The sequence below is a fragment of the Cynocephalus volans genome, chromosome 2, assembly GCF_027409185.1.
Source record: "Cynocephalus volans isolate mCynVol1 chromosome 2, mCynVol1.pri, whole genome shotgun sequence".
NCBI classification, from domain to species: Eukaryota; Metazoa; Chordata; class Mammalia; order Dermoptera; family Cynocephalidae; genus Cynocephalus; species Cynocephalus volans.
In genome coordinates, this window is record NC_084461.1 from 213,635,939 (window position 1) to 213,748,022 (window position 112,084).

The following is a 112,084-nucleotide window of genomic DNA, read 5'->3' on the forward strand; positions in this document are numbered from 1 at the left end:
AGTAAGCAGTAGAAATGCACAGTAATTGAGTATGAAGTTATTTTTAATTTTAGTGTATTAGGAAGTAATTAGGAAAGGCCAATACATTTTCCCTCTAGGATTCAAAACTACTACTGTATTTTAAAAAGGTATTCCACCTTTAGGTGACTAAAACAGAGGAGTTAGTTACAAAAGTTACACTGCTCCTTCTAGATTTAGAGATGTTTTAGCTACTAGTTTCTTTTCTGTTCTGGATACCACAGTTGCCCTTCCTCCGTGATACCACAGTTGCAGTTCCTCCGTGTGCTCCGTAAAAAGGGTTGAGCCACTGCTCATTTCAGTGCATGTTAGAGACGGTGGTCTAGAGTTGCTGTAGAATGAATCAGCTGGTCTGTCTTACAGTCCAGCTGGTCTGTAGAGTAATAGTATCCATGTTTTGAGAAAAAGTCTTATTTTTTTATTCAGATAAGAATTAATACTTTACTAAACACATTTTTTAAAAGCCAGTATATTGGGGTATTTCATTGCTGGGTCTTCTCCCCATCAGTCCTAAGAGTGTGTTTTTAGAATACATGCCCCAGATATGCCTACGATGTCATTTCTCTAGTTCGTAAAAGGTGCATTAGGGATTATCTGAGTATTTTCTTTGCACTTCCTCATGCATGTGAAGAGAAAGGGCAGAGCATGAGGATTTTGTATTTGTTGCCAAACTGCCTCATGGAAAAGTTGTACTGATTTACCTCCCCACCAGCAATACACAAGTGTGCACAACTGGGGAAATATAACTTAAAATCTCCACTTTAAAGAATAACTTTCGGGTGAAAGAGCTCACTATATGCCCTGACGTGACTATAGCACCACACTTTGGGGTTTTTATCTATTTGTTTTTATATCTTGGGAAGAGTTTTAGGTTTGTCAAACAAATACTGACATGTAATCACTTTGGAATCAAAATTAGAATTGTTTGCCTTTTTAGATGCTTAAGAGGATTATATATTAGCTGTCTCTATTTTCCATTAGGGACTGGAATAAAGTTCAGGAAAAAAAGAGGTGCTGTGTATGAGTAAATAACCTTAATTAAACAAGAAATCCAAGAAATTAAATTTGGAATTCAACAACTAAAAGATAATGCTTCAGTAGGGAGAAACTGAAATCCCAGGTGAGAATGTGTTCATAAGAATTGATTTCAGGTACCAGGTTGGATTTTTAGGAGCAGCATCTTGCCCTTGACTCATAGTGAGGTTGTGATCAATTAAAGGACCCCTATGTTTTACACATAGAGTTCAGCCCAGTTAAGATAGTTTTCACCATATTTTAATGTAACTATCACTTTTAATTCATCATTTTACTATTATTTCTTTTAGGTTTCATTTCAGTCTCCAAAATGTCAAGGTCAGTTTAAATCTGTCATTCTGTCATTCACACAAACTGTCTCATTGCTTACTGCCACTGGCAAATTTCCTTTTTTTTATTTTTGGCAGCTGGCTGGTAAGGGGTTCTGAACCTTTGACCTCAGTGTTACAACACCATGCTCTAACCACCTGTCATCTGCAGATTTGATCTGCATGTCTTTTCTCCAAGATATAAATCTTGAGTAGACCTTTTGCTGCATTGTATTTTTCTCATCAGAGTGCCGTAGAACTATCCATCAAAACTTTGGGTACAATTGTTCAACTTGGTAAATTGTTCTAACCTACCTTTACCCAGTCCACATTGTGATATCCATTTGTTCCATAGTAGCATGAGAAGGTCTCCAAATTCCTTCGTGAAATCAAGATACTTTTGTCAAAGAACTTTCTTCAACTTATTTTATAATCATCCTCCGTGAAAAGGAAAAAAGGATATGTTAAGATTGCCAATTGTTCCTTGTATAATTCTGTTGGATCCTAGTGATCATCATATCCTATTTTTCATTAAATATTCTTTCCCATAGATAATTCATCTCTTCTAGTTTCAATTATTGCCTTATATTTGATAGTATAAGATAGAGGAAAATGTATACAGACTAATTGTTTCTTATTTAATCTATTAAAATTGTTCTGCCTCACTATTGCTTAATTCATAGCACATCCCTGTAGGTTTGAACTACCTGATCAGTTTATTTGATTATTATTATTCCTACTACTATTATTTTTTTTTTTTTTTGTCAGCTGGGCTGTACAGGGATTGAACCCTGGACCTTGGTGTTATTAGCACCACACTCTAACCAACTGAGCTAACCAGCCAGCCCCATGTTTTATTATTATTTTTAATTGACACATAATAATTGTACATATTATGGGGTACACTGTGATACTTCAGTATTGTAATGATCAAATCAGGGTAATTAGCATATCCATCACCTCAAATATTTAACATTTCTTTCTGTTGGGAAAATTCAAAATCCTCTCTCTGGCAGGTAGCAATGGAGCCAGGCTGACACTTGCCCAAGGGTCCTGAGAGTCGTGGACCACGTGCCTCAGCCTCGCCTGCACCACAGCACATCCAGGCCAGTAACGGAGTCAGTGCAGCACCTGGGGGTCTTGAGACTGGTGCCTGGGCCTTAGCCCCACCCCCACCACACATTTAGGCTAGCAATGGAATCAGCCAATGCCTGAGATCCTGAGATAGGGGCCAGGCCAGCCCCATCCTTACTGGAAACCAGATCCTAGAATGTACTTATTAACCACTTGTGTTTCTTTGGGGTGTATGACTTACTTGCTCATATCCCTCACCAAATTTCTGCTTAGATTTTTCTAATGCATTTTTAGGAGTTCTTTTTACAATAAAGATGTTAATTTTTGTGTGTGTGTGTGTGTTTTTTTTTTTTTTAAGTAGAGAGTGAAATAATGGTTACAAGAGGCTGGGAGGGTGGGGATGAGGGGAAAATTAGGAGTGAACTAATGGAGATAATACTATGCTATCTACCCTAAGTGAATCATTGTGCAGGGTATGCATGTGTTGAAACAACATACTGTACCCCTCAAAAATAAATATAAATAAAATTGAACTGGAAAAAAGAAACAAAATCCTCTCTTCTAGCTATTTGAAAATAACTTTGTGTATTTTCAATATACAATTTTATTTATTTCAATAAATATACCCTACTGTGTTATAGGACACTAGATCTTATTCCTCCCATCTAGCTGTAGTTTTGTATCTGTTAACCAATCTTTCCATATCCCACCTCCCCACCCCCTGCCCCTTTCCAGTCTCTGATAACCACTATTCTACTCTCTACTTCTATGTGATCAACTCTCATAGCTTCCAAATGGAGTGAGAACAGGTGGTATTTCTTTCTGTTCCTGGCTTATTTCGCTTAACATAATGACCTCTAGGCTCATTCACGTTGGCACAAATGACAGGATTTCATTCTTATGGCTGAATAGTATTCTGTTGTGTAAATATACCACGTTTTTTTTATCCATGAGTACACTGATCGACACTTGGGTTGATTCCATATATTGGCTGTTGTAAATAGTGCTTCAATAAACATGAGAGTGCAGATATCTCTTCACTATACTGATTCCTTTCCTTTAGATATATACCCAGTAGTGGGATTGCTGGATCATATGGTAGTTGTATTTTTAGTTTTTCCCATACTGTTTTCCATAACGGTTGTACTAATTTACATTCCCGGCAGCAGCATGTAAGAGTTTCCCTTTCTCTTCATCCTTACCAGCATGTTATTTTTTGTCTTTTTAGTGATAGCCACTCTAACTGGGGTGAGATGTTATCTTACTATGGTTTTGATTTGCAGTTTCCTGATGCTTGTTGATGCTGAGCATTTTTTCATATACCTGTTGGTCATTTTTGTCTTCTTTTGAGAAATGTCTATTCAGATCATTTTCCCATTTTTAATTTTTAGTTATTTGTGTTTTGTTTTTGCTGTTGAGTTGTTTGAGTTCCTTATATAGCCTCAGTATTAATCTCTGGTCAGATTCATAGTTTGCAAATATTTTTTCCCTTTCTACAGTTTGTCTCTTCACTCTGTTGATTGTTTTCTTTGCTGTGCAGATATAATGCCACTTGTCTATTTTTGCTTTTGTTGCCTGTGCTTTTGAGGACTTGTTCATAAAATCTTTGCCCAGACCAATGTCCTGAAGTTTTCCCCTATGTTTTTTTCTAGTAGTTGCATGGTTTCAGGTCTTGCATTTAAGTCTTTAATCCATTTTGAGTTGTTTTTTGTATATGGTGTGAGGTAGGGGTCTAGCTTCTTTCTTCTGCATATGGATATCTGGTATTCCCAGCACAGTTTATTGAAGAAACTATTCTTGCCCTGATGTATGTTCTTTTTTTTTTTTTTTTTTTTTTGTCTTTTTCATGACCGGCACTCAGCCAGTGAGTGCACCGGCCATTCCTATATAGGATCCGAACCTGCGGTGGGAGCGTCGCTGCGCTCCCAGCGCCGCACTCTCCCGAGTGCGCCACAGGCTCGGCCCCTGATGTATGTTCTTGATGCCTTTGTTGAAAATCAGTTGGCTATAAATACATGGATTTATTTCCAGATTATCTATTGTGTTCCATTGGTCTCTGTATTATCAGGGTTCTCCAGAGAGACAGAATCAATAGGGTATGTTATAAATATATGAGAGGGATTTATTAGGGGAATTAGCTCACATGATTATGAAGAAAAGTCCCACGATAAGCCATCTGTAAACTGGATGCTGGTAGCATGGCTCAGTCCCACTCCAAAGACGTCAAAACCAGGGAAGCTGATGGTGTCCTTGGTGTAAGTCCTGGAACCCAAAAGCTAACGAGTCTTGAACTCTGATGTCCACAGATAGGAGAGAAGAGTGTATCCCAGCTCCAGTGGACAGAGAGATTCACCTTTTTTTCCTAAATTCTTTAAAATTTTTCTTTTAACAAAACACCCTCTGAAAGAGACCCTGAAAGGAGACCTTGTCCCCCCACAGCACTGGCTATGCCAGAATGATCCAGAAGGAATGAGATCTGTGCATCAACTCTCCTTTCTCCATAGAGTTGAGAGGACTTTTCCTATTAAGCAAGCTTCGGTGTGCATGTGTGTGGGTGTACATATGTGTACATGTATGTGCATATGTATGCACAGGTGTGCACATGTGCATGTAGGTACAGGACACACCACTGAGGCACAGTCTGAACCTCTGCACAGACTCTGAACACAGCCTTCCTCTGCCCTAACCCTCTGTGTCCTCATCTGGCATTTGGGTATTATGAGAGCTGGGACAGGGTTAGGCAGGCTCATTCATGGAAATTCCAAGTGAGGTGCCCAATATTTGCTTGATAAATGTTAGTTATTATTAAAAGCTCACATCTGCAGAGTAGAACCTACTACATGAAAATTTGCCAAAAATCTCTGTCCTTCATATATTTGGTAAGTAAAAAATATCTATTGATTGCCCTTCAGCTAACCCCCCTTCTCCCCAACATCTTGCTTGCCCCAGAGGGGACTCCTGCCCTGAATTTTGGGTTTCTCAATCTCCAGTGGGGTTTTCCCACCAGTTTTACCACACAAGGCATGTATTTCTAAACAAAAAATTCTTTTGTTTTGCCTGTTTTCAAACTTTATAAATGGAATCATGATATATGTACTATTCTACAATTTGCTTTTTTTGCTTAAAATGGTATCTGTGAGGTCTTTCTGCACTGAGCTGTTTGCTTTCGTTTTCATCGTATTGTATCATGAGTTTGCCGAACTCAAATGGAATGCACCTGTTCAGTGGCACATGGATATTTGGGGGCTCCAGCTTTCCCATGGAGGACATTGCTACTATAAACATTCTTGTCCACATCTCCTGGGCCACATGAGGCTCTCCAGCAGGCCTAGGAGCAGGAGTGGAATTACCGGATCATAGGTGATGTACTCCTAGCTTTAAAACATGGGTCGTTGTAGGATTAGTGATAAAGGTCTGGGAGACTTGTATTTAATCGTCTAAAATATTTCATTGTCCCTATTGTTGTTTATAAAAACAAACCATCATTCTCTTTGTTTCTGGTCAGGGTGGCATTATGATCATTGTCATCGGTGTAATGAGGCTGAACTGGAGGGAGGGGCTGTGGGCCACACAACACCTCCACATCACACATCACAGCATGGCTGTGTAAGTGAACGCCAACGGGTCACATGGTGAACTCATGATAACTCACTAGTGACGTCCCTATTTCTCAATGTACAAAGTGCTTGACCATTATTAAAGTTTGGCTTTTACATGAGCAGAAGCCATCCGGAGCACATCATTTCAGGATTTACACTAGAAGAAAACATGGAGTGAAATCGGTTTTTGAAATCTGGGGTGATTAGTTCCATCAGAACAAACCCAACTGTTTCTAATTCTCACGTACCAAAAGCACTGAAAGCAAACCGTGTTGGTGTCATTTTACTCAGGCTCAGAGGAGTCACTGCTTTCGGCACTGAGAACAGAGGAAGGGGTCAGAGCCCAGGTTTCGGGGAGAGCACAAGGGACCAGGCTAATGACTGGCACAGCAGACAGGCCCATGCAGGGTGAGGGAAGGACCAAGTTTTTGGTAGTGTCAAGGAATTCAGGTAACACGTTTGAGAATATTTACAATGTCAGCTCCAGAGATATCTCAGTAACCAAACTAAACCTACAAGTTCAGTTCTCACTGAAATACAGTGACTGTATTTATCCAATCAGAACAAGATAATGTTGCTCAACCCCCATTTCAGGCACTGAGATGTGTGGGGTGACTTGCCCTACCTCACAGGGCCAGCAGAGGGCAGAGCACTGCCACCTGGGGCAGCTGGGAGCTTGGCCAACATCAGCTTGGACTGTGGGGAAGAATCTCATTAAGTAATTTTACCTTCAGCCTCACCCCAAGGAGGGTACCCAGTCAACAGGTTTGTGATCTGTCCCCTAGCAGACTTCCAGGCCAACAGAGACAAACTAGCCCTCTTGCTATTAACGGCCTCCTCTTTAGCCTTAAATCCTGTTGTTAACATGCTGATTGTTTCTGCATTTTTTTTTCTCTGCTTTAACAAGGATGTTTTCCCAGGAAGTCGTGGGGACCCCCAGGTTGAAGTGTGAAAAGGACTGTGGGCTGGGGTGATGGCCCCCCACCTGCACCCTCAGCACAGTGCAGAGCCCGGCTAGTCAAACATGCAAAAGCAGAAGCAGCTGTTGCAGGCACGCTGGCCTCCCGCCCGGGACATGGGGCTGCACGGCCACCCCCGCAGGCCCTGGCAGGCCATCTCAGTGTGGTCCAAGGCCTTGGGGGAACCTGACCCATGCCAGGCATTAGCTGATTGTCTGACCAGCAGACATCCACCCAAAGGGGCATGGCACCATCCAGGTTAAGTCTGAGACAGACGGCAGCACGCGACAGCAGCCTGGGGACAGGAGCACGAGTCCAGCTCCTGCAGCTTGTACTAGGTTGAGGCCCAGGAGTGCTGGCCCTCAGCATACTGCCTGGGCACATGGACAAACGGACAGCCTCAAGTAAGAGGCGCTGGGGGAGAAACATGGGGCAATTCACTCTCCACCCTGAGCAGGCCCACATTACAGCCCCTAGAGCACAAGGGACAGGGGGATTCTCTGACTGGGGTGGAGGTCTCTCTTGCTTTTAGCCCCTAGAAGAGTGCATGGGCTCAGCATCTGCTAATGACCCTCAATCTGGGGTGACTCACAGAAGCACAGAGAAGGGGCTTCTTGAAGAGTGTGCAAACCACACACAGACACACACACGACTATGCTGAGGTTCCCATGCACCTCCACACCTCTCAAAGTCACACAGCAAACTGCCAGGTAGAGCCGCTGGGCGTGGGAGTGTGCCTTAGCGTCCACCAGGAAACAAACCCATCTCCAGTGCAGGGAGTAGGATCTGGCACCAGATCCGTGCCACACTGATGTGGAAGAACTCCAAGTCCACCCAGCACACAGAAGCCGGTGATGCCCCAGCCCCCACTGCCCCTGGCTGACTTCTTGTCCAGTGACAGGAAATCTGACCACCATGAGAATTCTAGAGTCCGAATATCTTCCCTAGAAATAGTTCCAGTTCAGTAGAATGTTCTGAAAGAAACCCCAAATCAGGCTAATGTCCTTGAAAATGCTCTAATGAAGCTTAAAAAAAGAACATCTCCTGTGTGGCTAATCCTGGATTCCTTGACTCTGAAATGCAACCCAATTCCCCGGATTCTTGGTAAAGTGCACTCCAAATCACACAAAAGGGGATTCTGGACAATGGTTTTTTATTGGCAAGTGATGATAGCCACTTGTCTCTGTAGGCTCAGAACGGGAACCTCAGGCCTTCCCCAGGCTCTTCTTGATGAAGTAACCTACCAGCCGCTGTGGCCTCTTCTGGTACTCGGTGAGCACCTCATGAGGGCTGAGGATCTGGTCCCCATCCAGACGGTTCAGGAGGGTGACACACACCACAGCAGCTGCAAAGAGCAAAGGCCACACATCAAGACAAAGTGTCAGATCTCCAGTTCATTCACCAAGATGCAATGAAAGACCAGGGGTTCCAGGAGCAGCCTCTGGCCCCTTTCAGGAAATGGGCGACAGCGGAGTGTAGGAGGTGGAGGACGGAGAGAGAAAGGCACTGGGTCCCGGCGCTCAGAAGGTCCTTTCCTCTCTGCCACCACCCCGTCCTGTCTCTCCTTCTTGCCTTTGCTTCCCAAAGGAATTCCCAGGCCAATCTCAGGACCAGCTCAGGGCTGCCCTATACCACCTTGAAAGGCACATTTTGGCCCAGGTGATAGGATGCAGGGATTTCTGGAATGCAGTGTAGGGCCTGAAGGGTGGCAAGGAAATTGGGGGGACTGGGGGTAGTGGATTAGCCACAATTCAGAAAGCCAAAAAGCTTTGAAAGCTGAGCTCTTTGTAGGGTTGGTGGCAATCTCACTGGGCAGCCACACAAGATCTGAGCTGGGGAGAGTCTTTTCGTCACCTTTCTTACCCCACACAGTAGCATGGGGTCACTGCAGGGACACAGAGAATTCTGCATTTTGTCGTGTGACAATCAAAGGACGTTGAGCACACAGGTGCAGGGATGCCACCTTCATTCAGAAACTGACTTGGGGACAGGGTGGGCAGAAGTCAGAAACTGGTATTGGAGTGCCCTGGGAGGAGGGGCCCTGGTGTGGGGCTCTGGGCTGAGCCAGCAGAGCAGAGAGGAAGGGATGAGGGGTGCTGAGGCCAACCAAGTGGCTCCTACCTCTGAGGCCACACTCGCTGCACATGGCAGCAAACACTGACGATTCCATCTCAATGTTCCGGATGCCGGCCGCGTAGGCTGCCCGCAGATACGCCTGCTTGTCCTGCTCCGTGTAGGAGCAGAGAGCGCCGTCCAGACGGCCTTGTCCTGAAACATATGTGCAGATGTGAGAACCACATGCATGCAGTAAGCTCCTCCCGGGTCACAGCACGCTGGCACCTGCTACGACCCGGACACACCCGGCCCGCCCTCCAGGTGCAGGCCTCCACACAAACAGATCGTTACAACCACCGTGGAAATGCTCCCTCCGAGACAGCAGCCCCGTGTGTGCAAACCGCTGAGGCTCAGGGGAGGGACTGGGGCTCCCTGGCCGTCGCCTCACCTTCGTAGAAGTCCAAGGTGCACATGGTGTTCCCCACGACCGTGGTGAATTCGCTCAGGTCTGCGGAACACTGCAGCAGCTTCTGTACCAGCTGCTCATCCAGGTCCGTGCTCCGAACGACCCGCTTCCCCAGCACGATCTGCTCGAACTCCGGCTTGAAGCAGGCATCCACGGCCTGCCGGGTTATGACCACCGAGCCGGGCTCCAGACCTGGAGAAAGAAGCAGACGTGGAGACTGGGCAGGGTGGCCAGGGAGTGCCCAGCAAAGCCTGTGGAGAAAAGAAAGTGATCTGTTGTCACGTCTACAAACTGGAGCATCCAGCGTTGCCCTAAGAAACACACGATGGCCCCTTAAAAGGTTTTTCTGACTAAAAGCAAGTAACATGTAATAATTGTAGAAAATGTAAAAGAGAAAACCACAAAGAATCACCAGGAATCTCCCTGTGCTCTGTTCAACATTCTTGTGTCTTCCAGCCATGGCTAATTTTCACTACTGTCTGGAACTCCACCATACAGCTTTAACAGGATGTAACTGATCCCTGTTTCATACCTTTTTATTATTTAGATTTAAAGCAAATACTTGAAAAGAAAATAAGCAAAAACTAGGCTAGAATAGTTATAACGAACCCTCATTCACCCCAAACCAGCTTCGACGAGGACCAAATCCTGACCAACCTGGTTTTCCTCTATGATGTATGAATTACTAGGTTCCATTTTGTATCTGTCTTCTGGGCACACCCTCTTGAACTATTTTCATGTTTGTGGGGACATTATTCTGCTCCTTATTTTTTCATCCTATAACTGAACATTGTTAGGGATTGAATGTTCATTTAACCCCAAAATTCATGTGTTGAAGCCTGACCCCCAAGATGATGATTTTGGAAATGGGACCTTTGAGAAGTGATCAGGACATGAGGGTGGAGTCCTCGTGAATGGGATAAGTGCCCTTATAAAAGAGGCCCCAGAGAGCTGCCTTGTCCCTCCACTATGTGAGGACACAGTGAGAAGGCACCCACTATGAAACAGGAAGTGGATCCTCACCATACACCAAACCTACAGGTGCTCTATCTTGGACTTGCAGCCTCTGGAATTGTGAGAAATAAATGTCTGTTGTTTAAGCATTCAGTCTACGGTATTTTTGTTATTGCAGCCTGAATGGACTAAGATAACCATAACCCTGTCCTCATATTTATTTTAATGCAAAATTAGTTTTCCTAAACTTACAGGAAGGAATAAGAAATCAGGAGAACTTTCTAGAGCTCCCACATCAGTTGTTTTCATGAAGCATTGGAAAATATGGCAATCGCTATGACCCTCTGGCTGCTTGCTTCCTCACCCTTGTTTATCTGAACCTCCTCGTTCCCTGGCACTTCCTGTCACTGCTTGGGTCAATTCAGAGTTTCCTCTCAGCAGTTTCCCCCGGCACTGAGGCTGGAGCAGGGAGAGCTCAGCTGATGCCTTTTGTGAACTCACAGGGCCTGGGATGTTCAAGCCCCTTCAGATTTCCTCGTCCCCCTCACACTGGGAGATGCAAACTCCTCCAGGGTCAGCACTTTCCTAGCAGTACCTGTTGGCTCCCCTGAGGTGCTTTTGTTTCCAGGTCTGTGGATGCCTCGCAGCCCTCCTGAGCTTCCTCCCAAGGATGTGCTGACTCTGCCCAGAATTTGTGGCTATTGTCCCACAGCTCATATTTTGGGATTTCTGGGGACACCATGTCAAAAAGGTTTGGGTTTTGCTCTCCAGTTTCTCTGTCCTTTTTTTTTTTGGTGCCTCGCCTGTACGGGGATTTGAACCCTTGACCTTGGTGTTAAATTGAGCTAACCGGCCAGCCCAGCTCTGTCCATTTTAATGGGGCAATTTAGGGAGACTCAAAATCTACACTGCTCAAGCCAGAATTCTCTCTCATCATTGATTTTTAAAAATCCCTCCAAAGCAAAAACTCAAGAACCACTTGCTAGAGTTCTTGGCAGATGCTAGCATGACATGCACGGCCAGGAGTATCTGGTTGGTGTTATCAGAGATTAAATCTGCAGAACTGGAATGGCTCATGGCCAGTGGTGTGTTTTCCTGGGAACAACTTCTTTAAACTTTAAATTACAATCATGCAAACACAGATTTCACACATTGATCCCTCTATATGATGAAAAAAAAAAACAAGATGTGGGGTCTAAAGACTTGGGGGTCTAAAGCAAGTCCTCTTTTATAGTCAGAAAATCTAAATTCTAGAGCTACCATAAATCCAAGAGAGGCCAGGCCTAGATAGTCAGAAAACAAATGCACACAGGCGCAGCTGGTAGCACCAAGGCTAACCTTGATGTGGAGCAAATGCAGGCTCTGTCCACTAGCTCTGAGCTCCTCCGTGGGAGCAAGAACTGCTGGAGCCCAGTTCTTAGCAGAAAGACTGGTACAGAGTCATGACCTCAGAGAGCAAACTTATGTAAAATAAACTTGCCTAATAGGCTTTTGCTTACAATTCAACAGTATTTTAGAATTTTGCTTTCTCATTAAATCCTATTTTTCTTTGTCATCTTTGTTTTTTACAAAACACGCTGGGGACTGGGAAGTTTTGAGCTAATTAAAGGACACTTATCTTAGTTTTGTATTCCACCTCTCTCTTCCCTACCCCTCAGATTTTCCTGTAGGTTTTCTCATAATGTGCTTCAAAGCCTCACAGGAAAAGGGTGGAGAAGTGAGCAAAACAGAGGCAGAGAGGAAGCGGGGATTAGAAAGGATAAACGAGGAGGCGCAAAGTGCCTGCTGCCTTTCTGCTACCTGTCTCTAGGGTACAGGCTGGGAGAACTGGTTAGACAAAAAAGTAAAACAAGTTTCTTTTCACACCTCCTGTTGAGAAGCTTTCCTTGTACAAAGCCAAGGGCCCATCCCATGCCACGGTGGAGCCGTGGCAAGGGCTCCAGTCCTCTGTCTCCTCACAGGGCAAGTGGCTTGTCTGCAGACTCACCTATCCCGCCTGAAGTGCCAATGCGGATGATGGTGATGTTGGAGCACCTGGCATGGTACAGCAGCTTGATGAGCTCGTGCAGCATGATAGCGATGGAGGGAATGCCCATCCCGTGCTGGAACCAGAGAGAAATGCCAATGAAAGCTCCAGGATGTGCGTTCATCAATACCCTAGTTGACATTTTATGTGGTGCACTTCAATCCACCACGCTCATCACAGTGGTAACGGAAGATGCACTTCAAAATATAAACTTAAAAACTATGAACACTTTGGGGAACGTAAAAGTGTGCAAAGAGCTGTCATTACAAGGTCCCATTTGATCCACACAACTTGTCAGACAGGTGGCAGCTGAGGAGCCAGGCGCTCAGCAGAGAAGCAACAGCCTGCCACTGCTGTGCAACACACAGCTCCTTGCGGCATTTGAAGCCCTGCACAAATGCCCACCCCACACACCCATCAGAGGTTTCTCTTTCCACTTTTCTTCCTATGGTCTCTGCTTCAGCCAAACTGAGTACTTGGCTGGTCTGTCATCCACCAGACACAGGATGCCCTGCTGACTTTGTACTTTAGCCTGTGCTCTTTCCTCCCAGCCTCCTTCAAAGACCATCTGGTGTCACATCTTCCACAACGCCCTCCCTGAGATACCCTCAGCACGTCAGGTGCTGTCCCTGTGGTAGAGCCCTAGCGGAGAGGTATTCCTGTTAGTACATCATGGTGTCTTCCACACAGGAAGTGCTTCCATAAATTATCTGTCACTGATAATGTCTTGCTCCCTGATATTGGTATTGCTAGAGGTCTCAGGTGACCAGGGAAGGTGGGACATGCATCTCAACAGGAGGAATATCCTCCCCTAACTGAGTTGCTCTTTGTTTACATTGCTGCTGACAAAGGAAATCAAAATTGGAAAACATGAAGACTTCTTTGATGGAATACTGGAGATTTCTGGGATCACCCCATTGCTAAATCAAATGTGTTATGAAGTAATCACGCACCGTGAGGTGGCAGAGGAGATGGGAGGCCTGGGACGTGGCTGTGGCTCTCCTCATGGCCCTGGTCCAGGCAGGGCACCCCCTCCTGTCTGTGTCTCTGGTTCACCCCGGGCACACTCTCCCCCTGCACTGCCACCTGCGCACTGTGGAGAAAGCTGTGTGTTTGCACTTGCATGTGCATGTGTGTACTTGCTCTCTCCTGGAGACTGAGCCTCCAGGCAGAAGCCTGGGTCCCATTCATCTCTGCATCACAGCCATTTACCGTAAACAGGTGTTAGAGGGCCAGCTGCCTGCTGTGCAGAGGGGCGGGGCACAGGGGCATGCAGAACCTGGACACTGAGCCCAGGTAAGGGGCAGGTACTTACACTGACAGACAGCACTGGTCCTACTTTGTACATGGCATAGCGGTCGGTCCCCGCACAGATGTTGGGATAGTCGACGCCCGGGTGGTCAAAGCCCAGCTCTTCAGCCACATACTTGATGAAAGCCTTCATCCGGGAGGGGCTTCCACCCACACACACAAACTGCAGCCAGAAAGCAGAGACCCTATCAATGCACTGCCTATAGTAGACCAACATCAGCTTCACCTAGAAACTTGCCAGAAATGCAAGTTCCCTCACCACACCCAGACCTACTGTATCCAGGGGTCCAGTAATCTGCATTAACAAGCCCCTCTGGTAAGTCTGAGAGGCATTCATCACAGAATCACTGCTCAGTATAGGTGACCCCACAGTGAACAGAGCCAGCTCCACAAACACAGGTCCAGAACCTTGCTCTCTGAGAAAGTACTTCCAGGTCTCATGTGTGCTTGGCCTCCCCCATGTGCATGTGGAGGGCAGCCCGACCTACTGGAGAGAGCCTGGGTCAGAATGAGACGATGTCCCTCACCTCCTCACTGTGCACCAGGGCCCCCACCCCATCTGCAGAGCAGGCTGCTAAGCATTACCTCTCACCCGGCCATCCCCAGTGCCAAATGGGCAGAGCATGGAAGAGCCAGGGACGGAGGGGCTGGAAGGTTGTAGCTACTGTGGGTGGGTCTCTCTCAGAGAAGTAAAAACTTAAACTTGCAAAGAGTCATGTAAGAAAAAATAAAAATAAAAAAAGCAAATAAGCCAGTTTTAAGGAGTTTGAAGATAAAGGAAATGAATTATTATTCTCTAAACATAAAAAAAGACATTCCCATAGCCTGGAATAAAAATCACTACAGATTAACCTAATGGGATGAATGGAAATTTAATGAACTTAAGAGCCAAGGAAAGTTACCCCAGAGTTTGAAACCAATACTGCCAGAGAACAGTACCACCAATGGCAGATGAGACACAACTACCATTAAATACCAAATTATGATCCCACATAGCAGCACTGGATTCCAGGGTCCTGGTTCATTTTTACTTTTAATTCTATATGTTAGTTCATCTTTACCCATAGGGATTAGACATTTAAAAACCGAGGGATTCAAGACTCTGTAGGGAAAATGGACTGGAAGCTACATTCTGCAAAAAAAGCCATTAAAGACAATTAGCTGAACAGAACATCAATATGTACCTGAAGTTACAAACAACAGATGTGATACAATGACCATTATTCACTATCCCTTGATCCCCTAGAAAATGTTTTATCCCTCCCTCTTCTCTCAGTTAAGCATTAGGAAGTTTACTTTATATACTGTTTTAATTTTATGCTGTACTAAATTTGCTTTGTAAGAAATGAGTTAGGGACGAATATGGCATTACTTAGAATAGTTTTCTTTCACTGGCTAGTTCACGTACTTGAAAAGCTAACAATCTGCAAAAATCTGATGAACACATAACTTCGTGAGCCTGTCACCAGAGTATCTCTCAACCATCTGTGAGGAATCTACCCGTGTCACAGAGGAGGAGGTTGATCTGAGGACAAATTCTGAGAATTAAAAGGCTGGCTTTTTACCTTCACATCTCCAAACATAGCTGGGAAGTCGTGTGTGCTAGTGCTGAGACTGAAATGGTACAGAACATCTTCTTTCATTGTTGCTACGTTTGGATTTGAAAGTCGGACGAGGCAGTCACTGTTAGAAAATGAGAAAGTGGAAGTTTTGTAGAACAACAGTGTCCAGTGGCAGCCATCATCACAGGAGTGACCTATGTCAGCGAGATGTGTGCAGCACATGGCGGGGGAGGGACACTGCCAGGCCCTGGGGATAAGATGCCCCAACACCATCAAGGGCCCCAGTTCATTCCCAGCACCCCTTTTTGGAGGGCAATCAGGAAGAATTTGGAAAAGAACACAAAAAAGCGCAAAGATCAAAATGTTAAATTGCCCCAGTTGCTACCCAAATCAAATTCATTCATTCCATAAACTTGACTTTACTTTAAAACTAATATGTTCACCATGGGAAATGTGGACAAAAGTAGAAAAAAAATCACCTCTAATCCTATCACCCAGAGATAACCTTTCCAATCTGCATGTTTTTAATTTCTTTCTCTTATCCTGTTGCACTAGCTACCACTTCTCCAGTCCGAAGTCCAATAGGAGTGGTGACATACATCTTTCCATCTTGCTTTTTTTTTTTTCCCCAATGTGGATACTAGAAAATTTATGGGTGGCTCATTACATTTCAATTGGACAGCATGCTGCTGGTCTAGAATAGGCGTTGGCAAGCTTTTTTCTTAAAAGGCCAGATAGTAGGGCCGAGCCCGTGGCGCACTTGGTAGAGTGCGGCGCTGGGAGCGCTGCGACGCTCCCGCCGCGGGTTCGGATCCTATATAGAACTGGCCGGTGCACTCACTGGCTGAGTGCCGGTCATGAAAAGGACAAAAAAAAAAAAAAAAAAAAAAAAAAAAAAAAAGGCCAGATAGTAAATATGTTTGCCTTTGCAGGCCATATGGTTTCTGCTACTTAAGTCTGCTGTTGTTGCAAGAAAGCAACACAGACAATATGCAAATGAAATTGGTTGTGTCCTAATAAAACTTTATTCACAAAAGCGGAGGCCCCAGGTCTAGAGGATTCCATCTGCAGCCTCCCCAAGTCCCTTAGAGCCAACCTCAAACACAGCTCCTTCAACAACGTTGAAGGAATCTCTTTCTCTGGGAATCTCCTTTCTCTTCTGATTCCCAGAGAAAGGCATGCTCCCTGCAGGAAACTGAGGCAGATGGGCACTCAGAGCAATCAGGGCCTTCTTTTTCTTTCTTCTGAGTCTGACTTTCTGCCCAGAATCAACTGACCATGTTTCCTCTTCAATCTAACTCCCTAAGAAAAGGAGAAAAAAAGATGCAAAAGAGCCAAAGACTTGCTGCCTGTGAGCTGGAAATGCCCTTATATGTAAACGGATGCTCTCTCATCAGATATCGTCATTCTCCATCTCTCTCCAGCAACAAAAACTCCTGCAGGCCACAGCCATCTCTTATTTATCTCTCAGTCCCCCACAACACACAGCAGACATGCAAAACAAGGTTGAACTGGCCATCCTCTGCCTAACCTACATTATCTACTCCCTGTTTCTATCTGGCATGTAGCATGAACAACAGACACTCAGGCTCCAGACACTGAGGGTTCCCACTTCTCCCTCTGCCTACATTCGACAGCTTCCTCCTTTCATGTTTCTCAAATGTCCCTTCCTGTCCAGTCCCTTAGAGTGGTATCCAGATTAACTCATAACAGACAGAAAAGTACAAAAGATTAAAGATAAGGAGGGAGGGGGCTGCTTGACTATTTCAAGGGCAAGTGTTAGGACATTTCAGAAATCTCTGGGCCGATAATCAGCTGTCAACAGTGATCACTCATGACGTGCCAGGTGCACGCAGGGGCCGTGAGACTGCACCCTGGGCAAAGATGCTGTGAATCCTGCTCAGGAAGGGCAAGCCACCTGCCTGAGGTACAGAAGCCACATCTGTCTGCCCCGAAACACCACATCCTCCTGACCAGGCTGTGTGGTTCTTCAGATTTAGGGGGGTGCAGCATTCTTTGAAGGACCAAATCCAGAAGTATGTGTGGTTTAGGACCATCCCTAGACTTTCCCAGAAAGCCTTTTTGATCTCTAGGCCAATCTGAAATTCTGACAATCCTCACACAGGCACAGTATCTCAAGTTCCTTTAATGACAATTACTTTTAATGTTATCATGGTTCCTGAGCTCCTTCAGGATGTTATGAATACACAGAGTACAAAATAGAATGGCTACCAGGCATGCTTCAAAATGACAAAACAGGATGTGATTAAGACGACTTTGTCACGTATTTCAAAATAGAAAACCTCTTTTTCATAGCAATTCCAGGAAGAGGAGGAGAAGGAAATAAGGTGTAACCATAAAGATCAGCAACGATTTTATTATTTCATTTATTTATTTATTTTTAAAAAGATGACTAGTCAGGGGATCTGAACTTGTGGCCTTGGTGTTATCAGCACCACGCTCTCCCAAGTGAGCCACGGGCAGGTCCCAGCAATGATTTTAAAACATATAAATTTGACACATACCATAATGAACCGAAATATGCTCCAACTTATTTTGTAAAGGATTTATAAATAACAAGTCAAAGGCATATTATTTGGAGAAATATTTTCTGGCCTACAAACAAGTGACAACAGAGTGACAACACTCTATCTTGCTTTATTCTGCCACTTTATTCATTTTACAAAATTCACTGAGCACCTGCTATGAAAGAGAAATGTGAGATGAAAATGAATGAAAACTAGCTACTGATCCCAGGAGTTTATCAGTAGGGAAGAGAGAACACTAGCAACCATTATAGAAACTGGCCCAAATGTCTTAGGACAGGTACTCATGGGGACAGGAAGAGAATAGGGGGAGGGGCACCAGGGCAGGGGGTACTAGGGAAGGAGGAGAAGGAGAGCCCCAGGAAACATCCACTAAATCTAATACCAGACGAACACCATGCTGGGCATACAGAACACAAAGATTAGTAAGACACAGCCCCACTCACGGAAGGTTTTCAACTTTGGGGTAAAAATTATATTATTAATACCTAGCACATATTAATTCATTTGATACTTACAACTCCGGTATAAACTAGGTACTGTCATTAACCAGTTCAAGGTCACATCCTTAATAAGAGGCCACACCCAGAGCTCTTAATGCCACACCTAACTGCCTCTGTAGCTGGAACAAAAGTAAATAGTTGACAATAAAACCAGGGAGAATAAAGTAACTACTGAGCAAAGGGAAGGAGTAGGTCCTCACTGAGCCACGTGGCCCTTGATGGCCCAGCCCTGCCTTCTCCAGTCTTCACTTCTACCCCCCTCCCCTGCCTCCCACTGGTCCTCCATCTCCACCCTGGAGGGGTGGGGGGTGCTTCCGAAACTGTGGTTAGGGCACTTTGCCTGTCAGTGACTGAAGCATCAGGCATACTATTAGAAAAAAGTAATCTCTGCAGGTAATGTCCACAGGCATCCAGAGACGTTAAGATAGACATCAGGACCTAAGAGGTAGAAAGGAGGCAGGTGAGCTGTCCATTTGGAATTATGACTTGGATATTTGACTGTTATGTGAGAGACAGAGAGGTCTCAGGGCCCTGGGTAACCATAGCAGAGGTGGTGGACAAATGAGTGGTGAAGAAATTAGAAAAATCAGTGGATTTAAAGTACACGTAGGAATGAGAATGAAGTCAAGAAATTCTTGCTTTTCTTATTTTTATTTTTTTTTGGCCGCTGGCCAGTACAGGAATCAGAACCCTTGACCTGGTGTTATAACAACACTCTCTAACTGAGCTAACTGGCCTGCCAGAAACCCTTGCTTTTCTAGCAATGCCCAAACATAAAAAAGGAGTCATGAGAAACACTCACTAGAAATATGACAAACTGCAAAGAAACAAGGAGAACATTTAAGATTCAGAAGCAAGACAGAGCTGGGAGACAGCAGCCATATATAAAAGAAAACCTCCTAGAAACAGATTTGAACTTTGAACTAACTGCCTGGTCTTCAGAGACATGTCCCAAGGGTTAAGAGCCGGTAACCAAGGCCCCATACCCCAAAAGGGGTCTTTGATCATCTGACTCATGAGCCTCCCAATCCATTAATCCCTCCAGGCCTCAGTCTGTCATAAGAATCAAATGCATTAATATGTGTTACATTTTTAGAAAAATTCATGGCACAAAGTATGCAGAATAAACCCACCCCACATGGGTGGGAGACTTACTTGTGATTTTCAAGTTCCTCTGCGTCAGCTCCTGCGAATGCCATTCTTTCAATTGAGGCAGGACCCTAAGGAAAAAACATCACACAGAATAGAGTGAATCCACCCAACAGGAACCAAGGTCGTGCGTAGCCCTACTAAGGCAGGAAGTCAGCGCAATGAAGTGGAATTCTCTACACACTTACATCAAATATATTACCTAAGTGTGTAAAGTGTGTGTGTGTTTAGAGGGCTGCTAATTTCAGAGAGGAGGTAGCAAAAATGTGCCAAAAGCCCCTATGGGCAGCACTCCACACTGTAGAGAACCTGTCCCTGTGTCCCTCTTTCCCAGCCCAGCAATGGTCAGGACCTCATTCACCCCATCAACCACACCTCTCTGCCTCACCCTTCTAGATCTTAAGAATCCTCTTCCAGATTTCAAGAACAGCTGAGGGAGCAGGAGGGACCAGGGCAAAGGCATCAGCTTGGGGACAGGAATCAGCCTGCTGCCCCGCCTGCACTGCAAAACCCAGTGGGAAAAAAGTTGCATGTACATAACCAGTCATTTTATTGGGTCTCAATAGTCAGAAAACCCCCAAGACTACTTCTGTATGTGGACAAGGGCAGAGTTCTGCCAGAGCACTTTGGAGGAGACAGTGGCTCCCACTCGGAACTCGGCTAATGAAGCTACATGTCCCTGCACCCCTGCACCGGCCAGGCCCCCAACTCCCCGGACAGGCTCGCGGGATGGCAAGGTCCACCTAGATGAGGAAAGTGAAGCACAGGATTCACAGCATGATCCAAGGGTCACAATGACATCAACAGAGCCTGCGAAGTGGGGCCACTTTCCTGAGTCCAGGCCCGTTGCCCCAGGAGCGGCTTTTCCCTACGTCTCATCAGTCACTGACCACCAGGCCAAGGCCCCAAAGCTCCCATTTTGGAGAACAGATTTATAACTATTATTACCATAATATGCTGATCATTTCAGTAAATCCTGAAGGCCAGAGAAAACTACAGTATTGGGTCTGCAGCCAAAATTTTCCTGCAGCTGCTGGCTTGTCTCCTGTCGCCGGCTTCTGCTGTCCCTCAGCATTTACAAGACGCTTCTTTGGCAACACCAGCCTGTTGTGGTCCAGCTAAGCGAAGCTAAGGAAGGGACAAGTTCTAGGAGGTGCCACCCTCCTCCTCTATCCCCACGGGTCACATCAAGCACAGCACAGGGAAGGATCACTTAGGAGCTGAGCGGGCAGAGGCGCCAGGAGCAGGCTCCCTGGTCTGCATCGAGGGTGGAGCTGGCAGGCAGCTGACGCTGTGTTCCTGTTACGCCCCATGAAGGATCCGGGGCCACAGACGGCTACAGTCACTTCTCCACTGACAGCAGCAGGGTCTGGGGTTAAGCAGACTCCCGGTCATCAGGGTCAGTTTCTGTCGGTAGGCGTGTTCCCCTGTAAGAGCCGTATCCGCTTACAGCAACCTCCCTAACCTCTTCACCCTCCTCCAGGCATGCTGTGTTTTGGGGTTTTTTTGGGGGTGGGGTGGGAGCTGGTGGGAGGAAGCAGCAGCCCGGGGGATGGGCAGGGGAAGTCAGAAGCAACCTCCTTCCCTTGGAGCAGCCTCTGAATCAGAGAAGGTGGAGAGTTGTCTAGGAGACTCCCCAGGCAAAATCTGACCCTTATTTTACAGAAAAGGAAACCAAGTCAGGCAGAGCTTCCTGCCTGGCCCTGCAGAGTGAGGGTGTTTTTCTCTAGGCTTGGCTGCTATTCTTTCCTCCGAACCAGAGAAATTTCAGCCAGATGAGCAGAGAAGCTGGCTCCTTTACCAGTCCTTGCCCTCAGCTGCCTCACACCCTGCTTCCCCATGTGGATCTGACTACTGGTAGGCTGTGACCTTCCAGAGACTAACTTCTCTCTACCCACCCAGCCCAGCACTCAGCAAGGGTCTACTGAACCAACTTCATTTGCAGAGAGTTGCAGACTTCTGCAGAGCTCCAATCAGAAAGTTCCCTGCTAAATCACTTGGGTGATGACCACGCAGGCCAAGTTTGCCTGGAGAGTTCTGGCACAATTATCAGAGGCGCTTTTCACTATCCAAAGGATCTGGACCTGGAGGATAAATTATATGGTCACCCCACTCACCAACTGAGAGATCAAAGGTAAAAAGGAGACCCTTGTGCTGATTACCAATGAGGCAATTACAATTTAGGGACATAGTGCTATGTTTCAAATTCAAAAGAAACATGCAGTTTGAGTACTGTGTTTTGTGTTGTTCAAGAAGACTAAAATCCTATAGCAGAATAATGTGTTTTTCTTTTGCAGTCTTGTGAATGTATTAAATGTACAGCTCTTATAAAAATAAATAAAATTCAAAAGCTTTCAGGTTAAAAAAAAAAAAGGTGAATGAAGTCGCATGCTGTTTTCCAGCCTTCAAAGGCTGGTCACACCGTGTAGCCCCTGGAGATTAGTTTAGACAAGGGGGAGACAGAAGGGGACCGGGACCCAGTGTCAATTGCACACCCTCCATTCCAGGCCACAACTTAAGCATCAGACAAAAGGCCTTCTAGTTACCCTTTTTTAGCTGCAGGAGGAAACACCTCCAGGAGCACACCGGAACACCCCCACCCGGCCCCTGGCTCCTGCAAACCGAGGACAAACGGATGGGATTTTCAAGCACTGCCTTTTGTTCAGCTTAACTCTGCATCTTGTTTTAATGTACAAGTTATTCATAGAATTTTAGGCAATAAAATTTCTGATGATTGCTTTTTAAATTGTTTTACTGAATTACAATTATGTGCATCCTGGACATTTTCCCTCCAACAGATAATATGTATAGTTTATTTCCCAATGACATACATCTGATTTTGCAAAATGGACAGCCAGCCTCTTTATCTCAGATGCAACACCAGTGCAGCCTTCCACTCCCTGTTCACTGCTCGGCTGAGAAAGGCTGACTTGCCAAACCCAGTCCCACTGCAGCCACTGTCTACCCCAGGACAGGCGCAATTGGTTCTGCCTTTCCCTCTCACACTGCCAAAAGCTACAGCTATTCCTTCAATAACAGGGAGAATTGTGGTGCTTGCCTGGGTGCTTTTAGTATCATAATCAGAAAGGGCATAAGTGTCTATAAGATACCAGAAAGTGCTAAGCATTACCTATATTAGTCATTTAAGAAATCTGAAATCTCCTGTGAAATAAATGAGACAAGGAGGTGTTCCCTGGAGCCTCACTGAGTGTCTATAAAGTTTAGATTCCACCTGGTGTAAGAGCATCTCCTATGACATGTGTGATCTGGAAGAACCGGGAGGCTGAGAAGCTGGAGTTCAGTGTGTGTAACAAACCCAGGAAGTCAGGAGTCAACCAACAAAGGGCACCTGTGGAGAGGTGTCAACATGCCACAGGAGGTCTACTTACTTCACTGATGGAGGGGGAGCAGAAAAGAAGACTGCTAACCCAGCCCGCACCTAGAAACCAGCGATGGGTTCTTAGTGGTTCCTGACTAGGAGCCAGCCTGGAAAATATGTGGTGGGAAGAGGACCCTCTAGACAGGAACAACACCACCAACAAGGCCAAGGAGACACAAAACCCGTGAGCCCTAGTAGGAAAGAAGCGCTCAAATACAGAGAGACTAACAGGTCAGCGTCAAAATAGAAACTGCACTTGGCCCCAACTGACCAGACTAAAAATCAAAATGGAAAAAGGCTCAAAATCACTACTCATCAGGGAAATGCAAATTAAAACCACAATGAGATATCATCTCACTCCAGTTAGAATATCTATTACCCACAAGACAGAAAATAACAAATGCTGGTGAGGATGCAGAGAAAAGGGAACCTTCCTATGTTGGAGATGGGAGTGTAAATTGGTACAATCACTGTGGAAACAGTACTGGGGGGGGTTCTTCATACTGTTTTCTCTGTTTTTAGTAGAACTAAAAACAGATCTACCTTATGACCCGGCTATCCCACCACTGGGTATATACCCAAAGGAAATGAAATCAGTAGAGCAAAAAGATACATGCACTCCCATGTTCATCATAGCACTATTCACAATAGCCAAGAGATGGAATCAACCTAAACCCATCAGCCCATCATTGGATGAGTGGATAAAAAACTATGGTATCTATACACAATGCAATACTATTCAGCCATAAAAAGAAGTGATATCCTATCATTTGCAGCAACATGGATGGAACTGGAAACCATCATGTTAAAGTGAAGTATGTCAGGCACAGAAAGACAAATACTGCATGATTTCACTCATGGGGAATCTTTTTAAAAAAGTGATGTCATAGAATTAGTAGAATAATGGTTATCAGAGGCTGAGAGGAGAGGGGAGTGGGAGAAGGGGTAGACTAATTGATAGATTTTGGACGTGGCCAGCACCATTGTGCACAAAATAAGCACCGGCATGAAATAGCTGCCAGCCTCGTCTTCTACTCCAGCACCAAGCCCGTCCCCCCTTCCCTTTACGAGAAGCCTCCTGACTTAGAAACAACCTCCCGACTTAGAAACAACTTTCTGGCTTCTGCATCGGCGCAGTTCTCCACCCAGTTACATCAACCTAATGGTCCCTCCCCCCATACATTTCGTGCCCAAAAGCTAATATAAACTCTCGCAAACCCATTGTTGTGGCTGTCCCCCATTTTTAGGGCAGCCCCGGGCTGTCCTCCATTTTGAGTACAGCCCACCAGATTTTCTTCCTTTAATAAAGCTTGAACAGTACCCGGCGTCTCGGCTCACTTTCTTTCACTAATAGCTACAAAACTATGTTAGCTACCCTAGGTGAATCATTGTGCAGTATACGTGTGTATTGAAACAACACACTGTACTCCAGAAAAATGAGTACCAATAAAATTGAATAAATAAATAAAAATAAATAAAAATCAAAATGGAGCCACTCACCCTGAAGTTCCATGTTACCAAACTAAAACTAAGTTGTTGTCTGACCTTCTGAGAAATCAGGAGAGATAACAGCCAATTTCCCCAACAGGCCAGTCTCAATCCTTCAATCATCGTAGAGATCAAGTTCCTCCAGTTTTAATCCTTAACCTGAAGTAACCTAGGCCAGACAAAATGGAGTCACCCCTGCTAAGTTCCATGTCACTCAGGTTGTGGTCTGACCTTCCAGAAGTCAGGAGAGCCATTTACATCAGGCCTGTTTAAATCAATAGGTATGATAATGAAGTTCCCTCTGTGTTAACACTTACACAAAGGAGACAGCCAGAAGTAACCTGCTGCTGACTAATGAGTTATTTTTCTATTGTTCTGTCTCCCTTCCCCCACATTACAAGGAAAGTAACTTTGAAATGTTTTTTGTTTCTCCTTTCTTCAGGCGTTCTCTGTTAGCCTTTGTTATTTGTAACGAACTTCAGAACACTTCTGACTGTCGAGTGGTGTTTCCCAGGTCAATCCTTACATTTGGCTTCCAATAAACTTTACAAAATTATTTCTGTCTCAACAGCCTTAATTTCGGTCAACAAGATGTCCCAATAAAAATCTTTAGCATCATCCTAGAAGTGACTGGGGCACCTTAAAGGTTTTAAACAGAAAAGGACAGTCAAGAGACTGCATGTTGCATATATGTGAAGGGGTCCAGAATAAGCTGCTGTGGCATAAAAATTATTTTGAGCTAAAGGTGCCTGAGGGAAGATGTCAGACTGAAGCTGATTTTAGAAAACATTCCTTCTAACATTGTACCATGATACTCTCCTACCACACAGTGAGAGAAGAAAACTTCCCGTTTCCTGAAGACAAGTTTTCTCTCACCTCTCTGGGACCCCATGCTCCTGCCTACACAACAGGAGTTTGCTAGTTTTCACTGGGCCTGCAAGTTCTGCCCCTCCCCCAGAGGTCTCCCAAACCTGCCTCAGGCTCTACAGGGAGAGAAGTCTTTGCTGTAGGCACCTGGGCTCCCTTTCCTGTTGCCAGATCCAACCTACTATTCTAATTCTGAGGTTTTATATTGTTTGTTTTAACACATTAAACTAAAATCAGATAGGTAGGTTACTTGTGTAAATAGTTTAGTGTGTAAACGTAATACTTTTTTGAATAAATGTATTTTAAAAGCAAATAGTATGAGAATAAATGTTCAGTGCTTACAGAGAAGGAAAACCTGAAAGTTTCACTTTGTTACATATTTGTTTTTCATATTTCGTATTTTTTAAACAATGTTTGCATCAATTTTATGATCAGTAAAGACAACCAAATCCATTTTGACAAAAAGCCAATGTAAAGAAAAACTACTTTATCCTTTTTAACTAAAACAATACCCACCAGGGCTGAAGGTATTGTAACCAAGAGCATAATTTGTGCCCAACAAACCTGTGCAGAATCGAAGAGGTCTGCAGTAATGAGGCTTATGTGGAGGACCAGAAGGTCCATTTGGCCTCTGAAGAAGGGAAAGAAGTAATGGAAGACTGGCTAAGTGGGGGAGGTGTGGGCCAAAATGCAGATGGCAGGACAAAGTGAAGGGAGAACAGACAATGGCATGCCCTAGGAATGGCTCAGCAGGACTTATAACTACCCAGATTAAGACATTCTTTGTATTCAAGGAAGTGACACAGTTTTCTAAAAGCCAAGGTTGCAGCAAATAAATGGAACCGTGGTCTTTAAAACCCAGAAGGCACCAGGAGGGAGGAAACGAGCCAAAGAGAGACCAGGCAGGGGACGAGGGAAGAAAGCAAAAAAAGGACAGAGAGGTCACTGGGGCGCCTGCCCCACAGGAAACGGCCTTTTCTACTCCGGATCTCAGTGTTTCTCTGTAACTCGCCCTCAGAGGGGAGCAGCTTGACGAGGACAGACCTCTGCAATGGGAGGCCGGAGACACACGTTCCAGGTCGGGACAGTAAGGCTGCCGGCGAGTCATCGCGACCTCGATCCACCTCGCCAAGCCTTGAATTTGGAAAGAAAAACGAGACTTGCTGCCAGCCGGGGGGGCTGCAGAAGACCCTCGCAGGTCTAAGAACAGGGTGCTATGTAAAAAAAAAAAAAAATCATAGGGGCCCACTCCCCATGCAAATTATATTCGTGTCACATAACAATGATGAAGTGTCTCTGTTGAGCTGCCAGACAACTCCACGCCAATCATTCATGCGGTAACATTTTCTTAAATGTTGAGTCGATGGATACTTGAATCCACTTTGACTCTGAACAATCCCTCGAAATGAAACTTCACTCCTCCCCCATGAAAAGGCAGGTGGGGACAAAACGTCACTTCGTAACTGAGGTCACAAACTCTTTTCTTCTGGGGGGCCCAGCTCAGTTCTAGCGGCTCTCGCACTCTCTTCCCTCCCGGATTGGAGCTTCGAGAAGCGCCGGTCCACGCTCTGCTCTCCACGCTCGCAGCGCCTCCGCCAGGTGGCATCGCGGCCCGGGGCCTTCTCCCTCGGCCGCGCGCGGCAGGTCGCAGAGACTTCGGTGGACCCGAGGCGGCGCATCCTCTCCGCCCGACTTCTCCACACACCCTCCTCCTTGCACCCCCTCGCTCCGCACACCCTACGCGATCACCCTCCTGCCGGGATACCGCCCCGCGCCCTCCCCCGCGCACACCTGCACGCGCACCCTCCTCCCCGCGCACCCTCCCTCGGCCTGCTCCGGTTCTCCTCGCCTGCCCCGCGTACACCCTGCACGCACACCCTCCCCCGGCCCGCGTCGGTTCTCCTCGCCTGCCCCGCGCACATCCTGCACGCGCACCCTCCCCCGGCCCGCGCCGGTTCTCCTCGCCTGCCCCGCGCACATCCGCGCGGCGCACCCTCCCACCGGCGCGCCTCCCCGTGCTCCTCCCGCGCCTCCGCGCGCCCTTCCCGGCCGCGCTCCCGACACGTCCTTCGCAGCTGACCGCCCGGGTCCACGCGCGCCTCAGTCACCTCACCTACAGGGATCATTACCCAGGAAGCGGAGGAGCGAACATCGTGCGAGGTGAGAACCGAAAGTAGAACCCGCGCGGCGGACGACTCACCGCTCAGGACTCGCTACACCCGCTGCGCCATCCGTGCGCAGCGACGCGGGCGACAGAGACCTCGCCCAGGGGGCCGAGGAAGGCGCAGCTGGCGGGAGGTTCGCGGAGGGCAGGGCCAGGGGCTGCGCGCGGGACCACTTACACGACGGAACGACGAGCAAGCTGGGATCCAAGTCTGCGCGTCCTGCCCGCCGCGGCCACCCGCTGAGCCGCGCCCGGGGGTCACTGCCCCGCCCCGACCCCGCCTGCCCTCTGACTCCGCGGACCGCGCCCCGGGCTGTTCCGGCGGGACACGCCCCTCCCCTCCCCCCACCCCGAGGCTGGGACTGCTGTCCCCGCACCTCCGCCCGCTGTCGTTTCCCTCGGCTTTGGGGCACTCGGGCGCTTGTAAGTAGCTAGAAGCCGTCCCTGTTGCTCTTTAAGCCACTCGTACTCCAGTTGCAGTCGTCTCACCAACTGTTGTTGTCTTACCCGTTTTGCAGCGGAGGAAACTTGGCCGTATGACAAGCCCAAGGTCGCATCGCTAGTGCAGGAGCTCAGGTGTCTGTCTGGAGGTGGCCCCCAACGGCCGAGACTAGCTGAGAGAAAGTGCTGGAGAGAAATAGTAAGTGTGGAGCCAGCCCCGGGCCGGTGGTCAGGAGTGTGGGCTGGGCCATCGTCCGCTGTGTCCCTTGATCTCTCTGGGATAAGTTTCTCCTTGGGGGCGTTTTTCTGGGACCTTCCTGACCCTGGGAGTTCTCCGGTAGTTCGGGGGAAGACCGGAAGCCCGAGAGCTTGTCCGGGAAGGAAGTGACTTATTTAGTGGCAGCGAAGCCAGCAGAGGTGTGCCTCCAACCCGGCGCTGCGTTCTCACCACCGCCCCGCCTCCGCTTCCCGCAGGATTGCCTCAGTCAACCCAGGTCAAAGATCCTGGGGAAGAAGATCGCCTGGTCGGCCCTGGGAGCAGCCCAGCACCTCAAGAGAGCTTGGGCTCCTGAGAATCTTGTGGAAGGGGACAGCAGTGGCCTGTGATCGCCCCACCCCCGTTCCCCTGGAGATTAAGGGCTCTTCCTTTCGTTTCCAACGGCTGCACAGGAAGCGGGAAATCAAACAAATACCAAAGACTTACTTGTGTCAAAAGACAAAATAGCAAAAGATTTAGTTTAAAGATCTTAACTGGATTTATTTGCAATTCTAAAATCAGGCAGCACTTCGTTTTCATAAAAAAGAGTAAGTGTTCCAATGAGCTGAGCAGAGGGGGTTGGCTTTATAGACAGAAAAGGCTGAGGAAAGCAGAGACAAAGAACAAGGAGCCGATTGGTCATTTCAAAATGACTTACCTTGTAAGGCAGGGACGGGGACACAGAACAGTAGGAAAAAACAGTGATTAGTTAACATCACATTACTCCAAGCTACCTTTTTTTGGGAAGAATTAAAGCAGAGGGAACTTCATCATCATGGATATAGGATTGAAATTGGCCTGTTTGGGAAATTGGCTGTTATCTCCCCTGATTTCTTGGAAAGTTAAACCACAACCTTTTAGAATGGTGGCGTGGAACTTTAGCATGGGTGACTCCATTTTGATTTTTAGTAACACCAGGCTAAAACCTTGTGAATGCGACAGACTGGAAACAAAAGTGTGTCAGGCCATTTCTAAACCACACCTGAAATTTGTGTGTCATCAGTAATTTGCCATCAAAAAGCAAATCCAGCCCATCAGCCACTAGAGGCAGAAAAGCCTGGAAGGGACCAAGGGCATACAGACTCTGGCTAGACTACTCCCTACTCCCACACCCCTGGGGCCTTTGGACTCCTTCAGAGAAGTGCAGTGGGCTCTGAGAGGTGGAGAGGGCTTTGGGGGAGGGGGGACCTCTGAGAGGCCTTGCAGAATTGCCACACCAGGTAATGACACCCACTGCCATCAGGTTCACCAGAACCTGAGAGTAATTGCAACTATTTGAAATTCTCCCAAAGATGATACTATTTTAGAGCTACTAACTGAGGCTTCTTCCCTGCTTTGGCCTCACTCCCCAGTTTCCTCATCCCAGTCATGTTTCCCTTTCCATCCCTGCCGCTATGCAGCTTTCTAGAACTCCCCTCAGAGAGGGCAGAAATGGAACTGTTTTTCAATAAGCTGGTCATGAAACCAATGACATGGGTCGCAGCCAGCATTTTTATTGTCAATGAGATAGAATGGAGTGGAAAAGCCTCCGGCTGCTTCCACACAGGAGGACATGTACCTTTGTATCACACACAGTGTTACACTCCACACAGTGGGCCCTGGGCCCCAGCTCAGAGAGGCTCACAGTGACAGGCTTACTCCTCTGGGATCTGTGGCCCATCAGACAGGCATCACTTCTCTTGGTGCCTTTCCCAGCCAATGGCCAGCCCCTGCCATGGAATCCGAGAAGCAGAGGATTCGGGCTGCCCATCTGAACTTGAAGGGAAAGGTGCCGAGACAAAAGACACAGGCAATGGAACATTCACAAAAAACATTGCCGAGGCACACCCGGGAACCGGTTCTTGCCCTCTCAGTCTCTCCCCTTTAGAATAGGTGGTGCTGGCAGGATTCCTCACATGGGGCCTTGGGAACTGTCCAGTCTAGGAAGCCACATGCCCAAGGACAAATGAGGGCCAGCGCCCCCTTCCACCCCAGCTGCACAGGCTCTGTCTGCACTCCAGTTTTCCACAAGCCTTGCTACCGGACTGGTTTTGTTCCAAACCACTATTTCAGACTGAAGTTGTCCAGGAATAAGGAGAGTTCGTTTCTGAACTGGGACTCAGTGCACCATCCAATCCACAGAGACTTCCCCCCATGTGAGATGACAGTGGTGTCGTTGCCATATTCTGTCCTAGCTGTTGACTCGGCAAGTTACTGAAGCCCATCTGAGCTCGGCCTTCTGGTCTACCTTATCACCTTGCTCTTCTGCAGGATGGTCCCAAGTCAGAGGAGATACAAAAATGTGTTATAATCGGTAGATTCTTGTCAAAGTACAACTTCCTCATCATATAAAACCATTCAGTACCCTGAGATACCTTCTTTATTGCTGCTGTTTTTGTTTGTTTGTTTGTTTAATTTCAGGCTAATTAAATGTTACAGCTATATTCTCATAGGTAACCCTGAAAGGTATGTTGGTATAAACTAAGGGATTTACTAATGACTCTCTGGAAGTGCTGGAAACCAGCTTAAGAAATGGAAAAGTGTTTGGTAGGAGATGGCCAGGCGGCCCGTGAGAGATTAGGTCACACACAGACCTCTCAGGCACCTCCAGCCCCATATCCTCCCCACTTGTTCTGAGTTTCAGGACATACCAAGCTCCTGCCTTGGGCCTCCCCACTTGATGCCCGCTTACTCTGCTTTCTGCATTATCTGCCTTCCTCATTTAGGACTCACCGTAGAAGTCATCTTTGAGAGAGTCTTCCTGGGCCCCCAGTACCTTCTGGTGCCCCACCCCTGACATTCTAGCCAGTTGCCTAATGGCGATTTTAGTAATTGAATTTTGATTGAGATAATTGTAGATTGTGAAGTTGAAAAGAATGTAGCCTTTATTTGATTTCCCCCAGTGGTGACATCTTGCAAAAACTATAGGAAGGTATCACACCCAGGATAGGACATTAAAACAGTACACCAATCTTCTTCAGATTTCCTCAGTTTTTCTTGTACTTATTTTTGTATTGAGTTTAGTTTACACAATTTTATCACGTGTGCAATATCACCAAGTCAAGATATTGGCCATTTCCATCACCAGAAGGATCATTCATGTTGCCCTTTGATATCACACCCATCTTCCTCCAAACTCTCCTTCACCGCCCCCCAAACCTAAGCCCTGGCATTCACTAATCTGTCCTTCATTTCTAAAATTTTGTCATTTCTGAAATGTTGTATACATGGAAACATACGGTGTCTAACCTTTCAGAATTGGCTTTTTTCATGCAGCATAATTCCCTGGAGATTTGTCCATATTGTTGTGAATATCAATAGTTTATTCCATTTTACTGCTGAGCAATATTTCACTGTGTGATTTGCCACAGTTCGTTTAACGATTCACCTGCTAAAACATATCTAGGCTGTTTTCAGTTTTAGGCTATTAAGAACAAAGCTGGCGTTTCACATGTTTCTGTGTGAATATAACTTCATTTCTCTTGGATAATTGCCCAGAGTGCAATTGCTGGCTTGTATGGTAATTTCATGTGTAGTCTCACAAGAAGCTGCCAAATTGTTTTCCAGAGTGGCTATAATATTTTACATTCTCACAAGCAATGTATGAGAGATCCAGTTTCTCCACGTCTTCACCAGTATTTAATGTTGTCATTATTTTTTATTTTAGCCACTCCAGTAGGGGTGCAGTGATGTTTCATTGTGGGTTTTTTTTTTTTTGTCTTTTTTTTTTTTTTTTTGTGACCGGCACTCAGCCAGTGAGTGCACCGGTCAGTCCTATATAGGATCCGAACCCGCGGCGGGAGCGTCGCCACGCTCCCAGCGCAGCACTCTACCAAGTGCGCCACGGGCTCGGCCCCCATTGTGGTTTTAATTTACAATTCCCTGATGGCTAATGGTGTTGAACATCTTTTGATGTGCTTATTGACATCCGTGTATCCTCTTTGGTGAAATATTTTTTTCCCTATTTTCTAATTGGATTGTTAGGCTTTTTGTTATTCTTGTTGAGATTTCAGAGTTCTTTGTACATTCTAGATACGAGTTCTTTGTTGGGTATATCATTTGTAAATGTTGTTTCCCAGTCTGTAGTTTGTCTTTTTATCCTCTTCACATGAGCTTTCACAGAGCAAATTTTTAAAAAATTTTAACAAGGTCAGGAGCTGGGGACTAGACACCCCCCACCCCTGCACAACCCAGCACACCGCCAGTGCCAAGGAGCATGCCAAAAACATCACCTCCATGTAGGTGGTCCACCACAGCCAGCACAGTAACCACAGCCACCGTGAAACTGGCTAGACACCACAACCACCACACACCACCAGCCACTGGAGTGCATTGATACAAGGAGAGTCACCAGCAGAGACCAAAGAAAAGGAGAGGATGTTTTTCTCCACATAGCTCATTTCAGAGTGTAAGAAGAAGCATCTGCTGTATGATAACATTGGGGGACCTGAACACACCTCTTTCATTATTGGACAGATCATCCAGGCAACAAATCAACAGAGTAACCATTACTCTTTCAGAAGGAGAGAAGAAATCTAGGGTTATCATTGGTTGGAGGAGGGAGGGAGTGGGGGATAGAGAGAGATTGGACAAGGGACATAAAGAATAAGTACAATTTGTAACAATATATATGCCTAGTAATATTGATTTGCTCAACATATGTCAACATTGAATCCCCAAAATATGTATAATCAATTATGATTCAATAAAAAAAAATTTTAATGCGGTCAGCTTATCTATTTTCCATTGTACGGATAATGCTTCTGTTGTTAATTCTAAAACTCACCCTAGTTCCTTCCTGAGAATTTTGTCCTGTATTTTTTTTTTAATTTTTATTTTTTAGAAAGTTTAATAGTTTTATGTTTTACATTTAAATTCATGGTCCATTTTCAAGTGTGACAGTTGGGTGAAAATTCCTTTTTTTTTGCCTGTGGATATCCACTTTGAATTGCTTTGCACTTTTGTCAGAAGTTTGTTGAGCACATTTGTGTGGGTCCATTTCTGGGTTTTCTTTTCTGTTCCAGCCATTTATGTGTCTGTCCCTCCTCTCTATATATTGCTTTCTTTTCGTGACTGTAACTATAGAGTAGACTTCAATATTGACTAAAGTGACTTTTCTATTTGATTCTTTTGTTAAGATTGTTTTGGCTGTTCTAAGGCTTGTGTCTTTCCACATGAATTTTAGAATAAACTTTTCTATGTCTGCAAAAAATCATATGAGGATTTTGGCAGGTACTGCATTAAACCTATAGATCAATTTGTTTAGTGACCAAGGCTCTCTCCTTTGACTAAACTTGAGTCAGGCTCCTTGGAGTCCTCTTTCTAAGTCAACACCTGTCCTTAGTCCACAATCTATACCGACTTAGCCCAGTTTTAGCAAGAATGCTGCTAAGTTAGTTTAGAGAAAATCCCTTACCCTTGATATCTGATAAAATCCCTCTTCCCCCACCCTTCTTACTGTACCACCTTGGCCTACCTTCTGCAAGAATCTTGTTGACTCAGTGTAGCCAGAATCCCCTAAGACTGATGTTTCCTCTTAGTAATTTTCCATCCACTAACCTCCACTATAAATTTCCACTTGTCCTTATATTAGGAGTTGAGCCCGATCTCTCTCCCCACTGCAAAACCCCATTGCACTGGTTCCTATACCTATTGCAATAGTCCTGAATAGGGTCTCCCGACTGTCATTAAAAAGGTCATGAATAATTTTTTTCTTCAACAGTAGAAATCACATCTTTACGATGTGGAGTCTTCCAATCCACAAACATGCTATATATCTCCATTTAGGTAGATTTCTTTTTATTTCTTTCATGAGTATTTTCTAATTTTCAGCATGTAGATCCTGTACACATCGTTAAGTGTATGCCTAATAGTCCATTATCTTTGGAATGATTGTAAGTGGCATTGTGTTTTAAATTTCAGTGTTTACATGGTCATTGTTTCCTAGAGAAAAGTGATTTATTTCTATGTATGGGTCTTTTATTCTGCAACCTTCCCCACTTGTTAGTTTTAGGAGAGTTTTTTATGGATTCTTTGAGATTTCCTAAATAGACAATGATATCATTTGCAAATAGAGACAATTTTATTTCTTCCTTTCCCATCTGAATGCCTTTTATTTTGTTTTCTTGCCTTGTTGCAATCGCTAGGCCTTCCAGTACTAAATTGAGTAAGAGTGGTGAGAGCGGATATTCTTGCCTTGTTCCTGATCATAGGAGGAAAGAAGTGTTCAGTCTTTCACCATTAAGTATGATGTTAACTGCAGGGATTTTTGTAGATGTTCTTTATCAAATTAAGGTAGTCCCCCTATTCCAAATTTGTTAAGAGTTTTTATCATAAACAAGTGCTGAATTTTGTGAAGTGCTCGGTATCAATTCACAGAATCATGTTTTTTCTTCTTTAGAATATTTATATGGAAAATTTTGTATATATGTTTCTATTATAATTCAGATTCTTTATTTCTTTAAATTGGATTTGCTGTTCTTTGTTGATGTTATATGGTGAATTATATTGATTTTCTGACGTTCAGCCAGCCTTGCATACCCATGATAAATTCCACTTGGTATTAGTATATACTTCTTTTTATACATTGTTGAATTCTGTTGCTAATATTTTGTTGAATACTTTTGTTTCTAAATTCATGAGAGATATTGGTCATCAGTTTTCTTTTTCTGTAGTGTCTTTGTCTCATTTTGGTATCAAGGTAATACTTGCCTCATAAAATGAATTGGGGAGTGTTCTCTCCTCTTTTTATTTCCGAAAAAGATTGTTTAAAATTAGTATTAATTCTTTAAACATTTGGTAGAATTCTCTATTGAAATCATCTGGCCTGGAGATTTTTGCTTATGAATTCAATTTGTTTAATGGACATAGAAGTATTCAAATTATTTCATCTTGGTTGAATTTTGATAATTTGTGATTTTTGAAGAATCAGCCAAAAAACACAAACTGCTTTTTCTCTGCTGTCACTCTGCAATCAACACAGAAGACTTCTGTGATCAAATGTGTGGAGGTTTCTCCCTACACACCGAGCAAGCAGGACACATCAGCTGGGTGCCCTCCAATTCACCTCTGACACCATCTACCTGGAGACAGCATCAGATCCCACAGGTTGAGGGCCCAGTCCCACAAGACTGCTTCTGCTTCAGACACCAGTCGCAAGTTTGGGCCTCCAGACTCTCTGTTGACCGGTTTCAAGAAGCAGTTCCTGTGACTTCTTCCTTGGGTTTGATTAATTTGCTAGAGCTGCTCACAGATCGCAGAGAAACACTTACATTCACCCATTTATTATAAAGCATATAACAAAGGATACAGATGAAGGGATACATAGGGCGAGGTATGGGGGAGGCAGCGCGGAGCTTCCCTTCCCTCCCCAGGCACACCAGCTGCCAGGAACCTTCATGTGTTCAACTACCCAGAAACTCTCCAAACTCTGTCCTTTTGGGTTTTTATGGAGGCTTCATTATATAGGCATGATTGATTAAATCATTGGCCACTGGTGATCAATTTAACCTTCAGCCCCTCTCCCTTCCCCAGAGTTTGGAGTGTGAGGCTAAAAGTCCCAACTCTCTAATCCTGTCTTGGTCTTTCTGGTGACCAACTCCCATCCTGAAGCTACTTAGGGGCTGCCAGCCAGCAGTCAACTGAATAGCATACAAAAAGATACTCTTATCACTTTGGTTATTCCAAGGATTTTAGGAGTTTTGTGCCAGGAGAAGGGGATGAAGACTAAATATATGTTTCAAAATATCATAGGGTCTACTTTTTATAAATTATTAAATTTATGAAGGTAAAGTTGTTCCTAGTATTTTCTTATCATCTTTTTAAATGCTGCAGTTCTGTTGTGATATCCCCTATTTCATTCCTGATATTGGTGACATATATTTTCTTTCTCTTCATTCTTATTAGTTTTGCTAGAGGTTTGCTGATTTTATTGATTGTTTTTAAGAACAAGCTTTCTGTCTCGTTGATTTTCTCTTGTTTTCTTGTTTTCACTTTTATTGATTTTTATTCTGATCTTTGTTTCCTTTCTTCTGCTCACTCTGGGATTATTTTGCTTTTCTTGTGTAGTTTCTTGAGATGGCAACTTGGATTATTGATTTGAGACCATTCCTTGTTTCAAATCAGCACAGGTTTAGCTGTGTCCCACTAATTTTGATATATTATATGTGCTGAATCTGAAATGAGTTTCTTATAAACAGCATATAATTGAGTTGTAGCTGTTTTGTGTGTTGTTTTTTTGGTTTTTTATCTAGTCTCGCAATCTCTGGTTTTTGATCTGTATATATAGGCCATTTATGTTTAATAAAATTATCCATATGTTAGTGATAATTCTGCCATTTTATTGTTTGTGTTCTGCTTGCTTCATCTATTTCTTGTTACTCTGTTTCTCTTTTCCTGTGTGTTACTCATTGTCTTGCCAGTGCTATCTGGCTACCTGTTTATCTCTCCATGGGGGAGGGGAGTCTCAGGTCTGGTAGGAAAGGAGACTGTGCCTTCTGGCTGTGCACTTGGTGGGGCTCCCCACCAGCCCTCTTGCCCAGCTCACCTGATGTTTTCTGTGGGGCTTCCCTTTAGCCTAGGGGTGGAATGAGCTTACCTGGGCTCCCTTTAGTTGCTGGTTTGGGGATAAGAAACCTCAGGGTCTGGTTTTCCTTGTTCTGTTGGATGGAGGGAACTGAGGTGTCCCACCATCACATTGTTCCTCCAGTCTTGGGGTCTCACACCAGCTCACCACCTTCTTACTGCCTTTCAGAGAGTCTGTTTGGCTGTTTCTTGAGTTATTTCCAGGGTTTATAGTCGTACTTAGCAGGGAGAAACGATAAAAACAAATCTATGCCACCTTGTCTGAAAGAAAATCTCCCATTTTGGTATTGACCAAGAATTAATCTCAAAGGAATTTATATTATTGTCATTATTTACGTGTGTGTCTCTTTCTTAGCCTAGAATACAAACTCCACTAAGGCAGACTTTTTGTTTGAATTGCTGCATACTTCTAATGCTTCAAATAATAACTGTTAAATAAATGTGTGAATATATGTTGAGAGAGATTGAATGTACATTGAATATACCAAATATCCATGATGAGTGTGTGCTTAAGACTTGTGCCTATTTTTTCTATTTGATTGCCTTTTTTTTTATGTAGGAGTTTTTTATACTTTGGGGATGAGAGTTTGGCAAAAATTAAAAGGTGTGACACCTTGCAAATATGTATAATCAATTATGTTTCAATAAAAAATTTTAAAAGGTGTGACAAAACTGAGCTTTGGTCAGGATGAGGAACAAATCTCTTGTGTTCTTGTGGGGAAAACATAATAATTTAGTCAGGCTCCCTCCACGTTTCTTGTAAACAAGTTGTGTGGGTGGAGTTAGTGGGCATGTGCACCAGTGTATCTTTTTAGTTTTGTAGCTATTGTGGGTCCTGCAGTTTGTGAAGCAGGCTGGTGGCAGAGAGCTTGAGTCTAACAATAGAGCATGTTTACTCGGCTGGCAGCTGCTCAGTTTCAGTTTTCCTTTGGACTTTGCCAATAGCAGCTGAGTTTCTGAGTTTCTCCTTTGTACTGCGTAGGTATTAGATGTGTGTGGACTGCTTGGCTCATAGTGTTGTGTGTGCTGAATAAAGACTATTCCTACTTCAACCAAGGCTCCAAGGACGTTTTTCCTGGTTACCTAGCTCATAGATCTGCGTGTGAAGGGTTTGCGAACGGGCTTGAGGGGTCTGTGAGCTCCAGACCCTAGCCCTAGCTCTACAATTGGAGTCATAGGCAGGATTATGCTACAGTTCTTAATAGAGGTATAAAGTGATTGGACCGCTTTGGAAAATATATATTATCTTATAAAATTGACAGTGTTCATATCTCATGATCCAGCCATTCCAATTTTAGGATTTCAAAGTTTTTTCAAAAAAATTTAAAATATTTCAAAAGCTTTATTGACCATGGCTGATAGCAGAAAATAACAATAAAATGAATAAAGAAATAATATATTTATGTAATGAAATAATGTACATCATATAAATAACAGAAATGAAATGTATAACCTATCAAATATGTCCACTAACATACATAATGTTGGGTGAAAGAGGATAGACACGAACTTATACTATATGATTCAATTTTCTTAAAGTGCAAAACAAAGCAAAACTAAAGCATATTTTCAAGGATTCATGCCAAAGAGGTAACTATAAAGAAAAGCAAGAGGTGAGTTTCACAAAGCCAGGAGTGTGATTGTCTGGGGGGTGGAGGTCAGGAAGGACTGTGCAGGGGCTTTTGGGGACTGCACTGTTCTATTTTGGGACCTTGGTTATTATTATGAGAAGGTTTATTTTACAGTTTTTTAGGTTACACCTTTATGGTTCAGGTTCTATTCTATGTGAGTTGGAAAAGCAAAAAAATGGAAAACAAACCTATCAAACATTTATTTAATAAACACATATTTTTGTGATGGTCAGTTTATATGTCATCTTGGCCAGGCCAGTTATTCTAGTCCAAGGTTATTCAATCAAACACTAATCTAGGTGTTTCTGCGAGGGTATTTTGGAGATGTCCATAATCAGTTGATTTTTAGTAAAGGAAATTATTCTAGATAATCTTGATGGGTCTTATTCTATCAATTGAAAGAGCTTAACTGAGGTTCCTCTGAAGAAGAAATTCCTCTGGATGGCAGCTTAACTTGTGAGAGTTCCAGTTTACCTTTCCTGATCACCTGCCCTGTGAATGAATTCGGACTTGCCCAGCCAGTCCCACAATTGTAACAGCTAATTCCTTAGTGTATGTGCATGTGTACATATATATATACACATGCACACACATATATATATATACAAAGACACAGATTAATATACATGTATATATGTGCGTATACACACACACATAAACACACATTGATACACTATGTGCTGTCAAAAGCTCTAGGTATACAAAGAAAAATAATACAAGGAAATAAATGTAGGGGTGTAGAGGTTCTTGTTATTAGGGTCAGATATGGCAAGCTAACCATGCTAATTTCTCTCTGTCACACGCACACGAGTGCGCACAAACACAAACACGGCCCCACCTTCCACCTTATCAGCAGTTTCCAGCCATCCCTGAGTACTGTGCCAGTGCAGGAAGGGCACCCAGCTGATAGGCACATATTGTTTTGTTTGTGCAACCTGCTGGTGCACAAATACACTTGGCTTTTTTGAGCTTTGAATGTTGTGTGATTTGGAGGGAACAAAATAAAATAGAAGTGGAAGTGGTGAATACATTAAAGGATATGTTGGTAAATACAATGATAAAAATGTAATTCCTGGTTTTTACATTTATGAGTGCCTAATTTTCTGTGGTACATTGCACATGTATGCATATGTATAGGCATGTAATATACATTACACATTACCGGATGCTTTAGACATTTATTTTCTTCTACTTATTTCTCCTCTGTCATCTTCTGTTTCCCATCCCCATGGCCACCTGGTGGCCGATAGCTGTCCAAGCAGGTTTATCTCAAAAGAAATGATTGTGTTAGCTGTCCTCTGCTTAACCTTGAGGTATCAGACAGCCTCTCTAGGTAAGACTCTAATTGTAGAGCTTGCTGTTCTGTCATGTTAACTACTTCAGCCCCGGATTTTGTGTGAATGAAGAGAATAAGTGTTTTACATTCCACTGGTGAAGCACAAATACCATGCCAAATTAAAGTTTGATAAGTAAGGATTTTTAACAGGTGGCATCCAATTTGCATGTATCATGTGGAGTAAATCAAAGTTGTAAGCACACTAAAGCAACAGGAGAGAGCACAGAATCTGGAGGCAGACAGACATCTGTCTAAGACATGCTGTGTAACAGCAGGAAAGTCATTTAACCTCTCTGAGTTCCTGTAACTCAGCAGATTCAAATATTTTGATCTCAGAAACCCTTTATGTTCTTAAAATTACTGGATACTATGAAGAAATATGTTTGTGGGTTCTTAGCTATTAATATTGATCATATGAGAAATTTAATAAATGTTTAGCATATTTACTTTTTAATTTATTTTGATGTAACAATAACAAACCCATTACGTTAGTATAAATAACATGTAGAGTTAGAGCTAGGGTCTGGAGCTCACAGACCCCTCGAGCCTGTTCACAAACCCTTCACATGCAGGTCTATGATCTAGGTAACCGGCAAAAAAGTCCTTGGAGTCTTGGTTGAAGAAAGAGTAGTCTTTATTCAGCACACACACGTTTGAGAGCTAAGCAGTCCACACAGAGAAACTCAGAAACTCAACTGCTACTGGCAAAGTCCAAAGGAAAACTGAAACTGAGCAGCTGCCAGCAGAGTAAACATGCTCTATCCTTAGACATAAGCTCTCTGCCACCAGCCTGCTTCACAAACTGCAGAACACACAATAACTATTAACTAAAAAAGATACATGGGTGCACATGCCCACTAACTCCACGCACACACAACTTGTTTACAGGAAATGTGCTGCTTGATCCCCCAGGCAGACCTGAGCCAAGGGAGCCTGACTAAATTATTCCATTTTCCCCACCTAACATTTTTAGGAAACAACTATATTTTTACAAAAAATAAAACAAGGAGAGGAGTGGCATTATTCCACATTTTTGCAAATTCCTTTAATATCTGGCTTAATAGAGACAATTGGATTTTCACATCTGCTTCTGCATTTAATCCATTGTGGTATCACATGTTATATAGAGTGGAAAATGCCACTGAACATACTGAGAGAATGAGAGAAAAAAGCAAATAAAGGCTTAAAATTATTATTATTATTTGGTGGCTGGCTGGTATGGGGTTCTGAACCCTTGACCTTGGTGTTACAACACTACACCCTAACCAACTGAGCTAACTGGCCAGCCCCTATTATACAAATAGTTTGACCTAGCGGACCCTTGCCCAGGTCTGAGGTATCTGCAAGGGTTCTGGAAACATGCTCTGAGAACTGCTGCTCTATGAAACTGAGCTAAATCATGTCTTCCCTAATGGCTTACATAGAGCCCTGGTGTCCTGCTCCTCGTCACCATTGCCGGCAGGTTTGATCCATACCAAGGTGTTGGCAACTGGGATGGCAGAGACCCAAGTTTCAGGCTTGATGGATTGTTGACTCCCTTTTCCCAGAGCCAGAAGATCTAAAACGCCATTGCCGGCCCCGCCTGACTGACAGAGGAGCTTGAGACTGTGAGCCAAGCACCACGTACCTGATGATGGTGCAACTCCTGGAGGTCCATTTGGAGAATTGCTTTACAGTGAGGAGGCGGAATAAGGTCACTGTGAGATACCTTCCAGCTCTGAATAAATGAATGGCTGGAGAGAGCTTCTGCCAGTGCGAGTCACGCATTTATGAACAGGGAACTATGTAAAGTCTTGTCTGTGCCAGCAGCCGTCCTGGCTGGGTGTCCTGCTGGCCACCCTCCTTCCTCCCTTGGCCTGGGCCAGTTTGTCTCCCCGAGGGAGGCTAACCGAGGGAATACCCTCCCCTGGCCTCTCCCGCCCTTTTTAAAACTAATTTCTGAATCTTCCTGGGATAGAAAGTGGGACCCCAAGCAGGCCCTGTGCCTCCTCTTCTTTTGTGCGTGAAGGTCTATTCCTGTCCTCTCTCACCTCCCTCCTTAGCTCCCAGAGCCGCGTGGTGGATTGGGAGAGACCAAGATGAGTGTAGACCACAAAGCCCCCACTCCTCTCACCTGAAGAGCAGAGCTTCCTGCTGGACCCTCAGACACAGGGGCCTGTGAGACCCTGCTCCAGACAGCGCCAGATGCTGGGGAGGAGGGGGTCTAGCCCACCAGCCCCGGGACTCCAGCGACCCAGAGAATGAATGAGATGGTCAGTGTGAGGCCAAGGCTGACTCGACAGGATGAAGGGCAGAATGTGCACCCAAGACCCAGAGTGACCACTGGGGTGATAATAGGAGATGCAGAGATTACAGATAATCTACTATGTACTAACACAGAGGACAGAACACAAGACAGAACAAGACGATCATCTACTGTAGGTTTTGTAGACTGTGCTCATTTGTTTCATTTGGGGATGGGCAGAAATGGTGCAAATCTTTTTTTCCTAATGAACTCCCTGCTTTCCCCTCACATAGTAAAAGTCCAGACAAATTAAAAATTATTTCATATTTAATTTTGAGTTTAACAATTATTATTGTACCCTGTTAGAAAAAAAGTGTATCCCTTCTGAAACTTTCCTCTGACATTGCATTGCCCTGAACTGTACCACATTCCAAAATGCAAACCAATCACAGGCAGAGGACATTGGGTCACCAAGACTGATGGTTCAATCAGGACTCTCCTCCTGGATGAATCAGCTTCCTCTCATGGAGGAGAGAAAATAACTGAACAACGTGGGCGCTCTGGTTAGACAGAAGGTAGGATGTGTGGTGAAGAGGTAACCAACTCTGGTACAAGATGGTTAGTTAATTTATTGTAGCTCATTGAAGGATAAAGAACAGAAAGAAGAGATACATCTCAAGACAGTCAATTTCACTTTTATGTTTTTGTTGGCGGCTGGCGGATAATAGGATCAAACCTTGTACCTTGGATTTTACTTTTTATTTAAAGTTGTGGTCAGAGGAGAGTAAAAAGAAAGGGCTGAATGGAATTCAGGGACTGTATGAAGATCAGGCATCACAAAACCAATCTTTTCCCTGTTGTTCCCATTGTCTTATGCTGTGGTGTCTTTCTTTCTTTCTTTCTTTTTTTTTTTCTTGCCGCTGGCTGGCACGGGGATCCAAACCTGTGACCTTGGTGTTGGAAGGCTGTACTCTAACTGTGGTGTCTCATTGTCAGTTGTCTTTTAACTTTACTTAATCATTTTTTTCTATGTTTTTTTAAATATAGTTCATTTTATCAATCTTTTCCTTTATTGTTTCTAAATTTTGAGTCATAGTTAAAAAGTCTTTCCTTAAACACAGTTTATAGATGCATTTGCCCATCCTTTTTTTTACTGCTTATGTGGAGGTACTTCAAAAAGTTCATGGGAAAATGGAATTAAAAGATAATACAGAGCCGACCCCGTGGCTCACTCAGGAGAGTGTGGCGCTGGGACGCTGAGGCTGCGGGTTTGGATCCTATATAGGGATGGCCGGTGCACTCATTGGCTGAGCGCCGTGCGGGCGACCCCAAGCCAAGGGTTACGATCCCCTTACCGGTCACAAAAAAACAAAACAAAAACAAACAAACAAAACCCCCCCCAAAAGGTAATACAAATCTTTCCATGAACTTTTTGAAGATCCCCTCGTATAGTTTTACCTTTTTAAAATATGCTAGATCTCCAAACCATTTGGAGGTAATTCTTGTGAATGGTGTGAAATAGGGAAATTTATCATTTTCCAAATGGCTGTCCAGTTGTTCCGTGTATTAAAAAGTCCATTTTCCCCCATCGATTTGCAATGCCATCTTTACTACATATGTATTTACCTATGTCCATGGGTTTATTATTTTCTCATCTGTTCCACCGGTCTGTTTGTCACTCAAGCACCAATACTACACAGTTGTAACCATAGAGGGTTTTTAGTATGTTAATTTTTAGTAGGCCTAGTCTCCCTTATGGATTTTTAAAACTGTTTTCATTGCTATTCTCACATATTTTCTTTTCCATAGGAATTTTAGTATTGACTTCTCTAACTTCATAAGAAGGATTGTTGGTATTTTTATTGGGATTGTGTTAAATTTGTACATTAACTTGCATTGCTATGAAGTTGTCATCCTGTCTAAACAAGGGATGACTTTCCATTTGCTTAAGATGACTTTTTCACTGTTTTGGATCCCCATACCAGCCAGCTGCCAAAACAAACAAAAATACTACTTTTGTGTCTTTAGGAGTGCTTTAGAATTTTTTCTTATATAGATTTTTCTTGTTGATAAATTTATTCTCAAGTATTTAATCTTTTTTTATTATCATAAATGGAGTATTCTCTACTATCTTATTCTTTAGATGACTTCTGTGTGTATGAAAGTTGCATCATGTTGTACACTATGAATGTATAAAATTTATACTTATCGATTTAAAATAATTAAATAAAATTTGCAGATTTCTGCATATTAATGATATTTGCTAATAGCTTGTTGATTTCTTTTATGGTCTGAGTTGGTTTTGTCATTCATTTTCTAGGGTTTTCCAGATATGCTATCTGTGTCGTAAAATAAAAGACATTTGATCTTTGGTTCCTGGCAATCAGCTCCTAAAGCCTTTGGAATTTCTGAGTGATGGCTTTTTTATGATATGTTGGCTGGGGGGCCCTTAGGTTAGCTTCAGGATCTGGAAAGACCAAGGCAAGATTAGAGGGTTGGAACTCTGAGACTATTCTTTTGCCATCAATGGTCTTGACACTCTTGTTGAAAATCAGCTGACCATAGGTGCATTGGTTTATTTCTGGACTCTCAATTCTATGCCACTGGCCTATATGTCTATCTTTATGCCACAGCCACACTGTTTTGATTAGTATAGCTTTGTAGTATGTTGTGTAATCAGGAAATGTGAGTCCTCCAAGTTTGTTTTTCTTTTTTCAACATTGTTTGATTATTCGAGGTCCCTTGCAATTCCATATGAATTTTAGGATTGGCTTTTCCCATCTGCAAAAAAGGCCATTGATATCAATTGTGTTGAATGTGTAGACCATTTGAGGGAATGTTGCTGTTATAACAAAATTAATTCTTCTAACCCATGACAATGGATGTCTCTTAATTTACTTAGATCTTTAATTTCTTTCAGCAATGTTTTGAAGTTTTCAATGTGTGAGTGTTCTCCCTGGTTAAATTTATTCTTAAGTATTTTATTCTTTTTGATACTATTATAAATGGAATTGTTTTTTTAATTTCATTTTCAGATTGTTCATTGTTAGTATATAGAAATATAACTAATTTTTGTGGGTTGATTTTGTATCCTGCCACTTTGCTGAATTCATTTATTAGCTATAATAGGGTTACATGTGTGTGTATTTTTTTTTTGTGTGTGTGTGTGTGTCGTTTTTCGTGACCGGCACTCAGCCAGTGAGTGCACCGGTCATTCCTATATAGGATCCGAACCCGCGGCGGGAGTGTCACCGCGCTCCCAGCTCCGCATGCTACTGAGTGCGCCACGGGCTCGGCCCCATGTGTGTGTATTTTTAAGGATTTTTTATATATAAGATCATGCCGTCTGTCTCAGTCTGTTCCTGTTGCTATAACAAAATATCTTAGACTTAGCAATTTATAAACAAAAAAATTTATTGCTCACCACCATTCTAAAGGCTGGGAAGTCAAAGAGTCCAAGATCAAGGGGCCAGCAGATTTGCTGTTTGTAGCGGGCTTCTCTCTGCTTCAAAAATGGTGCCTTCTTGCTGCATCCTCACATAGCAGAAGGGCCAAACAGGGTCCCTCAATCCTCTTTTATAAGGGCACTAATTTGGTTTATAAGGGCTCTGCCTTCATGACCTAATCACCTTCTAAAGGCCCCATCTCTTAACATGATCACATTGGGGATTAAGTTCCAACATATGAATTTTGGAGGGACACCAACTGTATTAGTCAGTTTCTGTTGCTTATAACAGAAATACCTGAAATGGTGTAATTTATAAAGAAACAGTATTTATTGCTTACAGTTTCAGAGGCTGGGAAGTCCAAAATCCAGGGAATACATCTGGTGAGGGCTTGGTTGTTGGTGATAGTGATGCAGGAGTCTCACATGGCAGAACAGTGGAGCCGAGAGAGAGACTTTCATATGCTCTTCTTTTAAAGCCCTCATAACCACTCCCATGACCACCATTAAATTATCAAATGGACTAATCCATTCACTATGGCATGGTCCTCACAATCTAATGACCTTTTCAAGGTCCCCACCTTTCCATTATCATAATAGGATTTCCCACTCTCAACTGTTACAGTGGGAATTAAACTTCAGTGAGTATGGGGGGATACTCAACCCACTACACCAACATTCAGACCACAGCACCATCTGTGAATAAAGATAGTTTTACTTCTTTTCTAATTTATTTGCCTATTATTATTTTTTCTTCTCTCATTGCTTTGGCTAGAACTTCCAGTACAATGTTAAATAGAAGCGACAAAAGCAAGCATTATTATCTTATTCTTGATCTTAAGGGGAAAGCTTTCAGTCTTTCATCATTGATTGTGATATTAGCTGTGGGTTTTTCATAAATTCCTTTATCAGGTTGAGGTAGTTCCCTCAAATTACTAGTTTGTTGAATATTTTTATTATGAAAGCATATTGAATTTTTTCAAATGCTTTTTCTGGATGAATTGAGATAATCAGGTGTTTTTTTTCCCTTTGTTACATTAATGTGGCACATTACATTGATTGATTGATTTAACTAACCTTGCATTCTTGGGATAAATTCCACTTGGTCAAGGTATATAATTATTTAATATGCTGGTGGATACAGTATGATAGTAATTTGTTAAGGACTTTTGCATCTATATTTGTAAGAGATATTTGTCAGCAGTTTTCTTTTTTTGTAGTGTTTTTGTCTGATTTGGGGAGCCAAGTAATGCTGGCTTCATCAAATAAGTTAGGAGAAATTCCTTCCTCTTCTATTTTTAGAAAAGCTTAAGAAAAATTGATATTAATAACTGGCAGAATTAATTGGTGAAAACATCTGGTTCTGAGCTTTCCATTATTGGGAGGTTTTTGATTACTGATTCAGTTTCTGCTATGTTTATAGGTCTGTTCAGATTTTTTTTACTTCTTATTGGTTCAGTTTTTGTAACATGAGTTTTCTAAGAATTTGTTCATTTATCTTGGTTATCTAATTCTGTTGGAGTATAATTATTCATAGTATTCTCTTATAATCCTTTTTATTTCTATAATATTGGCAGTTATGTCCTTACTTTTATTTCTTATTTTAGCAATTTGAGTCTTCTTTTTTCTTTCTTTCTTATTTGGGGGGGGGGTCATTCTAGCTGAATGTTTATCCATTATGTTGATCTTTGTCGATCTTTCAAAAGAACCAACTTTGGTTTCACTAAGTATATTGTTTGTCCTACTCTCTATTTTGTTTATTTCTCTTCTAATCTTTATTATTTCCTTCCTCCTGCAAGCTTTGGGTTCAGTTTCTTCTTCTTAAAGTTCCTCAAAGGGTAAAGTTAGTACTGATTAAAGATCTTTATTCTTTTTTAATGCATATGTTTACAGCAATAAATTTCGGAGCATTGCTTTTAGTGCATCCTGTAAGTTTTTGTATGTTATGCTTTTGTTTCATTCATTTCAAAGTATTTTCTAATTTCTTTGTGATGTAACCTTTGGCCAATTGGTCATTTAGGTATGTGTCATTTAATTTCCACATATTTGTGAAATTTCCAGTTTTTCTTTTCCTACCCCTGTCCCCAGCATCAAAAAGTGAGTGTATTTAACTATATATAGCTCATAATAGAGCAAAGGGGTAAACAGAATAATTCATGCTATAGCATGTTTAATGAACTGGCAAGAGAGAACGTTGGTTAGAGGAAGGCAGAGGAAGTTTATCTTGTAAGAATTAGAACGGAGGGGCTCCATAATCCTCTGGCATCTGCTCGATGTTGTACCTATGGTTAGTAATGAACATGATAGGGGCTCCATGGATCTTTTGGATTCTTCATTTAAGGTCCTGGTCAACTGTGGCCACAATGTAACACTTGTGCTGAGTTACTCTCTGTATTAAGCAGTCATCTACATAGGTTCCTTTGTGTGTGCCATGGTAATGTTCAGATCTTGGATTCTTGGCAATCCTGAGAGCTGTTCAGTGTTTCTGCCCCAATTTCTCAATTTCAGCCATTACACAGTCAGTTATACTAGGGATACGCTTGGCATACAGACAGCCCATCATTGACTGCACTAAGTCCAGTTTGGCTTTAATGGAAAAGTTGAAGAAGTTGGTATCAACCAGGATGTGGTAAGGTGGGCCCAGATGTGTCTTATGTTGGAAGAATAAGCAGGAAGGGTGTTGGGGGACTTCTTTCCTTCAGCGAACTGGGATCTTTCTTTTCTTTTTAGGTTTGAGTCCTTTTTTTTAAGCCTCTGATCTCTGAGACTCAGCATTTGCTTCATGGTCGCATACTTCCTTGTTTTCTTTTTCTTCCTCTCCTCTCTCACCATGCTCACGCCACCCAAGTTTTTCTGCTATTGATTTCTAGTTTCATTCCATTGTGGTTAGAAAAGATACTTTTAAAATTTATTGAGACTTGTTTTGTGGCCTAATATATGATCTGTCCTGGAGAATGTCCATGTGCACTTGAGAAGATGTGGAATCCCAGCCAGTGTTGTTGGGCGGAGTGCTCCGTACATGTCTCTTAAGTCTACTTCCCATAGGTCCTTACTTTTATTATATATATATTAATAGTACTTTAATTTAGGTTAGTAGTTTCTCTTCCACCTAAGTATTTTCATCTCTTTTATCAAGTTGTATAGTTTTTAAAAAATTGACGGGAAAGTTTTTTTCAAGTTTATTGATTTTGTGATTAATTTCCAGATTTATTGCACTGTGATTGGAATGCTGTTTTTAACATTTCTACTTTATTATGCTCTAATATAACATCTATTTCTGTGAATATTCTGTGTGTGCTTTTAAAGGTATATTTCCTATTATCGAGTTTTAACTTTTGATATACACCCTGAAGATCTACCATATTGATTATATTGTTTAGGTCTTCTATATAATCTTTATTTTTTTCTATTTGATCTGATTTACAATGAGAGTGGTGCTTTAAATTCTTCTATTAATAGTTTATTTGTAAGACTCCTTAGATCTCCTGAAGTTCCTGCTTCACAAAGTTAGTCTTTGTGTCTAATACTTAGATGCTCATACCTGTCCCATCTTTGCTGTGATTTTTGGCTTTTAGCATTATAAAGTATCCTAGTCACATTTAATGCTTATTGGCTTAAATTATACTGTGTATGATATGAACATTGCTATCCCTGTTTTCTTATTTCTGCTTTCCTGGTGTGCCTTTGACCAACATTTCATTTTTAGCCTTTTGGAATCATGTTGCAGATGCATCTCACATCTTTAGCATATGCCATTCATGTCTTGCTTGTAAACCAAACTGAAAATCTTTTTTTTTTTTTTTTTTTAACAGATGGTGAGGGCCGTGCCTGTGTGGGGACAGGGGTCATACATGAACTTTCTGTATTTTCTGTTCAATTTTGCTGTGAACTTAAAATGGCTCTAGAAAATCTATTCAAAAATGAAAAAAAAAATCAATATAATGTCCTATCTGTCATAAAAATGAGAAATAAAATTTACAGTTGAAAAAAAAAACAGGCAGAAAGGGTTAATTAAGTATGCTGCCTGAAATGCTAACTGATGGGTGACTATCACATTCCTTAGAGTAAAAGGTAAAAATAAAAACACAGATCAAAGTGAGTCTAAAAGACAAATAAGCATCAGTAACATGACAGGATGAAAATGAGGTAAGAAACATTTTCAACTCTTTTTACTCTGAGAGCAAAGCTCAGCTGCTTTTCAATGTACAATTTGGACAGTTTTTGAAGGTGTCTCGAGGAACCCTGTTGCACACATGCACACATATGTGTGAAAGTCCTATTTAATTAAAAAAATGTTTTGCTGGTTTTAACTGACAATTTATCTTTAGTATGATCTTGCAATATTTTTATCTGTTGGAAATATGTCATTTACTTCAGAACAACTGGATGAAACTGCAAGTCTTCTGTTTTCATAATGTTTGTTTGTTGCATTTACCAATCAGAAAGTTAGCTATAGGACTGGCTTTTCAGTAACAGGCCTTGGCGACTTTAGGTGAAGCCAGTATTGGATCACTAGTCTTTACTCTAAATTCTGTCCTTTCTTTCCCTATACCACAGGTTTCCAGTACTATAATAACCTAAGACAAGAATTAAAGAGTTCTGTGCTACTGATATCTGTTCCTGATGATTTTTTCATTAAGGTGGGGGTGTTTGGGAATGAAGTAGGAAATGAGGTAAAGGAAGGAAGAGGAGGAAAAAGAATAAAAGAGGGAAAAAAATAAACTTTTTACTATAATGGCATATTCTTTTTATTCAGTACATACAGCCATTAACATTTTTCACACAGTGTATACATTCTCCCATGGAAGTATCAGTTTGATCAAGCAATACAGATATATACGCTCAATTAAGTATCTAATTTAAAGAACTAATTTGAACCTTAAATTTTAGGTGAGCAAGTGCATGATGTTTGTTCTGGGAAAGAAGCTAAAATATCTGTGACCTTATCTGGCTTTCCAAAACTTTCCTGCAGAAAATTATTTTACTAATGAATTAAAGGTACAAAATATATAACTACATTTCATGCTAGTTATAAACAATAACAAAATTTATAAAACAAGAGAATTCAGTCTTATTATTAGATTTTGTTAAGCCTACTAAATTAAATGTTAAAATTTAACATATTTTTACTTAAAGATACAAAATAGTAAATGTTAAATATTCTGGACTTCAGTTTATGCAAAAAGTATTAGCAAAAATTGAAAGGTAGCAAATGTTACAATGGTTTATATTTAATGTTTAAAACTTCAAGGCATAATAAATTAAAATCTCTTTCTTAACATAAACTATATCACCATATTCTGGAATTAAGTTTTTTTTGTAACAGGGAAATTATTTCTATAAGGATTACAGGACCAAATAGAGGAAAAGGCTTAAAGCTTGTTCTGTGAGTTTTTTCCAGTTAAGGGTCTAATAGAAATGCCACCCAGCAGTGCTTCACACAGGAGGTGATGTTAGCTGATGACAGGGAGGAAGTGTTTGGTCCTGAGACACTGGGACATCAGCAGGCCAGCAAGGCCAAGGGTGCGAGAGGCCTTAGCTGTGTTTAGTGACCACCGGTTTAACATCCCAGAGAAATGCAAGAGACAAAACCTAACACTTGCACCATCTATGCTGCAAAGATATAAAATCTGCTGCAAGATAAATTATCCCATAAGAATCTATGTTAATAATATATAACAGGAGCCTTATAAATATAGCTGTAACATAGTCATATCATAGTTAGCCATTTAAGTTATCCTAAATACATATTTAATCAGGGTTTATTTTAGCTCTGCCGGTGTTGATGCAGATGGAGGTGCTTCCTGGCCTGCAAGACAAAGTGAAGAAATGATTAGACAGATAAAGATAATATTTTTTTAGGGCCGAGCCCGTGGCTCACTCGGGAGAGTGCGGCGCTGGGAGCGAGGCGACGCTCCCGCCACGGGTTCGGATCCTATCTAGGACTGGCCAGTGCACTCACTGGCTGAGTGCTGGTCACGAAAAAGACAAAAAAAAAAAAAAAAAAAAGATAACATTTTTTATAAATTAAAAAATTTAATTTATTAATTTTAAACAAAACCAATATTTCTGTACCTATTTATAAGGATTGTCCCTAAAGTCTACATAAAAATGGAGTGTATCATCCTACCTCCCAACACAAATCATACATGGAAAACAAGGGATTCCAACTTTTGTTTGGGTGGACAAGAAAGGTGCCCCACTGGAGTCGTGCCTTGTGCATTTGAGAAAGTTCTGCTGACATAAATGTGCTAAATAGTGTGAGCATAGCTTTGGCAAGGTGAGTAGGCAGGGGGGAGGCCACTCAGGCTGTCAGTCTGTGGCCGCCCCAGCTCCTGAGAGTGGACTCTGCCTGGCATTTGTCCCTGTACCCCCAGTCTTATGCACCTTCATTAATGGTGGCCCCTTTCAGAGTAAAATACTGTACCAGTTACCCAAAGGCCAGCTTTCTGCCATGCTGAAACATCTAGGATAGCTGCAAAATATTGCAATAAAAAAAAAAATAATCCTGTGTCTTGTGGAGGGAAAGAAACATTAGTAAGAAGCCTTGACTAGATTAGTTTCCAGAAAGTTTCAGCAACAGGCTCTAAGTAGAGGGTTTTCTAGTTGGAAGGAAAAAGGCACTATCTGGATTGGCTACTGTTGTTTATAAAGTTAAAACCACAATGAACATCAGGAGAAATAGAAACAGCAGAGAAAAAGAAATACAGAAAAGAAAAAGGCAATCAGAGTGAGAGGGGAGAGTGTGGCTGTCATCAGCACCAGACTTGGGATCAGAGATGCTGTCATCAGCACCAGACTCGGGATCAGAGATGCTGAGGGGGGGAGGAGGGAATGTTCAGTGCGACACCGTCCTCAGCTACCAGGAAACAAGCCAAGCAGATGCTCATCCTCACAATGATATTGAGGCTTTTATTAATTTGAATGGTTAAATGTTTCTCTGAAATTAAGTAGGTTTTGCTGCCAATGGAAACATGTAGATTATATAAAACCTGCAGCAATCTTTATTTCCTAATGGAAAGTTTATAAACTCATATTAATGCCAGATGACAGTCCCTTGATTAGATCAGTGGTAAAGTAAGACCATGGAGAAAATAATACCAAAACCCCTAACATAGCCTATGTAGATGAGCCTCTGTACCACCGCATTTGTATTTTTAAATTGGGATCCTAAAGAAAAACAATCTGAGCCCAAAAGTTAGTAGAAGGAAGGAAATAACAAAAAGAAATAAATGAAATAGACTTAAAAAAAATTTAAAAGATCAACAAAACTAAGAGTTGGTTTTTTGGAAAGATAATTATGATTAGCAAATTTTGAGCTAGACTAAGTTGATAGGGTGGGGGTGGGGGTGGGGTGGTGGTTGGCAGAGAAAAGGGAAATGTTGGTCAAAGCGAGCTTCAGTTAGACGAGAGGAGCAAGTTTTAGCGATCTATTGCACAGCAGGGTGCCTATAGTTAATAATAATACATTTTATATTTCAAAATTGCTAACAGTAGATTTTAAATATTCTCACCACAAAAAAGAATAAATACGTGAGGTGATGGATATTTTACTTAGCTTGATATAATCATTCCAGAATGAGTACATACATCGAAACATCATATTGTACCTCATAAATATTTACTTATTATTTGTCAATTAAAACAAAATAAAATAATAAATTGGAGTGTTCCCACGCCTTTTACTTCTCTTTTCCATTATTTAAATCCACGTTTCTCACATGGTGAGCAATAAAATGTTTGTCTATGAAGTAAAATACACTATATTTTTTCCTTGTGTAACATTCATAAAGAATAAAATAATCTGGCTGTCCTAAATTATGTTTCTAGAGCTCTGATTTTTTAAAAAGCATGTATGTCACAGGTTTTTGTAGTCAGAATACATGCAGTTTGGAGAAGGACATCACAGGCTGCCAAGAAGTCGCAATCTCAGATTTAAGGCCTACGTCCATCGATTTTTTTGTGTGTGAGACACTTTTTGTATTCTGATGCAGGTCAGCGTCTCTGCAGATACTCACTTGGTGAAGACTCTGTAACAAAAAAGGATATCCGTTGTTCAATAGAATGTGACAGAGCACAGGTATTAAAAGAAGTCATAACTACTCAAAGAATTAGCAAAAAGTCTGTATTATTTAAAACAACAACCAGTCAGAAAACACTGTTGACACTGCAAAGTTCAAAAGCTGCACTCCCATGTGAGGGAGGCTGGTGGGGCCGCCGCGAGTGGGGCTGAGTATTAAAGAGAGAAAGCAGCCTTCATGGGAAAAAAAAAAAAAGGGCACTTTTTAAGAACATAAAGTCTGAACTTGTCACCCATCTCATCCATCAAGATAGAGGAGAGGGTTGGCCTGTAATGGATAGGTCTCGCCTGAAATCCACAGATCTCACTCAGCAAATACAGCAAGGAGCTGGATGTGGAGAGGCAAGCAGGGATCTCACTCACAGAAAAAACCCAGCAAACACTTCAAATGCCAAAAGAGACATGACATGCCTTCTTGCCCCTTAACCAAAGAGATGAAGCCTCAAGAGTAAAAATGAGTTGCCCAGAGGCAAACAGTCATAGAGCAGTGGGAACAAAACATCATACTCAATAGGCTTTAGGATGGACATGTCCAAAAAATAATACTAATGATCTCTGTGACTGTTAAAAATAAAAACTAATAAAATATTTTGAACATCTGATTACAAAGTTCTAGATGATTCAAAGTTTAAAAAAATTAAAACGAATTTTTAAAATTTTATTGGTTTTGAATATTCATGAGATACAAAGCTGATTGTCACCACTCGTGCCCAAGATGTGAAGGCCAGATTCATGCTGGCAGCATGCCCATTACCACAAATTGTATTTGTACCCCGTGTCCCCCACCCAATTATCCCCATCCTCCCTCCTCCTCCCGCTTCCCCCCCACCCCACTCTGTAGCCCAAGGAATATTCTCTCCCTCTGCAAAAAATATGGAATGCTTTAATTTGCGTGTCATCCTTGTGCAGGGGCCGTGCTAATCTCTGTATCGTTCCAATTTTAGTATATGTGCTGCCGAAGTGAGCACGAAGTTTAAAAAAAATTTTTGATAATGGAGTAATTTCAAGTTTGAATTTTGAGTTATTTTCAAAGAATGGAGAGCTTTCTATGAAGGGATTTCTTTCTTTTTTTTTTTAATAAAGATGACCAGTAAGGGGATCTCAACCCTTGACTTGGTGTTGTCAGCACCACGCTCAGCCAGCGAGCTAACCGGCCATCCCTATATAGGATCCGAACCCGTGGCCTTGGTGTTATCAGCACCGCACTCTCCCGAGTGAGCCACGGGCCAGCCCTCTATGAAGGGATTTCTAAGAGGACCAGCTGATATGCAGGAGTTCCAGAATTTTAGGGTCAGAATTTTTTGGATCCAGAAGACTAATGGTTGATATTATTTTGCATATTATTTGTTTGGTATACCAAACGGAGTATCAACATTTTTGACAAATAAAAAAAATGTAAAGCCCCAGAAGTCATTTTGCTATTCATTTGAAAAAAGAGGAAAAAGCCGAACATATATTATCCCCACATTTATCTGCAACCTTAATACTTCTGTGGGTTTTTACCTTATTATTCAGATCGCTCACTTGTCATTATGAGATACATCATGATATAAGAAAGTCAGCTGCTGCCAACACAGTTAAACAGAACCTCAGGGGAACGGGACTACTAGGAGCACCTGACCTTGAGCTTTCTCAGAGCCTTCAGGAGCCTCCAGGTCTCGGGGCACCTCTGCATGTTGGGGCCCTTCAGGGTCTCGTGTGGACTGAGATGACGCCGATGCCCTGGATGTCCTTGGGGTTGTTCTCCTGTCTGAATCCACTTGCTGTTTCTGTAACCAGTCATCCTTGTAACCATTGCTGATAAGTTTGGAAAAGTTTGTTGGTGAACTGGTTTTTTGACCAGGCCTTGAAAAGAGAAAAATTAATGTTAAACCTAAGTACAGAGGTTAATGATAAACTGGAAACACACTAAGTTAGATGTGTTATTGTCCCTTAAAACATAACAGAGAGCGCTCTTCCTCTTTCTGTCTCCCTCTATGTAGTTGTGAGCAATCTATCACTCCCAGGGTAGGTGGTATTTTCTCTGTCTCTCTCTCTCTCTCACACTCATCTCCCTCTGCCTCTTTCTCTCTGTCTGTCTGTCCCTCCATTTTTAAGTATAAGGAAGTACCTTTCAAAGCATCCCTTGTAATGGGTGAGAACATGCTTAGTCCAGTCTCCAAAACCTTTCTTGTGATAGCCAGTTAAAAATTAGTAATAGTTCTTGTGTTTCACAGGGAAGCCGCCTTCAGAAAATACCAGCCTTCCCTGGTAGTGATAGATTGCTCACAGCTACCATTTTGCTCCTTTGCATAGCTCTGTGTCCTGTCATTGATCACTGTAGGCCTGGCCTCTCACCACCTGCTATGTCTTCACAGACATAACCTGCACTGCAGGGTGATGGGGCAGGCTGATATCGTGATGGAAGCAGCAGCTGAGCTTTTAAGTTAAGCAGGTGACACGTTACCTGTTCCCTCAGAGCCTCAGGTTTCTTCCTTGTAGATCACTTTGTTGTTAAGCATATTTCTATGGTTCTCTCTGCCCATCACTCTCTCCCTCCCTCCCTCTCGCCTTCTCTTTTGTTTTCTTTATGTGTATACCAGCATATATACATTTTCCTCCTCCCTCCCAGTCCGAGCGAGTGTTCTCATGGCATTTGTCGCAATGCAATGTAACCAATGGATTGTTTTCTCCCCACTGGGCGAGAAGCTGTTTGAAGAAGTAGTGAGGCAATTCACGAGATTTACTCTAATTTTAAACTAGGATTCTGAGAAAGTAAGGAGACACAGAAGGCCTCAGGGACTTCACTCTCCGCTGGAAGGTCAGCAGATGTCAGGGCATCTAACCTATTTTCCAGCCGAATACCGAGGCGCCGACACCTGGGTTCAGGACTTGGTGACACAAAAACGTCAGGACTGAGCAGCATGTGTGTGCAAGGACCAGTGGCCCCAAGCAAGCAGGGTGAGGTGTGGCATCGTGGAAGCAGGTTTTGGGCAAGACACAGCCTGATGGAGAAGTGTGGCATCCACACCGCAATCCCGCAGCAAAATGCAGAAGTGGGGACATGCTTAACAGGGCAAAACGGCATTAGGAGGGTAGCGAGGGTTAGAAATCTTGATTCCTATTTGATTTTTAGTATAGGGTTTTTAGGTAATGCATGTATGGGACAAAAGTCCTCGGACAGGAAGCAAGAGCTAACAGCTAGGGGGCAAGAGCCCACTGAATCAATTCTAATCACTGTTTGGGTTAGGGATTATATACACTAATTGTTAATATAATGGGTTCATTGGAAGATTTTGTGAAAAGGAAACTCACACAGGTTTAAAGCCTGTAATGTGAACAAGAGAACTGAAACAGAATAAGGATTGTTCTGAAGGCAATAACCTTTAATACAACAAAGCTTAAATGATGGGAAAACATGTGAGTTAAGATTTCCAAGGACGTTTTGCTAGATTAGATAGTACATGGAGGGTTTTCCACATCTTGCTTTAAGCTGTTTCTGTGAGTTTCTCAAGAAGTCAGGCACTTTCATGATTGTCTTATTGTTTCTTTTGCATGTCGCCTAGCTTAGATTTATGACTCTTTTGATGGTATACTGTTTAAACTATTTTGAACCATGCATGCTTGGATGGAGATTGTTACATAGCCAATTTCTTTATGTTCTTACTATGACTGGTTAACCATCTATTCTTTTCCTGTAATTTCCTTGTTTTTTTAATAGAAACTGAAGCAAAAACCAACCACGGCTGCTACCCAGTTTCTCCTTCTAACAGAGGAGTTGCTGAGGTGCAGTCCCTTCGGGCTCTCATTGCATTCATGTTGCTTTGAGTAATCTTTTATCATCTCTGTTACACAGCGAGAAGTATAACAGGAGGGGACAGAAGCACAGCAGGGGTGAGCAGGCAAGGCTGGGCCAGGGCTGTGTGGCTGGGCCGTGGGAAATTGTGGGGATGCTGTAAGGTTGTCCCTTGGATGAAAGATGGAAGAACAAACCCAAATCTAATCCAGACAGTGTTTGTGTAGCTCAGACACTTACATTGCTGGGAAGGACAGCCGACTTCCTGCAGGGTCTTTAGGGCCAAGTGGAGTCCCCACTTTGCTCAGATACTTTGAGTTAATGGCTGGTAGCCTCACCTGTGTGAAGAAATGCAAGAAACCCCAAGTTAGTGAAAAATATTCAACAGCTCAGACACTGGAGGAGAAGAAAAGTCACCAACAGTAGCAAAGATACAAAACTTATAGGACCGAATGTTCTGTGTCATTCTTCTACTGGTAAACGGTCACATTAAAATGTAACTCAACAATAATCCCATTTGACAAAACGGTTATGTAAAAGGGACTGTCAGTAATTCAAAGGCAGTTGCTGTATCCCAGTAAAGATGCTAGCTACTCAGGAGGGAAAATAATGAACAACTAAAAATAGGAAAACATGGCCTACAAGAGGTCCTTGGTCCTGAAGGGACTCTCCACGCCCGCATGAAATGAAAATGTATGTTCACACAGAAGCCTGTATGCAAGGTTTACGATGGCTTTAGTAATAATCAGCAAGAACTGGAAACAGCGCAGATCTCCAGCAGCAGGTGAACGGACAAGCAAACAGTACCACGATCCACGATGGGACACCTCTCAGTGCTGCAAAGGAACGAGCTCTGACCCTTAGCTGGCACCGCTGCGCTCAGGTGCTCTGCCACACGGAGAGGCCAGGTGGGAAGGGCCACGCACGCACACTGTGACTCACCTGACTTGACAGTCTGGACACACAACAGTGCTTGCCAGAGGCTGGGAGTAGGGGAAGGTTGGACCACAAAGAGGCTTAGAAATTTTGGGGATGACAGAACTGCTCTATGCCTCGATGGTGTGGTTGTCACACAGTGTATATGCATTTGTCAAAACTCACAGGACAGGACTTTTAGAAATGAAGCCCAAGCTGTTAGAATTATGCCTCCATGGCATTTCATTTATTTTTATTTATTTATTTATTTATTTATTTATTTATTTTTTATTTTTTAAATTTTATTTTGTCGATATACATTGTGGCTGATTATTGCTCCCCATCACCAAAACCTCCCTCCCTTCTCCCTCCCCCCCTCCCCCCCAACAATGTCCTTTCTGTTTGCTTGTCGTATCAACTTCAAATAATTGTGGTTGTTATATCTTCTTCCCCCCCCCCCCGGTTTGTGTGTGTGTGTGTGTATGTGTGTGTGCTCCATGGCATTTCAAAAGAAAAAACAGCTCGGGCCGGCCCCGTGGCTCACTCGGGAGAGTGCAGCGCTGGTAGCACTGAGGCTGCGGGTTGCCATCCCCTTACTGGTCAAAAAAATAAAAAACAAAAAACAAAAGAAGAAACAGCTAAATGGGAGAACTTGTCTACACTTTAAACTTTTCTCTATGTACATTATATCTAATAAAAAAATAGAAATAAGTGCTATGAAAAAACAGAGTTACAAAAACAAGCAAACAAAACCCATGGAGGTATTGCTAGCATTTACAGGAAGAAAAGATGGCTATTCCGAAAAAGGAAACAGATCCCCTCCCCAATAACCCTGTAGGAGAGCCATCTATGCTAGTAATCAAGAGGTAACACATTTGCCTTAAGTACTGTCTACCATGTGCCGAGTGATGGCCCAGGGCACAGCTGGCGATGCAGGTGGCAGGGCACACCTCAGTCGCAGCAGGGTGGGGTTGGGTGGCCAGGTCCTCGGAGAGTCTGGGGAAGGATGCATGTCAAATTTCAGGATGACCTGCTAGCTCAACCTTGTGATCATTTTCCTATGGAAGTCCTTACTCTAGCTGTGCCAAGGGGTCTTGCAAGAATACAGGGAGAAAATGAAAGAACTCCCCCAGGTTCTGTGCAACAGGTGCTCCCAGGTGAGCTTTGGACAAAGTGGTGACTTTATCTTATTAAGGCAGCTGGGCCCGCCCTGACGTGTGCTCATCCCCTAGATCCTCCACAACACCCTCCACTGTTAAACAGTCAGCGAGCGTCTCTAACCACCAGCCCGCTCATCCTACTCTCTGTGCACCATGTGGGCAGGGAGCCGGCCGGCTTTAGGCAGTCCCAGTACAGCAATTCTAAATTGTTACTAAATAAATAACCCTACTTGCGTTGGGGCTGATACAGCCTTTGGCTTTTAAAATTTCTCTAGATATGCACTGTCAACATCCAAAGATTTCATGAGGTTTTAGTTTAGTGTAATTGGCCACCTATATATTGCTAAGAAACAGACTCAATCCTTAAAACAGTCCATCTGCACTGATAGCTGCCAACGACCCAAAGCTGGAATCACAGCTGGATACTGGGGATATCTTAAAGAAAAACCAGGGGGCCATTGCAACCGACTGGCATTCCATGTGGTGGTCAACTGCTCAAGTCCACAAAATAAATCAAGGGGTTTCTCTTCCAACCAGGACACTGAAGCGAGGCCTGGGAGTGAGGTGTGGAGAGTTCACGACACCCACTCCTGCCTACAGTGACACACATCCAATCTTGGTACTAATTCAGAACGATCACTTGTCAGGTGACTATGCTGTTTGCTCTTGTTCTCAGTATCAAAACACTGTTACTATTTTTAATATAAATTTGAGCATTTCATCCACAAATCCCAATGTCCCAAGAAATCCCAATATCCCAAGAAATCAGACTAATTTCAGACCTGGGTACTAGCAGGCAGAGGGCAAACTGAGCCCTCAGTGGTGCAGGATTCGGAGCTTCCCAGAGCAGGCGAGAAGACAGGAAGGGCTTCGAATCAAGATATCACAACATATCCACCAATCAGAGGCTGTGTGTGAATTTCCCAGCTGCTCTTTTAAAATACAAATTTCCTAAGAAAGCTTCAGTTTATGAAAGAGTCACTCTTTCATGGTCAAATACAGTGGGAGAATGTACAGAAGAAAATAATTCATCTTCTCTTCTTATTCCTATGGGCCGAATGTGCCCCCAAAAGCTCACATGTCGGAAACTTGACCCCCATTGTAACAGTGTTAAGAGGGTGGGAAATTTGTTTATGGTATTTGAAAGGTGGGGCCTTTAAGAGGTGATTGCATCATGAGGACTGTGTCCTAAAGAATGGGTTAATCCACTAATGGGTTAATGGTTTGATGAGTTATCCGGGAGTGGTTCTGCTGGCTTTACAAGAAGAGCAAGTGAGCATGTTAACCCTCTTGTTCAGGCCATTCTTGACATGTGATTGTGGTTGTCACAGGACTCTGTAGAGTTCCCACCAAGAAGGCCCTCACCAGATGTGTTCCCTGGACCTTGGACGTCCCAGCCTCCAAAACTGTCCAAAGTAAATTTCATTTCTTTATAAATTACCCAGTTTCAGGTATCATGTTATAAACAACAGAAAACAGACTAATACAGTTTTGAATAAAGAGTATTCCAGGGAGATTTTAACTTAAATACTCAAATAAGATGGAAATATTCAGAAATGAGAAAATGAATAAACATAAAATTTCCTTTCTATGTGTGCCAGAAGAGAAGTGCTATGCCACTTTTCTGTAGATAAGTGAGAACCAGTTAAAAATCGTTTAGTAATAAGTAATTTTACCTCATAAAGTCAATATTCCTAAAAAGAAAAAGAAAGACACTAATATTGTGGCTGCTTGCCTTTCAGTAAATCCAAGCTCAAAATACAGAATGCACGGTTGGTGTTGTGGTCAACATCAGACACACCACCGGCCGCTGACAATCACAGCACTTAGTCATTTGGGGCCACAGAAGCAAAGGGATGCGATGCCATCTATTTATGGGCTCCTGTCACCTTTTTTTTCTCCTTTTCAAGTTCCTCAGCCTCTCTTTGCCAAACCGTTTTCATGTCGAAGTCGTAGGGCCCTCTCCTGGATTCATAGCTACCGTTGGTTTGGTCAGGGTTAAATTCTTCATAAACCATGTAATCTGGCATGGAGACAGCACGGACTCTGCAGGAACAGAGGGACAGTCACAGCCTGGCAACTCTCGCTCCTTCCCTCCCTCCATCTCCCTCTCTTTCCTGTACCCTCCTCCCCAGATCCTCTGAAGTCCCGGGACCTAGAGCAAGTGGTCTGGGGTCTGGAGGAGGACAGGGCCCTGGGAGGAAGGAAGAAACTAAAGACTCCACAAATAGATCATCATGAGGAGGCCTGGGAGATTTGTTAGACTGTGAGGGAGGGGAGAAGACAGCAAAGGGACAGGAGCACCATCAGACCAGGGGAGCCAAGTGGGAAGAGGGAAAGTCCACATGGGAATGGAGGTGGGGCATGCCCAGGGCAGGGCTCCCCAGGAGCACCCCCGCTGTATCAAGTCCACCCTGTCCCAAAGATTAACTAACTGTTGGCTAAAGGTCGGAGCTGCCATCAGTGGCCAGGAAGCACGTGGCTGCTCAGTGTCCAGTAGCCACAGGACCAGGGCAGGTGACAGGGTCAAGAGACGCTTAGGAGTCCAACCTGCAGCTGCCTGCAGGTGAGGCTGCGTGCCCAGCCTCCTCCCACCCCAGGGTCTCCTGCTTCCCTTTCCACCGCTCTCCCTTTCTGGGCCTCATCCACTTTCTTTACGGGATGATGCTAACATCAGAGGTAAGCTATGTTAGCATGGAGTAGTAGTTTTAAAAACCAGGGGGAACCAGAATCCTGAAGACAAAAACCTCATTGTGACCCTAGTCAGAGCATTTAAGTGACACTGGATTACAACTTGGAAACACATCTATGGTGGCCCCGTTTTCCAAGCAAATATGTGGGAAAGTGATCCAAAATGATTTTTTATTACTTCTCAGTCCAAGAGAGGTGGTTTGGAAGACACCATTGGCATGCCTGCAAAGACTTCAAATACTATGGGGACAAGGACTCCCAATACCTCTGTAATCACCAGAGGAATTTAAGGTTTCCTCTATTTCTAGCTTTATTTAGTGCCTTTCATTTCTAATGCGCAGAAGGCTTGGGGCTAGGCTGCTGTTCTATGGCAGGTAGACATGGTCAGGTCCTATGGGACAGAGAACAAAACTTGAGGCACTTATTGAGAAGTAGCCCAAAGCCGCATGACTCTTGGGTGGCACGAAATGAATGCTGCAGGCTTCCAGAACTCTGGGTTTCTGCAACTTATGCTACATCTTTCAGAGATCTGGCTATTATAAAATAGTACCTGGAGTTGTAGTATCATACACTTGCTACCTGTATTAGATATTTGTATCTTTAAAATTCAAATTAGGCTATTTTTTTCCCTGTAAACAAAAATGTGGGTGCTTGAAGACACTCACTCTTGCTGGTTGGCCGTTGGTGGCTTGCTGTGGTGGATGTACCAATCTGGCAGGGAGTAGGCCACCGGGGAGCCTTTCCTGGTCCCAGGGACAAAGTGCGTCAACAAATCTCGAGGAGGAAAAGACACAGCTGTGAGTGGCCCTGCTGCCTCCACAGGGGCACACGCATCACCAGCCATGGGCTCAGTTCACAAGGGGCTATGTCATCTCCCTGGGTTGTATCTGGGCTCTGGGGCTGATGGGTGAGGGTCCTCCTTGGAGCTCAGGCAGGGAGAACCCTTGTGCACTCCCCACACCAAGCCCCCATCCTGCTCTCTCTCCACAGATCAGGACAGAGCCCTGGTCCTGTATCTACGCATGCCAGCATCCACCAGTTCTTGGGGTGCAGGCACCCCTGCACTCCTCGAGGCTGCAGGGGCTGCCTTGCTGGCTTCCCCACCCCCAGCTACCCCCAAGCCATTCTTGTAGCATAGGATCTGACTATCCTCCTCTGCCATTGTGGGGCTGTCCCTGACCCTTCCCCCAACCATTTCCAGGAGAAGCTGCCCGCTCCAGGTTTCCAGATGGGAGATGGGGCATAGTTCTCTCTGTCACCTGGGAGATTTATTAGTCACCTCGGAGCTAACCCTGAGAGGCACAGAGCCTCCAGCTCCTGACTCACCGCCCACTTTCTGGTGTCCCTCTCTTCCCTCCCTGGTGTCAAAAGGCAGGGAGTGGGAGGAACAGGTTTTGCATGATGTTAAGACAGCAAAATGATGATAACAACACCCATGGTAGCAGCAAACTCTTACTGACTTATTTAATTTCAGCAAGAAATTTTTAACTTTCCGAGGCTGGCCATTGCATTGCTCAGCTGCTTAGAGCATGGTGCTGATAACACCAAGGTCCAGGGTTCGATCCCTGTACTGGCCAGCTGCCAAAAAAAAAAGAAATTTTTAACTTTTGTGTTTTTTTAACCTTTTAAAAACTTTTTGTTAAATATTTTAGACTTAAGAGGAAAGTTGCAAGAACCGTATGAATTCCCCTATACCCTTCACCTATTCTCCCCAAATATGTTACCATTTCATTTCATCGTGTTTGCTTTATCACAATCTCTCTCTCCCCCCTCGTCATTATCATCATCATCATTATTGTTTTCAGAACTGTTGGGCAGAGGGTGGCAGACATGATCCCCTTCCTCCCTCTGAACCTCAGTTGATGTTTCCAGTCCCTGCATGATCACAGCACGATGATGACAATTGGGAGATTGGTACTGATGCAGTACTTGTATCTAATTTATAGGTCTTATTCAGATTTTTCCAGTTGTCCCACTAATGTTCTTTTAACCAAAGGCAAGGGCAGGGCAATCTAAGGAAAAAAAATGTCTAGGTCCTGTTGTATGTACTTCACACTTAGTCAAACACATTGTGTGGTCTGGGCCTTTTTAATATTAAAGCAGTGAGGTTGCTGTTGTGATTCCCATTTCCCAGAGGAAAAAAAGAAAAGGTTAGTATCTCTCCATGTCAGTTACTGCCCCCAAAGGCCAGCTATGAGACATTTTAGATGTGGTCCCTTAACCCTCTGATCGATCAGTGATTTCTATTGAACTCAATATGCCTTCATGTTTAACATGGTCAAGCAGTATTTTCTCAAGTCACATATAAAAGTTCCATCTTCGTCAACATCACCACTAAAACTTACCTTTAGTCTTCATTAATTAAAACATATTCACATGAAGGACAAGGGAAATGAGAATAAACAGGAAACAAAAACTTTTCACAAGTTGGTTGCACCAAGCAAGGATGTTAATGTGCAAAGAGATTCTATTGAAGTAGTCACTTCCTGAGATTCTCTTTGCAACAAGAAAATGAAACGGGGTGTGTGGGGGGTGAATCACTGCAAAGGAATCACTCAGAAGAAATATCCTACATAGCCCATTCTGTGAATTCAAAGTCTATTCAGTCTAACATCACTAAAATTAGCTCATCCCTGAAGACTGTACACATCCCCAGCTCTATTTAATTGACCTAAGATTCCAAAGGCCTTGGGGAAAACTCACAGACTTCACAGAAATATTTTTCTATGGGAGAAATTAGGAACCAACACCCCCACCGCTGCTCACGAGGCTGGGCACGTGGGGGCTCACCAGGCCTGCCGCCTTGTTTTGCCAGCTTCACGTATTCCGAGTCCGTTTCTTTTATCCAGTATCTCCGAATCCCAAGCGTGTTCCCATTTTGGGATTCCCCCAAATTGCTGAGACCTGGGATCTGGGACGCTGGTGGGGCATCCACAGCCTTCTCTGACCGCTTCACGGGGAGGTGGTAATACCAATCTAGAGAGGAGAGAGGCCAAGGGCTGGTTGTTATGCGTGGGTGTCAGGAGGACACCTGTGTCAGGAAGGCCTCTTGTCCTCCATGACACTGTCTATACAGACAATACCTCGGGGCAAAGCAAGGAAGAAGTCACCCTCTTCAAAGACCTGTGATGAGTCCTAACCCTGCCAGCCATGCAGTGAAGCTTCTAGAGCCTACTAGTGTGCTAAGCACTGATACCAAAGGAAGGAAGAGCGCCTTCAGCGTGGGCCAGTCCTGTTCTGGGCTGCAGTCTGACCTTTGTCACCAAAGCTGCAAGGGCTGATCCTCTTCCTTTGGGCTTTTAGCCTTGCAGGGAGGTAACCAAGCCCCCCCCCCCCAATCTCAATCCTCCATAAAATGAAGACCTAACTGTATTTTGGGTTATGTTGGGGCATATACATTCCTAAAGAACCCCCCAAAACTTAAAACATTATGGGTAAGCCTACGGAATATGTAGCTAAACGTTGACCAAGATGTGATAAACTAAGTATGTTGAAAATACTGAAATATGAATTCTGTCACAGAAATAGCCTGATTGAACACATTTATCAATTTTAAAAGAGCTTGAAGAGGCAGGATGGGCTCACAGCAGCCTCATCTACTGAACAACTGTTTGAAGCCCACCCATAGCCTCCCTGCTACACCCCAGGCCAGCAGAACCAGCAGCCTCTTCCACAAGCTCCTCACCAGCCCACATGGGCAGGGGGAGGTGGCCGACACCTCTATGGTGACTGAAGAGAGAGGGAATGGGAGGGGAGCTACCTGTGCCAGGGTGACCTTCTCAGGCTGCAGATTCCTAAGGTGACTGGGTTTGGCTCCCACGGGAAAGATCAAGTCGAAATACATTGGTGTAGACAGTGTGGCTCCTGTAGAGGAACCGGGTGCGACAGCATGGGGGAAGGACACAGGAGAAGAAAAGGAAAGCGTGCCCCAGGGCTGTGGAACATGGGCCTGGTGAAGCCATGAGGTCCCGAGGCCTTGTGCTGAGAGCACGCAGGACGGACCCTGCGGGCTGGCTTGGGACCACTCCTGAGACACTTAGTCGTAGACTGTGGAGCTTCAGTCAAGAGCCAGAAGTGCTGGCACAATCACAGGGACCTGGAGTTATTAGTGTTTATTTATGACCCCACAGAGAGATCTGGGGGCATTTGGACTATAGGCTCTTTAGGTAACTCTTTGAGTCAGAAATTGATTAACAGATGCCCACGTATAAGAGTATCACAGAGGGCTGAAAACTTTGGAAACAAAATCCGAGAATAACGTAAAATACAAAAGATTCAATTAATGTGGCACACACGACTGGATGTGTTTAATAGCACTCATCAGCATATACTCTCACAGATTCATGACATTCAGCATCTAACAAAGTACTCCATTCATGGTAGATGTGATGGCTACTTTTACATGTCAGTATGGTGGGCCACCATACCCAGATATCAAGCATTTTTCTGGCTGTTTCTGTGAAGATATTTTTTAGATGAGAATAACTTAAATCAGTAGACTTAGAGTAAAGCAGATTACCCTCTATCATGTGGGTGAGCCTCACTGAGTCAGTTGACAGTATTAGAAAAGACCGAGCTCCCCCGAGGAAGAGGGAATTCTGCCTCCACTCAGCCTTTGGACTCACTCTGCAGCACCAGCCCTCTCCTGGGTCTCTGGCCTGCTGGCCTGCCCTGCACATCTCAGACTTGCCAGCCTCCACAGTCATGTGAGCCAGTGCCTTAAAATAAATCTCTCTCTGTGTATACAGGTAAATATATATCCTGTTGGTTATGTTGCTCTGGAGAATTCTAATACAGTAAGTGCACAGGAAAGCAGTACTGAATAAATCAATTAACATAAGCACACAGAAACAAGAAGTAACCATCCTCTAAAGCTAAAACCTCAGACATCCAATTTCTACTTAGAACTGATGCTGGGTTCACCATGTAAAAATAAATGATATTTAACGTGGGAAAACTTTTAAACATCTAAAGGACACTAATTAGCTGAATCAACATAATATGGCTTTGAAAAGAAAAAAAGTTGGGAAGTGTTTAAAGAATTGCATAAAAGATCACAGAGAGTCAATCTAAGAATGAGAATAAAGGTTTAGCAGCTTCATACTCTGGTCATACTCAGTACAAATATTTTCTTTTTTAGAGGGAAGGCATTTGATGCTTGCTTTATTTTTCTTCTCTGTGTTTTGATTACTAATTAATCCTCAGAGAACAGTATGTCTTCTACCTTCTCATTACTGGAAGCTTTGGACACTGAACTCTAATCCGTTTGGCCAATTATAAATTCATGCAAAGGAGGGAGTTCACAGAGCGAGGGCCCGAATCTGTAAGAAACAACCATCACCACCTAACACACACACGCACACATACGTGCACACACACACGCACACACACACGCACACACACACGCACACATACGCGCACACACACGCGCACACACACACACACGCACGCACACACACACGCACACACACACACGCACACACGCACACACACGCACACACACACAGAGTTAAAGGGACAAAGAGTTATCTTTTAGCTTTTATCAAGAATTGATAGTACTGGTATGACATCAGATTATTTACTATTGTATAGATTTTCTTTACATAGCCTCTCCTGCCTTCTCATTTGCTGGCTGTTAATGCTCTTATTTTATCAGTGAGGAAACAGAGGCTGCGACAGACTGTGAGTTTTACTGAAGATCCCCCAGCTTGCCTGGTCTCTAAGCCACACTGCAGTGTTTTGTGTACCCACACACTTACAGGACACACGCTACTGTCTTTAGGCTGCCGTGGCCTCAAAGAACAAGGATTAAAAACATAGACTGTGGAGCTACTTGTTTAGGTGTGCGACCTTAGGCAACTTATTCCAAACTCTATGTGCCTATTTCCTTGTTTATAAAATGGGGTGATGATACCTCCCAGGGTTGTTGTGAAGTTAGATGAGCTCATGTATATAAAGTGTGAGGAACAGTGCCTGACACTTGCTAGTGTTTAATAGCGTTATTCATACAGACAAGGCTACTGACTAAGGCACCAAGAAGTCTCATAAAGGCCCCAGGGCCCAAGGTGGGACAAGGTCCGCCAGGCCTCCTGTGCTGCCCCCTCTACCCCCTCCCCGCCACGAGTCCCCAGCATGGCCACAGTGTCACTAGCAGTGGTCACAGAGCCCTGGGGGAGAAGCACATTCCACATAGAGCACGTGGAAGGGCGACGCTTTGTTTCACTTCTGAGCAGAAGTGAGCGGGCCCAGGGGGCCTGCCAGCTCCAACCGGCTCTCCCAGCTGGGCACCTGGACCCCCTTCTCCACCTTTTCTCTCCAGCCCTTCACAAGACGGAGAGGAGTCAAAACAAAAGCAAAACCACAGGACCGCGTCCCAGGACTTCTTCAGTTTCACAGCCTGGCACCCAAGAAGCCCCGAACCTCCACTGAATTCTCCTTTCCTGCATCCAGACACTTGATGCAGCAAACATTGAACTGGCTGGGGTCTAAATGCGTAGCAAGAGCTCGGGAATCCGTGAAATACCTGGGGGATGGCGCAGAAAAAGAAAACTGCGTCCACATTTTCGAAAGCAGCAGGAGAGTCACATAGGGTTACAGTTTGACGAAGAACATTTCAAAGGGATCCTGTTGTCCCACAACTGAGGCAACAGTAGGTAGCCTTGGTTCTCTCTTGTTGAAAACAAAGAAAAAGACGACTACTTTTTTCTTTCCTATTTCCCTTTAAGCTTTTATCTGATACTCGGGCACAGAAGCAGTATGCGGCTTTCTTTGGGAGTATGACTTGTCAGTTTTATCACTCGCTGCCCCATCGTTTCGTGCCCTCCGACCCCAACACACACAGAGGGCGGCAGGTCCGCAGCGGGTCCCGCGGGCACTGCAAGGACGCGCGCCGTGCGCAGGGACAGGACGGGGCGGACTCACCGCAGGGAGCGTAGCGCTGCGAGGCGCCGTGCAGCTCTTTGCTCGTGTTCCTCATGGCCGGGCGCTAGGAGAAGAGACAGACGCTGCTGGACCGGGTGCCCGCGGGTGTGCTGGGCACAGTCTGTCCGCAGCCACTTGACACCTCTGCAGGCGCATTACGATCACCAAGCGCGTGCACGTCCACGCCGGGTACACAGCAGGGGCACGTCCACGCCGGGTGCGCAGCAGGGGCAAACCCATGCCGGGTACGCAGCAGGGGCAAACCCATGCCGGGCACGCAGCAGGGGCACGTCCACGGCGGGTACGAGGCAGAGGCACACCACCCCCATTACAAAGCAGAGGCACATCCATGCCGGGTACACAGCAGGGGCACGGGGTATATAGGGTATACGTCCATGCAGGATATATACAACAGGGGCATGTCTACGCCAGGTACACAGCAGGGGCATCTCCATGCAGGGTGAACAGAAGAGGGCACGCGCAGGTGGGACACACAGCAGGGGCACATCACACAAGGTATACAGCAGGAGCACGTCCACGCAGGGGCACACGCACTCCGGTACACAGCAAGGGCACTTCCACGCCGGGTATACAGCAGGGGCACATCCATTCCGGGTATAGAGCAGGTACAAGTATACACAAGGTAGAAGCAGGTAATCAAGGGCACCTGGGCCAGGCTGGAAGGTCTCACCTGGGGTCCGCCCAGTGCTCACCCCGTTCCGGTGACAGGATAGTCCCGTCCCGTCTGTCCCCGCTCACCCGCTAGCCCAGGGACTCCGTGGGTACGGCCCGCGGCGCCCGACGCTGGAGTCTGTGCGCGGTTGGCGGAAGGGGACCAACCCCAAATCCCTAGCTCGGCGCGGGGCCACAACAACTCGCGTCGTCAGGGCAACGGCTGGGCCGCCAACCGGCGGGCGCGGCGGGAGCGCCGGCAGCCAACAGGAGCAGCCTGCGGGGCGGAAGCCGGCCAATCAGGGCCCGGGGCGGAGCACTGGCGCCCCCTGTCAAGTGCCGGGAGCTCTGGCTGGGGGCCAGGGCGTGGCGTGGCGGGGCAGGGGCGGGGTCGCAGCAGAGCCGGAGCGTGGGAGGTTTATCTGAAACTCCCAGGACACTCCCACTACTTTTTCCAAACAACTATCACTGTCCCACCCTAAAAAAAGCTCTAGTATATAAAATATGATTTTACTAAGCCGATGCGAGAATGATTCACCTAGCAAAAGGATGCTTAATTTTTAGACACATTTGCTCGTAAACTTCATGTTTATTTAATGTATAAAAAAGGCTGCTAAGTACTTGGGGAAACTCAGCAAATAGACATTTCTTCCAGTTGTGTATCAGTACTAAAATTATCATGTAAACGGTGTTCCTTCTATTTTATTTTTTGAGAATATTTGTTTGGTAAATCGAGAGACCCTTTTAAGAAACCCTTGACCATGTTTCTGTGGAATAGTGTTTAGAAAAACAAACACTTGACTTAAATGTGAACTTTTTGCATGCCCGGATTTGGGATCTACAAAAAGTACAGTTATGTTATGAATCGTGCTTCACAAGAAGGGAGATTATCTGGCATATTGCTTGGTGAAGGCAACGACAGCTGTGCCCATGCTGTGTACCGGAGTGCGTGTGCCCCTGCGTGGACGTGCTCCTGGTGTATACCTTGTGTGATGTGCCCCTGCCGTGTGCCCCACCTGTGCGTGCCCTCTTCTGCTTACCCTTCAAGGATGTGCCCCTGCTGTATACCCTGCATGGACGTATACCCTTCCAGATTAGGCAGCACACTCTCACACAAGGGAGGCAGGGGTGGGTCCAGGCCTTGGTCCTCCCGGTGCCGCCCTCCCCTGCCTCACATTTTCTTTATCCAGTCATTCATGAATGGACACGTGGGTTGATTCCATATCTTGGCTGTTGTGTAATGCTGCAGTGAACATGGGACTGCAGACGCCTCTTCAACATGCTGATCTCATTTCCTTTGGACGTATAACCAGAAGTGGGATTGCTAAATCACATAGTAGTTCTATTTTTAATTTTTTGAGGAAACTTTATGCTGTTTTTCATAATGGCTGTACTAATCTACATTCCCACCAACAATATACAAGTGTTACCTTTTCTCCACAGCCTCACCAACATTTGTTATTTTTTGTCTTTTTGACAATAGCCACCATGGTAACAGGTGTGAGGTGATATCTCATTGCGGTCTTGAATTACACTTCCCTAATGATTAGTGATGTTGAGCATCTTTTCACACAGCTTTTGGCCATTTGTATGTCTTTGGAAAAATGTCTGTTTAGGACCTTTGCTTATTTTTTAATTGAGTTTTTTTTTTATATTAAGTTGTATGAATTCCTTTTATATTTTGGATATTAACCCCTTATCAGTTATATGGTTTGTAGATATTTTCTCCCGTTCTATGGGTTGCATTTTCATTTTGTTGATTGTTACTTTTGCTGTGCAGAAAATTTTTAGTTTGATGTGGTCCTACTTATTTATTTTTGCTTTTGTTCCCTGTGCTCAAAAAAGTCATTGGGCTGGCCGGTTAACTTACTTGGTTAGAGCATAGTGCTGATAACACCAAGGTCAAAGGTTTGGATCCCGTAAGGGCCAGCCACCAAACCAAAACAAAAAGCAAAAAGCAAAACAAACAAACAAAAAAGTCATTGCCAAGACCAATGTCAAGGAGCTTTCCCCTGTTTTCTTCTGCGAGCTTTATGGTTTCAGGTCTAACATTTAAGTCTTTAACCCATTTCAAGTTAATTTTTGTGAATGGCATAAGATAAGGGTACAATTTAATTATTTTCCATGTGGATATCCAGTTTTCTCAGCACCATTAATAGAAGAGACTACAGTATCCTTTCCCCATTGCATGGTCCTGGCAAACTTGTCAAAGGTTAGTTGAACCATATAGATGTGGGGCTTATTTCTGGGCAAACACACATAGACTTTGGCCCAGCAATTGTTCCTCTGGGTATATATTTTTACAGATATATTTACACATATACAAGGTCATTTATTGCACATTGTTTTCAATATCAAAAATACCAATCAATATGAGACAGTTTAAACAGATATGGCACACTCACCCAATGAAACACTATTTGACCATGAAAGAATGCGGAAGACTATCTCAATCTGAGTCAGAAAGACTTCCAAGACATGTTCTTAGGTGAAAAAAGCAAGATGTCGGGCACAGTTTCTAGTAAGCTACCATCTAGTTTACACAATGTGAGGAGATAAATATATACATGTATGCATAATACCATGTCGTGTATTGTACACACATATCACATCTTTGAAAAGAAATAGTAGAAAATGGTAGCACGGATGCTGGGAGGGAGGGAAACCAATGGCTAGAAAGCAGAAGTGGGGGAGAAAGGCAGCGTTTGCTATGTACCATTTTGTATCTTTTGAAGTTTGGACCACGAGGTAAAAAAGGTAGAAATCTTGTGATTCTTGGGATAGATCATAACTTTCAGAGGCAAAGAGAAAATTTGTAAATTGGGAAATGGCACTTACAGATTTACCCTGAAAGGAGCGTAAGTACAAAGAGAACAGAGAAAAAAAAAAAAAAAAAAAAAAAAAAAGGCTGAAGAAGCAGTGGAACTATATGGAGAATAAATTGAAAGGGAAACACAAATGTTGACTGGTAGGCCATTATAAGAAAATAGAGGCAATAGCAGAGAAGCAGTATTTGAAGATCCCATGGCTCAAAAATAGTCCAGAACTGAAGAAACGCAGGGGCGCTCAAATTGAAAAGGCCCTCTGCATATAAATGAGGAAAAATAAAAACTAATATCAAACCTAGGTTCATTGATGTGAAACTGAAAAACATCATAGCTAAACAGAAATCTTAAAAACTACCAGAGGGAAAAAAGACAAATTGCCAAAAAAAAAAAAAAAAAAAAAGAAAAGAAAAGAAATGAGGATCAGATAGACTTATCATCAGCAACAATCAACTCCACAAGACCTTTGAGTAGTGTCTCCACAGTGATGACAGTAAAATAATGTCACCCTAGAATTTTATATTCCAAATAAACTAACTCCTGATTCCATCTAGCAATTCCATTTCTAGGTGTATGCCTAGAAAAACCTTGTGATGTGCGTATAAGAACAGGCATTGAGCATTACTTGTATTGCTGGAAAACTGAAAACAACCTAAGTATACAACTATAGAAGAATAGGCAAATGAATTGTGATGTATATACAATAAAATACTATCGGGCAGTTACAATGAATGGACTGGCGTTAATATGTCTACAAATAGATAATGTAAGAAATCCAAGAGTGGCATGTCATTTATTATAAGTTTAAGGTATAAAAGCAATACATTATTTACAGATGCAAATTTGTGCAGTAAAATATCAAAAAACACATGGGAATGGAGTATATCAATTATCAGATTGTAGTTATCTGTGAGAAATAAAGAAGAGGAGTAAAATTAGGGAATATTTTGGGGTCTTCCATGGTATTTCTCATATTTTAGTTTTTTAAAAAATTAGCGAAGCAAACACAGCAACACATCCAGATTTGCTCCAGCAACGTAGTGGGTACAGCGCGACCTGTATGTTATTCCGTGGGTTTCAAGTACAGTGCAACAAGGCATTTGAAGGTGGTGTGTCTGCCATTGTGACGTGTCACACAGCGTGATGTAACAGAAGGCTCAGAGGCCGTTCTCCTTCCCCTGGAAGGAGAAACACCTGTGAAGCAAGACGTCATAGAGCAAATCGACAAACCGCCATGGAGAGCTTCATGTTTTCCACGAAATAGGGAAGGGAAGCCGAATGGAATTGTGCGGTCTCCCGGCTCCGTCACTCGGTGGGGGAAGATGAGTGGACGACCAAATCCACGAGAGGCCGCCAGGCTTTCCAGAGGCCGCTCGGAAGAAGCCCGCAGCACCGCCCGTATGAACGTTTTGCTCTCAGGGTACGAAAACCCTGACGCCACCGGGTCTGTAGCTTTGCAGAATGGCGTCCCCGGGATCTTATACGTGTCGTATACCACTGGTGCCCTGTTTACCTGGAAAATAACCCAACAAACGCTTTCCTCCTTTTTAGACAAAATCACTTCCAAATCGTTTCCTCTGAAGGTTTCTCTCGATCGCGGTACTTTCTGTGGCTTGCAGTCTGCTTTCTCCGTCAGCGGTATGTAGATTAATCACAGTGGACTGGGGACGGGGCTGTGAAAGAGGAGCTATCCTTTTTAAATGAATAAACCTGGGCAGCAGCAGATTCACTTTTTCATCATGAGCTAGCCTGTCCCGTCTTGATGGCACGCAGAGATTAGCACCGGGCTTAGGACTCTGGACACAGAGAGGCATTTATTACACCCTTGGATGAGAATTGGCTAAAAAATCTGTTAGTGGGTACACATTTGGGCTAATAATAACTGTGTTTCCTCTAGCAAGAACATATTGTATTAGTCCGTTTTTGTTGCTTATCATAAAGTGCATGGAACTGGGTGATTTATAAAGAAAAATGAAATTTATTGCTTACAGTGTCAGAGGCTGGGAAGTCCAAAGTCCATCTGGTGGTGGCAACAGTGACCCAGGGGTCTCACATTGCAAGATAGTGGAAGCAGAGAGGGCAGAGAGAGAAAGACAGATTCTCTTCTCTTTTCTTTTAAAGCCCTCAGAACCAGGCCCCTGACCACTATTTTTAATCCATTCACCATTGCTTGTTCCTACAGTCCAATCACCTCTTCAAGGCTCCACCTTTTGATTACCATAATAGGATTTCCCATCCTGTTTACAGTCACAGTGGGGGCTAAGTTTCTAATATATAAAACTTGGGGGACACAATTCAAACCTCAGTGAGTTTTGGGGGGACATAATTCAATTTGCTACATACATGAATGTTGACTATTAGGAGAGAGCAGGGAAGCCCTTCCCACTTGGCTGGGCCAAAGACCCAAGACTTGTCTACCTCCACCATTTGCTGCCTGCTGGGAAGACCAAAACTGAAGGCAACAAAATAACCATCCCAGTGGTAACTCTGTGCACTTGCACAGAAAAAACTAAAAATAATAAATAGAAATAAAAGCAATAAAAGAAATAAAACTGTCAATAGAAATAAAAGGAATGCTACACAGTTATCAGTACCAGAAGAGCAGCATTTCAACATTACAATTAGTACTAACAAAGCAGGCTAGCTCCGAATGGCAGAATGCCACAGGCTGGGGGAAAGGCATGGAAGGAGTCTTGCAAAGCAGAGCCTGGCAGCCAGACTTTCTAGTAAAAAATGGAAATCATCTTTGGTAAATATAGGAATGTGGTCATTTTTACTTAAGTCAGCCCACCAGGAGGGCTCTTCAGAGGGCTGTAACTGACCTTGAATAACTTTCTTTTTAGCCAGAGAACCCTCTACCACTCTCTGTATGACCAGTAATATTTAAAGGGGTTGGAGGTGACCTTTCCCTGGAGGAAAGTGAATTAGGGAAACTGTCTTCTGAGTTGCTTTTCGCATTGTCTCATAACCCTGGGTGGCTAACGAGCATGATTGCTTTATGCAGCTGAAGTAAGCTACTTAAAACTACTGGGAGAACCGGGAAGCTCATTCTAAGTCTCACTGCAGAGTCTGAGCTGTAGTCTTATAAGGTCCAACCAACATTACCACTCAAGAGCAAATCACTAAGAGAGTAAATTTGTACATCATTTGGCCAACTAACTTGGAAAAATTAATATAAGTAATCTGTTTACTGACAGTTGAACATAATTTTCCAAGAAGGAGCAAAATCGAAAGAAATACACATATCTAAACATAAATTAAGTCACTTGCAGATGTAAGGTCACCTTCTTACCTGTTCTTCATAGACCAGGAGCAGGGAATTGTGCCTCTCAGTTGATGGAAACTAGTTCAGAACCAGCAGGTGAAAAGCCATAGGCCAAATTGCTGAAGTGACATGAAATTCTGGGACTAGTGTGGTCCTCCTTCCTTAAATTGTGACCCAGTGCTTCTGCTGCTGCATCAGGTTGCCATCTGCAGTTAACAAATGATCCGTCTTAATTCGGGTTTTCTTATATTTTAAGTAAACATTTTTAGTTTACCAACTTGGACTACTTCATCCAGAAGCTCACAGCCTGGATCAGACTATTTTAGCCTTTTTTTTTTTTTTCCCCCTTTAAGGCTTTTTAAAAAAATTGGGTGTGAAAATGTTATAACTACAATCACTTTGGAAAACTATTTGGCAGAATCTACTGCAACTGAATATACACATACCCTATGACCCAGCAGTTCATCTCTCGGGAATATATCAATAAAATACATACATGTTTTTATCAAAAGCTATGTACGAGAATATTCACAGCAGCATCACTTATACAAATATTTATAACAGCATTGTTTTATATATATAAGATAAACAAATATATATTTGTTATAGTTTAGCTATATTTTATAAATAGAATATAAATATATTTATTAAATATATTTTACAAATGAAATACATACATTTGTTCATAAAAAATCATGTACGGGAATGTTCACAGAAGCATTGCTTATACAAATATTTATAATAGCATGATTTATATATTATATATATAATAAACAAATATATTTTTTTAGCCCCAAATGCCCATCGGTGTTAGGAGGGATGTCCGTACGGGTATCCCTTTGTATCTGGTTCAAAACCAGGCAAGTCTCGTCGATGAGAATGGAGCTCAGGAGAGCAGTTGCCATTGGAGACGGAAGGTGTAGGGTCTGAGAGGCATAAGAAGGGCTTTTGACGGGCTGGCTGTATTCATCTGCTTGGGCTACAATAAAAAATACCACAAACTGGGTGGTTTAAACAACAGGTATTTTCTCACATTCCTGCATAGATATATATGTTCACTCTGCGAGGGTTCATCAGGCTATAAAATTATGATTTGTGCACTTTTACATATGTATGTTGTATACTTCAATACAAAATGGGAAAAAAAAGGTTATAATGACTTTAAGAAATTTTATCAGATAATTGTCAATTGTCATAGTTCTTTAGCTTAATACCTAATTTCTACAAAATCAGAGCCTGACTTTTCTTTTCTTTTTTTTTTTTAAGCTCATTATACCTTCAAGACATCTAGGATAACCACTTATTTTCTTCTTATAAGCATTTAAAGAATAAAAACAGGCATATCATAGCATAACAGTTATTTATATATGAATGTATGTATGCACATGCATTATGCATGAGTGTGTGTACCATCATAAAAACTATTTTCTCTCAATTTCAAAGATAATGGATCAGAAATTAAATTAATTCACAAACTCAACCTAGAATAAACATGAATGAGAATAAGCAAGTTTGTCAACTTGGCTAAATGGTTAAAGTCCAAGTTAAAGGTTAACAGTGATGTATTACATTGTTAAGTTCTTTTTTTTAATCACCATTTTTATTCTTTTTAGGGTAACTCAATCATGGAAGATTATCCTATGTATGATGTTTACACTGGCTTTTCTTCTTGTGGGTAAGTCTTTTTTTTTTGTTTTGTTGTTTTTTTGTTTATGGCGCCTGGCAGGTAGGAGATCTGAACTCTGACCTTGGCGTTATAACACTGTGCTCTAACCAACTGAACTAACCGACCAGCCAATTGTAGGTAAGTCTTACTAAGTAATGATCCTTAAAGCCATTTTACAGGAAAAGTTTGCGTGGTGAGAAAGATTTCAATGGAATGACTCACATTTGTTAACAGATGCCACAGAACTGACCTGTACATTGTTGAAGCATTTTTTTGGTCTTTTATTTCTGATTTTAATGTAATATAGACTTGTTTGTGGAGCATATAGAAAGTGCTTTTCTCTCTTAGAATTGTGGTTTAAAATCACAAGAATTGCTTTAAAGTTAACAGTATTTAATATATTTATTGCAAACACATTATACAATTTACCTTTTCTGAATTGGGGTGACTTAGCTTGTGAGATTTTGACAACTAAAGATTCTTGCTCATCACACCGTTACTGAAGAAATTACTGCTGAACAGAGTGTTTGTAGTTTCTGATCAGCCAACATCATAAATCATAACCCCTAGTCCACTGGAAAATTTCTCTTTAACTTGAGACAGAGAATTCCCATTAAAATCAAGGTTTCAACCCAGTTATTGCCATAAAATAGTATTTTATTCTTTTTTCTTTTTTTTAAATCTGAGTCCTGATCAGGTGAAATAGTATTTTATAGTATGGTAGTATCCTGGGTGCTAATTCTTTATGATTGCACGTGTGCCTGGACCACTGGCTGAGCCTGACCCAGCAGTAGCCCAAGGTCAAGGCTGCTTCATACTTATCTGCAGCTTTGGGCTGGGAGTGTCTGTTCCAGCTCAGTGGGCCTCTTGACTAGACCCTGAATATTCTGGTTTCTACGAGCACTGCACAATGCCTGGCTTCCTCTGTTCCCTGGGTGTTTTGTCTTCATCTCTGTTGATCTGGGGATTGTTACCCTCAGCTGGCTTCCCCCTTGCTGCTGCTGGCCCATCTCATCCATGTGCATTGGTTCTAACCTATTCTTCCCAGTCTCTACTACAGTGTCTCCACTACAGGTCAGGAGCATGCAGCAAGGATGGTAGAACTATTTGTGTTCAGGACTTTTCTCCTTCTGGAAATTATACCCCATATGTGCTTGACATCTTTTAAGACACACACACACACACACACACACACACACGCACACACACACACACACACACACACACACACACACACCAGGGGTACTTCAAAAAGTTCGCAGAAAGATTCATATTATCTTTTAATTCTATTATCCATGAACTTTTTGAAATACCCTCGTATATACCTTTAAATGGATGCAAGCTGCTTCTTTGTATTTTTTTTATTTCAAGCTTGCTAACTTGCCAACAAAAGTGCCAGATACCACTGGTATATAAATTATCTCATTGGAATTAAACTGGACTCTGACACTTTTGTTCTTTACTGAGGTGAAATTCACACAATGTAAAATTAACCATTTTCAGTGCACTCACAATGATGTGCAACTACCACCTCTATCTAGTTCCTAAACATTTTCATCACCCCAAAGGAAACCCTGTACCCAACAAGAAGTCACGCCCCATTGTCCCATCTCCCCAGACCCTGGCAACTGCCAATCTGCATTCTATCTATGGATTTACCTATTCTGAATGTACACATATAAACAGAATCATGCAATATGTGACTTTTTTGGTCTGGTTGCTTTCACGCAGCACAACATTTTCGAGGTTCATCTATATTGCAGCTCATGTGAGCACTTTGTTCCTTTGTGCAGTGCAGTCATATTCCATTGCATGTATATACCACATTTTGTTTATCTATTTATTCATTGATTGGCATTTTGACTGTTTCCACCTTTTGGCTATTGTGAATAGTGATGCTATGAGCATGTATGTACATGCATTTGTTTGAATACTTCCTTTTAATTCTTTTGAGCATACACCTAGCAGTGGAATTGCTGGGGAGCGACTGCCAAACTGTTTTCCACAGTCATGGCACTATTTTACATTCCCATGAGCAGTGTAGGAGGAGTCTAGTTTCTCTACATCACCACCAACATTTGTTATTCTGCATTTCCTCTCCTTACAGTCATCCTGATGGATATAAAGTCATGCTTCATTGTGGTTTTGATTTGCATGTCTGTAATGACTGCCAATGTCAAGCATCTTTTTACCTGTTTATTGGCCATTAGTATATGTTCCTTGGAGAAATGTGTAGTCCAGTCTTTTGCCCACTTTTTGATTAAGTGGTTTGTTCTTTTGTTGTTGAGCTGTAAGAGTTGCTTATAGATTCTGGATTCTAGGCCCTTCTCAAATATATGACTTGAAAATACTTCCTTTTCATTCTGTAAGTTGTCTTTTCACTTTCTTTATAATGTCCTTTGATGCACAAAAGTTTATCATTTTGATGGCATCATATCAAATAATCCATTACCACATCCCAGATCTTGAAGCTTTACTCTATGTTTTCTTATAAGAGTTTTGTGGTTTTAACTCTTATATTTAGGTCATTGCTCCTTTTTGAGTTCATTTTTGTATACAGTGCAAGGTAGGGACCCAACTTAATTTTTTTTGCATGTGGATATCCAGTGGTTCCAGAACCAAGTGTTGAAAAAACTATTCTTTGAAATGGTCTTGACACCCTTGCCAAAATTCAATAGGCCATAGGTTTGTTTCTGGACTCAGTTGTAGCTCACTTGTCTATATGTCTATCATTATGCTAGTATTACACCATTTGGAATTTGGTAGGGATTGCTTTGAATCTGTGGATGGCTTTGAGTAGTATTGCCATCTTTATAATAGTAAGTCCTCCATTCCATGAACACTAGTTGTCTTTCCATTTATTTAACTTCTTTCACCACTGTTTTATAATTTTCAGTTTTGGTTCTAAAGTTAGTCTCTTGTAAGAAGCATATAGCTGGATCATGTCTCCTAATCCATTCTGTTAGTCTCTGCCTTTTGATTGGAAAGTTTAATCCATTTACATTTAAATTAATTGCTGATAAGAAAGAATTTGCTTCTGCCATTTTTCTGTTTTTTTCTCTATATCTTTTTGTTCCTCATTTCCTCTGCTACTGACTTCTTTTGTGTTTAATTGATTTATTATAGTATACTGTTTTGATTGTCTTCTATTTTATTTTGTGTATATATTTTAGATATTTTCTTGGTGGTTACCATGGGGATTACAACTAACACCCTAAATTTATAACAATATAGCTTGAATTGATATCAGATTAGCTTCCACAGCATTCAGATAGCAAAAGTTGTCTTTATGCATTGTGAATCCATTGACAAATTTATACTTATTTTTTATATATATATCAGATTAGCTTCCACAGCATTCAGATGGCAAAAGTTCTGTCTTTACACATTGTGAATCCATTGACAAATTTATCATTATTTTTTATGCATTTGTCTTCTAAATCATGTTGGAAATTTTAAAAAAGTAAAGTTAACTACATAGGTTAACTTTAAGATACAAAAATACAATAATATGGGCTTTTATATTTACCTGTGTAGTTACCTTTACTGGAGATCTTGATTTTTTTACATGCCATTGACTTACACTTTTGTGTCCTTTTGTTTCAATCTGGAGGACTCACTTTAGCATTTCTTGTATGGCTTCCTCAGCTTTTGTTTATCTGGGATTGTCTATTTTTTCTTTTCTTTCTTCTTCTTTTTTTTTTCATTTGAAAGGATAGTTGTACTAGATATTTAATTCTTTTTTTTTTCTTTCAGCACTTTAAATATGTCATTCCACTCGCTGCTGGTCTTTGAAGTTTCTGATAAACAATCAGATGATAATCCTACTGAGAGTCCCTTGTGCATGACAAGTCATTTCTCTCTTGCTGTTTTCAAGATTCTCTCTATGTCTTTGTCTTTCAATAGTTTGATTATAATGTGTTTCAGTGTGGGTCTCTTTAAGTTTGTTCTTCTTGGAGTTTGTTGAGCTTGGATGTGTACATTCATGCTTTTCATTAAATTTAGCCATTATGTCTTCAAATATTCTTCCTTCCCCTTTCTCTTTCTCTCCTTCTTCTGGAACTATCACAATGCATGTGTTGGTTCACTTACTGGTGTCCCACAAGTCTTTTGGGCTTTGTTCACTTTTCTTTTTTCTTTCTATTCCTCAGACTCAATAATTTTGATAGACCTATCTTCAAATTCACTGATTCTTCTGCCATCTCAAATCTGCTTTTGAGCTCCTTCAGTAAATTTTTAATTTTAGTTCTACTTTTCAGCTCCTGAATTTATATTTGCTTTTTAAAATAATTTATCTTTATTGATAGTCTCATTTTGTTTGTAGCTTATCTTCCTGGTTTCCTTCAGTTCTTTGTCCATGGTTTCCTTTAATTTTTGAACATATGGAAAACAGTTGATTTAAACTTTTATTTCTAGTAAGTCCAATGTCTGAACTTTCTCAGGAATGATTTATGTCAGTTCTTTCTTCCTTTGAATGGACCATGCTTTCCTCTTTCTTTGTATACCATGTCATTTTGTGTTGAAAATTGGGCATTTGAATATAATAATGTAATAACTCTGGAAATCAGATTTTCCCTTTCCCCAGGTTTTGCTGCTGTTGCTTGTTGAAGGCTGCAGTCATTTGTTTGTTTGGTGACTTTTCCAGACTATTTTTGTAGATTGTGTTTTTGTCATGTGTTTTCACTATTTCATTATCTCAGTGGTCAGCCAGGGACTTGAAGGTAATTCTTTGAATTCCTGGATCCAGAGAGAGAGAGAGATAGATAGACAGAGACAGATAGATTACTCTCCCAGTTTTTGTAGCTTGGCTTTAAGCTGGGACACTCCTTTAAGGCTAAGACAGGACACATACAACTCTACCTTAGCTTTCACCTCCTGCTTGCACAGAACCCACAGATCCATCAGAGGTGCAGGGCTAGTGTCCTCTCTGGGTATTTTCTGAGCATGCATCCAGTCCTGAACATACACATTGCATGTCCTCTTCCCTGATATATGCAACGGTCTTTCCAAGCCCTTATTCCTGCAAGAGACTGCCTCCTTCTTCCTGGGCTTTTGGGTCTGTTTGCCACTTCCCTCATCTATTATCTCTTGATCCAGGTGGGCATGGGCAGTATATATCTTTTACTCTTTCAACAGATATTGCCACCTCCCACCAAGCCACTTTAGCCCAATGCGGTGGGATAAAACAAACATCAGCCTCTGTGTCAGCCCCTCAGGGAACCACTGGGTGGGTCAAAACTGATGACCACAGTATTTTTAAAACAAGATCTGTACTTGCTGCTAGGAATATAAACTGCTGTCCCTGCCACTGCCAACACCATATCGGGGAATGGAAGATGGAAAATACCACAATATTTTTTTTACCAAAAACTAGCCACCCTTTCTTCAGTCCTCTGATTGCTGTAGATTTTGGATTAGATACCAGAGTTCCAAAAAAGTTGATCCTGTCAGTCTGCCAGCTTATGGTTGTTTCTACTGACTCTTAGAGTGCCCTACCCCACCATTTTCCATGATTTCACCCAAGGATCTGATATTCTTTTTAAGAGTTTATATATAGAAAAATTCCTATTAATACATGTAAAATGTTTTATAAATGTTTCCAGGTAAACTCTTTAATCAGAGTTGGTCTTTTCTTTAACAGGACTTCAAAGTTATCACTGGCTTAAAGAAACAGAGTTTCCCCAGAAATCCAGACAATTATATGCTGTAATTGGAGAATATGGTTCAAGGCTTCATAAGTACCAGGTGATGTTTTGTTATGTCATTTTGTCTGCCACTCATTGAAAATTTAATATGCGACAAGACAAATCCAACTTGCAATATGTCATCTTTTTCTTGTGTGATAATATCTAATAGAAATAATGTAGTTAATGGAGTTCTAATAAGTGGTTTTATGGCTGACAGGCCCTAAAACTTATCCGAAGCCTTTAATCCCTGCAGGATCCTCAAGAGAAGCTCAAGCACAAGGAAAAATGGCAAATAAGTCCTTATTGTTAACTTCTGCCTGACACTCAACAATATAGTGCTCCCCTTTGTCCTGAAGCTAGTTAGATCTAAATGGCCTTAGACTGAGGCTGGTCATTGAATAGCCTCTTTCTGGCCCACCCCTCCTTCATGACTTCTCCAGCATTCCAGACTGAACCTTGTCCATTCTGAGCTTGAACTTCAGAACACTAGAGGGAGGACGGTGACTATGGACAGGTTACCGCTGCTCATGGGAAGGTGAGACAGACAAATGGAACTGCCTCCACTTGTGTGCTGACCTTTTAACACATAGAGACTCCAGCCAGTCAGTGGACTTGGACCTCACTGCCCAGACACATACTTCATGCCCTTTTCCCTCAGGGCCTCTGAAATCCTCTACTTCTCAGTTCAACCAACAACTGCTTCATTCCAATGTGTCTTGCCACGTGGAGTCCATGGATTTTTTGAAGTACCTCACATTTAGCAATTGCTCAATGTGTCAAGAGCAACCTCTTGAAGGTATGCAGAGTTCAAAGTGCAGAGGAAGGAGACTGCATATCACAGTGTTTGGTTCAGTGAGGAAACTTCCCCTGGAAGTTCATAGGTTGATGCCTGGAATTGCTCCGATCTCAAAGATGCTGTTCACTCTGCATGTACTGAGAATCTGTGAGCCCCTAGTCCTAGGCAAGAGAACAGCCATGTGGAAACCCCACAGGGAGGGTCGTCCTGAGATATCTTCTACACCACAGAATTCTCACATCAAAGACTGGGGCCCAGACTGAGGCCAGATTGTTAGGTCATCACTGGAAAGACAGAGAGGAGCAATGAAGGCGGCCAGTGGTCAAATACCAGTCTAGATGCTGCTGTGAAGGTATTTTTTTAGACATGATTAGCATTTAAATCAGCAGATTTTGGAGAAGGAAATAAAGGGCATCCAGATTGGAAAAGATGAAGTCAAACTGTCCCTGTTTGCAGATGACATGATCCTATATATGGAACAGCCTAAAACCTCTACAAAAAAACTCTTGGAATTGAAAAATGATTTCAGCACAGTAGCAGGATACAAAATCAATACACAAAAATCAGTAGCATTTCTTTTCTCCAATAGTGAACATGCAGAACGAGAAATCAAGAAAGCCTGCCCATTTACAATAGCCACCAAAAAAATAAAATACTTAGGAATTGAGTTAACCAAGGAGGTGAAAAATCTCTATAATGAGAACTACAAACCACTGCTGAGAGAAATTAGAGAGCATACAAGAAGATGGAAAGATATCCCATGCTCTTGGATTGGAAGAATCAACATAGTGAAAATGTCCATACTACCCAAAGTGATATACAAATTCAATGCAATCCCCATCAAAATTCCAAAGACATTTTTCTCAGAAATGGAAAAAACTATCCAGTCATTTATATGGAACAATAAAAGACCACGCATAGCCAAAGCAATGCTGAGCAAAAAAAATAAAGCTGGAGGCATAACACTACCTGACTTTAAGCTATACTACAAAGCTATAATAACCAAAACAGTATGGTACTGGCATAAAAACAGACACACTGACCAATGGAATAGAATAGAGAATCCAGAAATCAACCCACACACTTACTGCCATCTGATCTTTGACAAAGGCACCAAGCCTATTCACTGGCAAAGGGACTGCCTCTTCAGCAAATGGTGCTGGGATAACTGGATATCCATAAGCAGGAGAATGAAACTAGATCCATACCTCTCACTGCATACTAAAATCAACTCAAAATAGATTAAGGATTTAAATATACACCCTGAAACAATAAAACTTCTTAAAGAAAACATAGGAGAAACACTTCAGGAAATAGGACTAGACACAGACTTCATGAATACGACCCCAAAAGCACGGGCAACCAAAGGAAAAATAAACAAATGGGATTATATCAAACTAAAAAGCTTCTGCACAGCAAAAGAAACAATAAACAGAGTTAAAAGACAACCAACAGAGTGGGAGAAAATATTTGCAAAATATACATCTGACAAAGGATTAATATCCAGAATATATAAGGAACTCAAACAACTTTACAAGAAGAAAACAAGCAACCCAATTAAAAAATGGGCAAAAGAGCTAAGTAGGCATTTCTCTAAGGAAGATATACAAACGGCCAACAGACATATGAAAAAATGCTCAACATCACTCAGCATCCGGGAAATGCAAATCAAAACCACACTGAGATACCATCTAACCCCAGTTAGGATGGCTAAAATTGAAAAGACTCTGAACGATAAATGCTGGTGAGGTTGCCAAGAAAAAGGAACTCTCATACATTGTTGGTGGGACTGCAAAATGGTGCAGCCTCTATGGAAGATGGTATGGAGGTTCCTCAAACAATTGCAGATAGATCTACCATACGACCCAGCTATCCCACTGTTGGGAATATACCCAGAGGAATGGAAATCATCAAGTCGAAGGTATACCTGTTCCCCAATGTTCATCGCAGCACTCTTTACAATAGCCAAGAGTTGGAACCAGCCCAAATGCCCATCATCAGATGAGTGGATACGGAAAATGTGGTATATCTACACAATGGACTACTACTCAGCTATAAAAACGAATGAAATACTGCCATTTGCAACAACATGGATGGACCTCGAGAGAATTATATTAAGTGAAACAAGTCAGGCACAGAAAGAGAAATACCACATGTTCTCACTTATTGGTGGGAGCTAAAAATTAATATATAAATTCACACACACACACACACACACACAAAACCGGGGTGGGGGGGAAGAAGATATATCAACCACAATTACTTGAAGTTGATACGACAAGCAAACAGAAAGGACATTGTCGGGGGGGGGGGAGGGGGGGAGGGAGAAGGGAGGGAGGTTCTGGTGATGGGGAGCAATAATCAGCCAAAATGTATATCGACAAAATAAAATTTAAAAAAAAAAAAAAAGGAAAAGTGCAAAACAGATTCCAAGCCTTGATTACACCTGTGTAAAATCGTGTATGCACAGTGATAATAACTCAAGGAAGACATCATAAAATAAAAATAGCAGTTGTTTTGAGGTAAAAAAAAAAAAAAAGTCAGCAGATTTTGGGTAAGGCAGATCACCCTCCACAATGTGGGTGGGCATCATCTAATCAGTTGAAGGTCTTCAGAGGAAAGACTGAGATCCCCAACAGAGATGGAATTCTGCTTCCAAGTGGCCTTCAGACTCGAGCTTTAATGTGCACTTCTCCCTGATTCTCTGGCCTGCCAGCCAGCCCTGACAATTTCACACTTGCTGGTCCCCACAATCATGTGAGCCAATTCCTTGAAATAGATTTCTCTCTCTATATACATCAAATTGGTTCTGTTTCTCTGAAGAACCTTGACTAATACGTTCATAATACATTCATGGCAGATTCCTTCAGGGCCTGAATATTGGGTACCTTGTCTGCCCACAGTGTTCTGCCACACTCTTTGCAGGGGGGTTCCTTTCTGACATTCTAGCCCAGCGTGATTGTCACATCCTCAGACAGGCTTCTGTGAGCACTCAGACTACCTGAGACAACATCCAGGAAGAGAGACATCCTAAAGGTACCTCTCCTTTATGTCAAGACTGTCATTATTTTCTCTGCCAACACTTTTCCTGCCTTCTTCCCCTTCTGCTAAAATGTAGTGAGCAGGGAGCTTGTCTAGAGCCTAATATTGTCCCTAGGAACCTGGAGACTCAATAAAAATCTACATGAATGAATGAATGATCTGAATGTTGTTTATTCCATTTAAAAAAAAGCATCCTGCCCTTTCACCTCCCAGCTTTAGACTGATCAGCATACTCAACAATGCTTTCCCTTTAAAAATTTCTAAGCTGTGTTTCTAAGGACGGTATTTTCTATGAGGCTGTGGTTTAGGTTTTTTGTACAGTTTACTCTGGTTTTCACACAGACAAGAGCTCTGTTGGAAACCACTTATGACTGAATTGACTTATTTCTGTGTGAGCCCTGTATAGGTCCCAAACTATGTGCAATAGATGCTGTTTTGTGGCTTGTTTTTATTCATTTAATAACAACAGATTCTAAACATATTCCTTTGTCTTCAGATATTATTTTGTAACAGCATTTTATGGCTGACTGATACTCCAATGAATAATATCCAAATATAATGAATAAAATATGTATTCAATAAATACTTATTTCAGAACAACTGGATTATTTTCAGCTTTTCAGTATTATAAACATAAACATCCTTGTGGCTGAATCTTTCTACCCATCCTGATTATTTACTTAGGATAAACTAAAAGAAGGATAAACAAAGAACATTTATCGTTTTTAGATGACCTTTATATTGAAACTTAATGACTTGATATTGCTTTTCAGAAAGCTGTACGTGCCTCCTCATCTGCTACCATGGGGAACAGGGTTATAATAGTTATGCACCAACAGTGATGCACATTTTACTTTATCCTCAACATGACCCCTTAATAAGAGCATTACTAAATTCATCTGTAGATTAGGAAGCTGGATCAGAACAAAGAAGAAAACTAGTCTGATGTTACACAGCTGCCAATTCCAGAGCTGAAATTCCAGCCCAGACTTTGCAGGCACTGGGCCTGCCGTCTGCTCACTGCTGAGCTGAGGGAGAGAATTATTGCTCCACACTGTGCAGCCTCAGTGACTTTAGAATCACCATTGCTGTCTTAGTCCATTTGTGCTGCCATAACAAAATACCACAGACTGGGTAATTTATGAAGAACAGACATTTATTTCTCACAGTTCTGGAGGCTGGGGAGTCCAAGGTCAAGGCGCTGAATTCTGTGTGTGCTGAGGGTCTTCTTCAGTGTCTTCACATGGCAGCAGGTGGAAGGACAAAAGGGGCTTAACTAGTTCCCTCCAACCCTTTTATGAGGCACTTATCCCTTCACAAGAGCAGAGCGCTCGTGACCTCACAGGCCCCTCCTCTTAAGACCACCACCGTGGGGATTAAGTTTCAACATGAATTTTGAGGGGACATAAACATTCAAGCCATAGCAATCACAGTGAAGAGTTCAAGACTAATGATTTCAAATTACTTACTTCAACATTTAATTGGATTATATATAAAATCCTATATTAAGGAACAAGCTTACTTATTTACCTGGGGGAACAGTCTGCAACCATTATATCTTCTAGGATTTATCTCAAAATTATATGGTTTGAAATTAGATGTCTTATAGGATTTTGCTGAGAAAAAAAAGTTTTTTTTTTTTTAATGGCCATGTGAGACATCTGTTAATATTTCATTGAATTTGTCCCAGCTCAAATTACTGGAGCCATGTTCTTTTTTTTTTTTTTTTTTAAAAGATGACTGGTAAGGGGATCTTAACTCTTGACTTGGTGTTGTTAGCACCACACTCACCCAGTGAGCTAACAGGCCATCCCTATATGGGATCCGAACCCGTAGCCTTGGTGTTATCAGCACCACACTCTCCCGAGTGAGCCACGGGCCGGCCCTGGAGCCATGTTCTAAGCCATAAAACTTAGGGTCTCAGTCAACATTATCTGAAAAAACAAAAAGCAAATAAAACTGTGGCTCTGCATGTAGCTATTTCTTTGCCTCCCTCTACTAGACGCCTTTCTATCTCAGGAGGCTGTAAATCCTACACCTGCTCAACTGACTGCACCTGCAGATATGTCTTTCCCTACTCCATTATGAGGATTGGGCATGGAGGTTTTATCAGGAGCTTTGTTGCAGAAAACAATATCCCTGGAGGCTGTGCTGCCTTAACAAATGCTCTGGACATCCTAACATTTGGTGAGGCGTTGCCTCTGTATTAGTCCATTTCTGTTGCTTGTAACATAAATACCTGAATCTGGGTGATTTTTGAAGAAACGAAAGTTATTGCTTACAGTTCCAGAGGCTGCAGAGTCCAAAATCCAGGGGACACATTTGACGAAAGCCGTGGTGGTAGTGACAGAAACCCACAGGTCTCACATGGCAGAAAATGGCAGAGCAGAGAGAGAGAGAGAGAGAGAGAGAGCTCCTTGGGCACTCTCCTTTTAAAGCCCCCAGAACCACACCCCTGGCCACCATTTTTAATCCATTCACTTGGCAGAGTCCTCAGAATCTAATCACCTCTTCAAGGCCCCACCTTTCAATTCCTATAATGGGATTTCCCACGCTGTAGACAGTCATAGTGAAGATCAAACCACTAATACATAAGACCTGGAGAAAAGATCCACGTCCGCCGGGGGGGCTGTTCTAGGCAAGTTCTTAGGAAACCCAGCACCGATCTTATCACCAGGAGCAGTGCATAGGGATTACGAACTGTACACAGAGCAGCCTCTGCGACACTTGATTCTTTTTTCTCACTGTAGATGCTGTAGATTCTGGTCATTGCCTCCCCCCCCCCCCAATTTGGTTGCTACGATTCTATGATACTCGAAAACAAGTTTCTGGCCCATGGCTAATAGCTTCTAGGAATTTAAGGCATGAACATGTTCCAACCACATACTTCTGTTATCTTTTCCAATCTTTATTCTCTTCATTTTTATTTCCTCCCTTATTTTTTTTGTCCTACATGTTTTTATACTATTCATATTCCTGTAGTGGGACCTGCCTGAAAAATGCTTTTGGGAATGAGGCAAAATGAAAAAGTTTTAAACATTGTGGAAAATGTTAGTTTTCAAGGAACTCTCAAATTCATTTATCAGCGAATTAAAGAGTACTTCCTATATGTTCTTCTAAGGCTAGAACAGAAAAAAAAAAAAAAAAGTAGAATATGCTGCCCCTACTGACAGGGATCTTACTCGAACAGAATCTGAAAAACTAGACATAAGAATCTCCACCTACTAATAATAAGCTCCAATATCCATGTCCCTGTCCAATGAGAAATGTCAAGGAGAGCATACAAGACATTAAATTGCTCAGGAAATAAAGCAAGACAATTTTTTCTGTGTGCCACACCACACTGCATTCTGTTCTGACACCGTTATCATACACCCCACGACAGCGTTTGTGGAATGTTCCTCTGTGAGCTGCGCTGTTTTAGGCAGAGCAAACTGAGAGGAAGTCAGAGTTTTTGAACAGAAAAGCAGATTAATCAGTGGAGAAAGAGGGAACGTTATTTCCCAGATAACACATTGATGGTCACTGTAGGGGGTTGAAAGGTGCCCCCCCAAAAGATATGTCCACATCCTGACCCCCAGAACCTGTGAATGTGGACTTTATTTGGAAAAAGGGTTTCTGCAGATGTAATTAATGATCTTGAGATGAAGTCATCCTGGATTACCCAGTAGGCCCTAAATCCGATGACAAGTGTGCTTATTGACGACATACAGAGGAGAGACACACGAGAGAAGAGGTGGTGGCTGCAGGCAGACAGACGCAGAGACTGCAGTGTCGCAGCCACAAGCCAGGGAATGCCTATAGCCACCAGATGCTGGAAGAGGAGAGAAACAGGATCCCCCTGAGGGCCTTCAGAGGAAAGTGTGGCCCCGCAGACACCTCAGCCTAGACTTCTGGCCTCCAGAGTGTGAGAGAATACGTCTCTGTTGTTCTCTGCCACCCAGCTTGCGGTCATTTAAGGCAGCCCCAGGAAACTCATGTAGTCCTTTGAGTTCTCTGTTGGGCGCCTGAGTGTGAGCTTTGCTGCTGAAAGCGAGGGACCCGCAAATGCCCAGGTGTCTACTTCCCAGCCTGGCAGGAGGACTATGTGGGGACAGAACTCTGGAAGTGCTGCTGGGATCCTGCTAGATTTAAGGTTATAATTTAAGCCCAGGAGAATAGAGTGCTGGCATCAGCCTTTCATTCTGGATCATTCCTGTTCCACACTGTTTTCTTGGCATGCGGTCAGAGGTGCCGAAATCCTAACCAACAATAAACCACTTTCAGTAAAATATGTCAGGGAAGGTGGGTTCCAGACTGCGGAGAAAGGATGTCAGAGGCCCTTCCCCGTAGGTGTTCTCCTGGGAGAAGATCATCCTTCCACATATCTCCTCCCTCTCTTGCCACCTGGCCACTGTGTTGACGTCTGCTCCCTTTAACGCTGGTGTCCCCAAGGCTCTGTCTTTTGGCCCCCTTTTGTCACTGTATACACAGGTAGTATTACTGGCTTCCTGCAAATGCCCTGTGTTGGAATAGGTGCTGTATGTGTGTTAGTGTGTGCATGTGTGTGTGAGTGTGCGTGTGTGTGTGTCACGCTGGGTACAGATGGGGAGGGTGTGCAAGGCTTCAGGACGTTCCCAGGCCAGAGACAGTAGCGTGTCTGAAACATGAGCAGCCAGCACCACATGTGGAAGACACGTAGCAGGGTAAGCTGAGAACACAGAGGTGCTGGCCAGCCTGGCCTGAGGAGCGAGGTCTTCTCAGTGGGCAGGAGGGGTGGTAAGGCCATTCTCCATTCCAGGCCGAGTGACAGGGTGTGCAGCAGCTGGGGTGCAGCCCAGAGCCCTGCCTGCATCTCAGCCTCCGCTCTTTCTCCAGTGTCCAGCTCCTTACTGACTGCCGCCATAGCGGCCCCATGGCCACACAGCGTGTCCAAAAGAGCAACTCGTTTCTCTGTGGTCATTCTCATCTTGGTTTGGGCACCACCTGTTCAAACATGAGACTATTCATACCAGACACCTTGTCAGCGTTAAATGTCTGTAATTCTTCTGATTGTTATTGCTAACCTAACCCCCAGATAATCACATCCCTTTCTTATTTGTACATGGGAGTCCCCTCCTTGTTTACAGGGACAAGCCTAAAGGGCGCAGCATGGCCCTCTGATGTCATCTGCTCCCTGGGCTTTTCCAAACCAGCCAGGGCACCCGCCCTTCCCCCCTTCCCTCCTCCTTTCCTCCCCGCCTCCTCCTCCCTCAGACTCTGTTCATACTTTCACAATCTTGAGAAACAGAGAATTATGTACCCATCTTAGAGCTCCTGTTGAATGTCAGTCATTATTAAACAGATTTGTGTGTTACACCAACTCCTCCAAATATGATGACCGTGCACAGGTCAGGCCAAGAGAGGTGCGGGCACCTCAGAGGGTGCTCCTGTGTCCCTGCTGTCACGTGGCGTATATCAAAGGCCCCAGTGAGATTTCTTTCCCCTTTCCTTTCTGAGAAAAGAAAAATAACTCTATCTGAATAGGAAGGATTCAGAATGATTTCTCTCTCTCTCTCTTTTTTCCAGGCCAGACTTCGTATGCCTAAAGAGCAACTGGAGCTTTTAAAGTGAGTGAGATTTTCTGATAAATGTCACTTTCTGGTGTGGTTCCAAATACTGAAATGTTTCTGTAAAATTATAAAACTAACATCATTTTTCCAGCGGTTGGCTGGTTAGCTCAGTTAGTTGGAGCATGGTGCTGCTAACACCAAGGTCAAGGGTTCGATCCCTGTACTGGCCAGCTACGACACTCACAGACACAAAATCATTTTTCCACAATATCATGCCTTTCTTCGCCAAGAGTGTTTTTTTCTGTCCTTTTCCTCTTGTCTACAATGAAAAAGTAGATCTGCTGTAAAAGAATGTATTATGCGTAAAGGAGGAAATGCAGTTTTTCTTGGGTTGTTCCCTCTTCTGATAAATTCAATAAAAATAAAAATACTATTTTGATGTTATATATCTAGCATGTACAGATTGACTCACTTCTGACCCTTTAATCCTTTCTTCCTTCTTTTTCTACCCTCCTCCTTCCTTCCCATCTGCACATGTGCATAGAGGAATGCTAGGAACGATGTCACCACGTATTGATAAGGGTTATTTCTGGGAGTGAAGTTTTGGGTAATTTTTCTTTCTTACACTTTTCTGTATCTCTTAATTTTTTTCTTTATAGTAAGCATGTATTTTTAAAACAAAACAATAGCGTTTTTATTACTTTAGGAAATTACTTGCCATTTTATATGGATCATTCTTTAAGGAAATATGCACTGGGATGTGCTTTCAATATTATTTATGATCATAAAAAATGGAAAACACCCTAGATGAGAAAAACAGACCAATGTTTAAATACATCATAGCACATTCATGTAATGGAGAATTTTGAAGCCATTAAAATAATTCTGAAATATATTGGATTTGGGAAGTGTAGTAGGACACGAAATTATAAAAATGATTTCTATCTTGTTACCAGTTTTTTTTGCATGGAATAAAAACTGTCAGAAAAACACCAAAATTTAATAGTGCGTATTTCTTCAAAATGTTTGTATTTTCCCAATTTTAAACATGTTTTACCATTTGTGAAAAAATACTTGACAAGTAGTGCTTATACATATATTTTCAACATAAAGAAATACCTATTTCTCCTTGACTTTCAAAATTCTCTCGACCAGTAATTTTCAAACTGTCAAAGGAGTAGAATGCATTCTGGAAAGCAAACTCTTGCACGCTCAGGCTGTAAAATCGGTAGAGGGCAGCTGCCCCCGGCTGGATCCCGCCGCTCCTTGCACCTCCACAGAATGCCAGGCTGCAGTACTACACTTGAAATGCAAGGTGTCCCCAATTTAAAGGAGGGTGGCATTTCGGGTTTAGGAGTCACACGTGCCAAGTCACCCAGCGAGGGACAAGCAGGTTGAACGTGCCCCATCTGTGCCGTCAGAGCCCAGCCAAGCCCTAGGATGCCCTCAGGAAAGCTTCCGCTCAAAGTCTTTGCTTTTCTTTTGTAGGGTAAGGAAACGCCTTAGACAAAGGGCATTCCTTGCTGTCCCCTCCCTCAAGAGCTGATTCCTTCCGCAGCACAAAGCACCTCTCCGCGTGGCTGGCACCAAGCCCAGCACCTGTCGCGGACGCGAGAGGCGACTTCTCCTTTCACGTTGTGGTTCTTTGTTTGCAGGCGGGAAAGCCAGACTTTGGAGAACAACTTTCGTGAAATTCTATTTTTAATTGAACAAATCGACGTCCTGAAGGCACTACTGAGAGATCTGAAGGATGGTACACACAGTGACAGCGGGGATGCCCACGGGGAGCCCGCCGAGGACCACGAGCACCTGGACGCGGAGGACCAGGCGAGGCGGGCCGGGCGGCGTGCGGGACGCAGAGAGTCCCCAGGGTCCCCAGGGTCCCCTCCCGTGCCGTGCCCGGTTCCTTCGCAGAGCGAGAATCCAGCGCTGGCTGGTGGTCGCTTGTGTCCCTGTGTGAGCATTCTTCCCTGACCTTAGCTTTCTTTCGCTCAGGCTGGCCCTTGGACATCCACTTTTTCACAAGTGCTGTGTCACAGTGCGGACATTGTGTTGCAGTGTGACTTACTTCCAACCAAAATTAGTAACTGAATCTGCATTATTTTCAGTGAAAAACAAAAATTATCATTCAGAAACGGCAGTCTCTGAATGTCTGTGGTGTGCACAAGTACTCAATAGTCAAAGGCATTTATTCGCCACCTGCACGGGTGTGTCCAGCCCAGTCAGCACCAGATTTAGTCAAAATTACCACAAAACCAATGAGCCTTGTTTTGCGTCACCTCTACTGCAACCAGCACTACCTTTTCCCTTCCTTAATGTGTCTACTTTTTGAAATGCACAGAAATCTGACACTGAGCAGCTCCTGTCCTCCGGCCCATTTTGTCCTTGTCACTGTGTTATGGTTAGTCAGTTCGAACTCAAACGGTTATGCCTGCACAGGATGCTTGGTTTTTTTTTCTCTTCTTTAGAATCAGAGCATTCTTCAGATCCCAATATTAATTCAACTGGATGAAAATTTCTAATATAAGAAATTGTGTGGTTTGTGTAAACTTCCTGGATTCCCAAATAACTGTAGAATGCTCAAGACTTTATCGCTAAGCACAGGACTGATGAGAGAGAGAACACAGCAGCTCATGTAGCACAGCCTCATCCTACTCCTCACTGGAGAGCACTGTGGGGCAGTGGTTAGGGCTTCAGAAGGGGCCCCAGCTCCACTTTGCTGGGTGGACGCGTCTTAGCTTTAGTTACCTTGTATGCTGAAAAAGGACGGCTCCCACGGAGCTGTGCAGGTGACATTCCAAATTCTTGTGCAGTGCCTGGCTCAGAGGGCAGCTCGGTACGATTTCACTGTTATTATTTTGCAGATTAAGGAACTTAGGTCCACCAAAACTCAAGTAGATGACAGACATTGTTAACAGAAAACTGTTTTTAAAATTTGTACAGGAAATGTCAGTCTTGGTAGATTATGTGCTTAAAAAGTTGAGAGAGGACCAAGTCCAGATGGCTGATTATGCCCTGAAGTCAGCTGGTGAGTATAGACAAGGTGAAGAGACCAGTGGGGGAAAAAAATTAAAAAAAAGAAGAATGCTTCCAGAGGGTCTCTATTCTCTAAATGTTCTTATTAGGAAAACATATTTATCTACCTAATAACTTGAGAAAGGTGAAAAATTAATAAATCTAGAGAATAAAAAAGAGAGTAGAAATGTTTTCCACTGATTGCTTTGTGAATGAAAATCTTAGAGGTCACAAAATCTGTGCAGCTTCATTAGCAGGCATCTAGAAGGACCACGGAGAAAGCTGAGACGCTACACTGAAGCCAGGGAAGGCAGAAAGTATTTTAAGCATAGAAAACATTACATTTTATATTATTTTATACTAACATGAGTTATAATGACTAATCTAATTGCATTATTAGTGATAAAATGATACTGTTTAAAGATTGTATAGAATGTAATATTTTCGATATCTTCTAATATCTAACTGAAATGAATTCTTAAGGGTTTAGGCTGTGAATCATTAACCTGCCTGTAGTAGTCTATGAAAAATAAGTGTTCGATGAACAACGTGGAAGGAAAGTAGGGAGGAGACGTAAAGGCCACAGTCACACTGGTTTTAATCAGCTGACCCTCACACTTACACGGTAACTCTCTACCTTGTGTGACCTGGAACAGAATGATCATTCACTCATGTGAGTGTGTGTTTTTTGAGAGAGCAAGAGAGCAGAATTTTCCTGAAACATGAGCTTGGATAAGATGGGGAGGAAAACCAGAGTTCTTTCTGTTTTTTCAGTCTTGGCACTCGGATATCCTTCTTTTGTACCTTCTTCCTTCTTTTCTGTTAAACGAACTGACAACTTCCACTTTGAAAAACCCATGATGACACATAGAGGCCCATGGATATCCCACGTAGGATAGGGAAAAGCAGAAAACATTCGGGCCTCTCATTTACTGTCAGCGTGAAAACAGAAAATCAGCTTGCAGTTTGGCCAAGATGGAGAAAGCCCATTTTAATCTCTTAATCTCTTTCTCCAACTGATGACAACAAAATAATCCAGACAAAATTCAAAAAGCAACTACCTGAGTGTGATTGAAACTAAACAAAAGCAGGCAGCTGGTAGAGAGGAAACAAAAACTGGAGAAGTGAGCCGCGTGGGTCTGCTCTGTTCTTGTCTCTCACAGCTTAGGCTGAAGCAGGCTGTGATTACAGAGCTGCTTTCCTCTGGGCTGCTCATTCTCAGGCACTGTCCCAAAGCAGCACAGCAGAGAATTTGAGAGTCTGACAACAGATGGCTCAGTCTTGGACTAACTCCTGGGTGGCCCATGTGCAAGACAGGCCTGTAGCAAAGACTTTGAAAACTGAACTGAGGTTGGAACCACCACCTGTAGAAAAGGAGGTTGCTCTGAACATCTCTGGGTTGATGTCTGATGAAACAAACAAGTCATGCCCTAGTGGATTGTTACAGGATTCAGAGTCTCACAGTATGATATTCAGTATGTCCAGGGTATGATTCACAATTACTCAACATGCAAAGTCCTACGAAAATGAGGCCATTTTCCAAGGGAAAAGGCAATCAATAGATTCCAACCTTATAATGACACAGATGTTGGAATTGTCAAGCTGTCTTGAAGCAGCTAAAGTAACTGTGCTTCACAAGGTGAATGTAAGCACACCTGAAATGAATGAAGATACAAGTTCTCAGTCAAGAAAGAGACACTATTAAAAAAAGAACCGGATGGACATTTTAGAACTGAAAGATACAATGTCTGAAAAGAAAATTAACTATATGGGCTTAATAATAGAAAGACGATGGTAGTGAAAAGAAGAAGTGAAACTGAAGACAGATCAATAAAAATTACCCAGTTCAAAGAAAGAAATAGAAAAATTGAAAAAAAAAAAAAAAAAAAAAGAACAGAGCTTCAGGAACCTATGGAGCAATACAAAAAGGTGTAATATTCTTGCCCTTGTATCCTCAGAGGGAAATAAGGGAGAGATCAATGCAGAAAAATAATTTGAAGAAATAATGGCCAAAAACATCTCAAAGTTGGTAAAAAAAAAAAAAAAATTTACAAATTCAGGAAACTCAGCAAATCAGAAATAAGATAAACTCAAGAAAAACTACATCCAGACACTTCATAATTAAATTTTTAAAATCAAAGGTGAAGAAAAAATCTTGAAAGCAGCTAGAGGGAAAAACCAAAAACCAAAAAACAACCAACATATTACATATAGGAGAATAATAATGCAAATAACTGCAGACTTCTTATCGGAAATCCGGGAGAGCAGAAGAGAAGGAAACTACATCTTTAAAGTGCTGAAGAAAAGGAAATGTCACTGCAGAATTCTAAATCCATCAAAAATATCCTTCAGGAAAGAAGGTGAAATGAAGAATTTCTTAGATGAAGGAAAACTAGAAAAACTAGGAGAATTCTCTGCTGACAGAACCGAGAGATGAAGTGTCATAGGAGCCAGGTTCAGCCACCCTTTCGCCAGAGACAGAAGACTCGTAAGTCATATGTTGATGCAAGGACTGGATGCCTTTATTAGCAGGCCTGGGAGACAGTCAGACTAAAACTGTCTCAAAGGCTCAGGATCCCCAGCAACGGCTTTTAAGGGGAAAAGTGTGGGAAACAAAAGGGGAAGTTATTCCCATCAGGAGGATGCTATGTGCAATTTCACAGACTCCAGGCTATGCATTATGTCATGGTCAGTCCTGTAACTCTTCAACTTATCTTTGGGATGTGGGTGTTATCTGGTTTCCACAAGCTGGATGTTGTCTCCTCAGATAGCTGTGACTTCAGAGGAGGAGTGGTTAACTCTGCAGTGTTTTCCCACAAACTAGGCTGTGAGTCCAAGTTAAAAAAGACTTCTTTATGGCTAGCATTCTGCTTAAATGTAGTCTACAAACTGGCTCTTCTAAGGCTAATTATCTATGACTATTTGCCGTGGGGGGTTCTCACAGTTCTTCAGCTTAAGAGAAATGATGCCAAAAGGAAACTTGGGACTTCAGGATGAAGAAAGAGCAACAGATAAGAAAAATGTGAGGTAATTTTCTATTCTTAAGTTCTTTAAAATATGTATGGCTGTTGAAGGGAAAAATTATAACATTTTCTGATGGGGTTTTAATACATGTAGATGTAACACTACAGCAGCTATAAAGGAAAAGTCACTGGGTGAGGTTAAAGGGACCTTTATGATTGTACAAATTTCATATGAAGTGTTAAAATATTAACTCTAAATAAACTATGAAAGTTTAGGTATGTGCATTGCAATCATCAGAACAACCAGTAAAAAACCAACCAACCAACCAAACAAACAAACAAAAAAGGATACCGAAAAGTCAATAGATAAATTAAAATGGAATTTAAAAGTTCAACTAATTTAAAAGAAGGCAGGAGAAGGGTAGCAGATCAAGAAAAACTGAGAGACAAAAAGAAAAAGAATAGTAGACTTAAATCCAACCACGTCAAAAACATATTAAATATACATGGTTTAGACACACCAATCATAAGATTGTCAGATTGGATGAAAAGCAAGACTCAAATACATGCTGTCTATAAGAAACCCACTTTAATTATAATGACAAAAATAGGTTAAAAGTAAAAGAATGGAAAAAGATGTACCATGCAAACAACACTTTTTTACCAAAGGAATGGCTATATTAGTATCAGACTGAGTAAACTTCAGGACACGTAAAATTATTATTATTACATTACAATGTTGTATTAGTCCATTTTGTGTTGCTATAATAAAATACCTGAGACTGGGTAATTTATAAAGAAAAGAGGTTTATTTGGCCTATGATTCTGGGACAGCTGCATCTGGCACGGGCCTCAGGCTGCTTCTACTCATGGCGGAAAGCAGTAGGCAGCCGGCGGGTACAAGCAGATCACATAGCAAGAGGAAGCAAGAGAGAGAGAGAGAGAAGGTGCCAGGGTCTTTTAAACAACCAGCTTTTGCGGGAACTAATAGAGCAAGAACTCACTCATTACTCTCCCTACTTAGGAAGAGCATTAATCCATTCATGAGGGATCTGCCCCCATGACTCAAACAGCTTCCAACACTGCCACATTGGGGATCAGATTTACACATGAGTTCTGGGAACTCCATCAAATATAACATTGCATTATGATTATATAACATTAAAAATGGCTATTTACCAAGAAGATATAATCATCCTAAATTGATTGCATTAAGACAGATGAAGTAAAAACTGACAGAACTAAAACGAAAAATATATAAATCCACAATTTTAGTTGAAGATTTCAACACTCTTCCCTGTAATTAATGGATAAAGAAGGTAGAAAATCAGCCACAATGTAAAAAATCTAAACAACACTCTCAAAATCTTGATCTAATTGACATTTATAAAACATTGCACTAAACAACATCAAAATACACCTTTCTAAATATACATGAATCTTTGATAAAGACAGGTCATATTCTAGGCAATGAAGCAAACCTTAATAAATGTAAAATAATTGAAATCACATAGGGTATATTTTCTGAATATAATTGAAATGTAAACTAGAAATCAACAGCAGAAAGATCTCTAGGAGATCCCCAAATATTTGGAAATTAAACAATACGTTTCTAAATTACCCCTGGGTCAAAGAGGAAGTTACAACAGAAATTAGAAAATATTTTGAGTTAATGAAAATTAAAACATAAAATATCAAAATTAATGGGTTCCAACTAAAGTTGTTGCAAAATTTTTAGCAACAGGTGTTTATATTAGAAAACAAGAGAATTCTAAAATCAATGATCTAAATTTCTGCCTTAATACACTAGGACCTAAAGCAAGATGGAAGTAAATAAAAAGGAACAAAATCAATAAAATTTGAAGAGAAAGACAATGAAGCCAAAAGCCAGTTCTCTGAAGACAAACTGATGTAACTTTAGCCAGACAAACCAAAGATTGGGGCAGGGGGTGGGGAGAGAAGAAACACATCGCCAATATCAGGAATAAAAGAGAGGACAACTCTACAGACCCTACAGAATAAAAAAATAAGTAAATATAATAAACAACATCATATCCCCAAATTTGACAATTAAGAAGAAGTGGATAATTTTTTTTTTAAATACACAAACTATCAAAGTTCACTCAAGGAAGAAGTAGATAACCCATATTTATTAAAGAAATTAAATGTATAGTTAAAACCTTCTAAAAAAGAAAACTCCAAGTTCAGATGGCTTCACTAGCTATATCTACCAAATATTTGAAAAAGAATGCTACTGCACAAACAGAAACATTTCAATTTATTTTATGAGGCTATCATTATCTGATATCAAAACTATACAAAGACATTCCAAAAAAAGGATTACAGAGGCCAATATACCTCATGAACAGAGGGCTTCCCTTCATCTATCTTGAAGCTCGTTTAGATGCAATCAAATTTAGGATCAGTATGGTTTTCTGGTAAGTTGCCCTTTTTTATCATTATATAATGTCGCTCAACAAAATATTAGCAAGTTGAATCCAGTAAGAATGATAGTACAACATGACTATGTGGGGTTTATTCTAGAAGTACAAGGCTGGTTGATCATTTGAAAATAAATCAATGTAATTTACTATGTCAACAGATGAAAAAATCTAATCATCAGATCATCAAATAAGGTCCACTAAAATCATTTAACAAAATTCAATATCCATTTATGATAAAAAACTGTCAGCAGACTAAAAAGAGAAGTTTTTCCACCTGATAAAGGACACATGCAAAATTCCTCCAGCTAACATCACACTTTATTTATGAAATATTGAATACTTTCCTCCGAAGATCAGAAACAAAGGAAAGATGTCTACACTCACCATTCTTATTAAACATTGTAATAAAAATCCTAACTAGTAAGATAAGAAACAAAGAAGGGAGGTGGAGGGAGAAAGAGAGGAAAGAAGCATGCAAATGGGAAAGGAGAAAAAAGTCTATATTCACAGACAAGATTTTTTGCATAGGAAAATCACCAAAAAAATCTACTAGAATAGTAGAGGTTTACAAATTCACACATATGTATATATGTGTATATATAATATACAATTTTTATATACTAGTAATAAAAAATTGAAAGAAAAAAAATTAAAACAGTACTATTCACAGTAGCAGTAGAAAACATGAAAGACTTAAGTAATAAGTCTAACAAAAAATGTGTGGGATCTGCATGCTAAAAACTGGAAAACACTAAGGAAAGGAATAAAAGAAGACCTAAATAAATGGACAAATATACCATGTCCATGGATTAGAAGACTCAATACTATTAAAATGGTAATACTTCCCACTTGTCTATCGATTCAATACAATCCTAATCAAAATTCCAGCAGAAGAGTTTGTAGAAATTGACAGCTGTTTCTGGAATGGCAAAGGAACTCTAATAGCCAAATCAGTTTTGTAAAAGAACAAAGTTGGAGAACTTGCACTATCTGATTTTAAGGCTTACTATAAAGGTAACAGTAATCAAGAAAGCATGATATTGGTGAAACCAATGGAACAAAACAGAAACCCCAGAAACAGTCCCCACAAATATGGTGAGTTAATTATTGATAAAGGAGAAAATGCAAGTCGATGACACTGCAACAGGTGGACATTCATAAATGGTTCATAAGTCACACTTTACAAAAATCATCTCCAAATGGGTTACAGGCCTAAATGTAAAGCTTAAAGTTATAAAACTTCTAGAGGAGAAAATCTTTTTGATCTTGAGTTAGGAAGAGATTTCTTAAATGTGACACCAAAAGATGACCTGTAAAAGGAAAAGAATTGGACAATTTGGGCTCCATCAAAATTTACTTCTGTTCTGCAAAAGACAGTTTAAAGAGGGAAAAGTCACAGGCTGGGAGAGAATGTTGGCAAACCACATATTTGACAAAGGACTTGTATCCACCAAACTTTAATACTAATAACAAAAAAACAATAAAAAATGGGCAAAAGATTTGGAAACAATTGGATGTCTCATACACTGCTGGTGAGAATGTAATGTGGTAGAACCATTTTGGAAAACAGTTTGACAATTTCTTATGAAGTTAAATATAACATCTTATGACCTAGTGATCCCACCTCTAGGTATTTACCTAAGAGAAATTAAAACTTATGTTCACATCAAAACCTGTATGAGAATGTCTATAGCAACTGTATTCATAATCACCAAAACTGGAAATAAATATCTGTCAACAGATGAATGAATGACTAACTGTGATGTATCCCTACGATGGAATACTATCTGTCAGGCAATAAAAAGTAATGAACTACTGATACTCAGAACGACACCCATGAATCTTAGTTACATTGTGCTAAATGAAAGTAGCCATATTCAAAAGGCTATCTACTGTGATTGACTATGAAGGGACTGCAGGAGGAATGTCAAGAATAGGAAAATCTGTAGAGATGGAACATAGATTAGTGATTGCCTTGGCCTGGGGTGGGAGGTTGGGGGAAAATGAGGAACAACTGTCAATTGCTCTGGTTTTCTTTATGGGCTGATTAAATGTTCTAATATTGATTGTGGTGATGGTTGCGCAACTCTGTGAATATACTAAAAAACATTGAATTGTGCACTATAAATGGGTGAATTCTATGTTATATGAATTATATCTCAATAAAGCTGATTTAAAAATAAAAACTAATGAAAAAAGTGAATGTATGAAATTATTATTTTTTAAAAAAGGTATGAATTATTTTAAAACTTCACAATACTACAATTTAAATTTTTTGTTGAAAGGATTATGGGGAAGGGAGGTGTCAGTCCTTACATTAGCAGGTGACAATGTAGTTCTCCAATAAGTCAATTGAGTAGGAATATCAATTGAGCAGACAGTAACAGCCTTCAAAAGCAAGGTACAGGTAGGGTTGCCAAATTAAATAAAAGATGACCAGTTAAATTTGAATTTCAGACAAATAGCAAATAATCTTTTAGTATAAATATGTCCTAAATATTGTATTGTAGTACTAAAAAATTATTGTCTATTTGAAATTCAAATTTAAATGGGAGTCTTGTATTTTTACTGGCTAAATCTGGAAACCCTTGGTACACATTTACTGTTTCAAATTGTGCCATATTACAAAAAGGACTGGTAATCAGATATTTGGTTGGGCACATGTATTTTTGGGGGGTGAGGGTGCACATGTATTTTAATGTTACATTGTGTTATCCAAATGAAATTTGAGAAAGTGATTTGCACTTTATTTCTTAAGTATAAAGTACATTTTGCTTCTAAAATGGAGTAACCTGAAAGGATAATATTTGGTGAGTATAGTTTATATTTCTTTGGTTAAAATTAAAGTTCAACGAACCTGCATAATTGCTATTATGAATATAATTTGAACGATGCTTACAACATTGTTAGTTTTCTGTTTTATTTTGTTTTTGAGTAAATAGGGCTGATAGGAAGTCACATTTATCAGACGACCTCTTAAAATATGGAGATCCATACATCTTTTTTAGGTAATAAACAGAATATATATAATATTTCCATCTCTAATTCAATTTTTATCATATCAGTTTCAGAAATTTTGTGAAACTACACAAACATGACTTTCTCAAGTGACAAAATTTCAGTGGTAATAAAAACTGTCAGACTCTTCTTACAAATTCCCAAGTATGTATTTTACCTCATTTATAGTTTGCCCAGTAATAGTTTTCCAAGGACATTATTAAAATCCAAATGATGTGTTTTGAGTTGTGTATGTAATTGTTTTATTTTAAAAATTATTTTATCATTTTAGGAGCCTCCATCATTGAAGCTGGGACCTCAGAAAGTTACAGAAATAATAAAGCAAAACTGTACTGGCATGGGATAGGGTTCCTAAATTGTGAAATGCCTCCAGATATTATCCTTCAGGTAAAAGCTGAATTAAGAAGAACCCATTTCTATTTTAGGATTTTGTTTTTATTTATTATGAAACTATTAATGTTTAAAATGTTATGAGTCTCTAAACTTGTTACAGAACCTGAAATCTTCTTACATTTTTTATAGTCATTACACTGCATGAATTATTTCTAATTTTATTGTTAGCAAATTATGATTAATTAATTAATTAATTATTTATTTCTTTAAGATCAGGAAACTAGATTATTTTCTTCTCAAATATTTTCTGTAAGTTTTAAGTTTGTAAGTTTTTTGTGAGTTGATTCTGTGGCTTCCCTTTTCCACTGAAAACCTCAGCCATTCAAAAAACATGTGTTAACAATGTTTGTCCCCTAAGTGCTAGTACCGTGTTAAGTGCTGTGCGTACCACAGGTTCTTATTAGTCCAATTATAACAGGAGAAATTTCGAAGTAAGATTTTTAATGAACCTTTAGGTTCAATTCTAAAGTCAGTAGACATCAACAGACAGTAACACACTTCTTAACTATAATCCACACACCTAAAATTAGTTTCAAATTTAGAAGTACCTTCAGGAGAAAACCCATGGTTCTTATTACAGGATATTGTTTAGATCTAAAAAATGCTAGACCTCATCTTTCTTCTTTACCACTAAGATCAACATCACCAACACTATCACCACCACCACCACCACCACCATCACCAACACTATCACCAACACTATCACCACCACCACCATCACCACCTCCACCACCATCCCCAACACTATCACTACCATCACCACCACCACCACCATCACCATCACCAACACTATCACCACCATCACCACCACCATCACCATCACCAACACGATCACTACCATCACCACCACCACCACCACCACCACCACCACCATCCCCAACACTATCACTACTATCACCACCACCACCACCACCACCACCACCACCACCACCCCCACCACCCCCACCCCCAACACTATCACTACCATCACCACCACCACCACCACCACCATCACCAACACCAACACTATCACTACCATCACCACCACCACCACCACCATCACCAACACTATCACCACCACCACCATCACCACCACTACCACCATCCCCAACACTATCGCCACCATCACCACCACCACCACCATCACTATCACCAACACTATCACCACCATCACCACCACCACCACCACCACCACCACCATCCCCAACACTATCACTACCACCACCACCACCACCCCACATTACCATCACCACCACCACCACCACCACAAACACCATCGTTACCATCATCATCTTCACTATCACCACCATCACCACCACTACCACCACCATCACCACCACCACCATCACCATCACCATCATCATCACCACCACCACCATCACCACCATGACGACCACCACCACCATCACCACCATGACGACCACCACCACCATCATCACCATCATCACCACCACCATGAACACCACCGTTACCATCACCATCTTCACTATCACCACTAACATCACCACCACCCACCATCACCACCACCACCACCACCACCACCACCACCACCACCACCACTACCATCATCACCATCAACACCAAAACCATCATCACCATCATCACTTCCACCACTTTTACCGCCATCATAATCCCTGCCACCACCCACACCACCACCATCACCTCCACTGCCACCATTATAGCCACTATTACCACCACCACAATGACCACCGTCGTCACCGCCACCACTCATACCCTCCAGCTCCTTTTTAGCTGCTTATAGTCTAATCAGAGGTATGAAAGAAAACATGCACATATGATAAAAGGCTCTGATTTAAGCATAAAGTGCTCTGGAAGAACCACCAAACCTAGCAGTGTCTTGGAAGTTTTCCTGTTTGATATGTGTCCTTCACAATGCCTTTATATTATTAGCATAAGAGAGATCTGTAGCCAGTAGTGATTAGCTGACCAGTATTATAGGGGTGGAGTCATATACCCAGATATAAGAATTAATTCAGTTGTTTCTTTCCAGCCAGATGTCTACCCTGGAAAGTGCTGGGCTTTCCCAGGTTCCCAGGGTTATACCCTAATCAAGCTTGCCAGGAAGATCATACCAACTGCTGTTACCATGGAGCACATCTCAGAGAAGGTTTCTCCCTCAGGAAACATCTCCAGTGCACCCAAGGAATTTTCTGTCTATGTGAGAAGCTCTCTAAATCTGTCATTCAGAATGGGTTGTGATAGAAGGTGGCTGGCTGGGAATGAGGAGCTGGACTCTCGTCTTCACTGTGCAGCTACCCAGGCCTGTGCTTACTTCCGAGACCTCTGGTTTTCTCATTTACAGAGTGAGAGGGTTGGATCAGATGATTTCAATTACTTAATTTTATTTTTTGCTTTTATCAAATTATACATATACAATGAAAAATCAAATATTTCCCTAAAGTTTGTAATAAAACAGTGGTTCCTTGTCCCACTTCTCTCCACCTCCAATTCTCATTATCCCAAGTCTTCCACTCCAACAACTTTAGCTGCTTATTTGGGTATTTGCCCCATATCTGCTTTTACTGTTATTTCTTGATGTTTTATCTGCTGACATCTTCCCATGGAAAATGAAGATTAGGTCTCTTCTGTGGTTTCCCTATCCTCCCAATATGTTTATGTCTTAACTTTTTTTTTTTTTTTGATGACTAGCCATAATTTACAAAACATTTAATTCACCCATTTAAAGTGCACACTTCAGGGGCCGGCCCGTGGCTCACTCGGGAGAGTGTGGTGCTGATAACACCAAGGCCACACGTTCGGATCCCATATAGGGATGGCTGGTTAGCCCATTGGGTGAACGTGGTGCTGACAACACCAAGTCAATGGTTAAGATCCCCTTACCGGTCATCTTTATAAAAAAATAAAAAATAAAAAAATAAAGTGCACACTTCAGTGGCCTTTAGTATATTCACAGAGTTGTGTATCCATCACCATGATTAATTTTAAAATATTCTTTTGACCCCCAAAAGAAACCCCACACCCCTTAGCTGTCACTTCTCATCCTCCCATCCCACTCCCTCCGCCCCTGGAAACCACTAATCAACTTTGTCTCTATAAATTTACCTATTCTGGACATTTATATAAGTGGAATCATATAACATGTGGTCTTTTGTGAAAGCCTCCTTTCATTTAGCATAAAGTTTTCATAATGTTTGTAGCATGTGTCAGTACTTTATTTCTTCTGTTGCTGAATAATGTTTCATTGTATAAATGTACCACATTTTAAAAATCCATTCATCAGTTGATGGACATTTGAATCATTACCACTTTTTTTGGCTATTACGAATAATGCAGCTATGAACGTTTGTGTGCGAGTTTTTGTGTGGACATTGATTTTTGTTTTCCTTGGGTATATACCTCTTGGAATTGCTGGATCACATGGTGAATCTATGTTTAATGTCTGAGGCACTGCTAGACCGCATGTCTTTTTATTTCAATCAATATTCAGTGTTTTCATGGAGACTATGTGCACAATATTGTTCTCAGTCGAGCCATAGAGTGTACTTTATACTATTTTATTTTCTTGCATAATTTTTTGAAGTTTCTGGGATAACTATTGCTTCATTTATTATTTAATTTGTTTAGTTTTGTATTTTGATAGTTTTCCTATCATTAAATCATTTCTAAACTCTTCTTCAGAAGTGTAATTATTCTCCCATTATGTTAATTCATGTCAGATAATTCACAAATTTCCCTTTCTTGTCTTTTCTATTTCTTTCTTTCTTTTTTTTTTTTTTTCTTGAGCTATCCCTTCTGGAGCCCTCTGGCCTTCCGTTTCAATCTGGCTGCTTGCTAGGTAGCCTGTTGCATGACTGTTATTGTGGGATTTCATTTCTGTATCCTGAGGATTCAACTTATCATCTCATCTATTATTTTGAAAAATAGTGTCTCCCTTATTTTTCTTTTCTGTTTTCTGTTCCACCTTCTGGAAGACTTCATCAGTTTATGTCTTAACCCCTGCATTGAATTTTTATTTCTGCTGTCATGATTGTACTTTCTAAGACTTCTTGTTTTTGTAAATATTCCCTTTTTTAGAGTCTAGTTTTTTTTTCTTTCACAGATGCAGTATCTTCTCTTATGCCTCTGAAGATATTAATTGGCATTAACGATAGTTTTGTTTAATTTTCTCCTGCTCCCTTCAGGTTTTTGTTTCCAAATACCACTTCCCCACCTGTACATACAGTTTCCATCTTTCTTCTAATGTGCCTTTCTCAAATATCTGTGATGTTCCTGTGCCGTGCTAAGAGCTAAGCAGTAGAAAAGAGAGAGAGGGAGAAAAGAGCTAAGCGGTAAAAAGCCAGCTGGAAGCTTTGTGCACACAGTGGGGCTTGCCCACAGTGAGCTTTGCAGGTGCGATGGCCTGATTGGCCATAGGAGGTATCAGTTTGGCTGACGAGCAGCCTGCTGGGAGCTTCTGGGGAGAAGAGGGCCATGGGCCACCACCCAGTGTGCACAGGGCATGACTCAAGCCTCTTGTTTCTGTTCAGTACTTTCAGAGCTGCAAGGAAGGAGAGGGCCGATGACCTCCCATGCACTGGAGGTCCAAGTGCTTTTTGAAATGACTGTCAGCCAAGCCTCAGATTTGGCCCCTCCTGCATACCTCTCCCCTCCCCAGCCTTTCTGGGACCCGCAGTGTAAGTCAGTGAGCTGTTCACTGCACCCACAGCCAGAGTAGCTTGTGCACTCTCCTGTTACCATCTGGCTATCTCCAGATTTTTTTGTCTTAGTGTCTACTCCCATTTTCTCTTTGTATGTTTATGCCTTATTTAAATCCTTTGATGTTACTATCTCAGGGGAGGAGGGCTTGGTGTTAAACAGCCTGCCTATAAATTCCATGATTCTGGGTTACAAAACAGAGGACCACCATCCTTTGATGCAAGCCTGCACCCCCCACAGTAGGTGTCTCTGAAAAGTTGTTAGGTTAAATTTGAGCAGATGAGCCCGATCTCAGAGAGGTGCACAGAGCTGCCCGTTATTTAGAGGAATTACGGCTGAACCCCGCAAGCAGGAATCTTTTAGCAATGAAGACTACTTCTCATCATTTTCTTCTATGTTAGAGAATTTATGAACCAAGTGAAATTAAAACAAGGCAATAAAGCAGGTGGAAATAAAATTAGCGCTCCACTCCTAGGCTAAAAGCAGTACATAAGGCTCGAGTCATATATAATTATAATAGTCATGTAATTGTGAGTACATTATGTAATTATGATGGAGCCAATTCTTCTAATAAAAATTGTTATAGATTAATATTAATATTTTCATTAATATCAGTTCAAAATGATTGAACTAATGGACCCCTTATTTTGTGGTGGTACCATAATTGAAGAAACCTAACAATAAACTTTAGATCACAAAATAAATTAACTTGCACCAGTGCATTCTCCTCGCGCAAATCTTGTTTGAGGGGTAGAGGAGAGTAAAAAGCACGAGGGAAATTACATACGTACATGTCAGTGTTTCTGTCAGTGCACAAAAGCTCACTGCTGGGAGGAAATTGATTAAAGTCTGGAAACTGGCTTAAGTTTATCTCATTTTGGAAAACATCGGGTCAAGATGGGACTCAGTTTTTTTTATTTTAATCCAAGTATGCTGACTGCAAATACAATTATTAGGCCAGAGTTAGTGCTGGGATTTGCTCTATGTATGTCTATCTATTGGTCATCGATCTATCTATCTCTACCTATATCCATCTGTCATCTGTCTATGTAACTATATATCTATGCATCCTCTGTTATCTGTCTGTCTACCCACCTATCATCTATCTATGTATTATCTATCTATGTACCTATCATCTATCTGTCTGTCATCTATTATCTACCTATTATCCATCTACCTACTTATCTATTATTTATCTACCTTCTTATGTATTATCTATCTATTATCTACCTATCCATCTATCTATCATATATCTGTTAGTATCTATCATCTATGTAACTGTGTATCATCCATCTATTTATTATCTGTCTATTATCTGTCTATCTGTCCATCTATCTGTGTATTATCTATCTATCTACCATCGATTTATCTATCATCTCTCTCATTTGTCTATTGTCTGTCTACCTGTCATCTATCTAGTATCTATCCAACTATCTATCCATCTTGTCAGCCCTGTGATCAGCCTCCACCTGGCCTCATTACCCCCCAACTTAAACACCTTTGGGTGTATAGGTCAGTACAGGCACTAGCACAGCACCGTGCCTCTGGTAGACACCCAAAGATGTCTGGTGAGTTATTGCTACTTGAACAGACAATTGCCTCCATTTATTTTAACCGTACATCCATTTATTACAACCTCCATATCTGTTGCTTTCTTTACAGGGCATCACTAAAACATGTGAAGGAGAAGAAATTTTCCTAGGCCAGTTTATATATAACAAAACAGGAACCACCGTTCAAACGTTTGAGCTCAAGGTAATGGGTGCCCTGGGAAATGAGATACAAGCGGCTCCATCACTGGGAGAGATTTGCTGGGACTACTCCATGCCAAGTGGTGTGTGGGAATAATTCTGACAAGAGCACGAGTTGAGCAAGGCTTAGTGGAGCTTCAGTTCTCAGCTCCGAGGCTTACGTGGATTTTATGGATTTTAATGCAAAAGACAGGTCAATGCAAAAGCAGATTCTAAGTCAATTTATTCCCCCTCTGCTATCACTGTTTTACATATATGCAGTTTCTCAGTCCTTCTCTTAATTATTCGTTCCCTGGATAACACTGCATTTTATGGCCACTATCTCACCTGCCTTGGGTAAAGGGGGTGGGATGGTGTTGCACTAGCAGGTGGGTAGAGGCAGAGACAGGTCAGAGGAAGAGAGAGTAAGTATCTAAGTATCTAATACCAGATGACATAAGGGAAACTTCTCTTCCTAACCTAATGGGGAAACAACAACAACAACAACAACAGCAACAGCAACAATAACTGTTAACTACTTATGAACCCCTGAAATATATTTTCATCTCACGTGTGAAATATAATTACGCTATTTCTCATTAACCAGAGGAGATAACTGAAGAGATGTAGAAGGAGTCTCATGCCATGTAAAAATAAGTGCTTTATGACACTTCTTGGCCAATGATGAAAAAAATCTAAGCCCCCAAAAGCAGTGTTTATAGAATTTGATATTTGATTGTATATTCACATGCACGTGGGCTCATATATTGAGTTGGTTTTATAGTTGGCTTCACAGATCTGGTTTTCATACATCGAGCCCTCCCTTTCCCTGCCGGCTCAGCTAGCAGAGAGCGCCGAGGGGGAGAGACCGCGGCAGTGAGAGGGCACTTGGGTGTCTAGACCACTGCATTGAGTCTCTTCTCCTCCCCCTCTACGTGTCTTTTCATGAGTTCTTTACTTCCAGTAGCTCATCATCAACCATCAGATGGGTATGTGTGAAAATACTTATGTCAGGAAAGAAAGAAAAAAGTTTTAATTTTCCATTATATCAGTGTTCTTTGGAATTCTTTAAGATAAATTTCTTTATAAGGCATTAATTTTATTTTTTTCTTTATTTTCAGCATAAAGTTAATGAATCTCTATTATGTGTGAAACTTAAAATCCTTAGCAATTGGGGACACCTGAAGTATACTTGTTTATACCGATTCAGGGTCCATGGCACCCCAGGAGAACACAACTAGAAGATGAGGTGCAGGAGCCATGATCACACGTCCAGAATATTCGGGGATTCTTATTCCCTTAGTTTTTACACTGGACCCATATGAATGGAAAATTGGGAGTGGGAGGGACACCACAAAATGGTTCATACTTGCTAGTAAAAAGTGAATGAATTTTATTAATAAAGATATGAAAGTAAATTCGATATCCTTGTGGTAGTTTAGCTTTTAAGAATGCATCATGTTAGAGCGCCGAAAAGTGAT

The 112,084-nt window shown here is 42.1% G+C and overlaps 3 protein-coding genes and 2 pseudogenes across 3 annotated transcripts; 1 reads left to right on the forward strand and 4 right to left on the reverse strand.

Moving 5' to 3' along the window:
• Positions 1-8,129: 8,129 nt before the first annotated feature.
• UPP1 (uridine phosphorylase 1) lies at positions 8,130-28,234 on the reverse strand. Its single transcript, XM_063086870.1, has 8 exons — positions 27,971-28,234; positions 19,572-19,636; positions 15,371-15,488; positions 13,810-13,968; positions 12,456-12,570; positions 9,497-9,706; positions 9,115-9,261; positions 8,130-8,338 (listed from the first exon to the last, which is right to left on the reverse strand). Exons 2-8 carry the CDS (start codon positions 19,613-19,615, stop codon positions 8,199-8,201), a joined length of 933 nt encoding a protein of 310 aa, XP_062942940.1. The 5' UTR covers positions 19,616-19,636; positions 27,971-28,234; the 3' UTR covers positions 8,130-8,198.
• A 19,357-nt stretch (positions 28,235-47,591) lies between these two features.
• On the reverse strand, positions 47,592-48,166 carry LOC134367512 (rRNA-processing protein FCF1 homolog; annotated as a pseudogene).
• Positions 48,167-54,305: 6,139 nt separating this feature from the next.
• Positions 54,306-54,406, reverse strand: LOC134371302 (U6 spliceosomal RNA; annotated as a pseudogene).
• A 621-nt stretch (positions 54,407-55,027) lies between these two features.
• C2H7orf57 (chromosome 2 C7orf57 homolog) lies at positions 55,028-68,955 on the reverse strand. Its single transcript, XM_063087765.1, has 6 exons — positions 68,901-68,955; positions 64,770-64,955; positions 62,645-62,753; positions 61,178-61,334; positions 57,454-57,551; positions 55,028-55,283 (listed from the first exon to the last, which is right to left on the reverse strand). The coding sequence occupies exons 1-6, from the start codon at positions 68,953-68,955 to the stop codon at positions 55,028-55,030; spliced, it is 861 nt and encodes a 286-aa protein (XP_062943835.1).
• Positions 68,956-73,719: 4,764 nt separating this feature from the next.
• On the forward strand, positions 73,720-111,844 carry SUN3 (Sad1 and UNC84 domain containing 3). The gene is made up of 10 exons (XM_063087917.1): positions 73,720-73,841; positions 77,276-77,337; positions 82,970-83,073; positions 92,401-92,441; positions 94,040-94,211; positions 95,328-95,412; positions 104,096-104,211; positions 106,208-106,375; positions 110,536-110,628; positions 111,725-111,844. The coding sequence occupies exons 1-10, from the start codon at positions 73,720-73,722 to the stop codon at positions 111,842-111,844; spliced, it is 1,083 nt and encodes a 360-aa protein (XP_062943987.1).
• Positions 111,845-112,084: the final 240 nt, after the last annotated feature.

What these genes read in the sequence shown, in the direction of transcription:
- C2H7orf57 (XM_063087765.1), bottom strand. Translation starts at nt 68,955, where the DNA reads ATGAGGAACACGAGCAAAGAGCTGCACGGCGCCTCGCAGCGCTACGCT. An exon ending in CCAACGGCCAACCAGCAAGA is followed by an intron (nt 61,335 to 62,644) that starts GTGAGTGTCTTC and finishes CTGTTCCTGCAG; the next exon opens with AGTCCGTGCTGTCTCCATGC. An exon ending in CGGCTGTCCTTCCCAGCAAT is followed by an intron (nt 55,284 to 57,453) that starts GTAAGTGTCTGA and finishes TCTCTTTTCAAG; the next exon opens with GCCTGGTCAAAAAACCAGTT.
- SUN3 (XM_063087917.1), top strand. Translation starts at nt 73,720, where the DNA reads ATGAGTGGACGACCAAATCCACGAGAGGCCGCCAGGCTTTCCAGAGGC. An exon ending in GAGCAACTGGAGCTTTTAAA is followed by an intron (nt 92,442 to 94,039) that starts GTGAGTGAGATT and finishes CTTTGTTTGCAG; the next exon opens with GCGGGAAAGCCAGACTTTGG. An exon ending in TTCAAACGTTTGAGCTCAAG is followed by an intron (nt 110,629 to 111,724) that starts GTAATGGGTGCC and finishes CTTTATTTTCAG; the next exon opens with CATAAAGTTAATGAATCTCT.
- UPP1 (XM_063086870.1), bottom strand. Translation starts at nt 19,615, where the DNA reads ATGGCATTCGCAGGAGCTGACGCAGAGGAACTTGAAAATCACAA. An exon ending in TGGCACTTCAGGCGGGATAG is followed by an intron (nt 9,707 to 12,455) that starts GTGAGTCTGCAG and finishes TTCTTTCTCCAG; the next exon opens with GTCTGGAGCCCGGCTCGGTG. An exon ending in CAGCGAGTGTGGCCTCAGAG is followed by an intron (nt 8,339 to 9,114) that starts GTAGGAGCCACT and finishes TGCTCTTTGCAG; the next exon opens with CTGCTGTGGTGTGTGTCACC.